Genomic DNA, 121,896 nt, shown 5'->3' with positions numbered 1-121,896 from the left:
TGCTGCCTGAGTCAACCTACTCGGAGTTGACTGAACCAACTCAAATCAGCTCTTCTGGAACCGAAAACTTCAGGGTTAGACTCAGTTTGTTAAACCACCTTCCTGAAACGGCCCCCGGGTTAAGAAAAACACAGAAGTTACCCTTAAATATAATTTGTGGGCATTATTTGCTTTATAAATAATGTAGTTGCCACTGTATATATTAATTTGCACTATAGTGATGCATAATATATTACAATTTCTAACTGAGTGAGTGATGAGGTCTTCAGTCAACTTTACTAAAGTTAATACCACACTGAAACTGTTACAGTAAAGATTTAACAAATCGTAATTTACAATCCAAAGCTGGACAGACTTTAACCAATAAAAGAAATAAAAACATACAATATTTGTACAGAAATAACTTTTTTTGTTTTGTTTTTAATTCATGTTTTAGACAATATTTTCAGATGAGGAGGATAATAATGTTACGACCAGCTGTTTATTTGTAAAATACCACAGTGTATTTTTACAGGTTGGCGATAAACAGTGAAGAATGAACATCCGATAGAAAGAAAAACGATACAAAAACAGAAATGGTTGTGAAGAGGTTTCCCTCTGCGGACTAGGTGAGGATGTCGTGGGCTTGTTGCTCCACCAGCATGGCCATGTTCTTCACGTCTCCACACCAGAAGTCCAGACGCTCCTTCATACCTTTGATCTGAAACCGAAAACAACACGTTGGGGTCGACTCGGCACTTTGTCAGGCGCACCGAACGTTGTAAACAAATATCTGACGGTCGAAGCGCTCGCTTGTTTATCAAACAGAATATTCGAGTGAAACTCTTTCACACATCTCTCAGAAATAATGGAGTAATATCTTAGAAGAAGGCAAACAATGTGAGCAGCTGAGAGAGAGAGAGACCGACCATCTATATCTAGATCTATATCTATCTATATATCTATATATCTATATATCTATATATATATATATATAGATATATAGATATATAATAGATGTATATAAAAAAACTGAATGATGGAGAATGGAGTAATATTTTAGAAGGAGGCGAACAATGTGAGCAGCTGAGAGAGAGACCATCTATATCTATATAGAGATCTATCTCTATATATAGATGTATATAAAAAAAACAGAATAATGGAGTAATATTTTAGAAGAAGGCGAACAATGTGAGCAGCTCTGTGAGAGACATCCATATCTATCCATCTATCCATCCATCCATCCATCCATCCATCCATCCATCCATCCATCTATAGAATGAGGCCTCACCTGCTGCAGGTCGAGCACTCTGGGCTGCACCCAGGTCATCTGCACCTTCTGGTCCACCTCATCGATGTTACCTTTGATCAGCCCCACGGACAGAGCCTTCATCACCAGCAGCTCCACCTGCAGCACACGCTCCATCAGTTTCTCACAAATCAACACGCTCTCACGTTCAAAACTACTGGAGGATCTGCTCTGTGCAGGCGTTCAGACTGGGAGTGGGAATCTTCACTGGTCTCACGACGCGATTACGATTATCCTGTCGACGATTCAAATCCGTTCAACATCACGATGCGTCACCTCAACTTTATTTAATATTGCTACATGTTTTTCATCATCAAAGTCAAGCAGTCATATATATATATATATATATATATATATATATATATATATATATATATATATATATATATATATATATATATATATATATATATATATATATATATATATATATATATATATATACACACACACACTGCATCTGCTCTTAAAAAAATAAATTAAAGACACTTCCTGAATGTAGCGGAGTCTGAACACAGCTGGTCTCGCTTTGCCAGACCTTCCTCCACAGCACTGCGGAGGAGGGTCTGGCGAGTCCACACAGTATACCGGGATGGGAAAAAACATGCTCTGGTTTATCTGCATTTTTTTATTTTTTATTTTTTTAAATAGGTGGTTGCACTAAGCGCCGGACGGAGCAACGGTGCCTCCGCAAAATACTTGTTTTGTTGGAACATGTGTACGTTCAAAAGTAGTTTTAGTCGTGCAACAGAAAACTCAGATTGGACAGATAGTCTAGCTAGCTGTCTGGATTTACCCTGCAGAGATCTGAGGAGCAGTTAACCATAGTCCTCACAAATCAGCCGGAGGTTAGAACGCCAACACAGAGACAGAGGAAGGGGACGGATATCGGCGAAAAGACGTGCATCCGGCAGAATTTCCTGCGGCACCGGAGCAATCCCGGAAGTGGAACGTCGTGGATAAAGACTAGGACACATCAGACAAAAGGCAAAAACGTTCGCATCGATGCAACGATTAATTTCGACGCCCCTAGTTAAAATGGAGACACCGTCTGGTAATCAAAGGCGACCGTGCCTAAAGGTTTTCATTGACGGGCTGATTAAATGTGCTCGTCATCCAACTGACCTCGTTAACGGGGATTTTGGCACTCTTCGAGATCTCGGTGAAGGTGAGCTGTCGGTTGTTTGCAGGACGAGTGAAAGTCATCTGGAAGAGAAAATAGACACTTTAAGTGATTTAATATTCAAGTTTGTAAACCTTCAGGGTGACATCATCTCGGTCACGTACAAAGGGGGAGAAAATGATCAACGTCAGACTCGTACTGAACAAACCATACATTTGTTTGAAGAAGTCGTTATTCCTCGGTCAGACCATAAAGTGGCGCTGCAAGATATACATACAAGCTGAGGGCTGTCCTTGTTTAAAGAAATTCTTAGTCGACTTACATTTTAATGATTTTGTCGACTAACCGATTAGCTGATTTAAATCGACAGAGCTGTGAGCTTTGAGTGGTCGTAAAGGAACGCGCCGACTTATTGGGACTTTAGCTTATTCCCCGTATCCACCAGAGTTAGATAAGTCCATACGTACCCTTCTCATCTCTGCTAGCCTAGCTTAGCACAGATCCTGGAGGTAACCGGCTCCATCTAGCCTACTGCTCCCAATAAGTGACAAAATAACGCCAATATGTTACTATTTACATGTTGTGATTTGTATAGTCACAGCATGTACAAATAACAAGGTCACATGACACACAGCCATCTTCTAACCGTATACATACTGGGAACTATATTCTCAGAAGGCGAAGCACTGCTACTCTCTGCTACTTGGGCGGAGTGATTTGCTCGCAAGCACCTGAGAAGCCCCGTGGTGAGGAGCAGAGAGCAGTAGGCTAGATGGAGCCGGTTACCTCCAGGATCTGTGCTAAGCTAGGCTAGATGGAGCCGGTTACCTCCAGGATCTGTGCTAAGCTAGGCTAGATGGAGCCGGTTACCTCCAGGATCTGTGCTAAGCTAGACTAGATGGAGCCGGTTACCTCCAGGATCTGTGCTAAGCTAGACTAGATGGAGCCGGTTACCTCCAGTATCTGTGCTAAGCTAGGCTAGATGGAGCCGGTTACCTCCAGTATCTGTGCTAAGCTAGGCTAGATGGAGCCGGTTACCTCCAGGATCTGTGCTAAGCTAGACTAGCGGTGGGGGGCGTCAGACAGAGTTACAACACACAGAGATGAGAAGGGTATGTATGGACTTATCTAACTCTGGGGGATATGGAGAAGAAGATAAAGTCCCAATATATCAATGCAGTCCGTTGACCATCTGTAAAACTGAGTTTCTCCACAAAGAATCATGCAAAAGCACCACTTTAAATCTGGTGTTTATCAGAAATGTGCTCATCAGTTTCTTGGAAATAAAGTCATTCAGCATGAAAAGGAATAGAAAACAACTAATTGACTGAAGAAGGTGGGGTCCTCACCTCCATCACGCAGAGCAGCTGGATCTTCTGCATCAGTTTGGCTTCATTGGTTGCGAGGTCAGGCTACAACCAAGAGAGAGATAAAAATAAATAAATCAGACAGTTGCCAAATATCAGCGATGATGTTCAAGTGTAAAATCCTGTGACCCGGTTTCAGATTGCTGTTGGCACGGTAACAGCTCCGATCAAAAGGTTGCGTAATACATCCTCTCACTTACAGAGGCTTAAACTCTGCTATCACCAGCGGTGGAAGTATTATTCAGATCCTTTACTTCAGTAAAAGTACCAATACCACACTGTAAAAATACTCTGTTACAAGTCAAAGTCCTGCGTTAAAAATGTCACTTTAGTAAAAGTATGCAAGTATTGTCAGGAACATGTACATAAAGTATTAAAAGTACTCAATGCAGAAAAATCCTCATATTTTAGAAAGTGTAAAGGATCCAAACAGTTGTGTGTTTAATGGTCTCATCATCTCAGCAGTTATATTGTTGGGTAGTTTAATTTATGATAAAACATCAGATTTTATAAACTACATGTGTTTTGTGAGCAATAACCTTAATGTGTAAAGTAACTAGTAACTAAAGCTGTAACAGATGAATTCAGTAGAGTAAAAAGTACAGTATTTCTCTCTGAAATGTAGCAGAGTAGAAGTAGAAAGTGGCATGAAAAGAAAAGACTCAAGTACCTCAACATTTGGACTTGAGTAAATGTACTTAGTTACATTCCATCGCTGAGTATTCACTGTGTCGGGCACACGCATGAAGAGAAAGTAGAATTTGAATAGCTTATTTCTCCGTTTATCATAACTGGGGTTGATTAAGGGCAGCGATGTATTGCTGTAGAGGTTTAAAGGTGTCTAGGGCTGTCCTTGAGTAAATATATTCTTAGTCAAAAACACGACAGAGAAATCCATTTGTCGGGGTAGTTGATTTAAGCAACAGATCTGTAAAACAGAGTTTCTCCACAGAGAATCATGCAAAAGTAGGGCTGTGCAATTAATCAAAAGTTAATTGCAATTATGATTTTGGCTCCCAATGATCACAAAAACAGAATAATCGAGAAAAACATTTCGCTCATTGCGTTGTGCAAGTAAACTTATTTTCTCTTGTGTTCTGAATGAAAAAATTAAGTATTAAGGCAAAGTTCACAGTTGTTTTTTTACTGTTGATTTATTAAACTTGTTCCCACCTTTTTTAAGTTCAATAATTGCATCATCTTTCCAGAAGTCAACGAGTAATCGTGTTAAATTATCGTGATTTCAATACTGACTGATAATCGTGATTATATATTTTTCCCATAATGGAGCAGCCCTATGCAAACGCCCCCCTTTAAATCTGGTGTTTATCAGAGATGTGCTCAGAAGTTTCTTGGAAATAAGACCTTCAGCATGAAAAAGCATAAAACATGACTAATGGACTAAGAGGGCAGCCCTATTTACTTCTTTCTTTGATCAGAGCTCCTCGTGCAATACATGTCCAGTAACGGAGCTAAAGCAGGCTAAAAGAAAGCTAAATTAATTAGTGTAGAAAAACAAATGAAGACGAAGAAATCTCAAGTCACGAGAGGTCAACCCAACAACATACCTTTACATCCCTTTCTTCAAAGTATTTTCAACTTAAACATGAGTGATTTTCAACTGCAGAGTACCGTCAGACAATCTGCTTCCTGTTTACAGCGGCACGCACATGCCCAGTGTGCGTCAACGGTCATGCGATACGTGTTGTCAGACGTGTTAATATGGACGGAGATTAGTTCTGCTACTGGAGCTAAAACTCGTGTGTAGACGGAGATGTTTTTTGTCTCAAAGCGCAGCTTAAAAAGGAGAAGGCAGCAGTGTAGACGTAGCCTATGTCGAGCGGTTATATAAGGTCGTTCACCTGTTGGCCCCAGGCTGTCTTGAAGCCCTGGAATTTCTCCACATTGCCGCCGTTGAAGGCGTACAGCGTATCGATGAGCCACTGTTTGTCTGTGTTCCTCAGGGTCTCCAGCACAGGATGCATCAGCTGCAAAGACACAACAGCAGACGTCAACAAGCTTCATTTAACCCACCTATTGTCCTTGGGTCAAACTGGACCCGTTTCCACAGTTTCTACATCAGAAATTTGGGTTTTCTTTCAAGCGGATTGCCCCAAAAATAACACGCGTTGTTCCCTACAACGCTCTTCTCGAGTAAAATGAAGGGGCAGTTGGCTACTTTCATAGCATTTTGGGTGTTTTATAAAATTTTATAGCATTTGAAAAAACAATGAATCTTGACTTAACTTTGACAGTCTGTTATTATGCACTCAATTGTAACAATTTATCGAAATAATCTATAATTTCAGCTTTTTTTTTTAAACTAAAAAAATGAGGTTAATTCACCACGAATGTAATTTTTTTTGTAAAACTAGTGGTAATAAGTTGATAATAGTGGTGAACCTGGTGGTAATGAAAAAAGCGCAGGAAAAGCAACAAAAACCTAAAAAAGAAAAGAAAAGAAAAAGTGAAAAACCTCGAGAAAGAAAAAAACCAGAGTTGCCCCGGCCTACCCGGGAGGACGGGAAGACAACATAAGGGTTAAATGATTGGCCAGCATGGATAAACAACATAGCCTGGTGAGAGCGTCCTGATCTGGCGAGCTCCAGTTTTCTACTCCCAGATCAGTCTGGCATCTTGAGATCGAGAAAATTTGGAGCCTTTCGCCAAACGACCGACCAATCAGCGTTGGTTTTGAGGTGTGTTTTGGTGTGACGCAACGAGAAGCGACTGTTCAGTTTAAACAACGTGGGCACTTCCCTGGATGAGATGAGCGTAGCTATCGCAGCAAGTTTTATCCGAATTAGAAAGTATTCCTTCATTGAAAGAAGAGCCAAAAAACGGCACTGGAGGCTTTTCTCGGAGGAAAAGATGTTTCTGCTCTTCTCCCGACTGGTTTCGGCAAGAGTTTGATCTGATTGGTTGATTTGGCCCGTCTATCACCAACATAGGTGGTGATAGACAGGTGGTTTATCCAATCAGATAACCAGGATTTTCGCCCCTTCCCAAAAGTTCTCCAACGGAAAGTTCCCAGATGGAGATGCCGAGCAAATGCGAAGCAATCCATCTGGTGGAGTCAGGTTAGAAACAACATGCATCCAACGTACAACTGTTAAACCCACCAGCTCTCCAAAGTTGTAAACTCCTTCTCCTAAGAGTCCAGCCAGTCCCAGTGTGAACGCCCGTTCCTGCTTCTCCGTCTCTGTGGAGTAACGACAACATCACGGGTCAATGTTAAACGGTCTTTTTCATCGTCATCGTTGGTAGGGCAACTGGGGAAAAAAATTACTTATACTTGCCCAAAGTCAATTTTTATCAGTCCATATAAATCATTTATACGTGAATGTAATCAAAAAAAGAAAAATCGGAAAAAGAAAAAAACTTTAAAAAATGTTAAAGAATAAAAAATGTCAAAAATGCTAAAAAAAAACAACAACAAACAAAAAAAAACACACAAAAAGCATCGAAAGACGCAGAAAAAGCGTGAAATGTAAAAACAAAGTAGAGAGACATTCTTGACCAATGGCACAATCAAACGATTCTCTGACGGGTGCAGGAGAACAATGACGCAATTCATGATACGATGGCGCCTGAACAGGCGAGCGAGTGGTTCTAGTTACTGGCCCGACGTGGCGCTTTCCTCGGCCCGGGCCGTTATTGTTGGACCCTGAAGATGAAATCATTCAGCCACGGATATGAAAGACGATATTAACAGCCTGAAATGAAGTCAGAGCGTTTTGTCTGCGCTCACCTGGAAGGTCTGTGATCTCCACGCAGCCGAGGTAGCGCAGAGCGTCCTTGTAGTAGGACGCGTGGTTCCCGATGATGCGGTAGTATTTGCTGGAGAGGTCGTAGAACCGGCCGTGGACCGACGTCACGCCGGGCAAGTTATTCAACATTTCCTCAACGTCTTCAATGATTTTCTGGAAGTGACAAAAAGGAAAATCTCTGGTTATTGTGGATCAGGTTTCTTCTTTTACTTGTTTGTGTGTCAGCTGGGCACGCCATGCACTTTATATGTTTCCAGAATAGGTCAGGCTACGTACAAATCCCATTATCTGGCAGGTCAGTAGTATTATAGATTCTAGGACAGTTTATATTAGCAATTATCATCATCATAATAAAGCAATAAGTTTATTTGATATAGCACCTTCTACAGAGAAAGTGCTTCACATGATAAATTGTTAAAATAAGACCCAAATAGTAAAATGATAATAATGGAATAAAAAATTAAAAGACTTAAGGTGCTCTAAGCGATGCTGGGTGACGCTACTTCTTGTTGACAAAAAGGAGGCTAGCTCGCCCCTCCCTCCCTCCTCCACATCCCGTCCCCTCCCCCTCCCTTCCGCGCACTAACCCCCCCCCAAACTCCCACCCACAAATCCTTCTTGTTGGTTATTGGCTGGAACGCTGGAAGACTGTTATGTTTGGTGGTGCAGGTTGGCGCAGTTTGTTTTTGTTGGCGTTTGTGGAGCCTGGGCTGTCTACAGAGACTGTTTTTTTTTTAAAGTGTGTTCAGGAAACAGGCAGGAGATGTTTGCTGTATGTGACAAAAAACTGTTCCAGCCTAAAAAATGCGTGACACCTTTATATACCCAAAGTCACAAACATGAGACAGAAGTAAGTTTAAACAAGCAAGTCTTCAGCTGCTTTTTAACAGCATCAACAGAGAGTGCAGAACGTAAGACAAGAGGAAGGGCGTTCCACAGGGTCGGAGACACCACTCCAGGGATGCACCAGTCCGACTGGTTCTCTACAGATACCCAAACTCAGCACCTGCGTTTTCGTTTAACAGCTGTTGGTGTTACCGACACATTAACGCGTGACGTTCGAAATCTGCAATAACGTATTATATCTGAACGAGGCCCTTTTTGGAGAAAAGGGAGAGAGCTGAGAGTTCAGGAGCGTTTACCTTTGTGGCGGGAAGATCGTTGATCTCCAGTTTAAGTCTGCCGATGGAAGTCTTGCAGAGAATGACTGCTTCGTCGCTGCTTTTCACCTGAACCAGACGGAGACAGAGTAAGGTTAGCTCAATCATTCAATCATTTACACCTCGTTGCCAGTTTACGATTGGGTCCATGTACCTAAAAATTGATGCAGTTTAATACAACAGTCCTGCAATAAATCCTCCTTCATGAAGGTTATAATGTTCAGTTTGTGTTGATGCAACTTTATGATAATTTTTGGAGGATGCAGTTTGTGATGCTGTATAACTTGTTTGTGATATACAGAGGGTGGTTTCTGTTATATGAACTATGACAAAACATCTCTCAGTAAAACACAACATCACAAGGGACTACGGCCTTCAAAACAACCATAGAGTTAAAGTGCTCATATTATGCTCATTTTCAGGTTCATAATTGTATTTAGAGGTTGTACCAGAATAGGTTTACATGGTGTAATTTTCAAAAAACACCATATTTGTGTTGTACTGCACATTGCTGCAGCTCCTCTTTTCACCCTGTGTGTTGAGCTCTCTGTTTTAGCTACAGAGTGAGACATCTCACTTCTGTTCCATCTTTGTTGGGAGTCGCACATGTGCAGTAGCTAGGTAAGGACTACTAGCCAGTCAGAAGCAGAGTATGAGGGCGTGCCCTGACAGTAGCTAGGTAAGGACTACTAGCCAGTCAGAAGCAGAGTATGAGGGCGTGCCCTGACAGTAGCTAGGTAAGGACTACTAGCCAGTCAGAAGCAGAGTATGAGGGCGTGCCACGCTAGCAGCTAGGCGAGCATTTTAACGTGTGAAATTAAAACTTGCTCTAATATTCATGAAAAGATACATTTTATTGCAGGACTGTGGTGTTGGCCTGCATTAGCATTGGTTAGGTGTCTTACCTTTTCCTTGGTCTTCTCAAGAAAAGTGATAGCATCTTTAGGATCTGGGAAAAATGTTTGAAAATATTAAAAAAAGTAAAAAAATAAAAGTATATATATATATATATATATATATATATATATATATATATATATATATATATATATATATATATATATATATATATATATATATATATATAAAAGATAAGTGTATTCTGCCCTTCCTGCTGCATCATGTTGTTCTTACCTTTCATCTGTCTGGCAACATACAGTATAATCTCCATGAGGGACAACGGGTTGATTCTGACGAGGGAGAAAAAAATAATAAAATAAGCATCGAAAGAAGCAGGAAATACTGAACTGGCGGACAGAGTGTTTGAGGAACCTTTAGCTCACCTGTGTTCGAAGTCACTGAGGAAATTGTCATAGAGCTTTAAGAAGAAAGAAAAAAAAAGAGCCGTCAGAGCAAAAAAAACAAACAAACAAAATGTTCAATGTTTAACTCGTGATAGTGGCCATTAGGGCTGCACGACATGAGGAAAATATGATATATTGTGCAGCCCTGCTGGCCATGAACAGTATTCGGATTTTCACATTATCGACGGTTGAAGATCCTAATTAAGAGAAAATTAGCAAATTGTGTGAAGTTCAATGTTAATGTAAATGTCTGGTATGTAAATGTTGGCACAGATTTTATTTTAATCCCTTATAACCAGTGGTGAGGCTTCCAGTTGTGACGTTACTGATTTTTTCCTTTCAAACACAACCAAACAGAGCAGCTAATGGCACGTTAATGACCATAAATAATACACATAAAACAACCACAACAGCGCGAGATGGAGAGATGTAGGTCTTGGCAATAATTCAATATCACTGTTTATCAATTTATCAAACTTGTACTGAGATGATCTCATGTAAGCATTTAAATATATGTTGTCCAAATTGAAGATTCTGAGTAAAACAAAAAATGAGTTATTAAAGTCGACACATAAAACAATTTGGTCTAATGTAATGCAAACCAGTGGACTAGGGCTGGGCGATATGGAGAAAATCAAATATCACGATATCTTTGACCAAATACCTCGATATCGATACCGCAACGATATTATAGTGTTGACTATTGGTGCTTTCACAAAATATTTATTTGATAAATAATCATCAGTAATGTGGATATAATGACTAAGTGGGTAAAGGCAAATAATAGAACAGCTAGAACAGTCTGGTAAGTTCAGAAAATGACATCACTTTACTGTAACGCAGCCTTTAAAACCAGGAAAAGACAACACTTATGCCATATTACGATATTCAAAATCTAAGACGATATCTAGTCTCATATCACGATATCGATATAACATCGATATATTGCCCAGCCCTAGAGTGGAACACAGTTCTTTGCTTCAAAACATAATATTGAATCAATATCCAAAGAAACTAGGATGCATTCATTATTTATGAATTCCCCTTACATTCAATATATGAATATTACATGCTAGGAAACTTTTTCAAATATGTGCATCCTCGCTGGTACGTTGTTGTACAAGTACAGCATAACACCTGTGACTGTGCCGTTACCTGTATGAGGCCATCTCCTGTTTTGAAGCAAGGATCTTTCACAAAGTCTGTCAGCCTGAGAGTCAACTGATGCCACAATCTGCCAAATAAAAAAACAGTTAAACGGTTGAAGACAGACAAATGTCCCAAAAGACACGTTGTATTGTTTTTGTAGAATCAACAGGGTTTCCCCCAGAAAAGTCCTTCGGCTCGGTGGCAAGTGTCTTTCTGTGACGAGGGCCGAGCCGGGGCCAGTCGCAGGCTGATGGCAGTGTTAAAGCTCTAGTGTGCATCTTTTTGATATTAAAGAGCTCATATTATGCTAATTTTCAGGTTCATAGTAGAGGTTGTACCTGAATAGGTTTATGTGGTTTAATTTAAAAAAAAAAACACCATATTTTTGTTGTACTGCACATTGCTGCAGCTCCTCTTTTCACCCTGTGTGTTGAGCTCTCTGTTTTAGCTACAGAATGAGACATCTCACTTCTGTTCCATCTTTGTTGGGAGTCGCACATGCGCAGTACCTAGGTAAGGACTACTAACCAGTCAGAAGCAGAGTATGAGGGCATGCCCTGACAGTACCTAGGTAAGGACTACTAGCCAGTCAGAAGCAGAGTATGAGGGCGTCCCCTGACAGTACCTAGGTAAGGACTACTAGCCAGTCAGAAGCAGAGTATGAGGGCGTGCCCTGACAGTACCTAGGTAAGGACTACTAGCCAGTCAGAAGCAGAGTATGAGTGCCCGGACAGTACCTAGGTAAGGACTACTAGCCAGTCAGAAGCAGAGTATGAGGGCGTGCCCTGACAGTACCTAGTGTAAGGACTACTAGCCAGTCAGAAGCAGAGTATGAGGGTGTGCCCTGACAGTACCTAGGTAAGGACTACTAGCCAGTCAGAAGCAGAGTATGAGGGCGTGCCCTGACAGTACCTAGGAAAGGACTACCAGCCAGTCAGAAGCAGAGTATGAGTGCGCCCTGACAGTACCTAGGTAAGGACTACTAGCCAGTCAGAAGCAGAGTATGAGGGGGGTACCCTGACAGTACCTAGGTAAGGACTACTAGCCAGTCAGAAGCAGAGTATGAGGGCGTACCCTGACAGTACCTAGGTAAGGACTACCAGCCAGTCAGAAGCAGAGTATGAGGGCGTGCCCTGACAGTACCTAGGTAAGGACTACTAGCCAGTCAGAAGCAGAGTATGAGGGTGTGCCCTGACAGTACCTAGGTAAGGACTACTAGCCAGTCAGAAGCAGAGTATGAGGGCGTGCCCTGACAGTACCTAGGTAAGGACTACTAGCCAGTCAGAAGCAGAGTATGAGGGCGTACCCTGACAGTACCTAGGTAAGGACTACTAGCCAGTCAGAAGCAGAGTATGAGGGTGTACCATGCTAGCAGCTAGGTGAGCATTATAACGTGTGTTACAAAGTGACCATGTTTGTCTCTGAAGTAAAGGCTGGACTACAATAGAGCTGTTTGGAGCAGTTGGTGAACAGTGTTTTCTGTTGGAGATGGTAAGTCCCTTTGGGGGGGACTTTGGGCATTTTCACTTTGTAAACCTACAACGTGCACAAAAAAGATATATAACACAATAAAAGAAAGGGGAAAAGCCAAAAAGCATAATATGAGCACTTTAAAGAACGTCTGTTACATTCAAGCCATTGCCAAATGAGTTGCTCCAAAGCTAATTAAGACTATCAGCTCCACACAACTCTCTCTGGATTTCTCAGTATGACTATGTTCAGATTGTGTGGCGACTTTTGCGCACAGAAACTCAAGTGAAGATAATTACTAGGGGTGTGCACAAAAAAAAAAAAAGATCGATTGACATTTGAATCGCAATTCAAGCTATGCCGATTCAAAAATCTATTTTTTTATTGTAGGTCTACTGCAATCACATGGGAAAGGTAACTACATTTACATACTGTGAAGAGTTTTTTTTAAATCAAGAATCGTTTTTGAATTGAAAATCGATTTTGAATCGAATCTTGAGCCTAAAAATCAATAACAAAACGTGACATTTTCGGAATCGTGCACCCCTAATAATTACCTCTTCTTAAGAGTCCATCATGTTTGTTTAATTCTCCGTGTCCTACTTGGCTACTAGCTTTAGCTACTTACTTATACAAATTAAAAGTTTTACATACAAAAAACACACAAGATCTTATAAAATATGTTGTTTCAAATTAAACTACAGAACAATTTATACAAATACATTATGAAGGGGTCACTTTGGGCTCTGGGTAATTGTGTCGCTATTTTTACAAACCAAACAATCAATTAATCAGCGGATAAATCCAGAATGAAAATACTCGTTAACCTTTGTGTTGTCTTCCCATCGACGATGCAACTTTTTATTTTTCTGGGTCAACTGTTAATATGAAAACCTTTTTTCAACTGTTTGCGCGTCTTTTTAAACACTTTTGTCGCTTTCCACCAATCTTTTTGTCACTTTTTTTTTCTCGATAAATTAAATAAAATACTGATGGTGAACTGATCATTTAATCTACTTGTGAAGAGCGTTGTATAGAACCATCCACGTTTTTTTTGGACAATTCGGTTGAAAGAAGAAACCCAAATTTCTGTTATATAAACTCTTCGAAAATGGGTCAAATTTGACCCGAGGACAACAGGAGGGTTCAGCGTTTCCTCTATGTTGATTTGACCGTGGCGGCCCCCCACGGCAACATTTCTGCCCCCCTCACGGTATCAGACATAGAGCTGCAGTGTTAGAGTGCATGTCGGAGAACGTTTGTACTTTAGGTGCATTATTTACATGCTGAAGTAGCTAAACTGCATTAAGATAATGTAATTAATAGTGGGTTTATTGTTATTTGCTACAGAATGCTCAGCCTATATGTCAAGATCAAAGTTGGCCTATATAGTAACTCAAAAAATACAGTTCTATCACAACTGAAAATATGCCTCATTGTGTGTGTGTGAATAGAGGTGAATAAATATATTAGTTTGTGTTGCAGCAAAGTGTCAGTTCTGTTTCATGGGAGGGGTGGTGTTCGGACCTGCACCCAATGCTAAACAAAATCCTAAAGGAAACACTGGGGTTAATAGTTCAAAATGAGTTTCCAGCTCAACTAACTATGACAGTAAAATCCTGCTTTTACATTAATACATGAGTAATCATCTAATGATTATGGCGTTTACCTGATTACATACTTTTACATTTTCAATGCAGGAGTTTTACTTGTAACAGAGTATTTCTTATTTACTTTTACTTTAGTGGAGCATCTGAATACTTCCTCCACCACTTTATAGTCTAATGGTGTTCATGTTAATGTGTCCAACTGGACTGTTTGAAAAGCCAAGTAACATGTTTTACTTTGAATACAGATAACCAGCTAGCTAATGATGGACATTTGTATTTTACAGAGCAAACTACTCCTTTAAGGGTCATTCAGTTTAACCTCCATGGTGATGTGTTCTTACAAAACAGCATTATATTAAACGTATTATATTCTTATGGTGCAGTGACTAAGGACTCGTCTATAGCATCAACGTTAGCAAACAGCTAAGAACAACTTGTGATAAACTGTCTTCCACTGGCCAACATTAATGGGGTTATGTTGAAAGCTACAGACCAGTAACTTATATATACGTTATTGTTTTAAATTGATATATAAAAAAATACATTTAAAAGCAACATTTCAGTTCTGATCTACAAGAAGAAACTTGCGGCTAACATTAGCCGAACCTCAGCTAACGCTAGCTCCGTGCATGACTCAGCGTACGTTTCCAATGAATGAGCGAGCTAACGTTAGCTAGCCTAGCGTTAGCAGAGCATTTAGCTAGCTGGCTTTTTTTGTACCTTTTGTTGTACAAATCCTCCAAAGTGTGCCACTCCGTCGCCATCTCCGGCGTGGAGCTGGTGCTCTGCTGCTGTTTGAGGAACCCGGTAACATCTCTCATTGTGGCAACAAAACTGTGAAGTTAAATGTGTATTCGGGGGCTGATGAGTGTTGCTGAATCTTCAGCTAACGTCAAGTAGCCTGCCGTGTTGTGAGTCTGCTGCTGGGCGCAAAGGATGATGGGAAAGCGAGGAGGCGTTTCTATGGTTTTTACGGTAAAAGGGAAATCTTCCTCTTCTTTTTGATAAAGTGGATTTCTTGACCGATTTACACTTGTTTGTTTGTTTAGTATTATTTTTCATTATGTAACGGCAGCTAATTCAACAAAATACTAGGTAACCGAGCTTGGTAGCTGACCACCGAGCTGTTTTGTGTGCGTTAGCTAAAGTTAGCTAGGCTATATATATCGTACATTACGGTTTTGTAATGTCGTTCTGTTTTCTAGGATGACAAAGGCATGACCCGCCCTACTATCCCTCTGATTGGCTATCACTCGCTGGCTGCTCTTGCTGGGTTGGTTAGGTTTAGGCAAAGACGTGGGATTGGTTAGGGTTATGGTAAGAATGTCAGCGTAATCCTATCAGAGGCTGAGTAAGGCAGAGTAGCGGCGACGTGCCTTCACCATCCTGGGGGGGGGAATAGTTGGTTATGGTTATTTGATCTTATGGAGGTCAAAGGACGACAACAAACATCTCAGCAAGCAGCTAGTCATTATATTACATTGTATCTGATTTTAGGTGGATAAAATGTGTTAACAGCGCGTGTCCCTGTTTAGGTGTCTGCTTCAGTCAGTAGGAGTAGGAGTAGTTTAGTTGCAGCTGTGCTATGGCTTCTTTAGCGAGCTCCTCAATAATGTCACCTGTCAGACTTTGCTGTTTGTGTCTGTGCTCGAGAACAAGCAGGACGCTCTCTGCATACGGTTAGTACGCAGACAAACACATGATGACATGAGTGAAATGTGTAATATGATTGATAATTGTGACTCATGCTTGTTTTTCTTTTTATAGGTTTGGGTCAAAGGAGTTTGTGTTCAGGTAAAGCTGCAGCCGCAGCTCTGTGCAGGTATTACACACACACACACACACACACACACACACACACACACACACACACACACACACACACACACACACACACACACACACACACACACCTACTCAAGTATCGTGCTTTTATTTTATGTAAGGTTGGATGACAGTTTTTTTATCCCCTTCCTGTCCAGTGAAAACAAAACTGATTAATCGGTTATCAAAATAGTTGGCGATTAATTTAACAGTTGACAACTAATGGATTAATTGTTGCAGCTCTACATCTTTGTTTTTCTTCTTCGCAGACAAACAAACTCTCCCCGGTGGAATGGCACTCAGGGGTTTTTCTCCCGTGGCGGTGGCGGCGGTGCAGCCGAGGAGCAGCAGACCCTGGAGGACATCGCCAAGAGCATCAGAGAGCAGCGGTACAAGAGGGTGGTGGTGATGGCCGGAGCTGGGATCAGCACGCCTAGTGGCATCCCAGATTTCAGGTAAAAGAGGTTAGATATTAGTGCTGGAACGATATGCTTTTGTACCGGTTCGACTCTTTCACGATACATGGCTTTTTGCTTTATAAAATTCAGCTTTATCAAAGTCTCCATTGTTCTGATAGAACAATATGTATGGTGCTTTATAATATTTGTTTGTGTTTGTCTCGTGTTGGACCTCAGGAAGAATAGTCTTCATGACAGTGATGACAAATGGGGATCCATAAAAAACAATATACATGGGTGCAGATTCGATTTGTATTGCGATTTTCATTTATTGTGATTCGATAGTATTGAGTATTGCGATTTTCTTTTCCTTCTTTAACTAAAACAAAAGTTGAATAATACACTTCTAGAGACAATATATCATGAGACATATCTAAAAACTGATTGTTTTCTAAAAAGAATGCACATCACAAGTCAGTCAGTCTGTCAGACATTTATTTAATTTGTAAAGAAGAACATAATATAGATTTTATAGTTAGATACAGTTATTCTGGGGTAAAGAATTTTAAAATTCGTCGCAAAAAAATGTCACGATACATATGTGAATCCATCCACTACTACAGTGGTTCCCAACCTGGGGTCCGGGGACCCCCAGGGGGGGCTGCAAAGATCACAGGGGGGGCGCAAGTCTTTATCTGGTTTGAGGTTGAGGTAAAAAAAATTTATTTGCACATGTTATGATATTATGAAATTATGATAATCAGTGTTTCCTTTAGGATTTTGGGGGCAATGGGGGCAGGTCCGAACACCACCCCCCCCTCCCATGAAATGGAACTGACACTTTGCTGCAACACAAACTAATATATTTATTCACCTCTATTCACACACACAATGAGGCATATTCTCAATTGTGATTGAACTGTATTTTTTGAGTTACTATATAGGCCAACTTTGATCTTGACATATAGGCTGAGCATTCTGTAGCAAATAACAATAAACCCACTATTAATTACATTATCTTAATGCAGTTTAACTACTTCAGCATGTAAATAATGCACCTAAAGTACAAACGTTCTACGACATGCACTCTAACACTGCAGCACTATGTCTGATACCGTGGGGGGGCAGAAATGTTGCCGTGGGGGGCCGTCACGGTCAAATCAACATAGAGGAAACACTGATAATACACTAGAATATATAATGTATACAAAAGTCTGTATGAAAACTATATATTTTGTTGTATCCTCGTTTTTCCTGCCGCCACGGCATCACTATTTTATGAATGAAACATGGCGGAGAAACATCAAAGTGCTGATAACTCCTCTGTATCAAAAAAGAAAGTAAGGCTCTATCTCTAGCTTTTCTTAGACATGAGTAGGGGGGGCGCCAAGGAAAAAAGGTTGGGAACCACTTCCCTATACATATTAGCCCTGCACGATAAATCGTTATAAAATCGTGATCTCGATTCACCCCTGTTTGCGATTTAATTTTTAAATGACTTTGATTTTTTTTTTCTTTCTCCTTCAATTAATTAATTGAAAGTAATTGTTTTAATTATGTAAAGACATGTTCAAGGAGTTCAGATAGAGCCTGTATCAGGGCCATGTTTAGTTAAATGTGTTATATGTCACTATTTTTGGTAGCCTACTGTACTTAAATGGCCAGTATGTACTTTATTTTCTTTATTCATTGAAGCCTCTATGTTTACAGGCTTGTGGTGATGTGCAATGTGCTATAGGTGCCAAAAAATCTATGTTTGGTACTGCCACTTTGTTTTGTTTTGTCATGGTTCATGTGTGCATTAAACATTACACATCGTGAGAAAACAATCGTGGCAGAGAATCGTGATATCAATTCTAAGCTAAAAAATCGTGATTCATATTTTTCCCTGAATCGTGCAGGCCTACTACATATGTATTCTAGTTTTTCTGTAAACCTGTAACTATCAGGTGTATTCAGTAGATTATTCCCTGTCAGGTCTCCAGGCAGCGGCCTCTACGACAACCTGCAGCAGTACGACCTGCCGTACGCCGAGGCGATATTCGAGATCAGCTTTTTCCATCAAAACCCAAATCCCTTCTTCGCCCTGGCCAAAGAGCTGTATCCAGGGAATTACCAGCCCAACCTGACGCACTATTTTGTACGGCTGCTTCACGAGAAGCGTCAGCTCCTCAGGATGTACACGCAGAACATCGACGGCCTTGAAAGACGTATGTATTCATATCTTTGCTTCTAGAAGTCCCCACACGTCGTTGAGTCATTGTAAGCCACCGTGCTTGTTTACTTGTGTACCAAGTGGCAGGGATTCCTCCTGAGATGTTGGTGGAGGCTCACGGTACATTTACCACCGCCACCTGCACAGTCTGCCTGAGGAAATACGAGGGAGAGGAGCTACGAGTGAGTCATAACCCAAACACTAATCTAGAAGTAATACATATACCAGCATACTGTGTAATTTCATACTCCAATCAGAGTACAACTCCTACTAGTACCAGTATTCCTCTACTCCACAGGATCTTAAACCACACTCATGCATGCTCATACTCATACTTTTACATACACTCTCCATGCTTCCACTCATCCACATATACCATTCATTCCCACTCATCCACATATACCGTTCACATTTTTGATAAACACTTATTTCTTAGCCATTAAGTTTACAAGCCTCATAACCCAAACACTTACTCTACACATTTACCAGAATATTTAAAGGACAATTCCGGCGCAAAATGAACCTAGGGGTTAATAACATATGTGTACCGAGTTGACCGTTCTCTGGGATAGGTTTTCATGATAATCAAATGTCTGTAGCTTGAAACTAGCTACCGCAAACCAGTGTTTAGCGGCTAACGCTAGCTTTTGGGGCAGAGGGTAAATCGCTATTTCTACACCACTAACAAGGCTCAAAATAGCACCACACTTCCACGGTAGCATAATGAGGGTCCCTACATGTAAACCGAAACATTGAGAACTTTGTAAGCGTACAGATAGTTTATTGAAAAGATAGATTATAAAGACAGGAGCGTTAATGTTTACATGAGGCCGCCATCGTCGTCGTTCAACTGGTCATGACTGTTATCCAAGGTGGCGGCCGCATGTAAACATTAACACTACTGTCTTTATAATCTATCTTTTTAATAAACTGTCTGTACACTTATAAAGTGCTATTTTGAGCCTTGTTAGTGGTGTAGAAATAGTGATTTACCCTGTGCCCTGAAAGCTAGCGTTAGCAGCTAAACACTGGTTTGCGGTAGCTAGTTTCAAGCTACAGACACATTTGATTATCATGAAAATATATCCCAGAGAACAGTCGACCTGGTACACATATGTTATTAACCCCTAGGTTCATTTTGCGCCGCAGTTGTCCTTTTAAAATACAGTTCATCACGTTGTCGGAAAACAAATCACAAACATTTGGTGTCTACAACTTGACAAATCAGAATATTCTCTTGTTTTCCTTCATTTTTATACATTGTACATTTAAGAGCCAGATAAAATGAGCAAATGTAAGATATCACTTTAGACTCTGGGGATATATTTGTTATAATATTAATATTCATTTCCCATCTTGTTTCCCCGTTTCATCAGTCCGATGTGATGGCAGGTGTGGTCCCAAAGTGTCCCACCTGTAAAGGCGTGGTAAAGCCTGACATTGTGTTTTTCGGGGAGGAGCTTCCACGTCACTTCTTCAAGTACCTCACCGACTTCCCTCTGGCTGATCTCCTCATCGTCATGGGAACTTCACTGGAGGTGAGCGCCACCGGCATTAAACCACGTCATGCCCCTTTTTAATGTGATGTTTTTCCAGCTGAACCAACATGTTGGTCGAGCTGCAATTCCAACAATTCCAAATGTTGCTGTACAATGAATTGTCTCTCAACTAATTGCAGTTAACAGTATAATTGTCTCTTTCAGTAAAATTCAAAAATATTAATTCATTTATTACTTTTTTTGAACAAATGTAAAGTTTTGAACGAATACCAGAATACATCTTTTGGTTATATCACTGTTATGTGACCCAGATAATGTAATAACACAAATACACAGCCTGTGAAGTAAACCACGCCTCTATATTATCATAAAACATTTTGCATGCTTCCTCCCCTTGTCATTCCTGTTGCTATGAATGTCTGTCGGGTCAAGTTCCAACAACTAAAAATTGAAATAATAATAAAAATATATGTTCCGACCAATAATCGCTTACATAATTACAATTGGGCATATCTAAACAACATCAACAATTCCCAGTCATACGCCTTAAGACCTTAGCTAGTGTTGGCAATTAATTGCGTTTTAAACAAAGAAACCGCGATTATGTAAAGAAATTGACAATTAGACTATTATGTAATAATTGTTACAGGCCTATATGTTGGGATGAGAGAGTCATATTTTTGTTACACAGCCAATGTTCCCGGGTCGGGTGGACCCACCAAATTATTAGGCTTTTAAATCAATACAGCCATGACAATTTATGTAAAAATACTTAACCGATGTTTACTTTAGCTCAATTACCAATGACATATACATCATTTATGGTTCATATTTGCCATTTACCCCTATGAGATCACATTTATGTGAGAAAACGAGGAAATTCAATTATAAAAAAGGTAAAAAAAAATAGAAACAAGATTTTTGATGATTATTGTTGCTTATTTCTAAGAACTTAATCAGAACAGGTGAAAGTGCTTGAAATGTAACAATTGTGTAACTTTGTGTGGGAATAGCAGGTGCAGAAAGACAACATACACACACGCACGCACACACGTGCGCGCGCACACACACACGCACACACACACACACAGCAGGCCCAGTTAGGAGGCGGACACAGTTAAGTTTCATAGCGCCTACAATTATATTACAATCGGGTCCAGTAGACCAGAACACCTCATATGGAATAGTTATTGTGTGTGTGTGTGTGTGTGTGTGTGTGGGGTGTACCGTGTGCAGTCATTGAAAATAAGTTATTTTTTTATGTTCTTCACAAAAAATGAGGCAAGGCCAGTGAGTTTGAGTTAGAAGAAATAATAAATAGCATAATCTTACATTTAACATTTAACATTGAAAACGGGCCCCACAGACCCAAACACCTTACAAGGGTTAAACGTGAAAACTGACTCTCTGTACTATGTGCAAAATCTTGAACCTTTCTGAAAACGCACTGAAGTTGTTCGTTAGTGCTGAACTCAAGACGTGCACCACACAATCCCTGGTTTAATCCTTCGTCTGGGTTTCTGTTTTCTTCTCCACTATAAACTCTCTTATAAAAGCAAAAAACATCCAAAAGGTCTTTAAAAAAAGGGCAAGTGTATTTTGTATAGCACCTGACAACAAGAATTCAACATTAAAAGCTGCTGTTTGACTCTCTTTGCTCCGCAGGTGGAGCCCTTCGCCAGTCTGGCGGGAGCTGTGCACAGCTCTGTTCCCCGTCTGCTCATCAACAGGGACTTGGTGGGTCCGTTCGCCTGGCGCCGCCGTCGTCACGACGCCGTGCAGCTGGGCGACGTGGTCGGTGGCGTGCGAGCCCTGGTGGATGCCCTCGGCTGGACTCGGGAGCTGGACGCTCTGATGGCGGCCGGCGCTGAGAAAGTGAGTGTGGGTTACAGGCTCCCGTGTATAATCATTCTTCTACGTCCGAGTTCCCATGAGCCTTTTGGGCAGTTACATTTCCTCTGGCGCTGTATTCGGGTCCATGCATGTATCGCAAGCCAGCGAAGTAAGGTTGAAGCCGCTGAAACAAACATGAGCTGAAGGAAACTTAACCCTTGTGTTGTCTTCGGGTCACATTGACCCGTTTTCAATTTTTGTTTTTATATCAGAAAATATGGGACGTAGAAATAAGCGCTGAAAATGTGTAGAAGAAAAATTTTACAATTTAAAACGTTGGAAAAAGCAACTGAGCTGCAGAGTTAGGTAATAAATCTCTGTGACACATTTCACATTACACATAACTATTCCATAGTTAATATAAAAGGTGCAATCAATTAGTGCAGCTTTAAACACCAAAGTTTTGATTGTGCAGAACCTCCTTTTTTTTTTTAAGATTATTTTTTTGGCCATTTTAGACCTTTAATTCCACAGACAGATGAAGATGTGAAAGGGGAGAGAGAGGGGGGAATGATATGCAGCAAAGGGCCGCAGGTCGCTGCGTCGAGGAGTTAACCTCTACATCTGTGCGCCTGCTCTACCAACTGAGCTAACCCGGCCACGCAGAACCTGTCTTTGACCACATTTTGGTGTTTTTGGCCGTCTTGTATCTTAGCGCTGTGTCGTGAGTCCTCTCAAAAGTAAAAACAGAAATAGTGTGACCACATGCAAAGCACAGCGGTATTTTGTGATGAATTCTTGCAGTAATCTATCAGGGATTTTTCAGAAGCCGGAGCCACGCTGAGACCCTCACTGAGACCCCTCACTGATGTTATTGTGTGTACTTTTAATCTACAGGCTGAAAAAAGACAGATTATGTGACCTTTTGTTTGGCGTACGTAGTAGTTCTATATCCACGACATTCCACTTCCGGGATTGCTCCGGTGCCACAGGAAATTCTGCCGGATGCACGTCTTTTTGCCGATGTCTGTTACCTTTCGCTTTCTTTGTGTCGACGTTCTAACCTCCGGCTGATTTGTGAGGACTACGGTTAACTGCTCCTCAGATCTCTGCAGGGTAAATCCAGACAGCTAGCTAGGCTATCTGGCCAATCTGAGTTTTCTGCCGCATGCCTGTTTTGCAGCGGCTCCATGCAGAGCTTAGCGCCGCCCAAGGTGATATTACGTTGATTGTGATTGGTTCAAAGAAATGCCAATAAACCAGAGCACGTTTTTCACCCAAATCTGGAATACTATGTGGACTAGCCAGACCCTCCTCCGTTCCGCAGTGTGTGGATGGTCTGGCAAAGCGAGACTATATCAATGGGAACTCACAGACTGACAAATAAGGAGCTGCTACACTGGAAATGCAGAAATGTCAAATATCAGTAAAATGCAAGTAAGCGCCACACATGATGCGGCCGAGAAATCAAATCGGGTGCAGATGTACCATGGGTGGGGGAAAGAATCGATACTGCATAGTATCGCAATATTTTCCGTGGCAATACGGTATCGATACACGCTTTTATTATAAGTGAGATGAATGAACAAAGAAATGTATCCTTTTAGATAAATCTGACGTTGACAGGTTTTCTTTGGCGACATTATTTGAAGTTGGAAAAAAGGTGATAAATTGCAATATAGTCGCAGACAATAGCAAAAATGTATCGTGATAATATCGTACCGTGGGGCCTCTGGCGACTCCCTGCCCTTAGATGTACAATAGAATACACTGTGCAGCTGATTGACCGTGTGCAGTATTATATTTTGTTCATTAGCCTCTATCTTTTGTGTCAAAACCTTTCAACAACCTTGATGATGGCCTTTGTTTGTATGAAATCATTTAATCACAATGAAATGTGAAAATGACTGCTTTAGTGGAATTAAAAGTCAAAACTTACTTTAAAAAAAATATATATTTAATGAAAGTAAAATACAGGGGGAAAAAAGAAATGTTATTTAATCCTTTTTAAGTTTTTCACGACCAATTTCAGGATCAAATGCAGAAAAAATGAGGTTTATGCTGAATGTCAGTGGACATTTCACAGGAGTAAATCTTTAAAAACAGATTACAAATAGTAGTTTGTTAATATAAGTTAAAGAAAGATTCAGTAGTTTCAAAAAATAGCTGGTCACTGTAGTTTTGATCCAACAAACAGGAGGAAATAGTGCATTTGTTGGGGACTATTTTCAGCAGCGGATTAATCCACAATTGGTGCTCTAGTGAGTATTTGTGGCAGCAGGACAGTGTGTGTGTGTGTGTGTGTGTGGGATTGAGTCAAAATAAATTTGATGTCATTCAGTGCAACAGTGTGGCTCACTGATGTGTTTTCAATATGTCACTGAGGAAGAAGATAAAGGCTTCAGGCTTTGATAGACAATACTTGTGGGATATGTTGGTATTTTAACCAGCAGAGGGAGCCAGCGGACCTTTAGTGTGACAAAGATTCCTGTTTGAACAATAGGTGGTTGTTTTATAATGATACGTGAAGCTAAACTGAAGTTAAAGCTTTAGTGCCTAACTTTTTGATATTATTGAACGTAATGAAGACTATCAGCTCCACACAACTCTCTCTGGATTTCTCAGTATGGCTATGTTCAGAAGATTGTGGCGTCCGGTGACTTTGAATATAATGATCTCTTTTGAAGGGTCCATCATGTTTTTTTTTAATACTCCGTGTCCTCCTTGGCTACTAGCAACTGTGTGAAGGCTAATGTCATGTGGACGCGCCGACAGTTTTGTTGTCATTACTTAGAATTCCTCATGGGGGAGACAGAAACTATGCACTACAGCTTTAAGGGTGTTGTAGAGAAAATAAAAAGAAAATCTCTAATACATAAAATTATTAATTAAAACTGAATCCGAGCAACTTAACGTAATGTGTCTCCACTTAATGTGTCAGTGGAACTAAAACAGTGGAACTAAAACAGTTACACTTTACTTGAAGGTATCTACATAATAGTGAGATGACCCTTTCATGAACGTGTCATAAACATAATAAACAAGTCATAAACGTTATGACATAACGCTTCTTTTAGTAGGTGTCATTCGGATTTAGTCATAAGGTAGGGTTAGGGTTCATGTGTCGTGACACTGTCATGTCACTCTTATGTAGATACCTTCAGTAAAGTATATTGTTACCACTAAAACTTAAATCTAAATCACCAAATGACATCAGTTAGGTTGACCTAATTAGAGATTTTCCTCTCACTTTAAACTGCATTAAGTATTGCAAACTCAGACATACAGTATTTCTCCATGTTTCTATACTTTTCTAAGGCAAACTTGTATCTACATTCATGAAGGATTGGCTGGTAAGTTTAAGATATTTTTTGGAATCCTAAAAACTTGTGATACTACAGTTACTTTCTGTTTGCATAGCTGATTTTGATTGGACACCGATTTACACAGAAGTCTTTATTAGCTGAGACATTTTTTTAATTTTAATGGGGCAACCTGATTTAATAAATCACAACTTTAAGCTACTTGTTGCTAAGAATTTAAGAGGGACTTTACATGCAAATAAATGGCTGGTGCAACTTGATCCAGGTTTCTGATCATTCTGTGACTCAGAGAGTCACGAGTTATGTCAAAGTTGATCAGTAAAACAAAACAAATGTGACACTAAATTATGTACTGATGATCTATGTGCTAAAATAAAAGCAGATGTCTGACTTAAATGCACGGGAAACATGTTTTGTCACTCTGGTCTTCTATTACCACTAGTATAAGATTAGATGGAGAAGTTAGTTGAATCCAAAAATCAAACTGTGTTCATTCTCAACTGTTGAGGTGACTCAGTCGATACAGAAGTGACCGATTTCAAAGACAAACCCGCACTGATGCAGAAGATCAGAAGCCATGCAGGGATATTGTTACCCAGGTTTCTCATGTTTCACGTTTACGTCATTTCTCAAATAGGATCAAACCCAGCATCATTAGGTCCATGTATTGTCTATTTCTGTCACGCTATCTTTCCCAAGATGTTTTTTTACTCTCACCAAGTGATTGAATGCGAACACGCCTCTGGGTTTTGCAGTCGTGCAGATAATCACAGATTTTATCACATTCATCACCTGCTTCAGTTTTTTTTTTTTTAACCCACCTCTCACACCTCGCTCCAATTTTCACCTCTCCTTTCCCGCCTGGTCCTGCTGCTGCTGCTGCTGATGTCGTCTCTAACATGAAAAAGTCTGTTATCACTGCATGATATCACCTACTGGGAGAAACTTTTCCCTTTCATGCAGGAATCTGTGTGCTTCTTCAAGGGTTGCAAGTACTTAAAAACCTTCCCGCTGCTTTACTGTCAATCGTGGGATTTTTAATGATGTTAACATCTAGTCTGTAGAGTTCACTGTTTTATTTTTTCCATCTTCTTTTCTGGTTTTGCTTTCAAAAGGTTTTCAGTTTTCAGGTTGAACTGGGTTGACGGTGAGATCCACTGGTCAAAGCAGCGACCCTCCAAATGTTTAGGTTAAGTCACTGCTGCGCCGCGGCTCTAGTAATAGTGATGTTGTCTGTCGGTCCACCACTTTGGTCCAGACTGAAATAACTATTACAACTGCTGGATTGACATTGACATTTTGAATAACCATTCCTGTTCCCCAGAGGATGGACTTTTCATCTAGCGCCACCATGAGCTTCCCATTTGTGGTTTTTAGTGGAATGTCTCGACAACTATCGGATGGATTGCCATGAGATTCTTTTTCAGACATTCATGTTCTCCAACTACCTGCAAGAGACACAAAACGACTACAAAGACACAAAGTGACTATAAAGAGACTCAAAATGACCAGAAAGAGACACACCGTGAAAAGAAAGTGACAACAAAGGGACTACAAAGAGACATAAAGAGATCAGAAAGAGACGCACAAGTGAACACAAAGGGACACACAACAACAACAAACAAAGTGGCCACGTCACGTTTTGTGTCTCGTTGTCTTGCAGAAGTAGTAGGAGGCCTTTCACACGCTTGCGCCCAGGGGCCCCATTGTCTCACAGTCCATCCATGCATAAATGGGATTTTGAAATTGGCATCCAACTGTGGCTCAGTCATTGTCTTCAATGAACGTTCTGTTTGCCTCGCACGAGGTGTTCTGGCACAGGAAGTTAGCTCACATTAAAAGACGAGAGAGTTCGACCACATCGACCTCAAACTGAGCAGATAAGATTTCAGCCGAAGGCCACCGGAACATTTAGAAACATGACACACTTTATTAGAAAGGTTTCCACATAAAACGTGGATATGGCATACAATAGGCACAGTCAGTAACCAAACGTACATACTGTGGTGACAGGCAGTAATGACTTAAAAGGACAATACCATCCTGCAGTCGAGAATACTTTCAGAACACAGAATCAAACTTTTTGTTTTCTTTTTCAAAACACTTGAGCCGAGGATAATGACTCTAATGTGCAACGTTATCAAGACACAGTCTGGAAATACTTCACTTAAGGTTTCTATTATAGTAACGTAAATGTTTTATTCAACATCATACAAACATTTTTGAAAGCAAATTTGATCTGATATTCATCACTCAGTAAAAAACTAAATGACTTCCTTTACGGTGTTGCTGCTTTTATAGATGTACTGTATTATGTGATGAGACTTACTCTAATAATCAATCCGAGAAGGTATCACATTGAGTATTTCAAGTAGCAGAAATAAAAAAAGAAAAAATAGTTTTGGCAGGAAATGATGTACGATGAATTCAAAGCTGGAAATTAGTGTAACCTACGTATTACTGCCACCATGACAAACAATATGTGATAATATATGATCACTTTCTCGTTTTTATAACGAGATACTTCACAGTATATTTCATGTTAAGGACATATATATATATATATATATATATATATATATATATATATATATATATATACTTCTCGTTATTACTAGATACCAAATTATTCCGTTTTAATAACATATCACTTGCTTTTTAGTCGTGAAACTTTGCCGTTATTCCACAAAAATCGACGTGCGTCCTTAAAAGAAGGACACCAGTTTTTGTTATAACCACATTCTCATTAAAACAAGTTTTATTTTTTCTATTTTATTTTTAACCCGATAACTTGGTGCGTTATAACAAGAAACTTCTGTATGTTGTTAAAATGTGAGAAAGGGGTGCATGAAGCTTGGCATTTGATACTTAAGGTGATTTGATACTGTATATTAAGGAATAATTTGGTAAACTTTATTCTTTCCAGGGTAGCAGAGGAGAATGATTCCACTTGTCAGGTATAAGATGTTTGCCCTCTTATCCTCCCTCGTGGTATTTTATTATATCATTTTTGATAAATTTGTCATCCTCTCAGCACTAGAATGACACTGGGAAGACACCGCCCGTGTTAAGTGTCATGTAGCGTAAATAAGTGCCTGATCGTGCGCCTGGCCTGTCGCACTGGACGCGTATTTCTACGATCCTTCTCTCTCTCCCCCGATAGAAAGAGACAGGATGAGTGGGGGGAGCTGTGGTAATTGTAGTCTATATGTGGCTGTGTGTGTGTGTGTGTGTGTGTGTGTCTCTCTCTCTCTCTCTCTCTCTCTCTGTGTCCGTCCGTCCATCGGTCTCTCTCTCCGTGTGCCTGATCGCGTGTCTCGCTGTGAGAAGTCAAGACAGCCAAAATCACTGTAAAACTTATTTTGAAATGTGTTTATTTTGGTAAAATCTCCGGCTGCACTGTGCTCTTCCTGTATGTGATTAGCTGCTTGACTTTACACATACGCGTAAAAAATAGAGGAGACGCCGAGACTATCGCTGCGGCGCGCGGGCCAACGCGGACGCTACGCGCCCGGTGTGGCCGTGGACAGATTGGATAAAGCGAGCGGTATACCCGCCGTTCCCGACCCGTCGGGCGCCAGTGTGACGTCATGGGAGCGCCGTAACTGTTTATACTCGCGCGTGGTGGTCGCGACACTAGTTGCAGTCTTCTCTGAACAGAGGGCGCAACTGAGGAAAGGCTACAGACTTTGGTATTTCTACGGACTAGAAGAAGAAGAAGAAGAAGGTAAACAACGGAGGACTGGCAGCAGCAGTGACGTCAATGTTTCGATGACCTACTTCATCGGATCGAGCCTTTCATTCGCCATAAAAGAGCTCCTCTTAACCCAGTAAGTTTACAAGAGAGACTTCAGTCACTCTGAGAGTCCTGGCATCCGGTTGTCTTCAAACTCGTCCTCCGGTCGCGCACTTTAAATCCTGGCGTGCCAGCGAGATCTACGTCATTTGGACGTCACATTGTCGTGCGACAGGTCGGGAACGGCGACTGTAAAGAGGCCTTAACATGGGCGCCGAAATAAAATAGCAGCGCAACGCTGCTATACGCGACGCTTACGGGACGCTACACACTGGCTGCGTGGCGCGAGCGTGTCAGCTGCGTGGCGTGTCCGTTTATATTTCGGCTCCCATGTTAACAGGTCAGAGCTTGCACACTGCCCGCGTGACACGTGCGTCTCAGGCGCGGCTCGAAAACGCGTGCCTGCTAGAATTAGAACCGGCGCCTATTTTTCACACGACACGCAAGCGTGTTGGAAGCGTTTCCAGGCAAAATAGAATAGGAAAATATGTTTATATGTCATTTAGACACGAATACATATTAATAAATGACATGTTGATGTTTGAAAGTCTCGAGGTTTTGATATAAATGTAACTTTAAAAAAATTAGCGATTTTATAATATTGCACTTGTCAATACAGAAGGAAATATTCTTGAGCCTATTTTGCCGTCAATACTGCCGACGTCGTCTTTGCTGTAATCAGATCAGTATGTATTTATGGTTAACATGGTATTTCATTTTATCAGTGGGAAACATACATGTGTCCAGACAAGGCTAGCAGCAGCAGCGCCGCGTCAGACACGTTTTTTGGTGTGTAAAGACAGAAAAATCCACGCCGCGGACACGCAACTGAAACGCCACGCTCACGCCACGCAGCCAGTGTGTAACCGGCCTTACGCCGGCGGTGTGTTCCCGGTGTTGTATTGTTCAGGTAAAAAGCAGAGAAAGCCACAAACCGTGACTCTCATTCTCGGTGTTGAAGGGTGTTGATGAGGGCTCACAGGGTTTAAATATGAAACAGGAATGGAGATCTGTTCTTGACAAGTTAAAAAGGACTTTTTTTAGGGATCTCATTAGCTCCTCAGTATCTTGAGAGTTTGACTTCTATCACGACAGACAGCCAGAACATCCTGTGAAGTTTAAGGCATATTGCTACTTAATACTGTATGAATGTTTTTCTTTTAAGTCTGTACATGTGTCAAAATCACTTTAAACAGCCATGGGCAGCTGGTTGTTGTGTTTTTTTGTGTGTCATGTTGCACATTATAAACCGTTTTACTGATTCCCACACAGTTCTTAGAAGAGTCAGTGATCCATGATGGGGGAGCGTCAGTCGACTGGATGTAGCAGATCCTGCTGCTCCTCTAAAGGTTAAAAACTCCACTCCTACGTCTTGATACCACGCTTCCGATTCCGGGCAGATATTTAGTTGATGAAACGTTTTGTTCGTACTTCCCTTCCACCAGCCTCTTTGCCTGTCACTCGTTGATCAATTGGCGGATTTTTGGCATTTCCCAGAAGAACTGTAATGTCTTATTTAACTTTTGACAGTCCCGGAAGGACTGATGTGAATGTTGTGTTGCTTTAAAGCAGTGTTTCACAAACTTTTTACGGTCTCTCCTGTACCCCTTCAGTCTTTCAACCTCCAACTACATACCCCCCCCACACCCGCACTCTTTTATGAGTCTTTTTTTGCCCCTGGAGGTACATGTACCCACGTTTGGAAACAAATGCTTTAAAGAAATAGTTCAACGTTTTGGGGAAGTCCTCTCTTTTTGCTTTCTTGCCGAGGGTTGGATGAAAAGATCAATACCACTCTCATACAGCCTGGAGCCAGTTAGCTTAGCATAAAGACTAGAAACGGAGGGAAAAAGCTAGCATGCAGTGTCCGCAGGTTGCCAGGAAGTTACTCCCCCGGGACAATAAATAGCCTAACATCATAACGCTTTGTAAAACTACAAATTGTCGTAACCAGCTGCTGACTGTAGCTTCATATTTAGCGTACAGACGTGAGAGTGGTATTGATCTAATCCTCCAACTCACAGCAAGAAGGCGAATAAACGTATTTCCCAAAATATCAAACTAACCCTTTTTTAGAGATTTATTTTGTCATGAAGCTGCTTCCAGCTGTATGACATTCTGGTCTGTTGAAGCTTATTCAGTCTTTCTGCATCCTGGGGACATTTTTGCCCTGATTAATCCTTTCGGGCAGACCAGTACAAAATCCCACGTTGTTCACTGGAACTGGCAGACCAACTACAACCAAGGCTGATATACAGTAAAGACGTGCTGTACAGAATACTGAAAGTGGGGAAAAGCTCCTCTCAGACAGGAGAGTTTGAGTCTGTTTAGCTGTTTTCTGCAGCTTTACTTTCCAACATCATTTTGTTGGGGCAGTAATCCCAGAGGATCAAGAAAAGTACATCCCCAAATGACAAAATGGGCCCAGAAATGTGATATATATCACCAGTAACTGTGTTAAAGCGTATTTTTCCTGTCGGCCAGATACCATCAATTTTAAGCATCCACATCCAGCATGGCAGACCAGAGTTGAGCTGACTGGCCAAAACCGGAAACCTTCCACTTTCTTTCCTTTAGCGTCTGCGGAGGGAAATCCGACAGCAGCTGCTGAAACATTTCTTGAAGAATTTCTTGAACTCGGTGTTGAAGATGGTGTAGATGATGGGGTTGAGAGCGCTGTTGACGTAGCCCAGCCAGGTGACGGTGCTCATCAGACCGGGAGGGATGTCGCACGTCAGACAGACGGCTCGAGTCGTGTGCACCACGAAGAACGGAGTCCAGCAGAACAGGAAGCAACCTGCATCAAAACATGAAAGTTTAGAGTTAGGCTGCGTTCACAGTACCTGCGTCGGCCGTCCGACGGTCCGGCAAACACGCAGGTCTTTCCATTGATTTTGAACGGGGGGGTAGCGCTTTTAGGCTGCGGCGGGGGTTGCCGCAGGGGGGGGCACTCAAAAAAACACAGCGGGCCTGCGGTGAAAAGCTGAGAACGACTCAACTTTTGGAGAAACGCAACCCCACGTCACGCTGTGGCGGCCAATCATGTAACCGGAGATTAGACTTGTCAGAATGTTTTGAGCTATGGTTTGAGGGGGTGTGACAGTCCCGTACTTTAAACAGGAAACATCACTGCCTCTATCTCTGCCACAAGAAAGTACAACACAAGCTCTGAACTGCCCGGGAGTTTGTGTAACAGCTGAATGTCTCCTGCAACAACAAAACACTTGCTATGTCTCGTTTGTCTCTTTTCTTTTTCTGTCTCCTGTGAAATAAGCTGCCTTCAAGTGCGGTTGGAAAAGTTGAAATCTATAAACAATCTGACGGACAACAGTAATTGTGAAATATAAAGTCTAAGTGTGCTTTGTTGGGGGGTTTAAGAACACAACAGGACGTCACACCACCGGGCCGTTTCATTGCCCCCCCCACCGCTGCACCACCCACCATGCAGAAAATCCCTGGATCACTTTTCTTGGTGTGAATGCCCACTTAGTCAGAAAGTTTCATCTTAACTCATAACTTCAAACCCAGACGTTGCTTTTAACACAAAGTGACAGATTGACTTCTGCATGCAGCGTCTTGTGTCATGCTCACATTCATATTCATCCTGTGAGAGACAGCGGTAAAACTAAATCTTCTGACAAGTTTCCCAATATGTCACAGAAATGTGACAATAGCCATCTGGGGGTTGTTATTCTCTCACAAATTAGTACCAATCATTCTTGTTTTGGCTGGCAGGATCAGTAAAATTACAAAAATCAACCATGTGAAATGTCAGGAGGTTCAAAGCAATTAAAATGTTGGCACGGTAATTTTTTTTTGTCCTTTAAATCAGTTGTTGTGGCCATCGAAGGTGTTTGGAAAATGTCACCCCAACTAAGTTCAGACATGTTAACATAATTTATTTAGTTATTTTTCATTTTAGTTGCATGTAGAGAAGGATCGGCTTGTAAAAAAACAGCTTGTTTTTTTCTCCCATTTGTTTTTAACTGATTTGGTGCATTTTCAACCAAAATCTACGGGAAACAAACTCAAACCGGAAGCAATTTTTGTATGCGTTATCAAAAGCATAAATGAAATCAATAATAGAATAAAGAATCTTATATTTCTATAGTTTGCTGTGATCCAAACTTTCTATGTATTTAGCTTTGAGTGCTACATTGTATATCACATGAAACCTTTATTTAAGTACTCAGATCTCATAATTAAGTACAAGTAGAAATACTACAAGTAAAAGTTGTACATTCAAAATCTTACTTAGATAAAAGTACAAAAGTATAAACCTCAAAATAAACTTGAAGTGTCACAAAGTAAAAGTACTCATTATGCAGAATGGTCTATTTCAGAATAATATATATTATATAAATTTGTAATTTAATTTTAATGACTTCATCTACTGCTGGGAAGCTTGTGAATTTCCCCATATTATAATAATATATTTCATATTATTAATCTGAATCTGCAAAGTAATATGTAATTAAATGAATCTAGTTTAGTGCAAATTACAGTATTTGCCTCTGAATTTTAGTGGAGTATAAGTATAAAGTATCAGTACACAGAATTGCACTTAAGTACAGTACTAGTAACTTTTGAATTCTTATTACTCGACTGAAATTATCCGCCATAAGGTGAACGTTTCTACGCGTCTATCAGATATTGCTGTACCTAAATTTAAAAAAGTGAATCTATGGGCATTTATTTCAATGCCATGCCCCAATATAACAGAGGACTTCTACTCCTTGAATTTCCTAAACAGCAGATACAGCAGATACTGTGTATATATATATATATATATGTGTGTCTAAGACAAATTTCCTTCGGGACAATATAGTCTTATCTTATGTTAACTTTAATCCCTCCCAAATTGATCATCTTGTAGACAGTGCTGCAGGCTCACTGCAAACAACACTTGACTCTGTTGCTCCTCTAAAAAAGAAGATGATAAAACAAAGGGAGTTAGCTCCATGGTTTAACTCCCAAACCTGCAAATTAAAACAAAACTTGCAAAATGTTGAAAGTAAATGACATTCACCAATATGGAAGAATCTCGTTTAGTCTGGCAAGACCGTAAAACGTATAGGCAGGCTCTGCGAAATGCCAGAGCAGCCTATTACTCACTATCAGTGTTGGGGAGTAACGGAATACATGTACCAGTGTTACGTATTCAGAATACAAATTATGAGTAACTGTATTCCGTTACGGTTATAATTAAAATAGTTTGTATTTAGAATACAGTTACATTGTTGAAATCAATGGATTGCATGACGATACTTCTCTGTTTCACGAGTTTATTCACTCTCTGAATAAATGAAGGGAACTCTATGCATTTCCCATAAGGCCCAATATGAAAACGAAAAAATTAGCTATTTGCGTGATCACTGATAGAGGTAGAGATGGAGATGGAGCTGGAACCGGCACAACAGAGCCAGGGCAGGAATGCGTTTCTTGGAAATTCAAACAGCATTTCACATTAAAGAAAGAACAGGGAGAATTAAATATGACTGTGCAGTGCAACCTCTGCTTACCAGCCACCAACCTCCTTTCAGCATCCAAATTACTCCACCTAGAACCTGAAGAAGCATCTTAAAGTAAGTTTTTTTTTATTTTAATTAGCCAAGTGTAGTCGTCTGCTGTAGTTTTACTGGTCACCTTGCTATTTTATAGTTGACGTGCAACTTTACATTCTCCTACGTGCTGATTTACTAGCCCCAGAGCCGTTGAAAGGCTGACTAGCCCCGTTTGACATGCTAGCTAACCTTAGGTTAGATTTTTGTAGTATGCAGGTCAGGACTACAAATACAAAAAAAATCTGCTTGTTCAGGTACACATTCAGTCAGTTGGAACAGAAGAACACACCAGAATAGGGACTGTTTAGTAAGCTGTATGTGATGGCCGCATTCCTACACTTATAAAATGCAATTCAATGTGGAAGTAATCCAAGTATTCAGAATACGTTACTCAGATTGAGTAACGGAATACATTACAAATTACATTTTTGGGCATGTATTCTCTATTCTGTAATGGAATACGTTTTGAAAGTATCCTTCCCAACACTGCTCATCATTAATGGAAGAAAATAAGAACAGCCTCAGGTTTCTTTTCAGCAGTGTAGCCAGGCTGACAGAGTCACAGCTCCTATGAGCCATCTATTCCTATAACTCTCAGTAGTGACGACTACATGAGCTTCTTTAATGATAAAATTAACCCTTAGAGATAAAATTCATCACTTCCTGCCCTCAACCTGTACCGATTTATCTTCAAACGCAAGAACCCTAGAAACAGCTGTAAGACCTGATATACATTCAGACTTCTTTTCTCCTATCAAACCTACACCAACTACTTTAAAGATTTCTTTAGCTAAGCCATCTACCTGTCTTTTAGACCATATCCCAACTTACCTGTGGTTAACACTTTATTAGATATGATCAATATGTCTTTATTAGTAGTCGCTAATAAGTTGGACTTGTTGCAAAGGACTTGTCTCCTGACTTGTCTTATTACCATCACATCCTATTACAGAGACTGGAACATTTAATTGGCATGAAAGGAACCGCACTAAGCTGGTTTAAGTCCTATTCATCAGATCGATCTCAGTTAGTTCATGTTAACGATGAATCCTCCAGGCACGCTAAAGTTAGCCATGGTGTTCCACAAGGCTCAGTGCTTGGACCAATTCTGTTCACCTTTAAATATGATTTCTTTAGGCAATGTTATTAGGAAACACTCCATAAACATTCACTGTTATGCAGTTGATACCCAATTATACCTCTCGATCAAGCCAAAAGAAACTTCAAGCATACATTAAGGACATGAAATCCTGGATGACCTACAATTTCCTGCTGTTTAACTCAGTCAAACTGAAGTTATTGTACTTGGCCTCAAAATCTTTTGAAGCTCATTATCTAAAGATATAGCTACTCTGGATGGCGTTGCCCTAGCCTCCAGCACCACGTAAGGAATCTTGTAGTTATCTTTGATCAGGTTATATCCTTTAACTGACTTTTTTCACCTACACAGCATTGCAAACATTAGGCACATCCAGTTTCAAAAAGATGTAGAAAAACTAGTCCATGCATTTCTTTGTTACTTAAAGGCCGGACTATTTTAATTAGAGCTGCAAAAATAGATTAATTCAGTAGCTGTCAATTAATATATTAATCTGCAACTATTTTGATAATCGATTAATCGGTTTGAGTCAAATTTTATAAAAAAAAAAAAGGAGGAAAAATCTCTGTTTCCAGCTTGTTAAATGTGAATGTTTTCTAGTTTCTTCACTCCTCTGTGACAGTAAACTGAATATATTTGAGTTGTGGACAAAACAAGACGTTGTATTTTAAATTTTTATCTTACCAATTAATCGAGCAAATTATCAACAATGAAAATAATCTTTACTTGCAGCCCTAATTGTAGTTTCTTATTATCAGGTTGCTCCAATAAGTCCCTTATCACTCTCAAGATGATCCAAAATGCTGCAGCCTGTGTACGGAGCCAGCGACAAACGGACTGAACAAACTGATCAGGAAGGCTGGCTTCGTTATTTGCTGCAAACAGGACACTTTTGAAGCTGTGGTGGTGAGGAGGTCACTGAACAAACTGTTATCTATCATGGATAACCCCGACCACCCTCTCCACCCCACACTGGTCCAACAGAGGAGCACCTTCTCTAAGAGGCTCAGACAGCTTCGATGTCGCACTGACCGCTACAAGAACTCATTCCTACCACAGGCAATTAAACTTTTTAACACTTCATCACTGAGTGTTAGATAAGACTCATTGACATCACAACTGCACTAAGTGCACCTTGCACAATAGGTTTATCTACAAGTTTATCAATACTAGTTAAACAGTTGTACATTTTTATTTCCCAACTTCTTTTAAATTATTTGTTCTTATATTCTATCCTATTATTATTATTTCATGTATATTGTATCCTATTATTTCAGGTATATTCTGTATGTGTGCTGTGTGTCTGATATTTTGCTGCTGCAACACTGGAATTTCCCATTTTTTTGGGATAAATAAAAATCTATCTATCGAAGAACAGAGATCATATTTGTCCCGCGATAGCTTTTCTCCCTGTAAAAAATGGCTATCTGCCATAACCCCCCCCAACCAGTCGAGGCAAATAGCCACCCACTTAGAGACAGGTTTTGTTCTGTTTCTGCCTGTTAAAAGAAAGTTTTTTCTCAATAACTTCTGTTAACTTTTTGATATAACTTCTGTTATGTCAGGGCACTAATTGACACTACAATAGTCAAGTCAAAGGCACCTAACAGTCTGTTTTATCAACGTGATGATCATTCTCTGTGTAGAAACATCTCCTAGAAGGCGTAAATAACAATATGTCTAAAATCAGACATTTCTCTTGCAGTTTTTATGATGTCTTGGGTTCATAGCCAGCAGTCGACAGATATGCTGCTGCTGTGTCAGACTATACAATATTTTAAGTTTAAAGATTTATATTTCTGCCTGTAAACTCTGTTTTATGTTTGTGATTTCAGTTTCATGCCTGCAAATGTCATCAAAGTCATGAGATAAAAGAAATGTCATACACTCACAGACTTTTCACAGATACATTACTACATGAAGAGGCTTTGTAATCAGAACTGTTTAAAGAGACGGAGCAAGGACCCCCCTACTACATATATTGTATAAAATTAAGTTGCATTTTAAAGGCCTAAGCCTTTTACAAATTATTTCTTTTGCATAGACTAGCTCAGTGTTTATCAAACTATTGACACCACATAGAACTTAAGAAAATATTATGCTCTCTAAGTACCACCATTACGGCCCATGTTAAAATAGAGTAGCATAGGCTTACTCTATTCAGCTATGGACAGTTCATGCAGGAGGCAGGCTTATTCCTAAAAACATTATTTATTGACAGCCACGCTTTACTTCCTTCGTCCTGCTCCAACTGAATCCAAATTTGAGCTGGCTCAGGTCATATCTCCTTACTGTTTTGCACACAGGTGCTATGGAGACTTTACCACCGCTGTTTAAGTAGCGACTAGCACTTGTACTCGTCCACTATACACTGTAAAAACTGAGAATGGTGTTAATTAATATTTAGTAATCAAACATTAGTAACATATACATAACAAAAAGACTATTTGTAGTTTGGAATCACATTGAGCTTAATTCAACAAATTTTAGTTATTAATTACATTTTACTCAGTTTTGTTTGAATAAAAGCAGCTGTGAATCATTAAGTAGAATTTAATTATATTTTATCAGGAAAGTTAAAGACGCAGAAAAATTAATAAATTTTACTCATTGGGAGGTCTTTGGATTTAATCACCTAACACTTCTGCTCCAGCTATTTTCAGCCACATGGACATCGTCATCGAACATTTCAGATACTGCCATTTTCCCAAAGGTAAGACTTGTTTAATTATTGTAAGTTGTAAACATTTTACAACAAGTTGCTGTAACAGTTAGCAGTTCAACATTGTTTTGCATTGCTGCAAGTTACCCAACAGTCCAACTTTACTGGCTGAAAGTGAAAATAAAGATATGTTAGCCTAACTTAACGTTACATTGATTCTGCCTAATGTTTAGACCAAAAGCGTTGCAATGAATGACGGTTAAATATCACAATTTCATGTGACTTTTCCAAGTATAACGTTATAGATAATGGCCTTTAAGATACCAGCTGCGCCTCCACCACAGTTTTTATGATTTGCCATATTTTATGGAAGTAAATGTCCTGTAAGTGTGTCTGACTAGTTTGACTGTGTGTCAGAAGCTACTGGGTTATTTTAATGCAGTTCTATACTTACTGTAAGTATAGTTAATTATATAGGTAGATGTTATCGTGGTTGTGTTATTCCTGAGAAAGATCACCTGTGGTTGAAACAATTGTGGTACTATGAATGCACATAAAGTACAAGACAGAGGTGTGCCACCTTTTCTAGTATGCCAGGTTCAGCTCCTTGTGGTTACACATTTTCACTTTGTTGCTTGTGTGTTTAGTATGTTCCTGACAGAAATGTGCATGATCATTTTCCAAAACTGTTTAAAATATTTCTGTTACCTGTTTGAATCAGGCAAGATTTTCTTCATATGTGGACAAACAAGTGTAAACTTTTGGTGTTTGTTTAGTTACTCCTTATATGTTACCTATTATGTATGTGTAAAATACGAACTTTTCCAGGTGTATGAAGAGTCTTTGACTGAAATTTATGAACAGGTATGTATTTGACTTGTATGCAAAACAGAAAATGCTGTGATACCACATTTCATATAGAGTACATGTTGTGTAAAGGTTTATACAGGACCGAGGTGTAAAAAGATAGTCCGGAGCCCTGTTTAAGAAGTTTTATGTCATTAAATGATTTTTACGCCATGACCTTGAATTATGTTTGTTTGTCATTTCAGGCCCCAAGCAACCATAGCATCAGCATGACCAGAGATGTTGTCATTCGGTGTTTGATGGTGTACCTTGGGGAATCCACAGATCAATTCTTAAAGGAGTATGATGTAAGTTGAAGAAAATATAAAGAAGGTAATCTGTCTCATCTCTAGGGCTGGGTATCGACAGCGAAATTGCTTCAATACTGAGTAAGTAAGTATTGAAAAGTGCCTGGTCATTGGGTACCAAATTTGATACATAAGGAGTAAATCTCATCAGTGTCAGTGAGCCAATATGCATGCAGCATGCTTGTACCTAGGTCTAATAATGCTGCTGATTGGCTGGCTAAGGTTAATTTAACATCATAGATGTGCACCAGGAAAAAGACTACAGTATAATACTCCCAGAAACGAGGCTCACTAGGTGACCAGCCTGTGTTAGTGAATGTAAAATAACAGGTGTGCAACGGATCACAAAGTGCACAGACAAGTGCCGGGAATTGTGCAATGGATTGATTTAATTTCCAAAATTCTACAAATATTTACAACTGTGACTAAATTGAGACCATCATCTCTGGTGTCATTGAATTGTTTTCATGTGGTGGTGAGCTGATTAGATCATTTTTAACTTACCTGGCATGAAAATATGCTTATGGAAGTACATTATCTCAGATTTTTCTACGTAACTGAAGTGCATCATGTGCAACAGCCAATTTGGGAGTTGTTCAATTAGAACCTTCTCCTTTGGTGGTACAGTCTGAAATACCCAATGTTCTTGCTATTTCAGGACGCTGATGAAGACCGTGTGTCACAGGACCTGCTGTACAAAGGATTAAAATCTACAACATCAAGCCTACTACGCCAGAGGGTCCTGATGATATCGGTATCGTAGTAGAGGGCGTGAAAGTTCTGACTGCTCTGGGTAACCTTCCAAGGGCTGGCTCCATGTTCATTGGCTTGGCATATGCAGTGAATCTTGTCTATCCCAAGGAGCTCAGGTACACGCTTGAAGTCTTCCAGAAACTCCTCCTTGAGCTGGATTGTCCAAAGCTGTACCCAAAAGTGAACAGCCTCAAGAATAAGCTACTAGCTTAAGAAAAGGGACCCTCGCAGAATGAAAGGGAACAATTAAGTAACTGTCAAAACTGTCACATGGTTACCCACTCACTGTGGAGGAACTGCAAACTGTTACTGAAGGATTGATTTGATTGATTGATTTTCAGAGCAACATGTGGTTGTTTAGAAATATGAAACCAACCATACTCATTTTACGGGAGTAGCATTGTGTTTCTGAATTTATATTGCCACAGGCAGCTGTTATTGTACCTTGTGATTCCTCTGTGTACACCAGGGATGCAAATTTGACATGTTTGAATTGAAGAATTTGAACAAATTAATGTGATTGTTCAAGTGAGTCCTGTTTTAGCAAAAAGTAAAGAAGAATTACTTGACCTTATCCCAGACTCCATGTGATATTAATCAATTATTTTTAGCCGTTTGAAAAACATAACGGCCCTGATGATTTCAATTGGAACATAAATGAAACTGTAAGAAACGTTTGCAGACTGAAAACATTGTCTTAATTTAAATGCACTAACAGGACTAAAGCTTAAATAACATCACAAATCTCTGTGGACAATTTAAGCCAATGATGTAGCAGAAATTAAACACCATTAAATGATTAAATATTTACTAACAAGAATCCCAAATGCCATTATATTGTGTCCCTATTGTACACATACATGGTTTCTGCCTTTGTTTTCTTATAGCCTCTCTCTGTGTTTTATTGTTGTATTTTGGCACTTTTACCTGCTGTTCTTATTATGCATGATGATTTATTAACCCAATTTAAGTGTGGCACCAAGAAGGCATGATATTGAGTGTATTATACATAGAATGATAGATGGCAACAAAGTGACATTCAATATAATTGAATATATTTAAAGTAATGTGATTTAAACAACAATTAAAACTTCAATGTAAACAATTCATTTAGATATGAATAAATAAGAAACGCAGTGTAAATGTGTTGAATTAGGCAACTATGTGCTAAAATATTAGTTAATATAATTTATTTTATGTTAGTGAATACAACTTATTTTTATCCAGATATTTAGTAAATCTAAATTAATTTCTCCCAGATATTTAGTACATCTAAAGCAATTTCTCCTACATATTTAGTAAATCTAAAGCAATTTCTCCTAGATATTTAGTAAATCTAAATTACCTTTGCTCAGATACTTATTAAACATAAATCAGTTTTTCTCGTGAAACTGATTTGGATTTATTAAAATATGTTTGGCTCTATAACTTATCATTTTGCATGCTATTACTAAATCCAACACATTTTAAGTGTTGCTTTTATGAACATATACTCATTGTTTTTGTTTAAATTTAGTTAATTTATTCAATACTTTTTAATCAGAGTTGTAGAACTTAAAATCTATTCAATTATATTATGTGTCACTTTGTTGCCATGCATTTTTTAAGTAACCATTGGTCACATTTTTTTTTTACGGTGTAGTCTCAACAGGGCTGCTCATAATATTCTCCTCCTCATCCACACTTCTCTTCCCAATAGTTCCTGTTTGGAGCCATGATTGCAGTGTTTTTGAACCGTTCATTTTTACCACTGCTTAATATCTCGGTAGTCTCGTTTTGCCAGACCTTCCTTCACAGCGCTGCAGAGGAGGGTCTGGCTAGTCCACACAGCATTCCGGGATGGGAGAAAAACGTGCTCTGGTTTCTTTAAACCAATCACAATCGTCATGGGTGGCGCTAAGCACCGGACAGAGCAATGGTGTCGCTGCAAAATAGCCTCGGGAAGGAACTTGTTTTGGTGGAACATGTGTACGTTCAAAGGTTGTTTTAGTCGTGCAACAGAAAACTCAGATTGGACAGATAGTCTAGCTAGCTGTCTGGATTTACCCTGCAGAGATCGGAGGAGCAGTTAACCATAGTCCTCAGAAATCCACCGGAGGTTAGAACTCCAACACAAAGGAAGCCCAAGGCAACAGATATCCGGCCTAAATGAGTGAAATCAGGCGGATTTTCCGTCGGCAACGGAGCAATCCCGGAAGTGGAACGTCAAGGATATAGACTACTATCTCGCAATCACAGCTCGTAACTACTTATCGATATATGCGACTCCTTTCATGAACGTTAACTATGTAACGTTAGAAAGCAGATATTGAAAGAAAACAAATAACACTTAGCAAACATTTTCAATTACTTTTAACTGATCATAGTTTAAGTATTATTGTTGGAAGTGTTGTAGTATTTCTATTGTATTGTTTTAAATGAATTAATTTACATTTTCATTATTTTTATTATTATAAGTAAGATATCAGATTTCATCCGCATACCACTAGAGTTTGAGAACCAGTGGACTAGCCTACAAAAGCCAATAAAATAATTGTTGGCATGATTTAATAAATCGTGTTTTAGGGCCCTATTTCAACAATCTAAGCACACGGCATGAAGGGCGCCTGGCGCAGGTGTATTTAGGGCGTGTACAAATCCACTTTTGCTAGTTTAACGGCGGACAAAAGGGTCCGTGCGCCGGGCGCATGGTTCAAAAGGGTTGTACTTAGTGTCTTAACTAATCATAGGTGTGTTTTGGGCGTAACATGAAATAAACCAATCAGAGTGTCATCTCCCATTCCCTTTAAAAGCCAGGCGCGTTTGGACCTTGGAGCATTGCTGTTATGATGGTGGATTTGCTGAGCAGCAAGAAGAGATTTCCAGGAGAAGAAACTGATCCGCTCATGCGTGAAGTGAAAGCGCGTGACCAGATCATAGCATAATACTATTTCACATTGTAATATTTTTATTTTTAATCTTCTGCATGTTTGTGTGCTGCTATGCGACCCTGTGTGTGTATCAAGCATAGTGTGTGCGCAAGCACATAATTTGGAGTGGTAATATCCCAAACTATGGAAAAGAAGTGTCAAGCTGAACTTGTGAATATAGCTTTAATGGATGACCTAACGGTGTAACTGCAGGCAGAGAAGGAAACTATATTTTAACAACCCCATCCCTCCACCGGTCTCATCTCAAAAATAAGTCCCTCTCTCCTTGTTACTGCTCTCTCATTAATTTCTTCTTTTCCGTGTTTTTTGAAGATCCAGATTCAAGGGGAGATGCGTCTAGTAAGGACGATACGTTTCACTGTGACTTGACAGAGTGACTCTAAATGATTCACGACCAGACCGAGTTCATTAGAGACATGGTAGAAATGTAACGACCCTGCCGTCTCATAATTTTAACTCGTGACATTACTGCTCGGGGGTGTTTGATAAATGTGGGATTTCCGGACTTTCTTTTCCACTTCTCCCTCACAAGAAAAGTTTCATTTCAGAAAGGATAGAGATACAGACAACTATTACATATTAACTGGCCACCCAGGGACAGTGATTCAAAGGATTCTTTGAAAAGGGTGTAAAAACATGATTCACAGCTCCTCCTCAAACTACAACCAGAGGTCCGTCTGTTCAAATGATAACGCAACTTTAACAAGCTTTGTTTCTTTGATCGGCGAGGACTATAAATAGCTGTGTCACTGAGTCAAACTTAGGCCATTTGTCTCAGGTGGCGTCGCATGTTGGTGATAAAACGGATCCGGGCGATTTATTAGCTTTGTGTTGAGAGGTTGATGAATGAGATGTATGTCCCTCTTTCCAGAAGATTGGAGGACTTTGCATAATATAACACATCTGTTCTGTCAGAAGGACAGGATCATGCATCACTACCTATTCATGAGATGCATTTAGGCCAGCTCTGATATGACTATATATATATATATATATATATATAGGAATCCATGTCTGTTCTGTGTATAAAGTTCTGTCACAGTATTTAAGCCACAAAAGCATGACAGAAACTAACAGTCACTCGATTTTTACCTGCAGTTTTTTTTTTTAAGTGTGCTACTAAATTAGCATGGCAGATATTACTGACCTATATTTTATTATGGCTGTCATCATATGATTTTTATCGACGGATCTGTAAATCTGAGTTTCTCCACAAAGAATCAGGCGAAATAACCACTTTATATTTTCTTTCTACCAGAGATGTGCTCATAAGTGTCTTGGAAAAAAAATCATTCAGCATGAAAAAGCAAAAAACAATGTCTAATTGGCTAAAGAAATCTTAGTTGACTAAGACCAAAACGACCGATTAGTTGACTAATCGGGGGTGTTTTTTGATCATGCACAACAAAACATGCAAGAATTAAATCATCCTTCCAATACCACAGATATAGAGCCACTCGGCCAGCCATGCCAAACACTTAAATATTCAATGGAAACTAATCAGCTTGTGCTCTGCAGTCGAGGCTTTGCGCTGCATGTTGAAACTCTTTACTGTTGACATAAATTAGTGTGAATGGTTTATGGTCTTATACCACTCGGTGCTGCCATACGTCAATAAACTAATGGCTAAAAAAATCAGCTGAGCAGTGCAGTTTGCAGCAGAAGGAAATTGTATAAATACCACGTATACAGTATGTGTTGGAAAGCATTTACAGAATAAAAGTGAATCATCTCTGGTGGGTCATTGGTCCAAACAGTGAACGAATCAGATCTCAGCCTGCCTGTGTACAGTAGAGATGTGACTGGGACAGCATGTGTTGCATAATTGGATTGAGGGCTTTAAGCTATAATGGCGCTGCTTGTCGATAGACCGCGAGTCAGAAGTGATGCGTTGATACCGTCATTCACAGTGAACCTGCATGAACGTCGGCAGCCTCACACCTACTGTACCTGAGCTGCAACACTAATTAATTAAATTGTAAAGACAAAGTGCAAAAGCTGATTAACTGTTTTGATTAAGAGTCCAAAGTCCATTTTATCTTCCAAAAGCAGCAGGCAGACATTTCTAAGAATCTGTAAAAGTGAAAGAAAATCTAAATTCACGGAGAAGAGATGCTGTTATGATTGGAAAATGTGAAAATTGAATTTACCACACAAAAAACAATCACAATTTATCGGCCAGTAATTACCATATTGAACTGTTCAGCACTAAAACACCTCACCTACTGTCACAAGCAATTTTACTTCTATTTCCTGCTTCACTGACTAAACTGATAACTGAAATACACAAGTAGCCTTAATGAAAAAGCACAGTGGCCCTTGACAGCACAGCAAAGAACAATTTCATCTGGTTCATAATTGTATTTAGAGGTTCTATCAGAATAGGTTTACATGGTGTAATTTTCAAAAAACACCATATTTGTGTTGTCCTGCACATTGCTGCAGCTTCTCTTTTCACCCTGTGTGTTGAGCTCTCTGTTTTAGCTACAGAGTGAGACATCTCACTTCTGTTCCATCTTAGTTGGCAGTCACACATGCGCAGTAGCTAGGTAAGGACTACTAGCCAGTCAGAAGCAGAGTATGAGGGCGTGCCCTGACAGTACCTAGGTAAGGACTACTAGCCAGTCAGAAGCAGAGTATGAGGGCGTGCCCTGACAGTACCTAGGTAAGGACTACTAGCCAGTCAGAAGCAGAGTATGAGGGCGTGCCCTGACAGTACCTAGGTAAGGACTACTAGCCAGTCAGAAGCAGAGTATGATGCAGTTCCCTGACAGTAGCTAGGTAAGGACTACTAGCCAGTCAGAAGCAGAGTATGAGGGCGCGCAGCTAGCAGCGGAAGTAGTATTATAACGTGTGTTACAAAGTGACCACGTTTGTCTCTGAAGTAAAGGCTGGACTACAATAGAGCTGTTTGGAGCAGTTGGTGAACAGTGTTTTCTGTTGGAGATGGTAAGTCCCTTTGGGTGGGGGGACTTTGGGCTTTTTCACTTTGTAAACCTATAACGTGCACAAAAAAGATATATAACACAATAAAGGAAAGGGGAAAAGCCAAGAAGCATAATATGAGCACTTTAAAGTTACTACAAGGCAGGGACATGTACAGACATTTGGAGAGGCTATTGCTCTAACCTGAAAAAAATGCAACCCAAATTATTTTTTGTACTATTCACAAGGCATTTGTCATTATCTCCATACCTTCAAAAACTCCCGTAAGGGCAGAAGGGCTTTCTCTCTCTGTCACATACAGTGCCAAAGATTCTCTATAACTTCTAAACCGTCTCTGGCGGTGCTCCGTGTGTGAGAATATAAACAAAGTCACGTGAATGGTGGCAAAAAAATGAACACAAAAATTGGATGAATAGACAATTTAATTTGATTTAACTTTACTAATGATGGGCTTACCGTATTGATGCAGCCACAACGGCTATAAACAAAACAAAAAACAGATTAGTTTATTTAGGCTCTTTCTCCAGAGGGGCAGCTCAGCCAATCAGGGCAAACAATAGCCCGTACCTGTGCATGTCCCTGCTACAAGGAGTTTTTAACTGTGATCTGTAAATGATCTGATATTGATTTATAAAATCCTGAAATCAATCTTTTAATATATGCTTTTTCACCGTGGATGTATCTGTCACTCCTGTTAAGTAAAAAGTACTTTAAACGAACATTTTAGGGGGTCAAGTCTTAATGTAAACATTAACCTGGCGCAATATACAAAAATATTTGAGGGTTGCTTCTTGTTTGACAATTTACAGCAAATGTTCTCGTGAGAATCTTTTTTTTTTTATATCCAAGCAAAATTGGTATTGTAAAGTAAAATATTTCTTATTGGTATAGAATCGGAAATGTAATCGAATTGGGACCTTGGGAATTGAATCGATTCGGTAAATCGTTGGCGATGCCCAGCCCAATTAGTTTCACAGATGTAGTAGTTTGTTTTCTAGGGGTGTTGAAATGAATCGTAGAATCGACGCATCGCGATGTGGACGTGGAGGATTCTGCATCGATGCAGTGACAGACCATAATCGATTATTGCCTACTGATGTTGCTTGTTGATTTTCCAGGTCACTGCTTTTTTAGTTTTTGCCTGTCTGCTGTGTTTAAACTCTGCTATATTCAGGAAGTGTCTTTTTTAAGAGCAGATGCAATAAAATGGGAGTTCATATCTGACTGCTTGAATTTGTTTAAAACAAATTTGTGGAGGTGGCACATCGTGATAGCCTGGCTCCGCCCTCCTACGTACTTCTCTCAATTTTCATTTTCCTTCAGTACTATGTCTGGGTTCGTGGTATATTTTTGGGTTTTCTCTGGCCAAATATTTGGCAGTCCAATCAGCGAACATAGGGAGTTGGCTGAGAACGATGACGTTGAGAACGATGATGTTGAGGACGTGTGCTAGAAAGATGCGAGCGAAGCCATTCGGTCCATTGTGGCAACGCTGCCGAATATCCAGAAGTTAAAGCCCGAGCAAGAACAATCTTTGCTGAGTTGTGTTGGTGGCCATGATGTCGTGGCCCTCCTCCCCACAGGGTTCGGGAAAAGTTTGATTTTCCAGATCGCTCCGTTAGTGGTGAATGAGTTGGCTAAGGCTAACACTAGCGATGCTAATGCTAAATATAAGCCGATAGTTGTACATGCGCGTGACATACGTCACGACCAAACGTTAGCGATTGGTTATGGCAGATCCACAGTGGCTCTGGGCAGATCCAATAGTTTTAAACTTCAACAGAGTACCCGCCTTCAAGGAAGTTAACACTTGTCAATGGCCGTGAAGTGATCCTTCCCTAATGTGACCCAAATGTAAGTAAATCTCGAATATTTAGTCGGTTTATTCAAAAATTCAAACCCATTAACGATTCTCAATCAATTATCAAAATTGTTGGCAATTCATTTTAATACAGTACAGGCCAAAAGTTTGGACACACCATCTCATTCAATGTGTTTCTTTATTTTCATGACTATTTACATTGTAGATTCTCACTGAAGGCATCACAACTATGAATGAACACATATAGAATTATGTACTTAACAAAAAAGTGTGAAATAAAAAAAATATCTTATAACCCTCTTTTATTTTTTCTTTTTGATAACTCTGCAAACCCTTGGTGTTCTCTCAATGAGCTTCATGAGGTAGTCACCTGAAATGGTTTTCACTTCACAGGTCCCCCTGATCCCTTATTAATAAAAAAGCAAAAAGCTATGTTCATTCATAGTTTTGATGCCTTCAGTGAGAATCTACAATGTAAATAGTCATGAAAATAAAAAGGAAACGCATTGAATGAGGTGTGTCCAAACTTTTGGCCTGTACTGTATATGACAACTAACTAACTAAACGATTATATTTTGCAGCACTAATTTGTAGTTCAGTGTTATGGATCTTTAACCGTATTTAGAGTGAGTTATCAAAGCTGTCTCTGATTGGAGGAGAGGGAGAACATGAACACTCACCTACTACGACAGGCAGCACCCTCATAGCTTTCCTCTCCCTGCTGTTGATCTTGGCTCTCTTCTTCATGCGCAGCTTTTGGCTGTACGTCACCGTGGGCACCGAGTTCTCTCGGTACTGCCGGGGATAAGGAATCTCCTGCTGCATGTAGTCGTCCGTATCGTCCAGCCGAGACTGGGCCAAGTCCCTCTCGATGATCCTGGGCAGAGGCATGGGCAGAGGCCCGGGGATGGTGCCCGCCAGCGGGGGGAAGGCGGTGGCGACGGCGGCGTGCTGCAGCTTCCTGCAGGCCTCGATGCTGCTGCGCAGTTTGACCTTACGAGTCACCTCCCAGTGCCGCAGCCCGCGGAAAACCCCGAAGTAGAGCAGGACCATGATGGGGCAGGGGATGAAGAAGGAGCAGACCGAGGAATAAACCACATAGTTGTTGTCCTCCAGTTTGCACTCACTGGGGTCGCGGTTAGGCACGTTGTTGATGCCAAAGATGACGGGCGAGGCCACGGCGAGGGCCAGCAGCCAGGTGGCCGACAGCAGGACCAGCTGACGTTGGTCCACATGTTTACGGTTGTAGTTTAGAGGGATGGACACGGCAATGAACCTGCAAAACGAAAGGAAGAAGGGTTAAAACTCTAAAGAACATGTTAGGGGTGTTAAAGATGTCACGGCCTATCCGTGACTCAGGTCTTAGTGTTTCCTTTTTCGGTGTTGTGTGTGTGTGTGTGTGTGTGTGTGTGTGTGTGTGTGTTTCTCCAGGGCACTTGGCTCTCCAGCACAGCTGCAAGCGAGCTCCTAATCAAGCCCCGGCACAAGTACTCCTGAGATCCAGGCAGCCAGTGCCAGATGGTTTCAGTCACTCACGTGGTAAGATACTCTTGGCCCAAACTCCTAGAAGTTCTCGTGAAACTTTTGTTGTTGTGGATATCCCTGTGTTAACATCTTTTTTTGTCATTTGGAGTCAACGTCACCTACGCTACCTGCTTATCCACCAGCCTGTATTTCAAGTCCGCCTCGCCTACCTCCACCCCTCCGACCATTGGACTACCACCTTCCCTTTTGGCAAGATTTTCTGTACAGCTGAGCATTCATTAAAACCCTTTTACTACCCAAAACCTTCTAGACGGTCTCCGCTCTCGAGTTCAGACCTAGCAGACTTAACAAAAGAGCCCCTATTATGCTCCTTTTCAGTGTCATAATTGTACTCTTGGGGTCTACTAGAATAGGCTTACATGTTCAAAAAACATTATGTTTCTCATACTGCCCATTGCTGCATCGTCTCTGCCAGAAACACTCTGTCCGAGCTCTTGGCCCCACCTTCCTGAAAAAGCCCAGTCTGCTCTGATTGGTCAGCTGGCCCACTCTGTTGTGATTGGTCAACCAAATTCAAACAAGCTACTGGGCGGGCTGTGCTTGCTCAGGCAGCACCTAAGGGCAGCACATATGAAATCCTGGGCTGGCTTTCTCAATTAATGACCTCACTAATTGAGGATTTTCAAACAGGAAAGTTTGGCAGTGAAGAAAAAGTGCTGCCTGTGGGAGAGAAAGCTCCATTTGGAGCGAAATGTGTTTTTATAAACCGTTAAAACACAGTCAGAAATTGAAACGATTGATACTTAAACAGTAACGAACAATACTATAAAACAAAAATAAAGTTATTATAAAAACTTTTTTGCATGATAAAAGAAAAATAGGCTAAACAATATATTTCTTAACTGCTATTTAACTTGCTAGTGTTAACTTTGCACCAGCAAGTTGCGTTTTAAGATCTTTTGACAAAGCTCGGGACAAATGCCACTGTATCGATGAGGACTGGCGGGTTAAATCGGCCGTCCGACACACACCGTATGCCAGGCAGACACACAGCTGACTACCTCGCAGATAGGTGCGGTGGAGACGGGCTCGGACTACACGCCGCGGGCCGCTGTGGACTTGCAAGCGGTTCCAGGAAAGTAGCTGCATGTTTTCACGACAATGCACGGAACATCGTGGCTGCACTACTGCTACAAGTCTGCAGCCGTCCACAGACGCTGAGCGCTGTATGTCCGAGCCTTCCGGACGGATGAACTGGACCCCGTTGCCTGCTTGTCGGTTAACGTTTACCCCTCTGAGGACAAAAGACTCACCGGCGAATCCAAGCCACGTTCCAACACTCCTACTCAACAAGCGTTAATACAAAATTTCATTTTAGACATTTAATTCATATATTACGCTACTTTTGTGAACCCAAGACTTTTGTAAACTCATTTTAAGTACCAAAACAGTTAAGTGTAGGTATGTTTTCACAAGAGATTTGAGAAATATTTCCACTTTAGGGCCAAATTATCTCTTTACACATTGCTCTGGAAACAATTTTGGGCTATAGTGTGTAGTTTCTGTCTCCCCCATGAGGAATTCTAAGTAATGACAACAAAACTGTCGGCGCGTCCACATGATACAAGCCTTCCATGATCGTGCACACCCGCCCCACACCCTCCACGCAGTTGCTAGTAACCAAGGAGGACACGGAGGATAAAAAACCATGATGGACTCTTCAGAAGAGATAATTATCTTCACTTGAGTTTCTGCGCGGGAAAGTCACCGGAAGCCACAATCTTCTGAACATAGTCCTACTGAGAAATCCAGAGAGAGTTGTGTTGAGCTCTCTCCAACCCATCCACTCATAATATTCCTATTTTATCGAAGTAGTTGAAGAAAAGGGAATGAAAAAGGTAAAGATACAAATACAGTCATTAAAGAGAATGGACAATGAAAACAACCTAAAATATGTATTAAAAGATAATACAAATTAGAAAAAAAAAATATTTAGGCCAAGTTCTTTCACAAATGCATGTTTAGACAACATTAAAACTTACATTTATTGATTTTTTTGGCCACGGAGGCAGCGTAACAAGCTGGGAACACAACACTGACATATAATAGACATGAAGCAACTTTAGCGTTCATTTGGTGTAATCATCATTCATTTAGAGTCATGTAGCTAGTTTAAGACCAACGCAGTTGTCAATTTCCTGTCCAGCGCCCACGTCGTTTAAATAGCAAATGCACCTTATATATATGGGCGTGCTGGTATAACAGGAAGGTGTATTCAGGTGCATTCTTGGCGTATTGCTATCTTGAGACAGAGGAAAATGATCGTGCCATTGACCAACAAAAACCTGGTCTAAAGTCAGTAACGCAACATTTCATTGTTATTTTAACAGAGCATTAGTAAAATGCTCCTAGGCTCGTGCACAGCGCGCACATACTCTGCTTGTTACACACACAGGGACGCACAGCAGCACACACACAGCAGCACACACACATGCAAAAGATTACAAAAGTATTACGGTGAAAATCCGCCATCATAATAGCAATGCGCAAAGGTCCAAACGCACCTGGCTTTTAAAGGGAATGGGAGATGATCTCTGATTGGTTTATTGCATGTTACACCCAAAACACACCTATGAATTAATGAAGACACTAAGTACAACCCTTTTGAACCATGCGCCAGGCGCACGGAGCCTTTTTTTCACTGTCAAACTATCAAAAGTGGATTCGTACACGCCCTAAAAGCACCTGCACATGCGCTTCACGCCATGCGCTTAGATCGTTAAAATAGGGCCCTATGTGTGAATAACAAATGCCAAAGGCACGTGACCAAGCGTCCGTATTTCACGCGATGGGAGAATGAGAATGTGCAATAGCTCTTTATCCAAAGCATGTACTGTATAGGTCCTGGGCATGTGTGTGTATTTCGGGCCTGTGTGTGTTGTGTGCTAGGGCGTCATTTCCACTGGGGACAGGGTTAGGGTTACTTTTACCACTTTTTAAAATGCCCCCCCCTACTTTCAAATTAATTTGATATTATTTTATTGTATAGGCGATTGGCCTGCTATTTTAATAATACAATAAATAATGTAAGACATCTTTTTCTTATACATACTGTAGTTTAGTACTATTCTTTTTGGAAGAATTTATCATTATGATCAATAATTGAAAACGGAGGGGGACCCCCTTTTTTGTGCCCCCCCCCTCCCACTTCTCAAAGCAAAGTTACACCCTTGGTTGTGTGTTAAGTGTAACAATGAGTGTGATCCCTGCATGATTAATAAAGTATGTCTTCTTCTTCTTAATTTCAGGGTATATACAGAAATCCTGGAGGTAAATTCAATACCTTTTAATACCATTTTTAATACCTTCTCAATATTTTTTAAAACCAACAGGCCAGTGAGTTGCAGGTTTATACGGCAACACGTTTCTAACCATTAAACGGAGTTTGAGATTGATAAAACTACACCCTCTTGGCCAATAGAACAACACAGATAGGGAAAGTCAACAGAATAGATTGAGACTCACTGACTTTGGAAACATCTTGCATTTATTCCACCTTTAGAATAATATTAAAAGATGAAATAAAATGATAAATTAAAGCAGTTCAAAGAAACAAGCACTCACTGATGCCATTATAACCACTTAAAACTAAGTGAACCTTCTGTATACTACATGCACAAATGAGTACACATGGAACATATTCCATGAGGCAAGTGAAATACAAGAAAACAGACATACTACATACAGACAAGCAAACAAGTATTCACTGTTTGAACTTGTGATGCCATTATAACCATTTGAAACTAAGTGAACCTGTGATCTCATGGTAAGTGCTTCAATTGAATTGCTTTTTCTTCCACGAGTTTATCAACTTGCACCAGTTCCTCTCTTTTCTTTCTGCCTCCCCTTGAGGGTGTTAGATTTAGTAATCAACTGGGCCATTAATGACCCAGCCTTCCCCTCTGCCTGCTGGGCCAACTTGTCGGCATCCTTTTTGAGGCTGCAACAGACGTCACTGAGGACACTGCGTCGCTTAGCGATGTCAGAGTCGGCTGACATCGCTTTAAAAAGCTCTAAAAAGCTTTAAAAAGCTCACCAATCCCTTCATTGGCGTTCAAAGAGTGGTGTTTGACTGCAGTGTCCAGACACCACAGAACCACTGCGTGCAGCGTTGGTGTGGCAGCCATCGTCACCCGGAGGTCTGCCGTAGTCGATGCTGTAACCGTAACGTTGGTTTGGGCGGTGGCATCGGTGGTGTAGGCCTAACGGTAGCAGCAGCACAGAAACTGGAGATTGATAACTGATTTCCGCGTAATCCAGATTTATGGCTGGTACATTGCATATGCAACCGAAGAGCGTTAACCCTATCCAAGTTATACAGATGTTTTTTTTTTTACAAACCGAACAGTAAGCCTGTCTGTCTTTCCCCTCTACAGGCCTGAGCCAGTCTTTAAAGGCCGGGTCCTCTAGCCACTTATCGGAAAATTTGCATTTGCCCATGTTTGTCTAGGTAGCCAAGCTGTCAGAGCTGTTAAGGAGCTTGACGTTCAGCAGCCACTAGTCATCCAGCTCAGCGCGCAACATGTTTCATCCACAGTTTTGCTGACCGGATACGGCAAAAGTTTAATCTATCAACTAGCTCCGCTACCTTCTTCGTTGCTCTGCCTGGTTGTAGCGCTATCCTATTGCGTGCAGAGGGAATTTCAAAGACAACAGTTTATCCCGCCCCTGGGATTGAGCCCTGCCAATGGTGAGTTCCCAGACCCAACACCTTGATGTGGGTCTGGCTTGTCAGGCTAAGATAGGCATATCACCCGATGCAGGATGCGATATTACGAATCCCATGCCAAGACCCGCCCTTCAATAGCATTTATTGGCCAGGCGTCCATGCTTACGCAAGGTAACGTAACCCCATTGGTACAGGTCCTATCCCCTGACCAATCGGCTATACTAACCTTAACCACTCAAGGTCAAATGCCTAACCCCAACCAATCGAGCTGCTTCGTAGGGCGGGTCCTGGCGTGGCCATAGTGGGATTTGTAATTTTGCATGCAGGATAGGATATAATATCACAAAAACTTTACAAAATCAACTTAAATAGACATAATAAAACAAATGGAAAACTCATTCAAAAAATTACTACCTTGTAAAATGGCGATTAATACCTTTTAATACCTTTTAACACCCCGCGGACACCCTGTAATTTGGAGCATTCCCGAAACACATTCAGGACCGAAGCAGCAATCTAGTTGTTTAAAAAAAAAAATCACTTCCATCTCTTCACACCTCAATCATTTTGGTGTATTTTAATTCCGGCTTCTCACACCTTCATCAAAGCTCTGATGAACCGAAATTCAGTGCAGGAGAATCACACTTGTCTCCTCTTCACGGCACTAAAGCCTAGCAGGATTTTGTATTTTAAAGTGCAGTCGACAGTAGAATATTCAACACTCAGTATCTGTTGTCTGATTAATTTATTTATACAATTTGAGTCTTGTTCTTTAACTTCCAGACAAATATGAATCCTCGCCCTACCACCACTGGGTTCATTTCCCCACTCCTCCAATGGATCACACAGTAAAAACTAAAAGGGGGGGAAAAGTCGATGCAGCACAGTATTGGGATATTTTCTGTGGCAATACTGTATCGATACACGGACGCCAAGTATCAATGTTTTTTTTATATAAATTGCACATAAGAATTTAACTTTTTGGTACTAGAATAATAAAATCAATTGCTTTTTCAGTTAATTTAAGTAAAATGGTCTTTTTAGATAAAACAGATGTTGAAAAGGTTTTCCTTTGGGGACATAATTTGAAGTTGGAAAAAAGGTAATAAATTGCAATATATTGCAGAATATTACAATATGTTTAAAATCGCAATATTGTTAGATAGGAGGGATGATCGCTGTCTTCATCTAAACCTTGACCAAGATTCAATATTCTCAAGATTCTGTTATTTTTACGTGGAGCATAAAAATTAACTTGTGTTTCACACAATCACGAGTCAATAATTAAATCAAGACTGAAGACTTTAAAATGATAAGCTCATAATTAAAAGCATTTAATAAATAAACAACGATCACGCTAAAATTGAATAGAATAAGTAGTTTTAATATAATATTTTAGAGGAACAGTCTCATGGGCAGTTCAGCAGTCTGGTTGCTGTGGGAAACAGCCGAGTAGTCCTCGATACTTCTGGATCTTTTCCTGGAGTGCATGAGTGTGAACACGCCATGAGAGGGATGAGTGCCGTCCTTAATGACGCTGTTTGCTCCACACCAGAGATCTTCAACAGGGGGTCCGGGACCCTTAGGGGGTCCTCAGAGTTACTGCAGGGGGTTATTGTTAAATAATTTAAAACAGAAGTTCAAAATGTAATATGTCTGAGAATAATACATAAAAATCAGTTCAACATATTATTAGCAAAGATGAATCGGCCTCTGTGATTTTCTTTTTAAATTTACACAACATTGATCACAGGCTGTAGTTAAGGTAGCTTCTAAGGTAGCCATCCACAGATACAGTTAGACTTAAAGGTCCCATGGCATGAACATTTCACGTTATGAGTTTTTTTTAACATTAATATGCGTTCCCCCAGCCTGCCTATGGTCCCCCAGTGGCTAGAAATGGTGATAGGTGTAAACCGAGCCCTGGGTATCCTGCTCTGCCTTTGAGAAAATTAAAGCTCAGATAGGCTGATCTGGAATCTTCTCCTTATGAGGTCATAAGGGGAAAGGCTACCTCCCCTTTCTCTGCTTTGCCCGCCCAGAGAATTTGGCCCACCCATGAGAGAGAGAGAGACATCATGGCTTTCAAATGAGCAAAGTGGCAGTTGGTCAAGGCCCACAACATTTGAGGTTGGGAAGTTCGGTCTGGACTTGATCCGTTATAGAGCAACTATGCTCAAACCAGAGCTGTTTGGACCAATCAAATTGTTAGGGCGGGCTTTATACGATGATGGACAGATGATCAACAGTAACGTAATCAACCACCTCGCCAAAGAGCGCTTGGGTTGAATTCGTTTACACAAAGATGGCTGCCGCTGGAGAACTGAGATGTGTAGATTCCTCCATCACGTCTGTTATAGAAGATATCGACAGCGCTTTAATTTTAAAAGAGGAACAGAGAACCGCGATCAAGGCATTTGTCTATCTGAAAGATGTTTCTGCTGTCCTTCCTACGGGATTCGGCAAAAGTTTAATTTATCAGCTGGCCCCGATGGTTGCTAAGAAGATACGTCAAGAGCATAGTTAATTATCAATGATGATAAACCTCGACCAGACAAACGCGATCATACCTGTCAACGCTGATGGCACAGAGGTTGAATATGGACGCGGTGCACAGCATCACATCCATGGTCATCAGGCTGTCACACATCAGCATGTTCAAGGACCAAACTCCGCCCTGAAACTACACACACACACACACACACACACACACACACACACACACACACACACACACACACACACACACACACACACACATTTGAACCATTTATTTATGTCCACATGAAGAAAATGATACAGGGACACATATATTACAGATGCAGTACAATACATACGCAAACTCATGGACCAGTGGCAAGCAGCAGGTCTTCACAATGTCACTTAATAAGCACAATACTCAGATCTTAAGGGTATAAGTAGCAACGTCTCCGCCATATGTGGCGGCTGCTAATAATAGCAGATATGGGACAGTACTTTGCAAGCTGATTAGCCCTCTTATTGGCCATCCCAAGTTGTTTTCCGCCCTCTTACTACCAACCTGTGTGTGTGTGTGTGTCCTAGGCTACCAAATATGAAAACAAATAGTCTGCACCTATAGCCCAGCTCTGAGATGGTGTTTAGGAGTGGTTGGTATTTAAGTACCTTGGTGTAGAAAGCCGCCTCCATGCTGGAATCAAAAGTGCAGCCTACCTCCAAAATGTACACCTCACTGGACTCCCCATTGATAATAACAACATGTGGCGTATAGGCAACCAGGTGTAAGGAAGTACTAGGGTTACTATTGCAGTGCTGAAACATGGATGGTTTTACCTGAGAATGTCTGTACATTCTTACTGAGGGTGGAACATGGTTGGATATGTCTTTGCCCTTAAGATTCATGACAAAAAGCCTCGTCACTACCATCATTGTTATATTCTCACTAAATATGGCATGCTAAATCTTGAAAATGTTATATTTCACTCAAATGTTTGCCTTATTTTTAAAATAATTCATAATGTTTCTGCTCCTCCTCTGAAACAATTTGTTACACTTTGCTCTGGAAAAACAACGCGGGTAACTAGATCAGCCACAAGGGGTGAATGTAGTCTTCTACAACGCAAATCCGCATTTGGGAGGACATCATTCTCCGTTGTGGCTATAAATCAGTGGAATACTCTTCCTAAAGGAGCTAATTTCATGCACTAACTTCCACTCATTCTCACGCTTGGCTAAGCATTGGTTGTTAACTAATCAGATTTGCTCTCACCGGTAAATTGATGTGTAACATTAATGTCTGTGTTTGGGGTGGGATAAGGGAACAATAATGATTTTAGATCTTTATGACTTTATGTATCTGTATTATATGTAATATATATATATATGTACTGTAAATACTTTGTATTTGAATGCGCCATCTACCTGCCCAGGGACTACGGGCGGAAATTAGCAATTTGCTACAACCTGGCACAAGACATCTATTAATGTTCTTTGTGCACTGTCCCTGTTCAAATAAATAAATTACAATTACAATTATGAGGTCTACTATTCTGTCATGACGTGCTATGTACATTCCTTTGTAGGCATGGCAGCCATTTAGGATGGGTGACAGTGTTTCAGTGATATGTTCTGGAGGTGTGATGCAAAGCAACGAGGGACCTGAGTTGTGGGAAACCAGATAGAGAGGTTTAGTCTCACTCACACACACACACACACACACACACACACACACACACACACACACACACACACACACACACACACACACACACACACACACACACACAGCAACTGATTAGTTGCCCTAAATCTGAGAGTAAATATGTTTAAACCTCTTGCACCAGTGCAGCTCAGTGTTGAGACATTTCCTCCAGTAAAACAACTTTCCTCTTCAGGTGAATATGGGAAAGGTTTTAACTTTGTGACTCCTCTAATCCAGTAAGTGCATGCGGACGAACCACCAGCGTGACACGCAGTAGATAAACTGGCTGCAGACACTTGCACAGGTAACGAGATCACACATGCGCTAATTAGAGAGGACTTAAAGGGGGAAGCCTCGGCAGGGCATCTGTGAGCCACACAGGTACTTAGACAGGCAGGCAGGTGGCTTTTAATACTTTAATAACCTCCCTTTAAACCTTTTTATTGGCTGCTAATATTTTGATTCATGGATCATGCCTCTCCTAATAACCAGCATGAACCCCTGTCCTTAAATAATCCTGATTAAAGAAGTGAGAAACGCTGCACGACTCAGTACTGGACGGTCTTTGTTCTATTTAGCACCATGATGACCTGGCTCTGCTGGGTTTAATGGGCAACCTTCCCGGATCAGATTTTTTTCAAACGTTGATCCTTTTTATAATTTTAAACCAGGATATCTCAAAAATTTGCTTTTACTTGAGAATTGTGAGAATAATTAGACTCCTATCTACTCCTGTTTTTTTTAACAGGGGTGGAGCGGGGGCTTCTTCTGGGGTTTTAAAATAACTTAACACAACTTTGTGTCATTTCCCCTCAGTCTCTGTGACTGAACCGACAAATCAACGGAGCTAAAGTTCTGTTCCTGGGGAAATCTCGTTTATTCATTTTGTGAACTCTACTCAAAATATTTAGCAAGATTAGTAATGCTGTTTACGCCAAATAACTACCTATGTTATGCAACTTAAAAATGGAAACATCAGACAATTTCTGCCTCTTTTAATTCAATTTCAATTCAATTTTATTTATCGCATCAAATCATAACAAGAGTTATCTCAAGACACTTTACAGATAGAGTAGGTCTAGACCACACTATATAATTTACAAAGACGCTACAGTTCCAGTAAGTTGGAAGGAGTGAAAATGAGTCATCCTTAACATTTGTTCTGTTCCGGTTTCAGAACAATTAGAAAACAAAACAGGATGTCGTCTTTACCTTGCCAACTATCATGTTTTTCCCAGATCTTTGGCATCTTATTATCAAATGGCTTGAAAAATAGTGCACATAGCTGCGTATATGGAGCATGCCCCCCCACCCCAGGTTTGGGCTGAGCCCCGAATGTTTACAACGTCTGGCTCCGCCCCTGTTTTTTTTAACACACTAAACTCTCTGCTCTTTGTGCTGTAACATGTCTGCAGGTGTGTGACACAGGCTGCTGTCTTGTGGTGTATTTGGTAGCGATGCTGTAATGCTATGTGGAGAGGAATCCACCAACACTGTTTCTTGATTATAAAGGTTTATTTACATCAAAGAATTCAGCATCAATTTACAAGCCCTGCAGAGCTCGGAGAGCGACAGTTTCTCAGATTCTCAAAAGTCACTCTGAGGTTCTTTGTTAAAACATGGTATATCTATTCTTCATAACTTAGGGTGGGATCAATAATTGACCAATGGCTACAAGCCAACTGGCCTTCTTTTCAACATCTTGGGGGCCCCATTGATAACACTTTCCAGATGTTTCCAGAGAGGCGTCCTCTGAAAGTAGAGTAAAGTTCATCTGGATCATCATGCATATAGATAGTTCAGATATAACTTAAATACAAGTTATATAGAATGGTCAGATAATAATACACTTCCCTTTCATGGATGGATTATAAAACAATGGGCCCCTGGGCACAGACATGTAAAAGGCCCCTCATGGGGAGCAAAAACACCCAGACAGAAAAAGAAAACAAGTGGACTGCAATTGACGCAATCAGTTTAGTTTGGTCGTTTGTGTTTTACGCATCTTAGTAGTTGATTTGAGTGATTTTGAAGTCATTTTGAGTCTTTGCAGTTGTGTTGTATCTCGATTTAGTTGTTTTAAGTGTGTTTGTAGTCATTTTTAGTGTCTCTGCAGGGTTTTTTCAGTCATTTTGCATCTCTTTGTAGTCAGTTTGCGTTTTTGTAATCGCTTGGCGCAACTTTGTAGTCGTTGAGCACGCCTTTGAGGTAATTTTGCCTGCCTTGTTTTGCATGTGTAGTCGTTTTGCGCGTTTTTTTTTTTTTAGCTTCATTCTGCAGGTAAAGCCGAACCCTCAGGTGCTTAAAAACTGCAGCAACAGTAGGCTCTTTGGTTCTGAAAGTGAAAAGAGGCTTTCTTAAAGCGTCCTGCCACAGCAGATTCACACTGACACTCACTGCACAGATATGAAATACTACAGCTCATCTCACATGCTGATCATATGGCCCCGGAGCCCTCTTGCCCCAGCCAGCCTCATGCAGTAATCCACCCGGGGCCTCCGGTAGCTCGGTGCTTACCTCTGCGTAAACGAAGAGCGGCAGCACCAGCACCGCCAGCAGCAAGTCTGCAAACGCCAGACTGACTATGAAGTAGTTCGTTGTGGTTTTTAAAGCCTTCTCCAGGTACACGCTGAGGCACACGAGCACGTTCCCCCCGGTGATGATCACAATCAGCAGAATCCCGAATATGAGCGCGGGGAAGTTGTAGTGTGTGACCGCAGCCGCCGCCGGCAGCGTGGCGTTGTTGAAATCGCTGGAGTTCTCCGACATGGTCGCCGGTGTTCCGCCGTGCCGAGCGACTCTCTCCGGAGTAGTTTTCATCTAGGAGCCGTATCCAGCAGCTCCGAGATAAGTAGCAGAGTGACAGGTGAAGTCTCTGAGCATTTCCCCGCGAGGACGCTCATCTGACGCCTTTTGAGTCTCCGCTGTGAGCGCGCGCTGCATGCGCTCCGCTCTCCAAAACCCAAATGCCCCGCAGCGCACAGAGCCAAACTCTGCTTTATCCAGCCCCTCGTTTCCTTTTTTCTTTTACATTTTCTGCACGGATGCTGCCGGGCTCTTGTAGAGTTGTGTGGATCAGTTTCCCTGCCCGTCTTCTCAGTCAGCCCGCTCCTGAAGGAATGAGTGAGCAGAGTGGACCAATCAGAAGGCAACAGCTTAAATCCATCCGCACAAAGTCTGCTTACTGAAGCTCCGCTGCTCGCTTTGTGTGTGAACAGGTATATGGAATGCCATTTAATTCAATATTAAATAAATAAATATGCCTATGAAATACATCCTGAAATAAATAAATGAGGCAATAAATAAATAAATAAATATAAGGAAGTCAATATACTTCAATAAATAAATGAATGTTTTTTTTTTATTTAAAAAAACAACTACCGCTTTATTTATTTCAGGGGACTTTTATTTCATAAATCCAGATTGTTTTGCACTGTTTCCTAACAAAAGTATAGTTTTAACTGGTTTCACCTGACTCTTATCATGTTTTTATCTAATGCAGCGGGGGCAAACTGATTTTAGTTTATGGGCCAAATTCCCCTAATCTGATCTCAAGTGGGCCAGACCAGTAAACCTCTCCAGAAAGGTCAGAAACTTTATCTGCCACAGAGTTTCTTGTCAGCTCGATGTTGGCAAACGCAGGTTGCTTCTGCTACGACAGCATTCTACGGCCGTCGTAGGAAAAACAATAATGTTACAGACCCGGGAGAGAGGGGTAATATTCAGAGAAATAACTCAGAATATCTAAGATTAAAGCTATAGTGCGTAGTTTCTGTCGCCCCCATGAGGAATTCAAAGTAATGACAACAAAATTGTCGGCACATCCACATGATACAAGCCTTCTGTGACCGTGCACCGCCCCCACCCCTCCTCCACACAGTTGCTAGTAGCCAAGGAGGACACGGAGGATTAAAAAAACATGATGGACTCTTCAGAAGAGGTCATTATCTTCATGAGTTTCTGCGCGGGAGAGTTGTGAGGAGCTGATAGTCTTAATTAGCTTTGTTGCTACTAAACGGCTTGAATGTAACGTGTAATGTGACGTTCATTAATATCAAAAAGTTACTAAAGCTTTAAAGTCGTATTTTTACAGAAAATGAACTCGGATTAAGAGATTAAAGTGGTACATTTGGAATTGGAATGAATTACTTATCTGCAATTTTCACACTTTGCAAAGTCATCCAGTGGGCCTGATCGGACCCTTTGGTGGGCCAGTTCTGGCCCATGGGTCATATGTTTGACACCCATGATCTAATGTAAGATGAACTCGGGTCTCATGAAAGACACCTCCAAATAAAATGTATTATTATTTATTTTTTTCCGCTCTATTTTCATTTCTTATATATTTAAATTAAGGGGCGTGACATTAGACAAAAATCGTTTCAGGGAAAAGTTTTGTTGCTGTTGAATAAAATATATGTGATGCGCAGACCCAAACGGGATCAAGCCTAGTTTTTAATTTTTTTTAATAGTTTTTCAGCGTAGCATAGTTCTTTTTTTTTTTGCTTGGGATGATGAAGATATGTAAATATATATATATATATATATATATATATATATATATATATATATATATATATATATATATATATATATATATATATATATTATAGAGTTTTATATTAATTTATTTAAAATTATGCGTAGTTCTGTGTCCGCAGCTACATTGTGCTGATACTGGAAGTGACACTGACTAGCTCATTAGCTGGACATGCTAACGTTTGCAGCTTACATGAGATGTTGGGGCAGTTAGTGTGTGCGGGGGAGAGGGTTTAGCCTAGTTTTGGTTCATGCATCTGAACCCTTTTTTTCCTCGGGGGAACATGATGCAACTTTCCGTGTGAGGTCTGCTATTTTGAACTGTTTGAAAACTACATTTAGCAGCGACACAGACGCTGGATAATCTTGGGTTCAGACATCTAATCTCCACACTGTGTTTGCTGTTTATCCTTCCAACCTCAAAGAATCAAAACTTCAAGGAGCGAATATTTTTATACTTCTTAAAAACTAATCTTAGCTTCTAAAATTTGCCACGAACTGAGGGCAAAAAAGGCATGCACTTCCAGGTCTGGTTTTCACCCCACGACGTTATAATCAGACATCACATGCTACAAACAGATGACGAGTTGTCTAGCGACTTTTGATCTGAGCGTAAAGGTGTTTGCGCCGCGGCTGCTCCTGTGGCATGAATATCATTAGAATAAAGTCAGCAGCAATTAGTTCACACATCGTCACAGAGCCTCGGGAAGAAAAGGAGAACAGCACACATGCTTAAGAAACGCAGATGTTAAACTCGCCCGGAGTGTTTTTGGGCAGAATATTCATGAATAGAAGGACGATCAGCGTGAAATATCTTCTCACTCATGGAAATAAAGGACACCATGTGGGCTTTAGGCTTTATTTTCTCGATTAATTGAGTAGCTATTTAGTCTATAAAATGTCAGAAAATGGTTCCCAAAGCCCGAGATGACGTCCTCAAATGTCTTGTTTATAGATATTCAGTTTACTGTCACAGAGGAGAGAAGAAACTAGAACAATATTCACATCTAACAAGCTGGAAGCATGAAAACAAGGACTAACAGATTCAAGAACCATTTTTTTTTTCCCAAAAGCCATAACCACTCTGAACTCACACATGCTCTGACTTCACTGACTTCACAGTCTAACCCCCAACCCCCAGACTTTTTTCTACTACTACTGTGCAATATTTAATATTTAATACTATTGAAAATATTGATAATTAGTGTGCAATTCCATTACTGTGCAATACCTGTATACTGTGCAATATATTAGCATAGATAGATAGATAGATAGATAGATAGATCAATCAAAGATAGATACTTTATTCATCCCGAGGGAAATTTTAGGCATCCAGTAGCTTAGACAACCATAACAGAACAAACACATACACACATAGAGCTCACATACATAAAAATCACTCACAGAAAAAATAAATTACTCTCAGCTCTATAGTGTCTCAGCTGTGCACCCCCCCTCCCCCTTTTTTTACACTACTTATTTTATTTCATATTGTTATATTTTTTTACGTATGTGTTGGCACTGGGAAAGGAGTTGCTTTTAATCTCATTGTGCATGTGTATAGTGACAATAAAAGGCATTCTATTCTATGGAATCAGAGAATTTTTACTTTTTTCATAAAAATTGACTCAAAACGACTAATCGATTATTGTTAGGTTGTAAAAAATTAAAACTATGCTTACGTTTTGAAAACAATGTACTTTTGGTTATATGCAGTTTGCAGGTAGATCTAATCAAATACACTAATCAGCATTTGACTGCCTCACCCAAAACCTAGCTTCTAAAGAATTAATCAGGTCATGTCTGCCATTTAGCATACTGTAGGAGACTCATTGTCCCCACAGGAAAGGTAACTGTTGTCTCTTTTTGGGGGAGCCACCCCCTGTTGGGCCAGACTGGGTTAGAACAAAGGAAATGCATATTTCTGTAGAATCAGCACTACATGATAATCAACCTTAGTCTGTGACCTGAAATCCAGAGGTGTGTTCTTATCCTGAGAGACAGGAATAAATGTGGGAGCAGGAGAAAAATTCGGAACTACAAGCCTGGGACCCGACAAGGGGACAGGTTCTGTAGTCCGCTGGTTACAGTGTATTGTTTTGTCATGTCGCATGGCTGCAATCTGTGTCCCCACAAGGGGAGGCATGTTTGCAGTCTGCTGCTGGCAGTGTTTTCATGTTTTATGTTTAATTGTGCTTTGTTACCCCTCCCTCCCTCCCCCCCCAAACACACACACACACACAAATTCATAAGAAGACAGGAGTGCTATGAGACAGAGCTGCTTGATGGGACATGGCTAATTACCAAGAAGTGTGTGTGTGTGTGTGTGACAGGAGCGCTATGAGATGGAGCTGATGGATGGGACGTGGCTAATAACTAAGGTGTGTGTGTGTGAGTGTGTGTGTGTGTGTGTGTGTGACAGGAGCGCTATGAGATGGAGCTGATGGATGGGACATGGCTAATAACTAAGGTGTGTGTGTGTGAGTGTGTGAGTGTGTGTTTGTGTGTGTGTGTGTGTGTGTGTGACAGGAGCGCTATGAGATGGAGCTGGTGGATGGGACATGGCTAATAACTAAGGTGTGTGTGTGTGTGTGTGTGTGTGTGTGTGTGACAGGAGCGCTATGAGATGGAGCTGGTGGATGGGACATGGCTAATAACTAAGGTGTGTGTGTGTGTGTGTGACAGGAGCGCTATGAGATGGAGCTGATTGATGGGACATGGCTAATTACTAAGGTGTGTGTGTGTGTGTGTGTGTGTGTGTGTGTGTGTGACAGGAGTGCTATGAGATGGAGCTGATTGATGGGACATGGCTAATTACTAAGGTGTGTGTGTGTGTGTGTTTGGAGAGGAAAATAAAAACACATTAGTGACAGATAAAGACACGTCAGAAGAAAATAAAGACACATTAGAAGACGATAAAAACACAGTAGAGGCAGATAAAGACACACTAGAAGACAAAGACAGTCAAATAAAATAAAAACAGTAGAAGAAGATAAAAACAGTAGAGGCAGATGAAGGCTCGATGGGGTTTTAAGCCCCCAACAACGACTTCAAGGCAGCGCCGCGACCGTCGACTTCAAGGCACCTAACACAACCATTAATGTGGTTTATGCAATTAGGTGCAGGGCCTGCCACACATTGTATGTGGGGGAGACAAGAAATGCACTATATTTAAGAATCAAGCAACACCAGTATATTTTAAATAAGGACGATGGCACAACTGTTTTACAGTGCCTCTCAAAGTATTCGCCCCCTTGAACGTTTGACCTTTTGCCACATTTCAGGCCTCAAACATAAAGATATAAAACTGTAATTTTTGTGAAGAATCAACAACAAGTGGGTCCCAATTATGAAGTGGAACGAAATTCATTGGCTATTTCAAACGTTTTTAACAAATAAAAACTGAAAAAGTGGGCGGCAAAATTATTCAGCCCCTTTACTTTCAGTGCAGTAAACCTCTCCAGAAGTTCAGTGAGGATCTCTGAATGATCCAATGTTGACCTAAATGACTAATAATGATAAATAGAATCCACCTGTGTGTAATCAAGTCTCCGTATAAATGCACCTGCTCTGTGATAGTCTCAGAGGTCCGTGTAAAGCGCAGAGAGCATCATGAAGAACAAGGAACACACCAGGCAGGTCGGATACTGTTGTGGAGAAGTTTAAAGCCGGATTTGGATACAAAAAGATTTCCCAAGCTTTAAACATCCCAAGGAGCACTGTGCAAGCGATAATATTGAAATGGAAGGAGTATCAGACCACTACAAATCTACGAAGACCCGGCCGTCCCTCTAAACTTTCAGCTCATACAATGAGAAGACTGATCAGAGATGCGGCCAAGAGGCCCATGATCACTCTGGATGAACTGCAGAGATCTACAGCTGAGGTGGGAGACTCTGTCCATAGGACAACAATCAGTCGTATACTGCACAAATCTGGCCTTTATGGAAGAGTGGCAAGAAGAAAGCCATTTCTTAAAGATATCCATAAAAAGTGTCGTTTAAAGTTTGCCAAAAGCCACCTGGGAGACACACCAAACATGTGGAAGAAGGTGCTGTGGTCAGATGAAACCAAAATCGAACTTTTTGGCAACAATGCAAAACGTTATGTTTGGCGTAAAAAGCAACACAGCTCATCACCCTGAACCCACCATCCCCACTGTCAAACATGGTGGTGGCAGCATCATGGTTTGGGCCTGCTTTTCTTCAGCAGGGACAGGGAAGATGGTTAAAATTGATGGGAAGATGGATGGAGCCAAATACAGGACCATTCTGAAGAAGAAAAACCTGATGGAGTCTGCAAAAGACCTGAGACTGGGACGGAGATTTGTCTTCCAACAAGACAATGATCCAAAACATAAAGCAAAATCTACAATGGAATGGTTCACAAATAAACATATCCAGGTGTTAGAATGGCCAAGTCAAAGTCCAGACCTGAATCCAATCGAGAATCTGTGGAAAGAACGGAAAACTGCTGTTCACAAACGCTCTCCATCCAACCTCACTGAGCTCGAGCTGTTTTGCAAGGAGGAATGGGCAAAAATGTCGTCTCGATGTGCAAAACTGATAGAGACATACCCTGCGAATTTACAGCTGTAATCGCAGCAAAAGGTGGCGCTACAAAGTATTAACTTAAGGGGGCTGAATAATTTTGTACGCCCAATATTTCAGTTTTTATTTGTTTAAAAGGTTTGAAATATCCAATAAATTTCGTTCCACTTCATGATTGTGTCCCACTTGTTGTTGATTCTTCACAAAAAATTACAGTTTTATATCTTTATGTTTGAGGCCTGAAATGTGGCAAAAGGTCGAAAAGTTCAAGGGGCCGAATACTTTCAAGTAGCAGCACTGTATATGCACATTTTGAACTCCATGGCTCTCAAAATGTACGGGTCTAAATGAAAAATACTAAAATGGATTCACTTCTCTTTTTAATCTAAGTTTTACAGGGTATTTTTAGAAATACTTCCTCCCACTGCTCTGGTCTCCTCCTCCTTAGGTTTTATCTGGATCTCCACTGCAGCGCATCATACCCAACCTTTCTTTTCTTTTCCTTGTTTTTTTCCATCCTTTTCTATTTTAAATTACTTTTTATTGTTTTAATCTATATTCATGATTAATAATAACTATTTGTTGCAATATTTCTATATTAATGTCTTTTATAGCATGGTTCTCCGATTTTACTATTCCTTCCTTTCGGGGTTAATCTCTTCCTGCAGAGGAGGTTTTTTATTTTTAATAATTATTTTTAATAAATATTTTAAAGATTCCTTGGTTGTCCTTTATAACTTTTATTCTGCCTTACCTATATTTTAACAATTTGATTGTACTTTTGTCTCCATTGCTAATATTTTATTTATTAATATTTATTATTATTATTATTATTATTATTACGAATTGAATTACTTGCCTCAAGATTTTAGCATAATGATACACATTCCATTGGTTTGATGCATTTTTACTAACAGTGTAGTTTTAATCTATGATGTATTTTAAATTATTTATGGTTATTTATTGTGTGGCACTTTTTACCTCTTAAAGCACTTTTAAACATAGCACTTATTACTAACTTTTAATGGATGTGTATATATATTTTAACCTCAAGGGCAAGTAACTCAGACAGTATTTATGACCCCTTTAAAATGTTTTAATTTTTGAATTTAAATAAGATGTTTTTAATATTGGGATAGAATTTATTTTGTATTAGGACGCCAAGCTTTTTTAAATTTTTTTAAATTATTTTAATATTTTTTTATTTAATTTATTTATTGATTACATAACTCTCTCTATATATATATATATATTTTATTTTATGTATTTACTTTGTTATTTCTCTAGGAGAGACACCAGGGTAGTTGTGGAGGTGAGCTTTTATTTAAAGTTTTTAATTTCCCGCTGTCCTTCCTGTCCAGTGGTTCTTTTAACCTTCTTTTAATATCTGGCCGTCTTTTAAACAGCCCCCTCTCTTTTTTATATAACCGAACCCGGTTTTTTAAGGAGTTCTTTAAAGTGTTTTATTCACAACAGTGGTCCCCTTGTGCCCGTGCCCCTCGTAGCACCCATCCTGGGCGCTGCATTTTAACCCAAACCTAACCTTAACCTTAACCCTAACCTAACCTTAACCTTAACCTTAACCTAACCTAACCTAACCTAACCTTAACCCTAACCTAACCCTAACCATTGCCTAATCCTAGTGCCTTCCAGGCAGCATTGCCTGGAAGACGACGTTGGGGGCTTAAAACACCAAACAACCAGATGAAGACACATTAGAAGAAAATAAAGACACACTATTCAATTCAGTTTTATTTATACTATCAAATCATAACAAGAGTTATCTCGTCTCTGTCCTCGCCACCGAACATTAAAACCTGAGATTCAATATTTTAGCTGCTTATTTCTCTTCCCCGGTGGACACCTCTCAACACTGCGACCGAAAAATGATATCCTGCAGTGCATGCTGGGAGCTCGCTGCGGATCAGATCCTTTGAAGTTCAACTCTCAGCTGGTTTTATTAATATACTGTAGTTTAAAAGAAGAAACCATCAAATATTAATGACTTCTCTTTAATAACTCTATTTTTAAGCCAATTCTGTTAATTCTTCTGCAGTCTATATCCACGACGTTCCACTTCCAGGATTGCGATCCGTTGCTGCTGGAAAATCCTCTGGATGTCTCTCATTTAGGCCGGATATCCGTCCCCTTCCTCTTTCTTTGTTTTGGCGTTCTAACCTCCGGTGGATTTGTGAGGACTATGGTTAACTGCTCCTCAGATCTCTGCAGGGTAAATCCAGACAGCTAGCTAGACTATCTGTCCAATCTGAGTTTTCTGTTGCACGACTAAAACAACCTTTGAACGTACACATGTTCCACCAAAACAAGTTCCTTCCCGAGGCTATTTTGCAGAGGTGCCACGGCTTTTCTCCGGTGCTTAGCACTGACCAAGACAATTGTGATTGGTTTAAAGAAATGCCACTAAACCAGAGCACGTTTTTCTCCCATCCCCGAATGCTGCGTGGAGTAGCCAGACCCTCCTCCACAGCGCTTTGGAGGAGGGTCTGGCAAAGCAAGACTAATTCTTTTGTAGCTCTGCTGCTACATACGTGGCATACGATATGTAGCAGCAGATATAAAAAATATATAGAAATAGTGTTTTAGAGGGATTGTGTCATGATTTATCTGTCATAGGTCGCATTTTGTTAAGACACAAATCTTCGTCATGCATATTTTGGGCTGAAGATTCCTCCTTAAAGCTGCATTGAATTTCAAGTTTCTGTCAAAATTTTAACCGACTTTCCAGAAAATCTGCACAAAAAAGGGAATTAACGAGGAAGATTACAGTCTCCTCATCGCTCCACACATCTGATGTCTTCAGCTCTTCAGTGACGCTTCATGTACAGCACCATTTATTTGTGGGTTGCGTTATACTTTGCTGTATGTTGCTTCCATACACCAAGTTTTCCACCTCAGCCAAAACGTAAACACTTTTTTGTTTCCACTAAGTTTTGCAAATGATGTGCATAAAAATGTGGATGTAAACACACTGACATATTCGAGTTGATATAGAAGAAGAAGATACCAAATTATTTAAAATTCACTTAAGCTGTGTTCGAAACCGCTCCCTCATTCAGTCACTCACTATTCCCTATATAGTGTTTATTAAATAGTGAACTATATAGGGGACGACCAAACGAGACTTTGGACACTCACTGAAAACACATCGTTGCGCGCCGTGCGCCAGGAGATGCGCCCGTTGTTTGTGTGACGGAGGCGGGCCCAGCATCACAAACCTTCTAATACGTCCCTGAAACAAAGAGAGCACTCAGGAGAATAGTAAAAGGTTGTATATATATATATATATATATATATAATATATGTTGCATGTTAGATTTACACTGTTTAGAAACAAAAGTCCGCTCCATTTTTCCTTTTCAGTTTTCGCGGTGACTTCTGTTTCTTCTTCTCCTCTGGGAAAACAAGACCGCGTTGCATTGTGGTATACGGGAGTAAAACGTAGGGTACATCCAAGGGGGTAAGCGAGCATCTGAAAAGCGTACCTCCTGTGGAGAGGTTCATAGGCTAACAAGCCATCACCTGCTGCTAGCATTCCATTGACTTCCATTCATTTTGGCGTCACTTTGACAGCAAATAACTTTACATCTGAAGCGTTTAAAGACTCTATTTGTCCGTTGTTTACTTCTAAAGAAACACAACAATGTATAAAAGGCTCCATTACCTTGTAACTCACATTATGGCCCCATAGCAGAACGTTTTTCGCTGGTCTCCGTGGAAGTCTACAGCGTCGCTTTGTCCATTTCTTTAACTGTCTGTGTGATATAGGGTACATCGTATGTACACTCACATTAGCAGTGCATTGTGGGTATTTTATAGTGGACTAGATAGTGAATGAAATTAACCGCGAAGAATTTGAACACCACTACAAAATGGCGAACACACTATATGGTGCACTATTTTAACGTGATAGGGAACGGTTTTGAACACAGCTTCAGTCTGAATCAATGGAAGTACATTTCCAGGATAAAGCCTGTCATGTTGTCTGCGCTCTGTGTGTTGCTGTTCTTTTCTGTACCTAAATGTATGAATGGTTCATAAGAACAGCTTGAGTGTTTCCCTGTTCATCATATCATATAATAAAAATATTGATTATAGCTACTTTAAAGCTTTAGTGCGTAACTTTTTGATATTAATGAACGTCAGTTACATTCAAGCCGTTGCCAAATGAGTTGCTACAAAGCTAATTAAGACTATCAGCTCCACACAACTCTCTCTGGATTTCACAGTATGGCTATGTTCAGAAGATTGTGTCATCTGGTGACTTTCTGTGCAGAAACTGGAGTGAAGATAATTATCTCTTCTGAAGAGTCCATCATGTTTTTTTATCCTCCGTGTCCTCCTTGGCTACTAGCAACTGCGTGGAGGGTGGGGGGCGGGTGTGCACGATCACGGAAGGCTTGTATCATGTGGACGCGCCGACAGTTTTGTTGTCATACTTAGAATTCCTCATGGGGGAGACAGAAACTACACACTATAGCCCAAAATTGTTTCCAGAGCAATGTGTAAAGAGATAATTTGGCCCTAAAGTGGAAATATTTCTCAAATCTCTTGTGAAAACATACCTACACTTAACTGTTAACGCTTGTTGAGTAGGAGTGTTGGAACGTGGCTTGGATTCACAAAAAAACACATTTCGCTCCAAATGGAGCTTTCTCTCCCACAGGCAGCACTTTTTCTTCACTGCCAAACTTTCCTGTTTGAAAATCCTCAATTAGTGAGGTTATTAATTGAGAAAGCCAGCCCAGTTTTTCATATGTGCTGCCCTTAGGTGCTGCCTGAGCAAGCACAGCCCGCCCAGTGGCTTGTTTGAATTTGGTTGACCAATCACAATAGAGTGGGCCAGCTGACCAATCAGAGCAGACTGGGCTTTTTCAGGAAGGTGGGGCCAAGAGCTCTGACAGAGTGTTTCTGGCAGAGACGATGCAGCAATGGGCAGTATGAGAAACATAATGTTTTTTGAACATGTAAGCCTATTCTAGTAGACCCCAAGAGTACAATTATGACACTGAAAAGGAGCATAATAGGGGCTTAAGAGTCCATCATGTTTTTTTAATCCTCCGTGTCTCCTTGGCTACCAACAACTGTGTGGAGGAGGGGTGGGGGTGGTGCACGGTCATGTAAGACTTGTAGTCATTACTTCGTCATGGGGGCGAAAGAAACTACGCACTATAGCTTTAAAGTCACCCGTTAAACGAGCACGTATGAATGGAAAGCAACAACCACCCCCTGCTGCTCTGTGGGTCAAAGGTCAGCAGCACAGACATACCGTGTGTGTGTGTGTGTGTGTGTGTGTGTGTGTGTGTGTGTGTGTGTGAGTGTGTGTGTGTGTGTGTGTGTGCTTTAAAGCTCATCAGACTCAGCGGACGCTCAGTTTGTCATTCACACTTGCTTCCCATGTCGTCACACCCCTGTGACAGACCTGCGTCCCATAATCCTCAGCGTGTGATGTCACAGGGTCAGCCACAGGTGACTTGTCACTAAAGACGCAAGGTCAGGCAGGAGCACGATGCAAGAACGGGACAGATTTCAGAGGTTAATTTCAAAGTTTAATTGCAGCCAATCAGTGTTGATCGTCAGATCACAGCATCATGTCTCATGCCTCGGGCCAGATTCTGTCCACACAAGCTTCGTTTGACAACATTTCTGCCCCCCCACACTAAAACGCAAAAAGGACTCCAAAGACTCACTGGGCCAGTAGATGGCGATAAAGGCTGCGTCAACAATACAATAAAGAATCTGAGCACACGTAATGAGCCTATTTTCCTTTAACGGTGAAAACAAATCAAACAATAGTAGCTAATTATTTCTTTATTTCTACATATTTGATACAGGTTGATTGATTAGAATATCCTTTCCAAAAAATATCTGTATACTAATAGAGGTCAATAGTGAGAGGTGAAATGTAACATTAGATAGCTCACATTAGATGATGCTGAGCCCTGCGAGTCTATCTTGGTTTAGTCTCGCATTGCCAGACCTTCCTCCACAGCGCTACAGAGGAGGGTCTGTCTAGTCCACAAATCATTCTGGGATGGGAGAAAAACCGGACGGAGAGACGGTGCCTCTGCAAAATAGCCTCTGGAAGGAACTTGTTTTGGTGGAACGTGTACGTTTAAAAGCTTTTTTAGTCGTGCAACAGAAAACTCAGATTGGACAGATAGTCTAGCTATCTGTCTGGATTTACCCTGCAGAGATCTGAGGAGCAGTTAACCATAGTCCTCAGAAATCCACCGGAGGTTAGAACGCCAACACAGAGACAGAGGAAGGGGACGGACATCCGGCCAAAAGAGAGACATCCGGTGGAATTTCCGGCAGCACCGGAGCAATCCCGGAAGTGGAACGTCGTGGACGTAGACTTATCTTGATTTATCTGCGAGTGAACAAACTGAAGGGAAGGGATGAGAATGTGTGGCGGGTCGAAGGGTGACATTACTCTGATTATTTGACTGACTCGCCGGCATCAGCTGGGAGGAACGACAGGCTGCATGACACGAAAAATGAACTTTGTTGACACATTATGTAAGAAACAGCAAATAATGTTTATTAGGGCCCGAGCGCCGACAGCAGCGAAGGCCCTATTGAAACTAAAGGAATTATTATTACGGAAAATGAATCGCCTTTTTCAGGGGCTTAACATATTCAAAAACTCACCAAATTTGGCGGTCACATCAAGTCTGGTGAAAATTTACGTATTTTAAGGGTTTTGGGAATAGGCGCACAAAAATGGCTCGCTTGTGCCCCCTACAAAGTAAAAAACATTTAGCCCCTGCAGTGCATTTAACATAGACTCACGAAACTTGGTACACATATGTAACATGTCAAGATGTACAAAAAACGTCATTGGAGCCATACCCTAAACCCAACAGGAAGTCCGCCATTTTGAATTGAAAGTTTGAAATTAGTGCGATTTTCCACGTCGTACTTTAACTCCTCCTAGAGATTTCATCCGATCAACTTCAAACTCAGTCTGTGCCATCTTAAGACGTTAAAGATGAAAAGTTGTTAAAAGAAAAAAACTTTTCGTCATATGGCGTGGCCGTGGTGGGGCGGCCATTTTGTGCGTTTCGCCATCGAAACAGGAAGTGGGTGTAACTTGAGTGTACATTGTCCAATTGGCTCAAAACTTTTCAGGATTCATAAGACTCCAACCCTGAAGACATTTACCGGACAAAATTGACTCAAAGTCATAGCGCCCCCTAGTGGCAACAGGAAGAAGGCCTGAAAGTCAAGGTGCTATACTTTAACAAACTCCTCCTAGAGATTTCATCCAATCAACTTAAATTAAACACCTCAACGATGAAAATTTATCAAAAGCAAAACTTTGTCCAACAGTGTGGGCATGGCGTGGTGGCCATTTTGACCATTTATCGATTAAAAAGAAGTTGTTGTAACTTTAGTGTACATTGTCATATCTGCCTGAAATTTCTCATGATTGACAAGTGTCCAGTCCTGAGGACATCTACAGGCAAAAATTTACTTTTGGTCATAGCGCCCCCCGCTGGCAACAGGAAATCTGTCTTATATGACAAACATCATCCGATTTACATGAAACTTATAATGTGTGGTGTGGTCTACATGTGATACTGAGCCGGCCCCTATACTTTAACAACGCCCACTTACTCAGGCCACGCCCCCTTTGATAACATTTGAACCGTTTAAGGTAGAGTCTTGTGTGAGGTGTCATTGAACTCAGCAGAGAGTTCCTTTTTAATTAGTGACGGTTTGCCCCGCCCCATATGATTAAGCCACGCCCCATTTAATAACTAATGACCCATTTCTTGTACACTATTGTGTGAGGTATCGTTGAACTCAACAGAGAGTTCTGTTTTCATTGGTCATGGTTTGGCCCGCCCCCTATACTTAAGCCACGCCCCCTTTCACAGCTAATGAACTGTATGACGTAGAGTGTTGTGTGAGGTATCGTTGAACTCAGCGGGGAGTTCCCTTTTCATTGGTGACAATTTGCGGTGTCTGAGTGCCGCGCAAATGCACGGTCACAAGGAGCGGAGTCCGCCAGTAACCCTGATGCACCCAGAGGAGCGAGGGCCTGTCCATCACTGCTTGCAGCTTTAATTTATTTTATAATCGAAGGTACCAGAACGCCGTTCTTGATCATTCCAGCGCCACTTTAACCCCTGAATATAACCAAGTACATTTACTAAAGTACTCTACTTAAGTACAATTTCAAGGGACTCGAGTATTTAAATTTCATGCATCTTTATACTTCTGCTCCACTACATGTCAGAAGTTTATAAATTGGTGTTTGTTTTCTCCACATCTGGGGCGTTGTTGAAAGATCATGACATTAGTTTTCTTTATATTTACTGCCAGGGCCCAGCTTCTCTCTCTCTCTTTCACTCTCTCTCTCTGTCTGCTTTATGTGGAACAAGAATGCTATTAACACTATTAAGTAGGTCTCTAATGAGATTAGCTTCTCTGCTAAACCCCACCAACCCCAAGTCACAATTACATCACCAACACATTTTTATATAAAAATGGGTCAGTTACAAGTCCAAAGTTTCATAAACACAGACAAAAACAAAAGTTTAAAGCCACACCATGTGAGGCTGAAATGCTTCTTAGAAACCAAACTGATATGGATGAAAAATACCAACAACTTTGCTTTCTTATCCTTAGTTATATAAAATATGGCATTCTGGACTATGACATGTAACATTTGGCTTTTATTTCTATGTTTTTGGCTTGCTAAAATATGTACAGGTAGAATACAGGAAATACTGTCAGAGGTTTTTGAACAGCTTCGGTTCCAGAACTGATTTTCCCTGTTCAATTGCTCCACTGACATTTTAAAACATGCTTATATAAAGACTTGGACTTGGATATTGACTGTATATGTATAATGAATGGATGTATTATCAATTCCACATTTAGTTTTTAAAGTTACAGCCTTCAATTGTTTTGAGGGATTATTAGTGTTCTTTCTTTCTTTCTAACCTGTTTATCTTGTGTGTATTTGTTCAAGCTGCTGCACACATTGCAGGGACAAATAAAGTTGTTTTGAAAATTTAAATCAAGGAGCTGACAGTCGCTGATGTTAAGGCTCCTCCCGGTGGTCAGACGGAGAAGCAGCACAGAGAGAATCTGTGTGTGTGTGTGTGTGTGTGTCTTCAGTGTTAGTGAGGAGCATCTCTGCATGGAAACATAATGTATGGGCTTCATGTAACATCATGACACTGTGAGCTTGTTGTTCCCACACAGAGGAGATGGTGTGTGTGTGTGTGTGTGTGTGTGTGTGTGTGTGTGCGCACAGTGGTGCCTTGTCCACATGTGAAGCCGTTATGTGTCCCAGTTTGTGCCAGCGTAACTTTGTGTCATTATTACTGAGCGAGGGATCAGACAGGAAGGAGAGGAAATCATTTCTGAAACTTGAATTTGTGTTTGTGTAATCGGATGTCAGCAGATCGATATCATCTATCACTGATAAAACGGAGGATAAGGCTGGCAATATGTTTTTTTTTACTGTCGACACATCCCATGAAAAGAACTATGTGCAGCAGAGTATTGGTTCCTACTGAAGACCAAAATCTTTCAAAACACAAATATATAGTTTATTTAGTTTAAAGTGTCAGTCATTTCCTAAAACAGCCGGTCACTGTAGTTGTATAGGCAGTGGTGGAAGAAGTGTTCATTTCTTCTTTACAGATATTATTTTGGGCATTTAAGGCCTTTATTTTGACAGGACAGCTGAAGACATGAAAGGAGAGAGAGAAACATGCAGCAAAGGGCCACAGGTCGGAGTCGAACCCGCAGTCTGCTGCATTGAGGTGTAAACCTTTGTATATGGGCGCCCACTCTACCAACTGAGCTCCCCGGGGGCGCCCGAGAAGTGTTCTTTTTAACTCCTTTATATAATGTTAGGTAGTTTAATCTACACCAATGCATCATGGTCTATAAGATCATTATATATGTTTGTAGCGTCGCTGTCCTGTGAGAACCACGTAAGTTTTAAACTTTTCATGGTGTCAGAAAAACAGCCCTGTTTCCAGATTTGTGACGATACATTTCTCAGCTGATTCCAAGAGGCTTTTTAAAGACTTTATTTAGCTTAATCTACTCAACACATAAAGGAACACTTCATCCTTCAGTTTATCACAAACATTCAACATCTGGAGATACATGGTTTTCTCTGGAGAGGAAGGGGCATGAAAAACTGTCACCTGAAAAGCTGTCAGACAAATGTAGTGGAGTACAAAGTACAATATTATAAGTATAAAGTTACATAAAATGGAAATACTAAAGTACAAGTATCTTGAACTTCTACTTCCCTACACTACTTGAGTAAATGCACTTGTGTTAGTATGTTTATTTGTGTGCAGTACACCTTTAACAGGTCTGTCTAACCCCGAAGAGTATTTACATTATGTGAAAAATGTTTTCAGCTGCCAGCGTTCCTGTGCTGGATTCCTCCCAGAATGCATTAGGGCCACCAATTCAATTTGGCCCCTCCAGCTAAAACAGATGCAAGTATTTTAGTAGGAGGCTGCGAATCCTCTGCTGGCAGGCGCTTAGTGCAATATGTGCCCGTAAGATGAAGTCACAAACATCGCAACTGTAGTCGACTCCCACTCGCCGGGCAGCACAGACGGGGCATTATGTGGACGAGTACCAGCTGGTACCACGGGCTCCTCATCCTCCTCTGGGACTTCATTTGTTTAGTGCGTCTCAAATCAGGACATGGAACTGAAATCGAAGAGCAAACCTGCGAACGTTCTCCTCGGATGCGTCGCCGTCGTCGTCGTCTGCTTTTGTACAGTTTGTCCGGCTGAAAGACGTGAGTAGAGCTCTGATTTCTGTGCAGGGTGTCATCTGTCGCTGTCGAGGGCACGGAGAGATGTGGATGTTGATGAGGCTGCTGAGAGCCAGGGAGACATAAACAGTTGACGTTTTCAATTTGTTTTGCTCCTTTAAAGCCTTTAGGGACACTATGTCTACTTGTGGTCCCTCATAATGATTTTTAGAGACCTAAAGAGGTCAAAGGAATCAGTATTTCACCAGAAAAACGCAGACATTACACAAAAGTGAAAGGAAATGAACTCTGTGCAACTGAAATACTTTTTTTTCATATTCCTTTAATCATTTGGTGAGCCCCCACCCCCCTTTCAGATCAGATCTTGTGGCCCATTGGGGGGAGTTTCTGACCCCCAGGTTGGGATCCAATGCTTTAGAAAAATAGAAGCCTCTCAAAGGGTTAATTTATGTTTACGTCACACAACTTAAGTTGTGGGATTTGATTTCAGTACAGCATGAAAGAAACTCATATAAAGAACAACATAGCAGACCAATGAAATAATCACATTCAGACTTGACATAAACCCTAAATATTTGACTTATCAGCAGGTTTGGATTAGGTTATTGTGCAGCTTAAACAAACATATAGGGCTTAACGCCCACATATATAACGATATATAACTGAGAGCCAGTGAAAAAGACAGATGATGATTTTAATTTTTGCTCCTCTAAAGCAGGGGTTCCCAACCTTTAGGGACCCTATGTCTACTTGTGACCCATAATGAAAAGAGATGTTTTCCTTTTCCAAAGGATTTTTAGAGGCCTGAAGGCGTCAAAGAATTCAGTATGTCACCACAAAAAAAACATGAAATTACACAGAAAATGGACTTTGATTTTTTCTTTCTTATCTATTTTATCATCTGGTCTGATTTTGGGGCCCATTAAGGGTTCCGGACCCCCATGTTGGGAACTAATGCTTTAAAAACATAGAAAATACAGACGTGTCGCCGTTAATTTAGGTTTACTTCACACAACTTTGAGTCATGATTACATTTACTCCAGTACTGTACTTAAGAACAAATGTTGAGGTACTTGTACTTTACTTGAGTCTTTTCTTTTCATGCCAATTTCTACTTCTACTCTGCTACATTTCAGAGAGAAATATTGTACTTTTTACTGCACTACATTCATCTGGCAGCTCTAGTTACTAGTTACTTTACAAGTTACATTTTTTGCACACAAAACACATTAAACTACCCAACAATATAATGGCCTACAAATCCAGCTGTAATGATTAGCTGATTACACACAGAACAGTTTGCATCATTTCCAGTTTCAAAAATATGAGGATTTTTCTGCGTTGAGTACTTTTACTTTTAATACTTTATTTTTGATGATACCGACATACTTTTACTTGTAACAGAGTATTTTTTACAGTGTGGTATTAGTACTTTTACTTAAGTAAGGGATCTGAATACTTCTTCCACTGCTGCACTGTACAGACATGAAGTGTCTGTAACTCTCCACCAGAAAGTGAATGTTTCTCAAAATGTTGAACTATCCCTTTAAGTACAATATCAAGTGGCAGGTTGTGTTTTATTACATAGCCTATATCGGGCTCTTTTATTTATTTAGGACAACACACAATCAACAACATTTCTGTAAAGGTGCCAGTGTTAGCCAGCCGGCTATTTTTCAACTGTAGTCCTTTGGCGAAATGCTTTGAGATCAGAGCAACAGGAAATGGCCACACATTAGTGGGCTAAAGGTTAAAGGTGCAGTAGGTAAGCCTTATAAAACTAACTTTCTGTCATATTTGCTGAGACTGACCCTATGTTCCAATAGAACTACATGAAGCAGGTCATTAAAAAATTAAAAAAAATCCGGCTCCTCTGCTCTGGCTCCACCTACAGCCTGTAGTGTGATTTGCAGAAATCCACCGCTCCCTTTTCAGATGCACCAATCAGGGGGTGTCTAACTGCGTGTTAATCACTGCTCATGCACACGCATTCATTCTCCCTTGTGGGGGGAGGGGCTTTGTAGACCGTTTTGGGCTTTAGCGGAAACGGGGGAGGGACTGAGAAGTTGTCAATGTTCAAATGTTTTGGCTAAGTCCTGGATCTTCACAATCCTATCTACAGCACCTTTAACATCTACATACAGAAGACAACAAGATGCCATAAAAAAAGACAGAAACAGCTCACAAAATAAACATTCTCAAGAAGCCATGCAGAGCAACAGCAGGAAGCAGCAAGATGTTAGTACAGGTTGACATTTATAAACAGGTTCATCCCACCATGCACTTAGCACTTAGTTTAGTTTCAAAGTTAGATATAATGTTTTACTGTTTTGCTCAAGAATCAAAGTAACTAAAGCTAACTTATCAGATACATGTAGTGGAGCAGAAGTAGAAAGTGGGATGGAAAGAAAATACTCAAGTAAACTACAAGTACTTAGCTACAGCACTTGAGTAAATGTAGGCCACTTACTGTATACTTCCACCAGTGTACAGTTAGTGTGTGTGATTAGGTAAATAGTACAGGCATTATGCAACATGAAATTCTTTCAACTGATCTAGTATCATAAAATTATCCTCTATAACATTTAAAATGTCCTAAGAAATCCAAGTGGTGGAAAGTATTGAAAAATACTGAAATCAGTGAGCCCAATTTCCCATTGCAGCCCATGTTTACCCTTGTGTTGTCTTCCATTGGACCATGCACGCAGGTCCTCCCGGGTCAAAACCAGGAGGACCTGAGTCAAAAAAGTGTTGAAAATCAACACTTTTTCTGACGTTTTTGTCCCTTTTTTTTTGGACACTATTTTCAATGTTTTTGGCGGGGTTTTTTGCTGTTGAATGCTTCTTTTCACTACCATGTAGCCTATACACACCACAAACACCAAGTTATTACTAGTTTTACACTTATTTTTGGAATTCATGGTCAATAAACCTCATTTATATGAAATTATACCTAATTCTTGAGTTAGAAAAGCAGAATTTATGAATTAATTTAGACTAATATTAAAAGAAGGATCATCACAGACTTTTATATGTCAACGTTCAGAGAGGATACTGTTTCGAAAAACATTTCAATTTCGTTTTCAAATGCTAAAACATTGAAACTTGAAAGTAGAGATCCGATCTCTTGTTGTACTTGAGAAGTGCGTTGTATGGAATCATCCATCTGTGTTATTTTGGGGTAAATAAAATTAGGTAGTTAAAAAGATATCCATATTTCTAAAATAGAAATTTTGAAAATGGGTCAAATTTGACCCGAAGACACTACACTACAGGTAAAGTGCACTAACTAAACAAACTTATAATAATCATATCTGCATGTACTGTAGATCGTCATCTCTAGATGATTAATCCTGTTTTTCCTCCCACAAATCTTCATTTTATCTGATTAAAATCTCCTAGACTTAATGTTGCAGGCCTGATGTTGATGCTGATTCTCACTCTACTCTCTAAAACCTGATTTATCCGTTGCCTCTCCCCCCCTCCTAGTCTGCACGGTTCCTCCGGGCCCCGTGGCGGTCCCAGAAAACAACACGGCCGACATCCAGGTGGTAAAAATCCTCTCCGGTAGTGATGTGATGCTGACGGTCACCGTGAACCCTGAAGACCTGTTCTACCTGAAAGGGAACGCCCTGATGGTAAAGAAAGGACTCGACTATGAGGTGATCACAGCCGGAGTTTGAAACTATCAGCTGATAGTTGTTTCCATTGAGCAAACATTTTGATAAAGATCCCTTAAGTTTGTGACAAGAAATGTGCTGTGAGTGGAACATTTTACAGTTTCTGTGCTGCAATGTCTTGTCGCTTTTCGGTCAAAATATACAACAATACTCATATATCAATAAACTAATATCAGCTGATTCTACGTCACGTGGGCTCCGCCACGGCCACGCCTCTTTAGGAGACTAGCGGCAGGTCCCGATCGTATTGACCCCAATGGGAGAAGTGAACGTGAACACAGATTATGAGCGATTCTTTCGCCCCCATAGTCACCAAAGTAAAATTTGTATCTATTTTTCACAAGCCACATATGTCCAGAACATTCTGACACTAAAATGGCCTTTTTGAGACGGACAGATTAACTAGGGTTAACTGGGTTAAAGCCCAACGAAGTGTCCATTGTCAGGTATCAATGGATGACGGCGAGGCGTGAACCGTCCAACGCGCAACGTCTGCCGAAGTTCATTAATACCTGACAATGGACACCTCGTATTTTTTTTACATTGACCCGCTTACACCATGGTCACTTGCAAAATAACATGTTTTTCAAACATTAGTTTGTATTTTAATTCGTTATACAATCGAAATCTAAAGTTTTTTGAAATAATAACTCCCTGGTTACGCCTGAGGGTTTGACTAATACCTGGAACAATCATTCCTATCCCATAAGGTTAGTATGCAATGCAAACATTGTTCACGCCTCTGGGAAATAGGAAGGTACGGTGGCCGACAGGGGCAAACGCCCCACAACTTAAGAAAACACATGCAAATAGACAACTTCATTAATTTGACAACACGTGCAGCATTCAGCAAATGCGCTGCAAATACACACAACACAACCAAATACACAAACGCACTGCAAATATAAAACGATGCAAAAAGAAAAGCACACAAATCCCGAAAAAAGAATTGATGCAAAAAGAAAAACATCTTCATTAATTTGACAACACATGCGCAGCATTCAGCAAACACGCTGCAAATACACACAACATAACCAAATACATAAACGCGCTGCAAATACACACAACACAACCAAATACATAAACGTGCTGCAAATACACACAACACAACCAAATACTAAATGCGTTGCAAATAAAAAACAATGCAAGAAGAATCTGGATGCAGCGGTTTTTTGGTTGCATTTTAGCATTTTTTTTGTTGCATTTTTTTTTTCGGGGCATCCACTTTTCATGTACTGTTTTTATACCATACCATACCGTATTTTGTTTTTGAGAATACTTTGTTTTTGAGAATACTAAAGAAAACTTTCAATAATTTTAACTGACCTGATTGGACAGATTTCAGGGATTCTTCAGTGAGGGGAGCCAATCAGGGCCCAGTTCAGTTTGTGATGCACTTCCTGAAGATAGTCTGAAACTGGGTGAAGAAATGATGAGAGACTTTAGAAGGATGTGATTTGAGCAACTCAAACAAAATGAAAATGAACCAACACCTTAACTAAGTATCTGTACTTAACATCACTATAAATAGAAGACAAGTTGAAGCTGCTTAATGTGGGACCTTTAAATTAACCGGGTAGTAACAGCATGAAGGGTTCAAATATCCCTGTAACTTTAAAATGATACCAAATCAACCAAAGACTGTATTTGATCATGTATCGATGGAAATGTAATGACCTGCAAGAGAAGTCCTTGGCCACTAATTTACGTAGTTATGGCAATGTAACTATCATCCGTACTTGTGTTTAAATGAAGTTAAAGTAAAGTAATATTAAAAGTGCTGTGTGTTTTTGTCAGTCGTTCCACAGTGCAGCTCTGGTGGTGTGGGTGCAGTGCAGCAGAGATGGCTCCAAATCTGTGAGTGAAACCAACACAATTTCACAACAAAGCATGTCAACTAAGAAGCCAATCATTATCTAGTGAACCAAGAAAATGGATTTTAAACAGCGGTGAGAAGGTCAAGACACTTTTGTTTGTTTGTGTGTTTGTTTCTGTTGATTCGGTCGCTTCTTCCCTTCAAGGTGAGCGAGTCTGTTGAAGTTCTGGTTGAAAACGTGAACGATAACCCTCCAAATTTTGCACAAAGCCACTACGTACTGGAAGTGAATGAGGTGAGTGTTGCTGGTGTTTCATGTATTTTCCTGATTTTGCTGCCTCATAATAAAAGCTTTTAAAGGACAATTTCGGCGCAAAATGAACCTAGGGGTTAATAACGTGTGTACCGAGTCGACCGTTCTCTGGGACCTGTTTTCATGCTAATCTAATGTGTCTCTAAATACCGCAAATGGATGGTTAGCTAGCTGCTAATGCTACCTTTCGGGGCAAATGGTAAATCGCTATTTTATACCACTAACAAGGCTCATGTTTACATGCGGGCGGGCGCCATCTTGGAAAACAGTCATGAGCAGTCAAATCATGAACGCTGTGTTTGAGCTAGGTTACTGGTTGCACGGCGTTCGTCGTTCGACCGGTCATGACTGTTTGCCAAGATGGCCGCGCACATGTAAACATGAATGCTACTGTCTTTATAATCTAGATTATTCATGTTTACATGCAGGCGCCATCTTGGAAAACAGTCATGAAAACAGTCATGAAAACCGAAGCACTTACAAAGTTCTCAATGCTTTGGTTTACATGTAGGGACCCTCATTATGCTATCGTTGAAGTGTGGTGCTATTTTGAGCCTTGGTAGTGGTATAGAAATAGCGATTTACCATCTGCCCCGAAAGGTAGCGTTAGCAGCTAACCACCCGTTTGCGGTAGCTTGTTTAAAGCTGGAGAAACATTCGATTAGCATGAAAACATATCCCAGAGAACGGTCAACTCGGTACACATATGTTATTAACCCCTAGGTTCATTTTGCGCCGGAATTGTCCTTTAATAACAAAATAACCTGGGACTTTTATTGTGAAGAACATATAGGAAATAAAAACCCTGTTTTATGAAACTAAAAATAAGGTTATTGTCTACCGGCGGCTGCCTTTTCCAGGCAACAGCATGACACAAATTTTCCTCTGCAGCGCTGTGGAGGAAGGTCTGGCAGTGCGAGACTAGTATGGGCCATATGTGGCCCAGACCTTTTCCAAATGTGGTCTAAGTGGTCGGATCTCAATGCGTCCTGCATGGGTGCGTTTTCACCTGTACTTAGAATTGTCCACTCCTGATCTGATCACTCAGACCGGATTTTATTACCGGGACAAAACGAAAATGTGTTGACTCTGAGTTTTGTCTCCTGCAGCTCCTTCCTGTCAACTCCAGCGTGGGACTGATAGAAGCATCGGATATTGATTCAGAGCCGCTGTATTATCGCTTAGAGCCTGCAACAGTAAGACCAATACTAACGTAACCATGTCGTGATGCTGGACTCACTGGTTTTTATTATTTCAGAGCAGTATTCCTCAAAGAGTAGCGACCCGTGGTGGTCCACGAGTAGATTTGGTAAATTATGTTTTCACGGTTTTACCTACCATTATAAGGTTAAGGGGCAGCACCCAAGCTGTTTTGGGCACCACCTAAGCTGAATTAATGTAACTAAAATATTTTCTAAGATCTAATGATTGTAGTTGTAGTAGTTTGTAGTAAGTTTTGTCTTTAAAAGTCCCATGGGTTGAAAATTTCAGTTTATGAGGTTTTTTAACATTAATATGAGTTCCCCCAGCCTGCCTATGGTCCCCCAGTGGCTAGAAATGGTGATAGATGTAAACCGAGCCCTGGGTATCCTGCTCTGCCTTTGAGAAAATGAAAGCTCAGATGGGCCGATCTGGAATGTCCTCCTTATGAGGTCCCTCCCCCCCCTCTTCTCCCCCTCCTCAATAGCTGAAGACACAGACACAGAAATGGCACGTCATAAGGAAAGCTCATTGTGGGACTGGCTCTAGTGGCTGTAATTCTGCACCAAGGCTGAATTTCAGGAAAGAGACTTCAGATACAGTATTAGGAGACCACTAAGGTCTATATAAAAGAGACTTCAGATACAGTATTAGGGGACCACTAAGGTCTATATAAAAGAGACTTCAGATACAGTATTAGGGGACCACTAAGGTCTATATAAAAGAGACGTCAGATACAGTATTAGGGGACCACTAAGGTCTATATAAAAGATACTTCAGATACAGTATTAGGGGACCACTAAGGTCTATATAAAAGAGACTTCAGATACAGTATTAGGGGACCACTAAGGTCTATATAAAAGATACTTCAGATACAGTATTAGGGGACCACTAAGGTCTATATAAAAGCATCCAAAAAGCAGTATGTCATGGGACCTTTAAGCTTTTTGAGTGTTATTTATTTATCATCTGCTTCTAGCTTTTCCAACATTTTAGACACAGATATGGTGATAATAGTAGTCCAAAATTATGTGAAATTGCATTAGCGTTTTTTTTGAGGGAGGACCCCTAAACCCCCGCCTAATACGCGCACATAAGTGTTCCACACACCTACTTTAAAATTTTAAACAGTGTTTCCTAAACTGTCTGCAAGCGACTCCAAATACTAAAGATGTGGAGCATGGGTGGTTTTCAATATCAAAAAAAGTCATATGTAAATTATTATTTGAATCGGCTGTTGTTTTCTGTCTTGTCGGACTTCAGCAATGAAGCAAACCGTTTTTTCGTCAATACCTCCAATTTACATCACAAATGATCAGCTTGACATTTGAAGGAATTACGCAGGAATAAAGTTCACGGTTACTGCATTCTCAGCATAAGCAGCACCATTATATTCATTGGGACAAAGAGTGAGTCAGCTATTTGTAAAAAAAACTGATTTGTAATGTACTGTTGAAGTAGAAGGCCTACTGTTTTTGAGAAAATGTTGGCAGCTAGGTGGTCTGTGAGTTTTCTTTTGTTGGGTAAGTGGTCCTTGGTCTGAAAAAGTTTGAGAAACACTGTTTTAGAGAAAAAGATATTTCGGAAAAATCTAAAAGTAGTTTGTTTATCTATTGGGGGAGAATTCAACTTACTAAACATAAATGACATTTGACAAAAAAGTTAAATATTCCTTTTATATTAACTTTAGGTAGTGCTGGAATGTTAAAAGGTACATTTACTCAAGTACTTATGTACAAATTTGAGGTACTTTACTTCAGTATTTCCCTTTCTACTTCTACTCCACTACATCTCATAGGTACATATTGTATTTTTCACTTCACTACATTTGTCTGACAGCTTTAACTTTTCAGATGACAGTTTTTCACCCTCTTCCTGTCCGGTAGAAACCATGTGTCTCCAGATGTGTTAATGTTGAATGTTTGTGATAAACTGAAGGATGACGTGCTGCTTTATGTGTTGAGAAAGTTCTCCTCCTTCTTAAGCTAAATCAAGTCTCTGGGATCAGCTGGGAAATGCATCGTCACAAAGCTGAAAACAGGGCTGTGTTTCTGACACCATTTTTAGAGATACGTGGTTCTCACAGGACAGCCGCATACAAACATATGATGATCTTCTAGACCATGATGCATTGCTGTAGATTAAACTACCCAACAGTATTTAAAGGAGTTAAAATGAGCACAACCTTAAAAATATACAGCAGTAAAATGCAACATACACATTAATGCAGCAGGAATATTAATCCAGAAACATCAGATATAATAGGAAAACATTGATGGGGGACATTATACTGCACAATAAGTACTTTTACTTTAAGTACTTTAAGTACATTTTGCTGATAATACTTACTAAAACAAGCAAAACCCAAATTTGCACACAGTGGCATAAGTAAGTGAGGTATTTAAGGAAGCATAAGGTATTAAAGGAAAGTAAGATAAGGATTAAGATAAATAAGACACACACACACACACACACACACACACACACACACACACACACACACACACACACACACACACACTCAGAATCAGAATCAGAAAAGGATTTATTGCCACAATAAATTACACCTATGTGGAATTTGCCTTGGTGAAAGGTGCATACATAAACAAACAAACATATTATACAGTACAGGCCAAAAGTTTGGACACACCTTCTCATTCAATGTGTTTCTTTATTTTCATGACTATTTACATTGTAGATTCTCACTGAAGGCATCAAAACTATGAATGAACACTACCTGTTAAGCACATAATTCCATATGAATTATGTGCTTAACGCATAAAATAACTGAAAACTTTTTTATATTTTAGATTCTTCAAAGTAGCCACCCTTTGCTTTTTTTGATGACTCTGCAAACCCTTGGTGTTCTCTCAATGAGCTTCATGAGGTAGTCACCTGAAATGGTTTTACCTTCACAGGTGTGCTTTGTCAGGGTTAATTAGTGGAAGTTTTTCCCTTATTAATAAAAAAGCAAAGGGTGGCTACTTTGACGAATCTAAAATATAAGACATGTTTTCAGTTATTTCACACTTTTTTGTTAAGTACATAATTCCATATGTGTTCATTCATAGTTTTGATGCCTTCAGTGAGAATCTACAATGTAAATAGTCATGAAAATAAAAAGGAAACGCATTGAATGAGAAGGTGTGTTTTCTTACTTTCTTACTTCTAATCTATGTCCCATAAAAAAAACGTGACTTACATCCCTCCTGTCCTGTCAGATGTCCCAAATCCTTCTCACCTCTCTAAGCCTATATTTAAGAAAGAGTTTTATTTCCTATTTTACTTTTATTAAAAAAAAAATTTATGGTGGTGTAATTTTATTCCATCTCCTTTTCTGTATGTTATTTTCCTGATTTTATTTAACTGAAATGTTTTAATCTCGCTTATTTTTTTCATGTAAATCACTTTGTACCTTAATTTTAAAGGATGCTGCTAAATGTAGTTAATTATTATTAACGTCATTGTGTCTTTCTTGTCTCTTTGTTAAACCAGGACAAATATTTCCGCCTAGAAAACATCAACACTCCAAAGATAATTGTAAAAAGCATCCTGGACTACGATGTTGTTCAGAAGATCTCTCTGGTTCTCCACGTGCAGGTACAGTCATCATTCATAAAAAAACAAAAACAACTTCCTTCTCATCTCTGACCTTTGACCTGTGAATATGTGTCACGTGTTCCAGGACACGCTGGAGGGTTCGGCCTCCGACGAGCCCTTCTTCACATCCGTGGCCACCATCACGGTGCACGTCAAGGACGTTGACAACCGGCCTCCGTGGTTTCAGCCTTGTTTGAGGACCAACTTGGGAATCGCCAAACTGTGTGTGAGCACCGGCTACAGAGGCAAAGTCAACCTCACCGAGAAGGAGGTGAGCATCTGACTTTTGTCATTTACTGGATTTGAATTCATAATATTTCACCTCGCAGCACATGTAAACACATGCAGTTCAGGTGAAAAGGAAACTCCCAAAAATGTTCCTCTCCCTTTAAGTTGTTGTTGGTGTTTACCTTTTGAAATTTAAGTGTGGATGGTGTTGCTAGTGTGTGTATGTGTGTATGAGTAAAGTGATAACTGTAAGGGAGAAATAATGAAAAGGAAAAAAAGAAGAGAAAAGAAGACAAGAAAAAAAAAAGGGAAAAAAGGGGAAATTAGAATAATTAAATTATATAAATAATGTAAAAGTACTAGGGAGGGCGGGGTATTACATAATGGAGGAGGGAGGAATATGTCTGGTAATATACACGGCTTGTAGTTATATTTTTGCTGAATTTAGAAACGTTAGAAGTGGGGACCAGGTGTCTTTGAAGACGCCAAATTTATTTTAATTATATTTTATACATCATCATCCGCTTATCCGGGGTCAGGTCGCGGGGCAGCAGCTCCAGCAGGGGACCCCAATCTTCCCTTTCCCGAACCACATTAATCAGCTCTGACTGGGGGATCCCGAGGCGTTCCCAGGCCAGGGTGGAGATATAATCCCTCCATCTAGTCCTGGGTCTTCCCCAAGGCCTCCTCCCAGCTGGACGTGCCTGGAACACCTCCCTAGGGAGGCGCCCAGGGGGCATCTTTACCAAACACCCAAACCACCTCAACTGGCTCCTTTCAACGCGAAGGAGCAGCGGCTCTACTCCGAGCTCCTCACGGATGATTGAGCTCTTCACCCTATCTCTAAGGGAGACGCCAGCCTCCCTCCTGAGGAAACCCATGTTGGCCGCTTGTACCCTGGATCTCGTTCTTACGGTCATGACCTCCAGCCTTCATGACCGTAGGTGAGGGTAGGAAGAAAACCTGACCGGTAGAGCGAGAGCTTTGCCTCCTGACTCATCTGTCACAACGGTGTGATAAAGTGAATGTGATACCGCCCCCGCTGCTCCAATTCTCCGGCCAATCTCCCACATCTCCCGCTTCCAATTATATTTTAATTCAATTTTATTTTTAAGTGTCAAATCATAACAGGCTGAGAAGGAGGTGAGCATCTGAGTTGACCTGGATTTGGAATTATAATATTTCACCTCACAGCACCTTTAAACACATGCAGTTCAGGCGAAAAGGAAACTCCAAAAAATGTTCCTCTCCCTTTAAGTTATTGTTGGTGTTTACCTTTTGAAGGAAACTTATCGTTGATTAACTTGACAATTGACTTTACAATTTGTCCAGGAGCACCTGAATGCACCATTAGTTTTGGTCTCTGTGAGATATAGGGCTGCAACTAACAATTATTTTCATCGTCTGTTAATCTGTGTTTTCTCAATTAATCGATTAGTTGTTTGGTCTATAAAATGTCAGAAAGTGGTGATAAATGTGGATCAGTGTTTCCCAAAAAGCCCAAGATGACGTCCTCAAATGTCTTGTTTTGTCCACAACTCAAAGATACTCAGTTTACTGTCACAGAGGAGAGAAGAAACTAGAAAATATTCACATTTAACAAGCTGGAATGAGAGAAGTTTTACCTTTTTTCATAAAGAAATGACTCAAATCGATTAATCGATTTTTCAAAATAGTTGCCGATTACTTTAATAGTTGACAACTGCTCGATAAACCGATTACTTTTTGTCTCTCTTTTTTTGTCTCTAGTGAGAAAGTTAAAATCTCATCAGTGTCCATTAATATAACATTAGTCATACCACATGTTGATTATTCAGTCAGTTGGCAGATGGAAGCTATTCTCATACTCCTACTCAGTGGAGAGAGGTGTTGATGAAACTGTGAAAACTGTCACTTCCTCTCTAACTTCTCCCGAGTCGACGCATGTTGAAGGCTCATCAGATGTTTTTGCTATTTCAGGCCTCCCTGTGAGAAAAAAAAGTCTTGGTATGAATGAATGCGAACTGTGTGATTGTTTTAATCCACAGGACGGGCCGTTGGTGCTGGAGCCCGGTCCAGTGTTCGCCAAGGACGGAGACAAGAACCGGAGCGAGCAGATCAGCTACAGAATCCTCAGAGGTTTGAACAGTAACCAGCTCTGACTGGGGGATCCCGAGGCGTTCCCAGGCCAGGGTGGAGATATAATCCTTCCACCTAGCCCTGGGTCTTCCCCGAGGCCTCCTCCTCTAACCTTAAACCTTAATGGTTGCTTATTTAGTTGTGGATGTGGAGAAATACTTAGGAAGAATTTAGGTAACACTCTACTTGAAGGTATCTACATAAGAGTGACATGACACTGACTACATTTACAAGCTGTCAATATTCGGGTTATGGTCGGGTTAAAAGACATTTATTCATGGTTTTCACCACACTAATAAAGAAATTGGTTTCCTCCTCGCTCCAAAAGTGTGGTGCTGTGCTGCGTCTCGCCATGTTTACCTCTACTTCTTGTTTACTTCCGGTATACTGCACGCAGGTTTTCTGCATTGACATATATATAACTATATTATTATAGTATATAATTATTATTATAACTATGTTTTCTGGTGCATATAAGAAGTTCCTCTACTCAAAAGACCAAGATTCCTTGCGAATAGAACATGCGCAGAACACAAATCAATGTTCCTTTTGATGGGGATATGCCGATACGCGTTTACATGACCAAAATTTCGGGTTAGAAAAGGGGTAACCCAGGTAGCATATTCGGGTTTTTAAAAACCAGAATATGAGCATATTCGGGTTTTTGCCGGTGTTTACATGGCCGTGCGCGACCGGGTTATTGCTAATATTCCGGTTTTGAACGGGTTATTGGCTGCATGTAAACTCTAACCCTAACTTGTCATGTCAAAAACCGAATGACACTTACTAAAAGAAGCGTTATGTCATAAACGTTTATGACTTGTTTATAATGTTTATGACACGTTCATGACAGTCTCATGTCACTCTTATGTAGATACCTTCAAGTTAAGTGTAACGAGAATTTATTCCCCCAATTCTTGTAAAATTCAAACGGTCGCAAGGACCAATAACATTCAAAATATCGTTCAAATTAATGTTCCATGCATATTATTCTTAAAGCTGAAGATAACTCAGGTTATAAGACTGCAGCAGTATCTAAAGCTGTCCAGCTAGATCCCACTAGGGGGTTTTAAACTCATTTTTAGGGCACTGGAAAAAACATCTTTGGAATGTGTTGAGTGTTTTAAGTCTACTTGGCACTTTCGTTTAAATATTGTATATACTATTTGGTAAATCTTGTTAATACTATTGTAATCTGTTTGTCTGTCTATAACTGATGTTGTGTGTTGTCCCAAACAGGTGGTGTTTGGTGTTATAAGCCCCCAACGTCGTCTTCCAGGCAGCACTAGGATTAGGCAATGGTTAGGGTTAAGGTTAGGGTTAGATGCCTTGAAGTCGACGGTCGCAGCGCTGCCTTGAAGTCGACGTTGGGGGATTAAAACACCATCAAGCCAAACGGATCTCTATCGAGAATGAGCCCCTGTGTCTCAGTGAGATTACCTGTATAAATAAAGGTTAAATAAAATGAAAAAATAACCTTCATGAAGGGGTGATTTATTGCAGGGCTGTTGGGTTAGACTGAATCAGTTTTAGCTTACGAGGTCCTTCTGAATGATGTGTTGATTTACTGATGTTTGTTACTTATGGTGTTTTCCTTCATCATCAGGGAATGAGGGAAATATTTTCCAGATTGATGAGGAAACAGGAAACATCTCCATGGCTAAGGCTGCTGATATTGTCGGCCCAATAACTCTCACTGTTCTGGTAAAATAATCTCTTTTGGCCTGTAGTTCTGTGGTGATTTGGATGGAACAAAACAACTAACAAATTGAACTAATACAGTAGTTACTGCAAAACATTTGAAATGGCTGTGGTGTGACTCACTTGTCGTCCTCTCCTGGCCTCTCCATCAGGCGTCACAGGTGACCAACAGGGATCAGTTTGCGGTGACGCAGGTGACCATCAACGTGATGAAGAAGAGCAGGAACCCTCCTCGCTTTGAGAGGGAGCGATACGAAGGATTTATCTACAGCAACTCGATCCCTGAGAGCATGATCCTCCGAGACCGAAGCACCAACCGGCCCTTCAGGGTCCGAGCTCAGGACGAGGACTTCGCCGCTGTGAGTGTTTAACCTCCCTGACAAATGTAGTCTTCACAGAGTCGACTCGAGGCCAAGTCACAATGACTCGAGTGCACATCTCTGAAAACGTAGTGGAGCATTTAGCAGCTGGACAGACAGATATTTCTCTCACGAGATGGTGCGGACCAAACATAGAGCTAAAAGAGAGATAATATTGGACTGACATTCATCAGGTCGACACAAACACAAAGACTTCTAATGAATGGTCATGTTGTATGTAACTGCTGGATGTGGAAATAAGCAACTGTTTGCTAAAGTACTCAAACCATACGACAAAACAGGTTGTTTATTCCTACCCTCTAATGCAAAAGCATTTTCTGTCCTCATATATACCTGAGAATGTAACCGTCACAGTTTTAAATAGGTTAATGTTTGTTTAGCCAGAAAAACTACTTAAAGCTATAGTGCGTAGTTTGTAAGTAAGTAATGACAACAAAACTGTCAGTGCGTCCACATGATACAAGTCTTCCGTGACGGTGCACCACCCCCACCCCTCCTCCACACAGTTGCTAGTAGCCAAGGAGGATACGGAGGATTAAAAAAACATGATGGACTCTTCAGAAGAGGTCATTATCTTCACTCGAGCCAGACGCCACAATCTTCTGAACACAGCCATACTGAGAAATACAGAGAGAGTTGTGTGGAGCTGATAGTCTTAATTAGCTTTGTAGCAACTCATTCCACAATGGCTTAAATGTAACGGATGTTCATTAATATCAAAAAGTTACGCACTAAAGCTTTAAGTTTAGAAAAAGATCATGGTTTGGGTTCAAATCAGACGTTCCTTTACTTTCGGTTACTCATGTGACGCAGAATGTGATTTAACTCAGATTGTTCCGTTTGTTCTGTAAAGTAAAAAAAAAAATAAACTTGCCATTTACTTTTCTTTACAAACTAGGCTTTACGACTTTCACCCAGTCTCCTGGGTGAAGTGTTTGTTTGGCACTCTTATATTTTGTCCCCTTACTTCCTACTTTGCTCCCGTTATAATGACTACGGCCACTAGAAGGCGATGCCACTATAAAAAGAAACTATGAGACGTACTTCCTGCTTGAAAGAACGACTTATTTGGGCGTTTTTCGGGAGAGGACAGTCTTGATTGCTAACAAGTTCAGCGTATCAGCTTGTTTGAATCTGCATTCAAAGGCATCAAAATGACGCACGTGTAATGCAACAGGGTCAAAACTAACACCAAACTCTGCAGCTCTACTGAGGTTTTAGCTTTCAAATGTCCTTGTTTTGTTTCCAACGCCGCTAATAGAATTTAGTCAGCTCTAACTAATTAGCTAAAGCAAATGAATAAGTCACTGGTACATCAGGGCTGTGTTTCTGTCTGCCCCCTAGTGGCCAGAAATCACTAAATGCAGCTTTAAATGGCATATCGCTGCTGTTTGGCAGAAACCTTGTATCTCCAGGTCATCATTTAATTTTTTTTTACAGAAATCAACATTGGTCACCCTTTATGTCTGTTTGTGGGTTTTACAAATGTTTAAACAATTACAAGGTGATTTTTGGCTTTTGAGAAAAATAGCTAATTTCCTGAAAAGCAACGGTATAGGACATACAAGGTTTTTGCCCGAAAACAACAAAATGATAGTACCTTAAATCCAGTGTCTTTTGTGCATTTTATTTGTGTGTGTGTTTGTTTGTGTGTGTGTATTTCAGGGTGCGAATCCAGATGTGAAGTATGAGGTCCAGTACAGCAGCTACGTCAACGTCACCTCGGACGGTTTTGTGATCCTGAAGAGAGTCGTTAAGACGGAGTCCTTCGCGCTTCAGGTGATGGATGTGACAACGTTTCTAAAAACCAAGCACAGTAAAAATTCTTGCAGTTTTTTGAAGCTGTAAAATTGCTTTTTCCTAAATGCAGCTCAGAGCCGTGGACACGACAACGGGGGAGTTTGGAACAGCTGCCCTCTCTGTTCAGGTCATACCAGGTAAAACATCCCTCCGTCATACTGATTGACATGGGTGGAAAGTAACTAAGTACATTTACTCAAGTACAATTGTTTCTTCATGCATGAAAAAGCATGATTTCATTCATGTAGTACTTCATTAACAATCAGTAATGTACAAGAATTAATAGTATCTCATGCATGACTAAAAGCAGGAACAATACGTTAATTAATGCATCAATTAAGGTATTTCAATCATCACGATTTCAGATTTTTAATGATGTTCATATCTTCATAAGTAAATCAGTTGTTAAAGTTACAGGATAAAGAAACTGAACTGTAGAAATCATGAATAACTAAACATTACGTCTTCACTATTTCATCATGTTTGTGGCCCTTAAAATAAAGTGCTGACATGCTCCATGTCATTTATAAATAATGGTGGCATATACAGCAATCGTCTTTGTGAGCTCTCAAATAAAAAAAAGAATGTCAAGAGATTTCTGGTTTTCAGACCTTAGAAGTTTGTACAAAGTAAAATGTATAAATATTCTACTTGGGTGAGCATTGTTCTCAGGCATTGCTGTTTAAGTGCCGTATATTGTTGTGAATAAAGCACCTATAAAAATGCATTTGCAGTATACTGTATTTGGTGTCTATGTAGTGACCTAATGCTGCGTTCCAGGCAACCCGTAACCCGTGTTTTCACGACCTTCTACCGGTGAAAGTGTCCTGGAACGGCAGTCAAACCCGTAACTTACTACCCGTGAACTGGTACCAGATCGTTGTAGTCCCAGTTACAGTTTTGGACGTCTCACACACACATAAACAACAATGGCGACCCCTGTGGATGCTGTACAGACGCCGGTGATTAACGGTGAGAAATAGAAATAAATAGACATAAATAGGCAACGTAAAGTAATTCCGCACATTGTAATCAAAACAATACACATACGATCGTGTACTACTACAGGTTATGTTTATTAAATGAAGCCCAAAATATGTTGCCGACTAGAAATCGCTAGTATCAGCTAGCGCTAGCTAACGTCAACGTTAGGTAGCCGCTAGCGAACGTTTGCCTGGAACGCTGCCAAGTTGTGAGTCGTGACTTGAACTTACGGGCTAAAAATTGTGTCTGGAACGCAGCATCAGTATCATTGTTAGATTCGGCAGGTGTAATCCTGAGTCGTTCACCTGTCCTCCCTTTGCAGCCGTGGCCACCCCGTCCCCCTCAAACGTCGGCTACCGTCCGGGCGACATGGCGCTTCTGGGTCTGGTCATGGCGGCCCTGCTGGTCCTCTGCCTCATTGTGATTGGCTTCTTGATTTCCCGCTTGTGGAAGGGAAATGCCAGCGTGGACAAAATATGTGAGGTCAGTCAGTATCCTTCATCTCTGAAGTGTTTTTAGCTGTAACATAAAAACTTTATTTGAGATGTTGCATCACATCAGGCATTTTAACACCATAAATGCTTCTTGAAGTATGTTTTAAACAGGAAAGAGTTTAGTTTTATTTACTTTTTGTGTGTATTAAAGGTCCTATTTTTAATGTTTTATATGTGGTTGATTGTTGACTCTGTATGTTCCCATATTAAAGGAATACTAAGGAAAACATTTTGGTGGTATAGCTGATAAGTTGAATCAGGAGATCGATATCACTCTCAAATTTGTATGTTTAGAATAGAAAACAATATTTTTATTTCATAGGCTATTGTGCAAAGTTTACAAAAGTAACTTTCTTTGCTTTTACCAATTTCAAAGTATTTTATTCAATTAATAATAGCTCCATTAAATACTTTCTTTATTTTCATTTAATTCAACCTTTATTGACCCAGGAAGTCTGAAGACATAGTATCTCCTTTAGAAGAGAGACCTTGAGACCAAGACAGATTTTGAAAAATCTGCTTATTTGCTTTAGTGACCAAGAGTTGAAGAGATGAAAAGATCATTACCACTCTAATGTCTGTGCTGTATGTATGGAGCTGGTGTCAAGTTGATTAGCTTAGCTTAGCATAAAGACAGCCTGGCTCTGTCCAAAGTAAAAAAAAAAAATCCATAATTAACACATTGTATCTTATTTGCTCAATCTAAACACAAACAGAAATGGGTATAGGACAATTTGTGTTTACGTGCTATAACGTTTTCTTGATGAATAACTATTTATATGACGTCTGTGCAGCATCTCCCCCTATAATTAAAAAATAATGTTATGCGTATATATTTTTGTGTATGGGTAAAATATAATTGCTAAGATTATTTTTTGGGCTTTTCTGCCTTTAATGGATAGGACAGCTAGGTGAGAAAGGGGGGGGGAAGACATGCAGGAAATTGTCACAAGTCTGGACCTCTGAGTCGAGGCATAAACCTCTATGTTTATGTGTGCCTGCTCTACCCACTGAACCAACCCGGCCTCAACAAATGAGATTTAACATGCTAATTATTGTAAGACATATTTTTTAACTTTGGACAGAGCTAAGCTATCTGTTAATTTGCAGCATGTATGCTAAGCTAAGCGCCTCCAGACACCAGCTCCTTACATAACATATAAACATTAAAGTGGTATCGATTTCTCTCGTTAAAAGACATAACGTGACTCAAAACTTCCTGTTTAAATAAAAGTTAAATAAAATGAAGTTTTAATTAAACATTATTGGATTAAAGTAGTTTAGTTGGTTGGTTTTACTGTAAGGTATATGCAGTTATGAAAGTAAAAAGATTACTTTGACGTTGGTAAAAGCGAAGAAAGTCTTGAAAGTGAAAGGAACTTAAATTCCACTCTCTGACTTTGTAAAAGAAACACTGACAATAGCCTGTCAAATATAAACATTGTTTTCCTTTGAAACTATTAATGTTTTGTGCCGCTTTTTTGAAGCCTTAGTTCTCAGTGCGTTACAAAGGCACCTCCATACTGTGATGGTTTGGGCGTCAGACACAGACTCTGCATGTGCAGCGCTCCTCCTGTGCCGCTTTGATGAATATTTATCAGCTGAAATTCACAGAAGGGCCCTGTGTTAAAGCAGAACAAATGAACCTAGCTCACTCTCGGGGAAGCACGGTGGCATCTGTAACTTTGAACAATGCCTCAATATTCTCAATGCTTCATTAACTGCTGTTTTAATGAGGGGCCTCTCTCTCCTGCCTGTAGTGCCTGGGCCCCTGCCTGAAGTCGGACCAGCCGCGGCCCGGCCACAGGGACTCCCTGCAGTATACCAACGACGGCTTCCAGAACGAGGGCGACCCGAGCCGCGGGGGTGGCAGACGCTGGACCAACGTTCTCCCCAGACGGAGCACCTTCCCCCAGGCACGAGGCCGGGTCATCCCCATGGAGAGACGGAGCCGCCACTGCTCCTCCTGCGGCGTCTACACCAACCACGTCCCCAAGGGGAGCCCCTCGGTGAGGCCGTCCCGCAGGGGGAGAGGCGACGGGGACGAGTACAGCCGGAGGTCCATCCTGGCCAAGCAGAGGAGGAAAGAGGGCCAGAAGACGGTGTGGTTCAAGGAGATCGAGGACTCGTCTGACATCGAGGTGGAGATTATCCCGGACACTGTAGGCCGGGTGGAGGAGGAGACGGAGGAGGAGCTGGATATGGAGGGGGTTGTCAGAGACCCGGCGGCCCCGCTGAGAGAGCCCGACGGCGGGCAGGAGAGCCAGAGCGCGGAGCCTAGTGAGGAGCGGGACCGTGGGAATACCAGCTCAGAAAAAGAGAAGGGAGGCCAGGAGCAGGAGGGCTGACAGCAGGGGGGGTCACAGGGGAAACTCCGGTCGGAGAATGAAACTGAGCTTTGTTTTCTTGTCACTTTTTTTGGAGACGCCAGCCTTCAGCAGGGAGGTCCCAGCAGACCAGGATGACTGGCTAACTGCCCAAACCTCAAGAATACATTCAAGGATCCAAAACGTATTTACTTTCTACTGTGAGTATCTTCAGAAGACTAGTGTCCAAGGTAATAACTTCATACAATATTTCAAAACATAAACCTGTCCAACGCATTCTCATGAACGGGTTTGTATATCGCACAAACACTTATGCACAACAATTCGTATAATATCCTACGAAATTAGGGTAAAGGCCGGTCACATGACCACCTGTTAAGTTTAGTGGTCTTTACAGTTACATTCAGCTGAGAAAAGGTGACTATCATGCAGCGACGAGAGTTGACTTTGAGTTGAGACACCAAAACGGCTAGTTAAGATTAGAAAAAAAAGATTGTAGTTTGGATTAAAATGCCAGCCCCCTTAAAGGGATACGCCAGCGTTTGTTGAAATAGGGCTTATTTTTATTTATTTTTTAAATAGGGCTTATCACGGTCTCCCCTAGCTGTAGATAGGTGGGGTCTCCCCTAGTTGTAGATAGGTGGGGTCTCCTCTAGCTGTAGATAGGTGGGGTCTCCCCTAGCTGTAGATAGGTGGGGTCTCCCCTAGTTGTAGATAGGTGGGGTCTCCTCTAGCTGTAGATAGGTGGGCCAACGCATTTTTTGTGCATGCATCGTTTTAGTCCGGTGCAACACCGGCAGCGCCGCCGCTAGTTAGCATAGCATAGTGAATGGAATTCTATGTTGCCGGTTAGCATGTTGTGAGTAAAAGTGAGTCAACAAAAGACAAAAAAACAACCTAATTACTTGCACTGAGACAAAAAATGCGTTGGCCCACCTATCTACAGCCAGGGAGACCGTGATAAGAACTATTTCAACAAATGGTGGCGTATTCCTTTAAGTGGTAGGCTACTCCCGGGACACGAACATTTGTTTCCTGGGTGAAAGTGTTATCCCTTAACTTCTTCCGGGACATAAACTCCGCTCCCCTGCTTGAAAGCCCTGTGTTTTATGACCCAACTATCCACCCTCACCCTACTCCCTATGCGGTTCTTCGCTGTCTTATACAGCTGCAGTTATTGTGCTGAATACAGAAATAAAGACGTGGAATACATACTTATTACAGAGCTTTACTTTTCGTAGCTATACCTACGAATGGTTCATGAGACCAGCCTGACTTGTCACTAGTGTTGGCCAAGTATACATTATGAATACGTATACCAAGGTGAGTCTGGCTTCACACAACCTGTCTCCCCCCCCCGTAGTTTTGGTTATAACATTGTACTCAATATTGTGCAAATTGCTAAAAAACACAGCAACATGAATTAAATTATTAGTCAAAATTTCCAGTCACTGTAATCAAATAAACAGTTTTTCCTGTGCAATGTGGGATTATTACTAACTAGGCCTGCACGATAAATCGTTATAAAATCCTGATCTTGATTCATCCCTGTTCACGATTTAATTTTTAAATGACTTTTTTTTTTCTCCTTCAATTAATTTATTGAAAGCATTTGACATTGACATTAACATGTTTTAATTATGTAAAGACATGTTCAAGGAGTTTAGATAGAGCCTGTATCAGGGCCATGTTTAGGTCAATGTGTTATATGTCATGTTAAATGGCCAGTATGTACTTTATTTTCTTTATTCATTGAAGCCTCTATGTTTACAGGCTTGTGGTGATGCGCAATGTGCTATAGGTGCCAAAATAAATCTATGTTTGGTCGTGCAGGCCTATTACCGACATTTCTGATGTAAACCTACAGTTTGGGGTAATTGTGAAATGCGTTTCCTCATGTCCGGAAGCAAGTGTTTTGTGGCTCGGTACTGGCCCGCAGCCCAGGGGTTGGGAACCTTTGGATTTAGGTAAACTGCTGGGTGTGTTTACAACTTGACGGACTGTCTGACTTCTCTGTCGTAATGTCACCGTGTTCCCAGATCTCTGGTGGGTACAATGTTTTCACGACGGATAGAAACGACGGCCCAAAGTACTAAAGTAAGATCCAAGTTGTAATAAAATGGAGATGTTGCAAATTGATAAGCGGATCACTCTCTAATAAGGCATCGTTTATAAAAAGGTTTATACGTTGTGATGAGGGGCTGCAACTGACTCTGCATTATCGATTCATCTGCAGTTTATTTTCTCAATGACTCGAATACTTGTTTTGTCTATATAAAACATCAGAAAACAGTGAAAATCACATTAATTTAAAGCCCAATGTGACCTCTTCAAATGTTTTGCTTTGTATCACAGTTCAAAACTCAAAGATATTACATTTACTAGTATCTAAGACAGGAAGAGCACTTTCTCACATTTCAACGATCCAACGTTTGACATTCTTGCTTAAAAAAACGATCAAAATGGTCTCAAGTTGTAATTAATGGTTTTATTAGTTAAATCATTTATTAATGCTTTATAGACCGGTTATGAGTGATTGATCAGAACAACTTTTAGGTTGCCAGGTTTTAAAACACCCTCTATCATGCAACCACATCCTCTATTCTTAAATTATTAAAGTGTGAGTCATAGGCGTAATTTACAGGGGGGATGGGAGGGGGCAGCGCAACCCCCCCCCAAAAAAAACTATTATAATTTCCTTTACATAAATAAAACATTTGCACCATAACTTGATGCAGAAAAAGACGCAAATTGTTGCATAAAAATTCACCAGAATGTAGGAAATGAAGTGGTTGATATGCTCAAAATTTCAATTTTCAGAGGGCGTGCCATGACAGTAGCTAGGTAAGGACTACTAGCCAGTCAGAAGCAGAGTATGAGGGCGTGCCATGACAGTAGCTAGGTAAGGACTACTAGCCAGTCAGAAGCAGAGTATGAGGGCGTGCCCTGACAGTACCTAGGTAAGGACTACTAGCCAGTCAGAAGCAGAGTATGAGGGCGTACCCTGACAGTACCTAGGTAAGGACTACTAGCCAGTCAGAAGCAGAGTATGAGTGCCATGCTAGCAGCTAGGCGAGCATTATAACGTGTGTTCCAAAGTGACCATGTGTGTCTCTGAAGTAAAGGCTGGACTACAACAGAGCTGTTTGGAGCAGTTGGTGAACAGTGTTTTCTGTTGGAGATGGTAAGTCCCTTTGGGGGGGACTTTGGGCTTTTTCACTTTGTAAACCTATAACGTGCACAAAAAAGATATATAACACTATAAAGGAAAGGGAAAAAGCATAATATGAGCACTTTAAGTTAAATCAATAACATCAAAGTTAAGAGAATGCCATCATATTTATAAAACATGTTTAACAGATGAGTGAAATTGAGGCCACACATGATTTATTAACCATGAATAAACCCGTCCTAAAGGATGCCTTATTAGAAAGTTGTAATGATCAGGATTTGTTCATTTATTTAACATTTTATTTTTCAGGTATTTAATTCACTTGACATTTGTTATATATGTTTCTAAATTGAATTTTCAGGACATTTACTATATCATTTTTACGATGTAAAATGACCACGATAGATTTGATCTGCATCTCCTGCTCCTGATTGGTGTCCGCAGTGACGCGGCTCGCTGTGGTGCTGCGATTAGGATTTCACTCTCACTCTGTTCAAGCTTTACTAAACTGGATTTTATAGTGAAAAATACATGTGAAGAGAACTCTACTGAATACTAAACCGCCGAGAGGAAGTTTTTATGTGGACTGTATTTTTATTGAGCATGTTAAGTAAAATAACTTGTTTTATGGATATATAGCCTACATGGTTAATGTATAGTTGACTTTTTGTACATTAAAAGTGATTGAGGGAATAATAAAGTTTAAAGGTTTTGTTGAGTCTTGGGAGATCGTCTCGCTGGTAAATACATTTTTTCCTGCACACAGTTTCACACTGTAGGAACTTCGGATATATATTTTTTAAAGATTACTTTTTGGGCATTTTAGGCCTTTATTTGACAGGAGAGCTGAAGACATGAAAGGGGAGAGAGAGAGGGGGGAATGACATGCAGCAAAGGGCCGCAGGTCGGAGTCTAACCCGGGCCCGCTGCGTGGAGGAGTAAACCTCTATATATGGGCGCCTGCTCTACCAACTGAGCTCTCTGGGCGCCCGGAACTTTAACTGATATTTAAAAAGAAGGATTAAAAAGATTTCCCCCGTAGGCCACCATTGTGAAAGCTGACAGGACATCTCGAACAGCAAACCAGATCGGTTGTGACCCTTTCTATTCAGAATTTTTTAATCCATGGACTTTTCATATTTGAAAGACTTCCCTCAAGCCGAAAAAAAAAAAAAAAAAAAAAAAAAAAAGATTTAGAAACCTGTGACATCACAATTTCAAGTCTCTGAGCTGAGCAGAAACTCGTGGGCGAGGCCAGCGGGAGAAACATGTAAAAACTTTTTGGCGTATGCGCCAGGCGAACTGAGTAGGTGCCATTTTGGGGTCCAAATATGCGGGATATTTATGCAATTTTGTGCAATGAAATTGCGAGAACTTGCAAAAATTGCGGTTTGATGAAAAAGAGAAATAAAAAAAAGAAGTGATCCCCCCCAACACCCTGCTTTTCGATGATGTTCACGTCGCGTAATAATGTCACTTCATTACATTCCCATGGCAACAGGGGAAAATGGCTGCTCTTGTGTGAAGTAAACGCAACATTTTTCAACTTTCTGCTAAGATATATGGGACTTTTTTGCAACGAAAATAAGGGGATTATGAAATCATGCAAGGCCCGCTATTTTGCGCGAAAATCTGCAATTTATACGGCGAAAGTGCGGTGTATTTGAAAAAAAGCTGCTATAAGCCTGGTTCTGGGGCACAGATTTTGATTCTTTTGGACATATGTGGAAGATCTGGAAATAGTGTTTGTTGAACATCAAAGCATCTAAACAATGTAGAAACCCCAAATACTTCTGGAAATGAGCATAACGTGGGAGCTTTAAGGCAACTTTTAATGAAATAATCTTCTAAGAGAAGATACAAACCAGTTGAGACTCGCTGCTCCTTTTAAAAACTTGTTTATTCAGGCCCATCACATCACTATACATCTCAAAGTCAGTAGTGGAGGAACAACTCTCTCCTAAAATGCAAATTAAGTTTCATTTAAAACAAATCCCTGATTTAAAAAAAGTAATGATCACTTAAGATGTTTATGAAAGGGCAGTACTGTTACAATCAACTGATTCCTGATCATGTACCCCCGCCACACAAACTTATCAAATCTCCAGTCGGTTTCACACACACTGCTGGAAATCGTACAAAATCTTCAGATCAGTGCATTTAGGATCTACACAAAATCTATTGCTAAATACGGTTGGATTGCAAAGCAACAGAAAACGTGTGCAGCTCAGATTTGTTTTTGTCTCCTAAAACTTGGGATGCTCAGCTCTTGCAGGACGTGCTCACTTGGCCTTGGCAAAGCCCACCCTGTTGTTTTCCCGATCAAAGACGGTGTAGTACGGACCGATGAATACATCTCCCAGAATCCACAGGGGCCCGGCCGGGGCGGGGATGTCCAGACCCATGAAGCCGCTCAGACACATGGTCTTTCCAGCCTGACTCACCTGAATAATTAGGAGAAAGACAGAGTCAGAGCTGCTGAAGGGTTATAAAAATCAATCTGGGAATGTGTAATCACTTCTCAAACAAAGCAGCCTCCTCTCTGCTCGCCAAGGGAAACAAAAGCTGCACTTGTTTAGTTTTTTTTTTATAAATGACGCAACACAGTCTGTGTTGTACTGGTGCTGCGGGAGCAGACTCTGTGGCCCCCTGCTGGTTAATAAACATCACGGCTCACCTTGAGGACGTACTGCTCTCCGGTCAGAGAGTAGGACTGGCCGCCCACGTTGAAGGTGATGACCGGCAGCGACGGGATCTTATCACAGCTCACCATGTACTGAAACACAACCAGAAGCCACTTATTAAAGATGCAGTAGGTAAGTCTTATAAAACTAACTTTCTGTCATATTTGCTGAAACTGACCCTATGATCCAGTAGAACTACATGATTTATGTAAAATAAAAAAAATAAAAAACTCCTCTGGCACCTCCTACAGCCTGTAGTGCCATTGGCAAAATTCCACCGCTCCCGGTTGATTTTCTCCAATCAGGGCCACAGGGGTGGTCTATCTGCCTGTCAATCACTGCTCAGGCACGTACACGCATATAAGAGCGTTCTCCCCTCCCACCTCCCCGCGCACGAGCTGCAGAAAGGTTTTCCAAAACTCCGTGAATATTGGAGAGGCTTTTCAGAGGTAGCGTGGCTGCAGGATTTTAAAGATCTGAAGAACGATGCAGATGTAGCCACATTTCCTCTCAACAGGTAACATAATTACCATGAATGATTTATCTTTCACTTGGTTATTAGTAGTCAAAAGTCCACAAAGCTACGCTGGTGAGGATGATAGTAACGTTAGCACAGTGGTCGGTCTGATATGATGCTGAAATGGCTAACGCTAGCCTGCTAGTTAGCATCGTTTTACTGTTGGTGAGTAAAGTTAACGTTGTGTTAGTGTTTAGTTATTGAACATGTTGTCTGACATGCCGGTCGGCAGTTCTGTCAAACTCTGTTGTGTGGGAGGGGCTTAGGAGACGGTTTGGGCTGCAGCAGAAAGGGGGGAGGGACTGAGAAGTTGTCTATGTTCAAATTTGTTGGCGAAGTCCTGGATCTTCACAATCTTACCTACTGCAGCTTTAAATGCACTTTGTTTATTTCTTAAATTCATTATTTTAACTACAAACTGACAAGACTGGAAAATAAAAACGGCATTAAACAGTGTTTACGTTTGATTTGATTCCACAACAGTAAAGTCAATGAACAGAGAACCCTGCCGTTACATGAATTAACTGGAAAATATGACGATACAATAAGAAAGAAAATTATAATGAAACTCAAATAACTACTTTAATGTTATGGGGTGCCGTTTGTAAAGCGGCTCACGCTGAAAATAACGGCAACATTTTGTCAAATTTAGCTTCAAACAATGTTTAAAAAACTGGTATGAATTTTTGAGGGTCACTTTTTTGCACATTTACAACATTTTTCAACTTAGAGATATTTTAAATAGTTAAATCCAAATATTAAATGTTACACCTAAATGTTAAATCTAAATGCTAAATCTAAATGTTAAATCTAAATCTTAAATCTAAATCTTAAATCTAAATCTAAATGTTAAATATAAATGTTTATTCTGATAAACTGCTGGTTTTGTCAAACCAGCAATTCAAGACTTGTGTCTTATAGTTTATTAAATCACATAAAACAAACAGAAATAGCCTATACAGTTTCAATAAAAAAAAAAAGTTAAGTAATTTCCTAAAACCACGGGTCCCTGTAGGTTTTAGAGAAAATAGTGCATTTGTTGGGGACTATTTTCAGCAGCGGATGAATCCACATTTGTTGCTCTAGTGGGTATTTATGGCAGCAGGACGGTGTGCGGGATTGAGTACATTAAAGAAAATATTGATCATCAGACGTATTCTTTAAAAGCAACAGAATTGCAGTGTGCCTTGTAGCTTTAAAAATAAATAAATAAAGTAATCAAAGTGTGCTTCTTGATCAGAGCGGTTGAATGAAGTGTGTGTGTGTGTGTGTGTGTGTGTGTGTCACCTCTCCCTGGATGAGTGGCGTGGCTCCGATGGCCTTCTGCAGGGCCCGGACCTCCACAGTGGGGCCGGTGATCAGAGACGTCCCGGTGTCCATGCCCTTCCAGGCACATTCTTCCACCGCTGCCCTCGCCATCCTTTTAACATACATACCAAAAAACAAACAACTTTCAGTATTCCATTTACACACACGTTTCAGTAACACACACACACACAAAGCAACACGTTTCAGTAACACACACCCATACCACACACACACACACACACACACACACACGGTCTCCAATTTACTTGATTTGTCCAACCGACAGTCCAAATTATTTTTAAATATAGTCAAACTCAACAATTCTCAGTCACTGAAGTCAATGGTCAACAAGTCTTAACTTAATCTTTAATCTCTTCAAAAGTATGAGTTTCCATACTTTAGTTTGTCCCCGTGGAGTTTACGATGCAGATTAGGATCATCCCCAGGCAGAGAAGCTACAACTGCCCGACTTGGAGAATGATGATAACATAATGATCTCTGTGTTTGGACCGGAATATTGGAGCACCACTCACCCGTCCATGTGGATCTGCCAGTAGGCCTGGCGGGAGATGTTGACGTAGTTGAAGTCACCGGTGTAGTATTTGGGGTCGGTTCCTCCCAGCAGCAGCTCACCGCCGGGCTCGGTGTCCGGGTTCCTGACCACACAGGAGACAGGAACTTCAGGACCAACTTTTAAGGATGGCTTTAGAGTGTTGTTTCAGCGCTTGCAGTATCAAGACATGCAGAGAGTTTGTTTTAAAATAGTTAAGGCAGCAATCACTTGCCCATTTAAATTGCAACGTTAGCATTCATTTGGAGTCGTATCGGCCGATATTTCTTTTTTATTTGTTAAACTTTCGTCACCAGCTAGATGCAGGATTTAATGCTGGCCAGGTACTGTACAGTGGGTTTATTAGCACCCTTTTTTTGCTGCCTGCTGTTGCCGATAGTTGAGAGCGCCGAGAATGAAACTGCAGCCTAATGCTAGGAGCTAAAAAGCACTAAAAACGCTGCAGTCGGGTGATATTTCTCAGTGTGACCTTTTTCAGTCAGTTCATCCATGTAAAAAAAATGATTAGTGCAGCTTATAAATGCTAAATCTAATGAACTAAAATGATGACAGTGCTACAATTAAATATCTATGCATGTCAACAATTTGTTCACTACCCACACTTAAAGTGCTCATATTATGCTCATTTTCAGGTTCATAATTGTATTTAGAGGTTATATCACAATAGGTTTACATGGTTTAATTTTCAAAAAACACCATATTTTTGTTGTACTGCACATTGCTAAAAATGACTCAGTGTCTATGATGAAGTGCTTTATACAGTACATGTAATTAATTATTACTATTATTAGAAAGGGACAAGAAATGTTGTCATAACTTCTTTACTGTCACTAAATGGTATGACCACGTTTGTGAGAATGATCCATCTGCACATTATCTTTATCTACTTCTGTTATCAGAGGCCCTGCTACTGCTAACCAACGTACACACACAGTGTTTGGAGGAAGGCTGTTTCTCCGTATGATGGCAGCAACATTTGAGTGTCCTAACCAGATTTTACATACACTGGTCAGTCCTGCCAGTGTGCAGCTGTAAAGGATTTTCTGTCTTTGGCTTTTACAGCAGCACGTGGAGAATAATGCAGCTTTTAGACGGAATATTTTCTCCCTTTTCTGCTGCAGAAACTTGGCAAAACTTAGGACAGAAGGCAATTCTGCACAGCCAAACAGTACAGGACAACAATGAAATGAAACTAGATCACAGAAAAATAAAAAGGATTACAATGCAAAAAGTGGCGCAAACAGAAAACTATGAAGTGGTGTGATGCATTGGAGGGGGTTTTGGGCCCCCGGTTCCGTGTCCCCACCTGTTCAGGTAGAAGGAGAAGACGTTCTGCTCCACCTTCTTCTGGCTCATGATGTTGTCAAAGACCGGAGCCACCCCGTCGACGGAGATGCGTGGGTAGGCCATGCCGAGGATCCCATCGAACTTAGCTGCGATGAAGGCCACGCCGGGCTGCTTGATGGCTTCTCCGAAAAGCTGCTTATCCACTGATATGTCTCCGATCTAGAAAAACATAAAAAAAAACAAAAATAAAAACACACAACTTAGTCACGTAAAGCTTCACTGAAACTACAGTTTACTCCGATGCTAACATGCGAGATAATCTTACCGTGCACGTGTCCTGACTGAGGTAGCCCGACAAACTGCCACTTCCATACTGGATGGCGAAGGCAGTGCCGTTCTTAACGTATGTGCTGGACTTGGCAGAATTATATTTGTGGTGAAGCACTGTGAAAAAGGAGAAGGAATGGAAAGATTACATTTAAAGCTTTAACATTTTACCTAGAAGACTATACTAGCAGGGCTCCAGACTGCGACCAAATGGTCGCATTTTGCGACCAAAATTTGAGAGTGTGCGACTGAATTTTACATCCAGTCGCACATGTGCGACCAGTAAATTTGCCCCCTTTTTTTACACATTAAATGTGGAAATTTGGGTACCTGAGAGCTCGTAAGCGCAAGCTTATCTGTCCTCTCTGCATAGGACAGAGAGCGGAGCTCCGACGCGCGCACACAAACACACCCACTCAGAGGTGCGGACGGAGCAAATTACTCTACAAACTACAGTTTTGTTGAAGTCAGTTAGTCACAGAAATGCCGACAAAGTGATTGCAAGTGTGGTTACAGTTGTTCAAAACTTCACGCAGACAGCGTTTGCTGCGATATGATATTAACGGCGAGGCGAAAGTGGTCGCGGTGCTGTTGATGTTACACTTCCTGGCAGTGACAACTGTGTTTTATCTGCCCTGGGAACTGACTGACAGGCTGAGGCTGTAAGGCAAGGCAGCTTGATTTCTACAGCACCTTTCAGCAACAAGGCAATTGAAAGTGCTTTACATGAAACCGTAAAGAGCAATTCAAAACGGTCATGATGAAAATAAAAAAAGAATAATATACAAATACAAGAATAAAGAATACAAGTTACAGTGAGTAAGAAATTAATAATTAATGAATTCAATCATTGTAATTGTAGACTGGAGACTAGAGCTGGTATATTTTTTAAATATGTGTACTGTCATGACAGCGATGGTGCTGTCAGTTTACCTTACAATAGACAAATTACAATAAAATGTGAAACTAAATTTGAAACAGCACATTGTAATTTCTATTATCCAAGTGTTTATTAGTAATACAGTGGAAATTAGTAGAAATGTGAATATTTGGTTAGCATGTTGATTTACGGTGTGTGCCCCTAAATTTTCTGGTTGTGCCCCTAAAATTTTCAGTTGGGGGCCAATGTGCTCCTAGTGAAAAAAAGTTAGTCTGGAGCCCTGACTAGGGTTGGGTATCTTTTGGTGTTAAATAAAAATAAGAACCACTAGATCGCAGAAAGTATTTTACAACAGCAGCTTGAGTTTCTCGATTAGCTCGTCTCCTCTGTGTCTTTAGCTGCAGACTGTTGTAGGGCTCGGTGTTTAATTCCCTTCCAGTGAAATACAGACACCAGTAGACCACTTAGCCAGCTACTAGCTAACAGCAGGCTAACGTTACCTGCTGCCAAGTGTAATGTTAACTATCGTCATGTGTAGAAATGCTTCTGTTGCATTTCGGACACCCACACACACAGAGAGAGAGAGAGAGAGAGAGAGAGAGAGAGAGAGAGAGAGAGAGAGAGAGAGAGAGAGAGCGAACGAACAACAGTTGAACTTACAGCATGCGATGTCTAAGAGGGAGCAGTGAACGGAGGGCACCCACAGGTTGGAGGACCCGGTGTCAAACACCACAGTGAAGGTCTGAGGAGGGGTACCCAGGCCAATCTCACCGTAATACTGGGCCTGGACAAAAAAATAAGAACATGTTTATTACAACTGTGTGTATCTTAAAAGCTTGCAGAAGTTTACCCATAAGAACCTGAGCTTTAAAATCCCAAAAGTAAACAACAGCGAGAACACAGACTTCTGGAGCTGGTCTTATGTTTTTTCGGATTACAAATATCGTTTAAAGCAGAAAGCGGGTCAACAGCAGAGAAACTGAGCAGGTCTAGTGATTAAAACAACAACAGCAAAGCAAAGGTCAGGCCTGACAGCTCTTGGTGTCAGCGAATGTTTTCGAAGGACGCAGGTCAAATAGTTACAGAGTCATGTCAATAAATCACTTCTAGTTTCACAGTTACAGTGTGACACAACAAAAGGATTACTCCACAAATTTAGGAGCTGACGCAAACATCCGTTTCATGTGACTGCGATATTTGTCAAGTCACCCAGGCCCTCAAAGTACTTCCTTTTTCAGAGCAACATATGATAGCCGCTTGATTTAATCTGTGCTTTGGGTTGGTTAGTGGGATCTAGCAGTTTAGATTATTTGTCCAGATTTTGAGGCATCAGTCTTTGATATTTCTTCCTTTAACCCAATGGCAGTGACATAAAGCATTTTTAGAAAGAGTTCCCGATTTAGTTTTTTAAAACATTTTTCAGGAAGTTTAACTTGGGGGGTGTTTTGGTAAACTCTCTTGCTGTTTCACTTCCTGCCTGGCCGTCTGAACGCCCTGCGGCTCGTGTGAAAATAGACCTGAATGGCCGAGATTTCTCGCGGCGCCTCCGGAACACAGCGCAGACGCGCCTGGTGGAAAATACCGGTTATTGGCCAACAGAAATATTGTTATTGATGAGTGGAAATCACCAGAGGCCCCACGATATGATTTCATCATGATACTATTGCAATTTTAAACATGTCGCAATATTCTGCCGTATATTGCAATATATTTCCTTTTTTTTTTTTTCTTTCCCCAACTTCAAATAAATAAATAAATAAATAAATAAATAAATATATATATATATATATATATATATATATATATACACACACATATACATACATATATATATAATCAATACGTTGCGTCTGTGTATGTATACAGTATTGCCACGGAAATATTGCGATACTATGCTGTATCGATTTCCCCCCCCCGCCCCCACCCGTAGTAACTAGGGTAATTACTCATTTGACGTAAAACCCCAAAATAGGAAACCTATTGAAGCACAATAGCTTAAAAGATGATCAGGTTTATTTATCCATCTAAAGCCACTCAGAGTCAAATGTTTTTCACTCTTCCCCTCTTACAATCTTGAAAGGCTGACTGATTTCATTATTGAAGATAAAAAGGTGATTACCTAATACGTTGAGAGCAAACAAACTAACTTTCTGTCAGCTGACGGGGATCAAGAGGCTTACAGATCAACAGTGAGTCAGCCGTCACGCGGTAAACGTTCCCTCTTCGGTCACTCTCAGCTCATCACCTAAAAGCTGATATTAGTCAACACCAGAATGAATCAGCCTTTTCTAAAAAAAGCTGTGTTCACAGAGGATTTTCTGGTCTTGATAGGCAAAGTCTAATTTACCATTCAGCTGGGAGGATTTACAGAAACGGGCCGAGGTCACAACACAACAGGGCCTTTGTTGTGGCTCTCCCCTAGTTTGGCTTTTGAGCTTCGGAGCGATGCATTAGGGGAAAGGGAAGCCTTAAGAGTCCACAGTTCAGTGGTTTGGAGAGTGATGCTTACGTCAAGGTAGTTCTTCAGGGTTTCTGGAGTGGGTCCATTACTGGAGGGGAAGCCAAAGTTGTACTTAAGGGAGTGCCTGTGGGCCAGAAGCTCCTCGGCTCTTCTCCCCGAGTCGGTCAGCTCACGTCTGATGGAACGGAATTTCTTTAAGGGAATTCTGAATAATAAAAAAAACAGGGAAAAAAACTGTTAATTCACAGGCTCTGAATGTTAGTTTTGGGGAGGGGGGTTGAAGAATATAACCAAACACAAAGTAGGGCTACTCGGTTATGGAAATAAACACAAACAATTATTTTGGTCACTATTGAAATCACGATTATTTAACATGATTACGGATTGACTTTTGGAAAGATGTTGCATTCATTGAACTTAAAAAAAACAAAAAACAGTGAAACCGTTAAACACTGAAAACACCCTGAACTGTGAAATATTCCTTAATACTTTTCCCGTTTAACCTTTTGAATTCCCCTTAAAATATATTCAAATGTTTGAATAATATTAAATAAAACACAAAATAGGTACACGTTCACAATTTCTTTTCTTTTGAAAACAAGTGATAAAATGAAGAAAACATTGTATGAAAAATTCGTGTCATTCAGAACACAAGACAAAATAATAGTTTACTTGCTAACTGCAATGTGCAAAATTATTGATTTTGTCAATTACCTTGTTTTTGTGCTTATTAGAAGCCGAAATCGCGATCACAATTCTATTAATTGCACAGCTCTAGTACAAATTAAGTTTGATTGTCAGGCTACTTCATTTATGAAATACACAGACACCACTGGTGGCCTTGCAGATACGATTTCACCCACATACTTCCTCCTTATCGGCACATCAGTGACAGCAAGACATCAGTGTTGCAATATATTGCAAGTCTTATGCATACTGCAGCAATGCATGTGACAACATGTCCACATTAAGTGAACATGTTGTGGCCACTGGTACTCAGTGGCCATAGGTACACCAAGCTAAAACTAATCCAGTCTAATACAACAGTAAATCCTCCCTTGATGAAGATTAAAAGGTTCAGTTTGTGTTGAAAGAGACAGGTTTTCCTATTATGTTGTGCACCCAATTTATATCAATAAGTGTAGGCTAAAGAAACCCGTCTTTTTGAAGTAAATAGTGTTCCAACAGCTGTTTCAACACAAAGTGAACATTATAACCTTTATTAAAAAGCCTGTATGTTCCCGGTATATTCATTTATATTGTTAAAAGCTTTACTGGCTAAATTACCGCGGTACATATCCAGTTTACACACATTTCTCCAGTAGTTATAACACTAGATCAGATACAAGTCTACTGATCGCAACAGAGCTGGGCAAAATCTGGCTTTTTCCTCCCACGCCCCGCAAGCTTGGAATGAGCTGCAGGGTATACTTCACTAGAAATCTTCAACCTCTCGATAGGTCTGAGTCATTGTTTTTTACAGAACAATGTTATTGCTTTTAACAGGTGCCATTATATGCCATGATTCTTCTGTTTTGGTAGGTTTTGTTTTGTGATATTATCAGTCTTCCTCGTATATGAAACTTTATTTTGCTGCCCATCTTTACCAGCACTCCTTGGCAAAAGAAATATTGTATCTCAATGGGACCTTTCTGCTTAAATAAAGGATAAATGAACAGAAAATAAAGAGTGAGGATTTATTGTACGTATTGGAGAGGTTTTCTGACACAACTTCAGCTACTTTCAAGGTGCATGAAGAGGGGAAAAAAGTCAAAACTCCAGCAACACTTGTAGCATATAGAACTACTTTATTGTAAGGCGGACGCATTTTGGCTTGTGGCCTTTCATCAGGTTCAACTGGACTGTTGTATTGCACTGCATTAGCTTTACCTACCTGCCTAATAAACTCAATCTATTTCCCAACTCCATCCAATTTGAATGAGTTCATGAAGAGTCAAATAACTGCATTCGGCATCGTCATTCCCCCCTGAAGAAATTAAATATTAAAACTAAGAACAATCCTTCGGTTAAAGCTGTAGTGGGTAGTTTCTCTCGCCCCATGAGGAATTCTAAGTAATGACAACAAAACTGTCGGCGCGTCCACATGATACAAGCCTTCCGTGATCGTGCACCACCCCCACCCCTCCTCCACACAGTTGCTAGTAGCCAAGGAGGACACGGAGGATTAAAAAAACATGATGGACTCTTCAGAAGAGGTCATTATCTTCACTCCAGTTTCTGCGCACAAAAGTCGCCGGACGCCACAATCTTCTGAACATAGTCATACTGAGAAATCCAGAGAGAGTTGTGTGGAGCTGATAGTCTTAATTAGCTTTGTAGCAACTCGGAACTGTATGTGTGTATGTGCTTGTAACTTGCTGCTTATAACAGAGTAATTTCCCAATTTGGGATTAATAAAGTCTATCTATCCATCTATCTATAAATAATATCACAAACGGTGCCAAATCCATAAATATACATATACACAATGGCAAAAATAAAAAAATAAATAAAAAAAGAGATGCACCCCCAGTAAGATGAATTGGTATGAGCCTACAGGGAAGTGCTGGGATCACAGGATCAGCTGTCCTCGCTGGAATATGTCAATGGCTGGAACAGTCGATTACAAAGAAACAGAGGAGATAAAAGCTAGCTAGCGTTAGCTCTATGAATATATATATAGAGCTAAAGTCGCTGTTAGCAAACACACTCCTCCTCCAACTTAGCTAGCTACGTGACTTTGTAGATATTGCAGGTTTAAAATGTGCAACTAGACCGTGTTCAGTACAAAGCGTTAGGTAACGTTGTGTAACGTGCACGCTAGCTAGCATTAGTTCACATACATCGTGTTGACTTCGCTCATAAAACAACACTTGTATTAATATTCAATATTCTTACCGGACCAGGGCGTCGTTGGTCAGGGCTAACGCCGCGAACACAAACAGGAGTAAAACCTTCATTGTAGCAGTCGGACGAGAATCACAACAATGACGGAGCAGTTTAGTTGGGAGGTTCTGGTCCAGACTGTTGTCGCCAAACTGCTGCAGACTGTTATCAGCTGACAGGAGACTCACGTGAGGCTGACCCATAGATATATCACGTCACTTCCGGTGGTTGTTGGGCTGACTGTTAACTCTCTGTGAGCAAGCTGCTTTTACATTTACAGTAATAGCTACACTGGGTATTTATTGCATTGAATCCACAATATGTGTGTGGATATCTGCAATTGCATTGTTTCTAGCCATAACTCTAGGCCTACTTTTATATATTTGAAATTGCATATTTACTAGTCACAATGGCAATTTTGGTAATCCGTAATAGCTTCAAGTCAAAATGTATTCTAGATATTCAAAATGACATTAAGTACATATAGTCAAATGTTTATGTTTACAGGAGCCAGGAGTCAAATTCCCTGAACGTGTTCACACGTACTTGCTCGTTAAAACTAATTCTGATTATGACCGTATGGATATCTGGAATGGTTTTCCATTTTGGACATCTGAAATCGAAATTATGAATAGTAACCATAGTAACAAATTTTATTGAACCTTTATTTAACCAGGTTAGTCTCATTGAGATATAAAATCTCTTTTTCAAGAGAGACCTGGCCAAGATAGCAGAACAAGTATGTTACATATAAAAACAATTTACAATCACAAATCAAACACAAAAGAGGCAAAGACATCTCAAGTGCATTTCAATTAAATAAAAGTACCATTAGTTAAAACATTTGCACGTGTGGATGGACTCATGTTCTATGGTTTTAACATAACCTTTAAAATCGTTTAAGGAAATTAGTGTTTTCTGAATGGATTGTAGATAGCCTGATAGATCTGAAATTGAAGTTCTTCCTGTAAGAATTATACGTCAGATATCCAGAATGTTTATTGTAGATAGGAATGGACTGTTTTTTTTTTTATATAGCGCTTTGAGTAGTCGTTAAGACTAGAAAAGCACTATATAAAAAAAAAACTCAAAGCGCTTTAACATAGTACAGGAACCATTCACCATTCACACACTGTGGCCGAGGCTGCCGTACAAGGTGCCACCTGCTCATCAGATAAACATTCACACACATTTACACTCCGATGGTGCAGCATCGGGGGAAACTCAGGGTTCAGTGTCTTGCCCAAGGACACTTCGGCACGGAACTGGCCAGGGATCGAACCACCAACCTTCTGATTGGCAGGCGACCTCTCTACCACTTAGCCACCTCTACCACTTAGCCACAGCCGCGTCAGGAAGAATGACTTTGTGGATATGATATCTAAAATGTTCTTTATGACTAGGACGAATTGAATTACGGATATCTGCAAAAAATATCAAGTCAGTACAATCAAAGTTAAAGTTATCTTGAATTTCTTTTATGAATGTTATTGTCTTCTTCTTATGCCCGACACCTCTTGGGGGGTATAGGCCGTCGACAAAGGACCTCCAGAGAACTCGGTCGCTGCAGGCTTTCTTTTCTATCTGTGACCAGGTATATCCCATCTTTTGGATGTCTGTCTGAAACTCCCTCTGCCAGGTGTTTCTAGGCCGACCTCTCTTTCTCTTCCCCTGGGGGGGTCCACGTAATGTTCTTCCTGGTTGAAAGAAGGGTTGTCGGTCTTGAGACTTCCAGGAGTTCCTGGCTTTCACCACTCAACGTCATAGGTCTTCGAGTTGAAGAGCCTTTCTCTCCCAGGTCAAAGTTCTCTCTTTGTTCCCTTGTCGTCGTTTCTGTAACATCTTGTTTTTTTTCCGGGGTGGGGTTGTTAGCCCCACGCCCGACCCCCAACCTGGAGGGCCAGTGTGCTGTTTTTCGTCAGGCCTCTCCTCTGGAAACTGCCCGGCTTGTTTGAACCTGCCGGAGGGGTTAAACCCCTGCCGGTATAGCCTCCAGAATCCTAGGGGCACACAAGCCTCCCCACCTCAACAAGGTAACAGCATGAGGGGAGGAATGTTATTGTGGATATCTTTAAATCCCATTGTGACTAGTCAGAGTATAATTGACAAGGACAAATGCTATTATGGATTGGCTATGTAAATGTAATTACAGAGAGGAGTGTGGTTTGAATAAATGTTAAAACGGCTAAAAGATTTAATCCTTGACCAGCCGTTTAAAGCATTTCATCACCACAGAGATTAGTGCCACTGGGCATCATCATGTGTTAAAGGTGTCAGATAAATGTTGTAGAGTGGTAGTAGAAGGTGGCATGAAAAGAAAAGACTCAAGTGAAGTACAAGTACCTCAAATCTTTACTCAGGTAGGCTTAGAGTACGTGAGTGCATGTAGCCTATATTTAATTACATATTCTATCACTGGTGTTTTATCAAATATATTTTTCATCTAATTTATAATTTTTCTGCCTAGAACGTCTTCCACCAGGTGAAATGTTCGGTGGAGAAGTTACATTTTCACAATGTACTCTGCAGCTTATTGTGTTAATTAGATCATGTCTGTCACTTAGCATACAGGAGAAGGCTCTTTGTCACACGGCAGGAAGAAACCATTTGCCAATCCGTCTTGGAGCCAGCCCCTGCTGGCGTGCAGACTAGATTAGAACAAAATAATGTTATTCCTGTAGCTTGAAAAGAATTGACACCCACATAGGATCTTGTGACCGGAAATAACCCTTAAAACACATGAATTTGGAAATAACGCCTTCTTTTGGGCGACGACGGACCAATGGAGAGAGTTTTTATCCAAGGAACCACCCACAACTTCAAGATAATATATTTGTGAAACTGAGAAATGTTTGGGACGGTAAAATGTGAATCCACAAGGGAGAAGCATCTTTTCAGTCCGCTGCAGCGTTAAAACTTTTTTTTGTCATTTCGTTATTTACAGTTTTTCTTGATTGCTTTGACCTGCTTAAAGAAACTCGTGGCCCCATTGTCAAGACACAAGAGACTGAGTAGCAATAGTGGCTATTTCTTATATATTTCTTCTTATATTTCTTATACTCTACAGTAATAGATTTTTATACTTTACTGTTATAGATGTTTTTTTCTTAATTTCTTATACTCTAATAGATTTCATTTTGGTTTACATGTATTTTGTGTAATATTTTACAGTATTTCAGTTTTCAGCCACAGTTTGAATAGAGATAGATAGATAGAGATACTTTATTTTATCTTATAAAAATATTCTTTTTAGCTTATACACAACATACATCCGCATAGGCAGACAGACATATGACATCCAAGCACACATACATACATACAAAGAAAGATATCAGTAGTGTTTTCCTTACAATAAAGTTTGGTTGTAGCATGTTTAAAGGAGCGGTGTGGGAAAAATGCAGAAAGGTGCAATGGTATCATAGTGCAAGATAGCGTCAGTTCAAATTCTAAATCTATTCAAGTACAACAGGCAACACAATATATCAAAAATAGAATAATCATTACTTAACTATACATAGACACTAGTAAAAGACTAGAAGAAAAGTTTAAGTTACGTAAAGTTGAAAACTGTCCATACAGACAAAAGGACAGCATGGTGTATTGACCATACATGCAAGCTAGCAAAACATGATAAGCAATGGTGCACTGATTTTGTAGTTTGTTGTCCTCTGTGTAATGGTTGATTGGAAGAGCTCATACACCTGTTTGCAAGTTGTGTTGTTTGATGGCAAAATTAGCTTTTGTTGCATATTTTAAATGTTTTGGCACAATTAGAGACTTTTGCCAACAAAATGTGTCATTTTGACCATGTGTGCCACTGTTTCGGCCTGTGTGTTAACTGTTTTGAAAAATGTGGAGTTTGAGTTGACTGCTGCATCAAAGCAATCAAGAAAAACTGTAATCTTTTTGTTAAATCTTCATTCTACCGAGCCTCTCCTTTCTCAAAAACTCAAGAAAAACGCAACAGGGGTGAGTGCGTGATCACAGAAGGCTTGTATCGTGTGGCCACACCAACAGTTTTGTTTTTACTTAGAATTCCTCAGGGGGGCGACAGAGACTACACACTATAGCTTTAAGCAGTGAGTGGTTAGTGATCAGTTAAAAAATGAGTGTTTGCACATGTGAGGAGTGGGTGTGTGACCTCAGTTGAATAAGCGTAGCATTTTCATTGGTTGTGTTTGGAAAAGGAAAGCAAGTCACTTCCTATTAGATGTTTGTGTCTTAGGTAGAGACATGTGTGTAGGGTTTTGAAAATAGTGTCTTATGCAGTTGAAAACTGAGTGAAAGGCTGAGAAATAGCTTATGGTTTTGGAGATTTAGTGTGTAGTTTGGCTCTTTGAGTGAGAGGTTTCAAAAACCGTGTGACATGTAAAGTTTTTGTGTGTAAGCAGTTGTAAAAAAAACAACCTAAAATGAGTTATACCACCTCTACTGTTGGAGGCACACCAGTAAATATAATCTGCCTTGTAATGACGAGGACTGAACAGCTAGTGGCGGCCTCGTCCCAAATACCAGAGACCACCAGCCAGGATTCTCCCTCAGTCTACAAATCATATTCAAACTTTTCTCTCATGAAAACACATCAAGGAAACTCTGAGCTATTAACACATCACAATGAACTAACATTCTAACATACACTGACAATGAGTATAGATTATGGGATGTTTAACAGCATGTCTAAATTCTGACAGCACGACTGCTTGAACAGTAGATTTTATTAAATGAAAAAATAAATGGAAATGCAATAATCCCAAATGTAATACTAAACAGAACTGAAAAACTAATCTCAGGTTCGGGGGGATTTTAACATTTACAGTTAAATCCCGGCAATAATTATTGCTTTATTTATACTCTTATTTGAGTTTTAATACCCCTAAGGGTCCATATTGCAGATTTCTTCCTAGCTGTCTTCCTTTTATTACATGCTCCTAAAACTAATTGTTTTTAGGTGGCTTACATCTTGCAGACGCGGATGGCTATATGTTTGTTATTTGGGGGGGGGCAATAGGTCTGTAGGGTGTTGGGTTGGGAAACTCAGGGTCACTGGTTCAAGTCCCCATATGGACCAAGGTACGGAGTGTGGACAGGTACACTGTTAGTCCTTGCTGTAATTTTTACAATAAAATACCACAGAATGCCCAGTAAACCTACCATAACACATCTTTACAGTTAGTTAAACTAACAATTACAGTGTCATACTGTAAACCGCAACTATAGTAGAGCAGTTTCACTGTAAAGCACATTCACAGTACAGCAGTTTTACTGTAAAACATAATTACTGTATTAAGGTATTGTAAATGCAATTGCGGTAACTTACTGGCAACTAATGTTGGTGAGTTATTTTGACTATTAGTTAAGATCAGAGGATGATAGATAATCACTGACTGGTTTTTGTCAAAGTTGAGTCAGGATACTTTTTTGAAACCATTTAGACATTTTTTTTAAATGCTATGAAATTGAATAAAACACCCGAAATGCAATGAAAGTAATCCTTAATTTTACCTGTGAAGATTGTTACATGGCTTCCATACTATGTACATCCATGCATCCATGTTATTTTTGGGCAATTTGGTTGAAAGAAACCCATATTTTTTATATAAACAATTTGAAATTGCGTGAAATTTGACCCGAGGACAACACAAGGATTGAATCATTTCATTTCAAAAAGTAAAAAGTCTCTGATTCCAGCTTGTTCAATCTGAATATTTTCTAGTTTCTTCTCTCCTCTGTGACAATAAACTTAATATCTTTGAGGTGAGGACGTCATATTGGGCTTTGGGAAACACTGATCCACATTTGTTTTACCATTTTCTGACATTTCATAGATCCGAGAACTAAGTAGTAGTTGCAGCTATAGCTATAACACATTAGAGAGCTTCTATTTCCAAATACATGTACTCAACACGCACAGAGCTAGAGTAGATCCATTACCCTTATTACTGAGTATGACTCAGGCACATTAAAAACATGGAAATGTAACTTCTGACTCAGTCAGGATTTACACTACAGTAGGTATCACATGGCGAGTGCTGAGCTCCATTTCCTCAAATTAATCCTGTGCTTAGAAATGGCTGAGTCATGTTTAGGAGCAAGAGCCTGAACACTAAACAGAGTTGGATTAAGTGACATCAAGTGTTTTGGCTAATTCACTTCCAGAAACTGCTGCCTCTAAAATGTTTTAATGATTACATTCAGCTGCATCTCGAGATGACATTTATAATTTACATCCATGATAACTTACATTCACAGCAACCCTGCAAAATGTCTCAGTATAATTGTATAACTGAAACTAACTATTGCTGCTTAGAGGCAGACACATCTGGCTGTAGATGTTTTCCTGATTGTATTCATGATTGTGGTTGACTTTAGGAAATATTTACAGCTTTAATATTTTTTTTTTTGCACTTTGTGTTTGTGTGTATGTGTGACTGTACTGATAAATGTCTTGGCCAGGAGCCTCTTAACAAACACTCTCAGCATGGCTCTCTAGGGATGGCAAAGTCTGACTGAAATATCTGAAAAACTGAAGCAAAAAATAAAAACAATGCTGGGTTTACAGGTCACCATTTTAAAAAATATATATTTTCTTTATCCCATCCACCCTTCCACCCCACCCAACCCCTTCACAACAACAACAACAAAATGCGTTACAAAAAGAAATTATGATAATAAAAAAAGAAAAAGGGGAAGACGTGTGAAAACATGTGTGAATACCAATACTATAATACTAACAATGGGGTAAGTAAGTAGATGGCCAGGAAGAAGAAAATAGAAAGGAAAAATCAATTGAATTCAATTAAAGTAAAAAGAAATTTTAATTGAAAAAGACCT

The 121,896-nt window shown here is 40.4% G+C and overlaps 5 protein-coding genes across 6 annotated transcripts; 2 read left to right on the top strand and 3 right to left on the bottom strand.

Moving 5' to 3' along the window:
• Positions 1-400: 400 nt before the first annotated feature.
• Positions 401-15,181, bottom strand: psmd13 (proteasome 26S subunit, non-ATPase 13). The gene is made up of 13 exons (XM_039795654.1): positions 14,962-15,181; positions 11,168-11,246; positions 9,992-10,026; positions 9,843-9,898; positions 9,614-9,657; positions 8,691-8,777; positions 7,530-7,701; positions 6,901-6,980; positions 5,641-5,766; positions 3,761-3,823; positions 2,414-2,494; positions 1,271-1,387; positions 401-700 (listed from the first exon to the last, which is right to left on the bottom strand). The coding sequence occupies exons 1-13, from the start codon at positions 15,060-15,062 to the stop codon at positions 605-607; spliced, it is 1,137 nt and encodes a 378-aa protein (XP_039651588.1). The 5' UTR covers positions 15,063-15,181; the 3' UTR covers positions 401-604.
• On the top strand, positions 15,148-22,214 carry sirt3 (sirtuin 3). The gene is made up of 7 exons (XM_039796159.1): positions 15,148-15,216; positions 16,009-16,063; positions 16,335-16,520; positions 18,441-18,673; positions 18,760-18,860; positions 20,055-20,216; positions 21,843-22,214. The coding sequence occupies exons 3-7, from the start codon at positions 16,474-16,476 to the stop codon at positions 22,212-22,214; spliced, it is 915 nt and encodes a 304-aa protein (XP_039652093.1). The 5' UTR covers positions 15,148-15,216; positions 16,009-16,063; positions 16,335-16,473.
• A 7,739-nt stretch (positions 22,215-29,953) lies between these two features.
• On the bottom strand, positions 29,954-61,565 carry drd4b (dopamine receptor D4b). Of its 2 annotated transcripts, XM_039796189.1 has the most exons (5): positions 60,971-61,565; positions 56,844-56,956; positions 48,740-49,335; positions 46,694-46,715; positions 29,954-31,926 (listed from the first exon to the last, which is right to left on the bottom strand). In XM_039796189.1, the coding sequence occupies exons 1-5, from the start codon at positions 61,271-61,273 to the stop codon at positions 31,626-31,628; spliced, it is 1,335 nt and encodes a 444-aa protein (XP_039652123.1). In that variant the 5' UTR covers positions 61,274-61,565; the 3' UTR covers positions 29,954-31,625. The 2 variants fall into 2 exon arrangements, with proteins under 2 accessions (XP_039652123.1, XP_039652125.1); XM_039796191.1 differs by lacking the exon at positions 46,694-46,715 and having other exon boundaries at positions 31,625-31,926.
• A 16,600-nt stretch (positions 61,566-78,165) lies between these two features.
• On the top strand, positions 78,166-99,568 carry cdhr5a (cadherin-related family member 5a). Its single transcript, XM_039795317.1, has 14 exons — positions 78,166-78,355; positions 81,821-81,993; positions 83,809-83,868; positions 84,033-84,122; positions 85,250-85,336; positions 88,836-88,940; positions 89,026-89,211; positions 91,196-91,286; positions 92,893-92,990; positions 93,140-93,346; positions 95,033-95,146; positions 95,238-95,304; positions 96,474-96,634; positions 98,406-99,568. The coding sequence occupies exons 1-14, from the start codon at positions 78,259-78,261 to the stop codon at positions 98,991-98,993; spliced, it is 2,124 nt and encodes a 707-aa protein (XP_039651251.1). The 5' UTR covers positions 78,166-78,258; the 3' UTR covers positions 98,994-99,568.
• Positions 99,569-104,026: 4,458 nt separating this feature from the next.
• ctsd (cathepsin D) lies at positions 104,027-115,283 on the bottom strand. The gene is made up of 9 exons (XM_039795316.1): positions 115,078-115,283; positions 112,228-112,384; positions 110,379-110,502; positions 108,837-108,955; positions 108,531-108,730; positions 107,187-107,309; positions 106,633-106,765; positions 104,822-104,920; positions 104,027-104,588 (listed from the first exon to the last, which is right to left on the bottom strand). Exons 1-9 carry the CDS (start codon positions 115,266-115,268, stop codon positions 104,427-104,429), a joined length of 1,308 nt encoding a protein of 435 aa, XP_039651250.1. The 5' UTR covers positions 115,269-115,283; the 3' UTR covers positions 104,027-104,426.
• Positions 115,284-121,896: the final 6,613 nt, after the last annotated feature.

The sequence above is a fragment of the Perca fluviatilis genome, chromosome 3, assembly GCF_010015445.1.
Source record: "Perca fluviatilis chromosome 3, GENO_Pfluv_1.0, whole genome shotgun sequence".
Taxonomy (NCBI): Eukaryota; Metazoa; Chordata; class Actinopteri; order Perciformes; family Percidae; genus Perca; species Perca fluviatilis.
Note: the sequence above shows the minus strand (reverse complement) of the source record. Positions and strands in the feature narration are given on the sequence as shown.

Coding starts and splice junctions, on each gene's coding strand:
- sirt3 (XM_039796159.1), top strand. CDS start 16,474: ATGGCCGGAGCTGGGATCAGCACGCCTAGTGGCATCCCAGATTTCAG. Junction 16,521..18,440: donor AGTGGCATCCCAGATTTCAG/GTAAAAGAGGTT, acceptor ATTCCCTGTCAG/GTCTCCAGGCAGCGGCCTCT. Junction 18,861..20,054: donor ACGAGGGAGAGGAGCTACGA/GTGAGTCATAAC, acceptor CCGTTTCATCAG/TCCGATGTGATGGCAGGTGT.
- psmd13 (XM_039795654.1), bottom strand. CDS start 15,062: ATGAGAGATGTTACCGGGTTCCTCAAACAGCAGCAGAGCACCAGCTCC. Junction 9,658..9,842: donor TGTTGCCAGACAGATGAAAG/GTAAGAACAACA, acceptor CATTTTTCCCAG/ATCCTAAAGATGCTATCACT. Junction 8,778..9,613: donor TTGAGAAGACCAAGGAAAAG/GTAAGACACCTA, acceptor CGTCTGGTTCAG/GTGAAAAGCAGCGACGAAGC.
- cdhr5a (XM_039795317.1), top strand. CDS start 78,259: ATGGAACTGAAATCGAAGAGCAAACCTGCGAACGTTCTCCTCGGATGC. Junction 83,869..84,032: donor GCAGAGATGGCTCCAAATCT/GTGAGTGAAACC, acceptor CTTCCCTTCAAG/GTGAGCGAGTCTGTTGAAGT. Junction 85,337..88,835: donor ATCGCTTAGAGCCTGCAACA/GTAAGACCAATA, acceptor TTGTTAAACCAG/GACAAATATTTCCGCCTAGA.
- ctsd (XM_039795316.1), bottom strand. CDS start 115,268: ATGGGTCAGCCTCACGTGAGTCTCCTGTCAGCTGATAACAGTCTGCAG. Junction 110,503..112,227: donor CCCTGAAGAACTACCTTGAC/GTAAGCATCACT, acceptor TTTTTTGTCCAG/GCCCAGTATTACGGTGAGAT. Junction 104,589..104,821: donor GAGAGCAGTACGTCCTCAAG/GTGAGCCGTGAT, acceptor CTAATTATTCAG/GTGAGTCAGGCTGGAAAGAC.
- drd4b (XM_039796189.1), bottom strand. CDS start 61,273: ATGAAAACTACTCCGGAGAGAGTCGCTCGGCACGGCGGAACACCGGCG. Junction 49,336..56,843: donor TGTGCCATCAGCGTTGACAG/GTATGATCGCGT, acceptor TTCGTTTTGCAG/GTTCATTGCCGTGTCCATCC. Junction 46,716..48,739: donor GGTGCTGCCTGTCGTAGTAG/GTGAGTGTTCAT, acceptor TTTTGTTTATAG/CCGTTGTGGCTGCATCAATA.